The sequence below is a fragment of the Petromyzon marinus genome, chromosome 48 (genome assembly GCF_048934315.1).
Source record: "Petromyzon marinus isolate PM22_M1 ecotype Great Lakes invasive population chromosome 48, UKy_Petmar_22M1.pri1.0, whole genome shotgun sequence".
Taxonomy (NCBI): domain Eukaryota; kingdom Metazoa; phylum Chordata; class Hyperoartia; order Petromyzontiformes; family Petromyzontidae; genus Petromyzon; species Petromyzon marinus.
In genome coordinates, this window is record NC_133714.1 from 11,494,174 (window position 1) to 11,608,692 (window position 114,519).

General features: G+C 52.4%; 4 protein-coding genes across 4 annotated transcripts; 2 read left to right on the top strand and 2 right to left on the bottom strand.

Moving 5' to 3' along the window:
• The first annotated feature begins 322 nt into the window (after positions 1–322).
• Positions 323–7,697, top strand: LOC116952731 (uncharacterized). Its single transcript, XM_032972340.2, has 4 exons — positions 323–614; positions 2,544–2,983; positions 3,233–3,613; positions 7,665–7,697. The coding sequence occupies exons 2-4, from the start codon at positions 2,573–2,575 to the stop codon at positions 7,695–7,697; spliced, it is 825 nt and encodes a 274-aa protein (XP_032828231.2). The 5' UTR covers positions 323–614; positions 2,544–2,572.
• On the top strand, positions 3,575–36,247 carry LOC116952729 (transmembrane and coiled-coil domains protein 1-like). The gene is made up of 8 exons (XM_032972338.2): positions 3,575–3,613; positions 11,305–11,448; positions 12,059–12,262; positions 14,821–15,078; positions 16,136–16,633; positions 17,371–17,462; positions 25,758–25,893; positions 31,765–36,247. The coding sequence occupies exons 2-8, from the start codon at positions 11,314–11,316 to the stop codon at positions 32,083–32,085; spliced, it is 1,644 nt and encodes a 547-aa protein (XP_032828229.1). The 5' UTR covers positions 3,575–3,613; positions 11,305–11,313; the 3' UTR covers positions 32,086–36,247.
• A 2,335-nt stretch (positions 36,248–38,582) lies between these two features.
• On the bottom strand, positions 38,583–65,101 carry LOC116952696 (keratocan-like). Its single transcript, XM_032972285.2, has 3 exons — positions 64,680–65,101; positions 49,633–50,684; positions 38,583–42,315 (listed from the first exon to the last, which is right to left on the bottom strand). The coding sequence occupies exons 1-3, from the start codon at positions 64,970–64,972 to the stop codon at positions 42,158–42,160; spliced, it is 1,503 nt and encodes a 500-aa protein (XP_032828176.1). The 5' UTR covers positions 64,973–65,101; the 3' UTR covers positions 38,583–42,157.
• Positions 65,102–83,550: 18,449 nt separating this feature from the next.
• LOC116952781 (fibromodulin-like) lies at positions 83,551–106,811 on the bottom strand. The gene is made up of 7 exons (XM_032972407.2): positions 106,669–106,811; positions 101,153–101,468; positions 96,331–96,492; positions 94,099–94,263; positions 92,916–93,041; positions 86,623–86,809; positions 83,551–85,085 (listed from the first exon to the last, which is right to left on the bottom strand). Exons 2-7 carry the CDS (start codon positions 101,426–101,428, stop codon positions 84,928–84,930), a joined length of 1,074 nt encoding a protein of 357 aa, XP_032828298.1. The 5' UTR covers positions 101,429–101,468; positions 106,669–106,811; the 3' UTR covers positions 83,551–84,927.
• Between the last annotated feature and the right edge of the window lie 7,708 nt (positions 106,812–114,519).

Genomic DNA, 114,519 nt, shown 5'->3' on the forward strand with positions numbered 1-114,519 from the left:
ACGGCTTGCGATGACTGAATGTCCCCCCCTCCACCACATGCAGGTGTCGTCAAGACTGCGGTGACTTTCCACGTAAATGACGTCACGCGCCTTGCAGCTGTCGCGCTACTTACGTCACGCTTTTTGGGTTATGTGCAATTGCGCCAGTCTTCGTGATTGTAACACGCACGCCATTGTTTTATTACAGACGCGCTGATGACGAGCACGGTTGGCTACGTACAGTGCAAAGAACGTTCAACATAGTGTACAATACCGTACTTGTATCTGCAATGACGTCACACGAATGGTTGCCACGCCATGAAGTCACGCGTTTTTAGGGGGTGAAAAAACGTAACATGCTAGTGACGTCACCCTATCTTGAATTTCCACATCAATGACGTCACGTCTTGTTTACAATGACGTCACTCGTTTCTTGGGTTTCCCCCTTCCATGGCTCTGGTCTCGTTCGTGGGGGCCCAGGGCATCAAAGGGGGACCCCAGGGGGACCGAGGGGGACCCAAGGGGGACCCCAGGTGGACCGAGGGGGACCCAAGGGGGACCCCAGGTGGACGAGGGGCCGCGGTAGCCGCACCGCCTCTGCCGCCTTAATTGAGTGAGAGGAGACGCCAGCGAAGGTGAGAGTGGGTGGGTGGGTGAGTGGGGTGAGTGGGTGGGTGAGTGAGTGGGTGGGTGAGTGAGTGGGTGAGTGGGTGGGTGAGTGAGTGGGGTGAGTGCAGGTGAGTGGGTGGGTGAGTCGGGGTGAGTGCAGGTGAGTGGGTGGGTGAGTGGGTGGGTGGGTGAGTGGGGGTGAGTGGGTGGGTGAGTGGGTGAATGGGTGGGTGAGTGGGGGTGAGTGGGTGGGTGAGTGCAGGTGAGTGGGTGGGTGAGTCGGGGTGAGTGGGTGGGTGAGTGGGTGGGTGAGTCGGGGTAAGTGCAGGTGAGTGGGTGGGTGAGTGGGTGGGTGAGTGGGGGCGAGTGGGTGGGTGAGTCGGGGTGAGTGGGTGGGTGAGTGGGGGTGAGTGGGTGGGTGAGTCGGGGTGGGTGGGTGAGTGAGTGGGTGGGTGAGTCGGGGTTAGTGGGAGTAAGTGGGTGGGTGAGTCGGGGTGAGTGGGTGGGTGAGCGAGGGAGTCAATGTGACGGGGAGCCTCTATGATATCCCCTCGCTAACCCCCTCGCTCCCTGGCCCCTGACCGACCGCGCTGTTCGGTGTCTGGGTGGTCGCTGATTGGCGGCAACGGCGGTGAGGGAGCTGCTCGTGGTGCTGAAGGCACTGATGGTGATGATGATGGTGTGGTGATGTGGTGGTGGTGATTGTGTGGTGATGTGATGGTGTTAGTGATGGTGCTAGTGATATGTTGATATGGTGATGGTAGTAATGATGGTGCTAGTGATGTATTGTTGATATGGTGATGGTAATAGTGATGCAGTGTTGATTTGGTGATGGCAGTGATGTAGTGTTGATGCTAGTGGTGGTGTTGATCTGATGGTGCTAGTGATGTTGTGTTGATGTGGGGATGGTGGTAGTGATGAATAGTTGATGTGATGGTGGAAGTGATGGTGTTCATGTGGTGATGGTGATAGTGGTGGATTTTATTTTGTGATAGTGGTCATGTGGTAATGTTTTTGTTGATATATATTGTGGTGATGATGTTAGTGCTGGTGCGGTGATGTTGATGATTTTGTTGATTTGATGGGAGTGGTGATGATTGTGGTGATGGTGATAAGTGTTAATATTATGGTGGTGCTGTTGTGTTGATGTGGTGAGGGTGGTTACTCATCGTGTTAATGGTGATGTGGTGTTGATTATGATGATGCAGTGTTAATGTGGCCATTGTCATGTGGTGATAGTGATGGTGTGGCGATGGTGGTATTGATGGTGTTTGTGGTGATGGTGCTAGTGAAGTAGTGTTGATGTGGTGATGGTGGTGATAGTGTGTGTAATAATTATCCTCATGTGGTGGTGGTGGTGATGGTGATGTGGTGTTAATGTGGTGGTTATGTAATGTTGTGGTGATGGTGGTGGCGTTTTGGTGGTAGTAATGATCATAGTGATGGGGTGCATGCTGATGTGATGGTGGTGGTGGGGGAAATTGTGTTGACTTGTTGATGGTAATTGTAAATATGATTGCGGTGATGACAGTCGCAGTAATTGTGTCAGTCAACCCATGGCACTTGCGTCTGTCCCGTAACCTACCAGTGAGCCTTCAACACTTCAATTGGCCTCAAGGTGCACCTAGCCTGTCACAAGCGCCGTGGTGACGTCACCGCCACTGAGTGTCGAACGGCGGTGGTTGTTGGTAATGGTGATGATGTCTTGGTAGTGATAGGAAAGGTAATGGTAGGAGTGGTGGTGTTGGTAGTGATGCGTGCCTTCTAGTCTGAAAGGTGCTCTCAGCCCGGTCTGATGATGATGCTTCTGTTGCTGCTGATGCCGCTGATGATGCTGCGGATGATGCTGCGGATGATGCTGCTCACACTGCTGATGATGATGCTGCTGCTGCTACTGCTGTTGATAATGATCACGCTACTGCTTACGATGCTGCTGCTGTCGCCGCTGTTCCCAGGAGCGGCCGCTCCCAACCCCACGCGAGCCATGAAGCGCCTCAAGTCAGTGGGTGACGGTGCGGCGGGTTCTGCGGCATGGCCAGCTCGCCGTTCCGGCTCTCCGGAGGGCCGGGATGGCGAGCCGGCCACGGCGCCGGACCGGGGCCCCGCCGACGGCCACTCGCCCAGTCCCGCGCGATCGGCCACCTCCCGCCGGTCTAGCCCGGCGCACGGCGGCGAGCCGTCCCACTCCGCCACGCCGTTCGGACACGGCCTCAAGCACCTCTTCCAGAGTCATCGGCGCAGAGCGGGCGGCGGCGGCGGCGGCGGCGGCGGCACCGGTTCGCTGGACGTGGCGGCCCCTGGCCACGCCGAGCGCGAGCGCTCGCCCGAGCTGCACCGCGTGTCGTACGCCGTGTCGCTCAGGGAGCTGCCCGCCCGGCCCAGCGCGTTCAACAAGGTGACGAGAGTTGGCAGGCGGGCGGGCGGGCGGGTGGGCAGGTTAGTGGGCGCGTGAGTGGACGGGTGAGTGGGCAGGCAAGTGGGCGAGGCGGGAGTGTGGTCGGTCCATGTACGATAACGAGATTCATGAAGCCCTTCGAGAGACCCTGAGTAGAACTCCCCTCCCTGGCCACCTTTGTCTCTCCCTGCCCGCCCCTCCCCCACGCCCCCACCCCACTACTCCACCGCACCCCCCCACCCCACCCAGGTGCTGCAGCAGATCCGCTCGCGGCCCACAGGCCTTGGCCGGCGTTCGGCTTCGCGGTCGGGCGGCTCCGGCTCCTCGCTCGCTTCCTCATCGGCCACCGCCTCCGTCACCGTGGCTTCCTCCTCCTCCCCCTCCCCCTCGTCGGCTGCCACCATGGCGGCGGCGCCGGCCTCCTCGTCATCCACGTCGTCGCTGAGCATGCCGGGGGGCGGGGCGGGGCCTGGGGGGGTCGGGGTGGGCCCCCCCGAGGGGCCGTCCCCCGGCGTGAGTCCCCAGGTGCCGCGCTCCGCGGGGGGGGTGCACGACTCAGCGGTGGGGGGCGGGGGGCTGCTTGGGGGGCTGGACGGGGCAGGGGGGTCGTCCGGAGAGGATGGAGACAAGGTGGGTGGGTCAGTGCTTGGGTGGGTGCTTGGGTGGGTGTGGGGAGAGTGGTAGTGTAGCGGTTAACGCGCTGCACCATGAACCTGGAGACCCGGGTTCGATTCCCGCTCACGGCCAATACCGGTGACGATTATCTGAACTGGTGCTGGGCCTCCCCTAGGTTGACTAAGCCTCAAATGAGTACCTGATGCGATGTGTAAACATCACCACTGGGGAGACAAAGGCGGCCGGGCGTGGTGTTGGCCACCTACCCCACCATGTGCCGTGCCGGCCTTCACAGGTGCTCGCTGAAAGCACTTGCCCCAATAGTCTGTTAAGGTTATATGGGGGATCTTTGTATGTTTGTTGAACTTCTTCCGCGCCGTACGTAGCCAACCGTGCTCACCTGAAGTGCGGGGGAAGGACAACAAACTAACACAAGATGAAGGTACTCTGCAAACCCACTGGCTATCAACAAAGATTTGTTCATGAAGCCATCCAGATATATGAACACAGACACAATTCAACCGACAAGATGGGTACAAACTGAGCAACCATTGGAAGGACGTTATTAACCAGGTTAATTCATAACTGGATGTGATGCTTCCATCCTACCTGCCTATGTTAGCAGTTATTCCCGACTCTCTGAGTTACATTACCTTGTTAAATGTCTTTACATTAACAGGCTAAATGTCTCACTAACATAGCTGCTGCTCCCTTTTCCTCGATACGGCGGTGGCGTGCATTGTTTAATAGGCTGAATGTCTCTCATTAACACAGCCGCTGCTGCGGGAGCCGTCTCACATTGACATTCTAATCTCTAATCTCGAGCAATACAACGGCTTCTTCAGCACCGTCACCGTGGGGTTACATTTACACATTGACATGCTAATCTCTAGCAATACAATGGCTTCTTCAGCACCGTCACTGTGGGGTTACATGAACAGATTGACATGCTAATCTCTAGCAACACAATGGCCGAGGTATACCTAGCTCTGCGATCTTACATTAGCCCCGCCCACTTAAATCTCAAATCTTTATAACCAATGGCTACAGCAGCTCTCTCGCTATATTTCTTCCTGCATCAGCAGTCCGCCTGCTGTATTTTTTCACCTGAAGACGATTGCTTGTGTTGCGATCAAAACGTCGTGATTTGATTTGATTATTTTTCTATCTACGTGACTTTACTGAAAGACCCAAAGAGTACACAAAAATGAGTTCTAAAGAAATGAGTTTGTCAATCTAGAATATTTAAAAGTGCATAATTCCGGTGGCTTTCGAATATCAGAGGGAAAAGTGCATCAGATGGCCTAAAAGCTAGCAATGCGTTGACGTGATGTGGTCTTTCATAATATATATATTTTTTGGGTTAGATCGCATAAATATAAATGTGTCGTTAAAACCACCACCACCACCCGACACAGCCAATTAGTAAGTGTACTATACTGGTAATGAATTGGCATGTTCTGTTTACGTGACAAACATTACTAATTGGCTGTGTTGGGTGGTGGCGGGTTTAATGACACATTTATATTGACGTGATCTAACAAAAAAACTATTATGGATGATATTGTTCGCAAAAGCCGACGTGTTAAACTGATGTGGTCTTTATTCGATAGTTAGCCAAAAGCCGCTGCTGTGAGTGTGACCGGAGTTCACGTAATGGTTTATGCTCCTTGACAAGATCAGCGAGATTTTGTGGTTCATCGTGGCAAGCACTTTGTATACAATGCAGCTCGGCGAGCACTCGAGGTACACGGTGAGTGAGAGGTTGGGTGAGTGAATGGGTACGTGGGTGAGTGGTTGGGCTGATGGCTGAGTGTGTGGGTGGCTGAGTATGTTGGTGTGACCTGCATTACGTCCGGCTTGGTGTTCACGTGGTTGATGTTAGCAGTCTAAGTCCCGTCTGCTGCCACCAGGGGGCAGCGCTCCCACGTCGCTACCCAGTGCCAGCGCGGCGCGGGGGAGCGCCGCGAGCCCCCCAAGTCGCGCTCGGCCACTACCTGCCAGTCAGCCGCAGCGAGCCCATTCAGACGCGGGCGACGAGTCGGGGGCCAGGGGGCGGCCGCTGTCTCGCACGTTCACTCACCCGCACCCTCGCTCCCACCCGCCCGCCTGCTCGCTCACCCGCTTGCTTGGCCACTCGCCCGCCAACCCGTTCCGCGTGTTCCCCACGAGTTGTGGAGAGAGTGGAGAGTTTCTCATACCTGACCGGCTCCGGTTTGACAGCAGAGGTCTCACTCCAAATCAGTTGAGCGGCATTATCGGTTGCGTAACGCCGTGTGGAAGCTACCTGGTTTGTCGCTCCGCACGTAGCTTCAGGTCTTCTTAGCAACGGTCATGCCCTCCCTTTATGCTTGCGGAATGTGGACCCCCCGAATGGAACATCTTTGCCGGTTAGAAACATTTAGGCTGGCCTGCCTACGATCCATCCTGGGTTTAACCAGGCTGGATTGTGTGAGGAGCTCACAAATCCTTGAAAGATCTGGACAAAGTCCCATCGGCGAGCTCCTGTAGCAGGCAAGGTTGCGTTGGCTGGGCCATGTAGCCCGCATGACCAGTCAACGCATGCTTAAACAGCTTTTGTTCGGCCAGATAGAGGGGGCTAAACGGGCGTGACACGGGATAGAGAAGAGATGGAGTGATGTGGTACAGGAGGATGTGGAGCTGAGTGGACTTGCCGATGACTGGTACCAGCAGTGTCAAGATCGGCTTCTGTGGAGAAGGCTCGTGAAGGTGGAGGAGCAATGCTCACAACAACGAGCAGAGCGCCGAGTGGCTAAAGCACAGCAAGTTGGCACAGTAGGGGGCACAGGTGGTGCATCAGCCACTCATCTCAGTCATCTCAGTCAGTCGACCCGTGGCACCTCGGTCTGCCCCGTTGACCTCCTGCTAGCGGGCGTTCGACACTTCACGTGGCCTCAACGTGCACATAGCCTGGCACAAGCGGTTGTTGTCGTCTGTGCATGTGTGTGGATCAGTGTGTGTGCGTGTGTGTGGATCAGTGTGTGTGTGTGCGGATCAGTGTGTGTGTGCGTGCGTGCGCCTGACTAAGTTTCCATGCATTATTAACGATCCGGAGCCCTATCTACGGTTACAGCCCCAAGCCGAACAGGTGAGCCACACTTACGCCGGTGAGCCATACGCTGGTAAGCCATACTCACGCTGGTAAGCCACACTCACGCTGGTAAGCCACTCACGCACTCGTGAGCCACTCTCTTGCACTAGTGAGCCACTCTCGTTCTGGTGAGCCACTCTGGTGCTGGTGAGCCACTATAGTGCTGTGATGAGGATGCGTGTCAAATTCTGCTGCGTTTGTCAATTATTGTGAGCTTTGGGCAGCAAGGAGCGGGCGTGTGTGAGTGCGCGTGTGTGCACGTATGTGTGCGTCCGTGTTCGTGAATGTGTGTGAGTGTGTGTGTGAGTGCTTGTGTGTGTGTGCACGTGTGTGCTTGGGTATGTGAGTGTGCGTCCATGTTCGTGACTGCTAGTGCATGAGTGTGTAAGTATGCATGCGTCAGTGTGCATACTCACACTCGGTGGTGTCGGTCGATGTGCTTGGTGCTCCTTTTATCAAGATGAAATGCAGTGACTGTTGTTTTGTGGGATTTGACTTGAGCCTCCATTTCCGGAAACATCCTCCCTTGGTTGTTTAGGTCTTCCAGAAAGGTATTTTTTTAGGGGTTATATGAGGGGTTATATTGCGTGAATATAAAGGTGTTGTTAAATCCGCCACCACCCGACACAGGCAATTAATAAGATTTGTCACGTAAACAAAAACGTGCCAATTCGTTACTAGAAACGTCTTTAACTCGAATTGTAAATTTTGCAGATTTACTCTCCAACACAACGGTGTGCTGAAGTAGTAACAACTTGTCATGTTTTGTTTGCATGACAAACCTTATAGCTGTGTCGGGTGGTGGCGGGTTTAACGACATTTATATTCACGCGATCTATTAAAAATAAACCTTTATTGATAATAATTGGTTCGTGAAAGCCTACGTGTTAAACTGTTTCGGTCTTGGTTCAGAGTGGATTCGATGTCATTGAAAGTGCCTGCTTGCATTGCCAGGGCAAGGTCATCCGCATGTACAAATTTGTGTGACCCGGTTGGTGGCATGTCGCTCATGTAGACATTGAAGAGCGTTGGCACGAGTACTGAACCTTTTGGCAATTCATTGTTGAGGAATCAGGGCTTTGTTTCCCATGTAGACACACAGTCGCTTATTGCTCAACATCGTCCATATGAGGCGTGTTGTTTCGAGGCAAGGAATGGCCCTTGCGAGCTCGAACATCAAGCCCTTAACTCAGAATGTGTCTGACATTTCGCGTTGGTATCTTCTGGAATCCGGCCTTGATGTGCCTCGCAAGGGGCAAAAACTTGTTTGCAGCAACAGCTGCGTCCGGGACGGAATCTCGCTCTTGTTCTTCAGGGATCATTGACTCGACGGGGGGGGGGCTGATTCTCCGGAGGATGATGATGCGTTCCAGGAGTTCATAGGTCGTGCACAGGAGTGATATCGGCCTGTAGCTTCCTGGGTTATCGGTTGGCTTGCCCAGTTTGGGTATGGCAATGACCATAACCTCCCACCATGCTATTGCGATGCATCCATTGTTCATGGTTTTGGTCAGCCATTGGAGTCCCCTGGGGCCTAAGCGATGGAGGAATTCTGAGTGAGGGATGCCATCTCTGACAGCATCCTTGGTATTCGTTGCAGCCAGACGCTGTCTCGCTTCCTCTGCGCTATTGGCAGTGGGAATTAAGGTCCATTGTCTGGTGGTGTAATCGGCGATGGACCTCTCGCTCGGTGTTTTCTGTCAAACGGTCCTTTTGCGTTCTCCACGAGTCTGGAGGCCATGGAGTTGGACGGGAATCATGCGGTCCGATCTTCTGTTGGGTTGGCAGCACCCAGGCGTCGTAGTAGGGCCTAGGCACGGGCGGCTGGAGTGCGTGAAGTTCCAGGGCCTTCAACGCGCTCAGTCCACCGCTGGAGTCCGTCTGAGTCTAAAGACTCTCGCAGGACCTTTTCAACCTGTGGGCTGCCCGACCGGTTGTACTTCCGGTATCGCAGGATTTCAAATCTCCACTCTCTCTCCAGCCCCCTTACAGTGGTCCAGTAGCGTTGACCAGGTTCCACCCACAGCAGGGGGCACAGATCGTGCATCTGCCAGTCATCTGTCAGTCTACCCATGGCACTTGGGTCTGTCCCGTGACCTCCTGCCAGCGAGCCTTCGACACTTGACGTGGCCTCAAAGTGCACCTAGCCTGGCACAAGCGCCGTGGTGTACGTTACGACCGATTATAAGTGGAGAATGGTAGTTGTTGTTGTTGTTGTATACGCGTGTTCACGCACGTGTGTGTGAGTGGGGAGCAGTTCACACTCTGCGTTCGATTCTCTTTCGCGGCCAATACCAATGACGATTATCTGAACCGGTCCTGGGCCTCCCCTATTTATGTATGTTGAACTTCTTTCGCACCGAACTTAGCCAAGTCTGCTAATCAGGGGTATGGGAAATGTGGACTCAGCCTCAAATGAGTATCTGAGGATACAAAGACAGATGGGCGTGGTGCTGGCCACACCGCCCCCTCCGTCGATGCACCGTGCAGTGGGTTCGCTTGTATATTTGCAATTTCTCGCCATGGTCACGTGGATTTTTCTATGGGTCCTCCGGTTTTTCCCTCATATTTGGCTGCTGCTATACATTTCCACATGATGATGATGATGCGCCATTTTGTTGAGCTATCATTTGTGATAGCCAGTGTCGCTTCTGAAAACGAGCTATATAGCTCAGAGGGCAAAACGAGTTTATAGTTAGATTAATACTTTATAGGTGCTGCTCGCGAGCAGCACTTGGCCCAACAGTCTAGCAAAAGGCTTTTTGTGTGTCGGTGTGTGTTCAAGGTTGTTGTGTGTGTCGGTGTGCGTACGTGCGACCCCAGTTTGATTCCCGCTCACGGCCAACACCAGTGACGATTATCTGAACCAGTCCTGTGCCTCCCCTAGGTCGACTCAGCCTCAAATGAGTACCTGGTGTGGTGTGTACACATCGCCACTGGGGAGACAAAGGCGGTCGGGTGTGGTGCTGGCCACCCACCGCCTTGTATACCGTTCTTGCCTTCATAGGTGCTCGCTAACAGCTCTTGCCCCAGCGGTCTGTTCAGGCTATATAGGGGATCTTTGTCTTTGTGCATGAATGCAGTCGTGTGCCACACGCGTTTGTTATCTAATCCCGCAGATCAAGTGTCGGTGTGATGGCTTGGCATGCGTGTGCCGCGTGCCGTGTGTGTCCCGGCGCGTGTGTCTTGTGCCGCTTGCTGTGTACGGAGAGCGGTCGTGTAGCGGTTAGCGCACTGCGCTATGAGCCCCACTGACCCGAATTTTATTCCTGCTCAACGCAAACACCGGTGATGAGCTTCTGAAGCGGTATAGGACCTCCCTTAGGTCGACTCGGCCTTAAATGAGGACCTCGTGCGGTGTTTAAATATCAGTGGTAAGAGACAAAGGCGACCGAGCGTGGTGCTGGGCAGCCACCCCCTCGTGTGCCATGGCGGCCTTCATAGGTGCTGCTCGCTAACGGCACTTGGCCCTGCAGCCTGTTAAAGGCCACACGGGGAATTTTTGTCTTTGTCTTGTTTAAGTGTTTAAGTTTCTCGCTCGATAAAATAAACTTCTGTAACTCACACGACATCGCATTCTGCCCGCACACACAAAGACAAAGATCCCCCATATAGCTTTAATAGACTGTTAGGTCAAGTGGTGTTAGCGAGCACCTATTAAGGTCGACACGGCATACAAGGGAGTGGGTGGCCAGAACACCGCCCTAGCTGCCTTTGTCTCCCCAGTCGCGAAATCTACACACTGCACCGAGTACTCATTTGAGGCTAAGTCGACCTTGGGGAGGCCCAGGACCGGTTCGCATATTCTTCACCGGTGTTGGCCGCGAGCGGGAATCGAAATCTGGTCGCCGGGTTCGTAGCGCAAGCATGCTAACTATTGCGCCACCACTCCTTCCCATGCACACATACACACACACACGCGCGCACTCACCCATATGTAACAACACAAGCTGCCAACCACCGTTTGTTAAGCGAGCCTCTAGTTGTTGAGTCAGTAAACTTGACTTAAACTCGTCCACTCACTCACCACACCACACGTCGCAGAAACTCACTCATCCACAAATTCGCTCACTCACTCGTCCACTCACTCACCACACCACAGGTCACAGAAACTCACTCAGCCACTAACTCGCCCACTCACTCGTCCACTCACTCACCACACCACAGGTCACAGAAACTCACTCAGCCACTAACTCGCCCACTCACTCGTCCACTCACTCACCACACCACAGGTCACAGAAACTCACTCAGCCACTAACTCGCCCACTCACTCACTCGTCCACTCACTCACCACACCACAGATCAGAAGCTCACTCATCCACTAACTCGCCCACTCACTCGCTCGCCCACTTACTCACCACATCACAGGTCACAGCGGCTCACTCATTTATACACCAACTCAACCACTCACTCACCCACCCACTTGCACACTCATCATACTAAAGGTCACAGCGGCTCACTCACTGACCCACCCACTCACCTTTTGTGTGTGAACACGACGACGATGTCATGTCGCTTGTGAACACGACGATGATGTCACGTCGTGTGTCTGTTCCATTCCCCACCCTTACCCCCTCACCCCTCACCCCCCCAGGTGGACCGCATGGACATGGCGCCCCTTTCCGCCGGCTCAGACGGAAGCGCAATGTCGGGGGGAACCGATGGCGCGGACTTGGGGGGGCTCGCCGGGGACCCCCACAGAACGAGGGTCATGGCCCTCGAACAGCTGCAGCAGAAGGTGGGCGGTGGGGGGGTGGGGGGGGTGGGGAGTGCGGCGGGGGGGTGCCCTGAGTTGGCGAGTTGGGGAGCGGTGGTGCAGCGGTTGGCGCTACGCTGCCCTACTAACCCGGCGACCCGAGGTCGATTCCCGCTCGTGGCCGCAAAAGCCGGTGACCGGTCGTGGTTTCCTCTAGGTTGATTCAGCCCCAAATGAGTATCTGGTGCAGTGTGTGAACATCACCACTGGGGAAACAAAGGTGGCTGAGCGTGGTGCTGGCCACCCACCCCCTCGTGTGCCGTGCCGGCCTTCAAAGGTGCTCGTTAACAGCACTTGCCCCGACAGTCTGTTAAGGCTATACTGGGGGGGATCTTTGTGTGTGTGAGCGAGTGAGTGAGGGTGAGCGAGTGAGCGTGGGTGAGCGAGCAAGTATGAGTGCGGCTGAGCGTGGGCAAAGGTTAGCGAGCGTGAGTGAGTGTGTGCGAGTGTGGGAGTGAGCGGCACGTTGCGCCTCACGGGTGAATTTCGGCTCGTTTGATTTGTCCAAGTGACCGAGTCGCACAGTTGCTCACAACCGATCCCAGGGACATCGAACGCGAGCGACTCAAAGGCACGCCCCCCCCCCCACCAGGTGCTGCGTGTGACGGAGCGGATGCGCATCGAGCAGGAGGCGCGCGATGAGAATGTGGCGGAGTACCTGAAGCTGTCGCACAACGCCGACCGGCAGCAGGGCGCGCGCATAAAGCACGTGTTCGAGAAGAAAAACCAGAAGTCATCCACCACCATCGCGCAGCTGCAGCGCAAGCTCGACCACTACCACCGCCGCCTGCGCGACGTGAGTGCACCGCCACCACCGCCACCGCCCCAGGGACCCGGAGGCCCCAAGGCCCGGAGACCTGGAGGCCCCGAGACCCGGGGACCCGGAGGCCCCAAGGCCCAGAGACCCGGAGGCCCCGAGCTTTTTCCGCAGCATACATAGCCAACTGTAGCCAACTGTAGCCAACTGTGCTTTATCGGAGGTGCGGGGGGAAGTACAACAAACTAAGACACAGCAACAAGCGGTTCTACAGAGATGAGTTTTCAATGGAGATTTCAATTGCCTGAGTGGAGCAGGAGAGGCGTGTACAGGACTGGAGCAGTGATCCGCAGGGGCCCTGCTGCAGTCTAACCAGTAGGGGGGGGACCCCTAGTAGCAGCCACGGTGGCTGGGAGATGTTAACTACCTCACTTGGTATGCAGGAGGTCGTGGGTTTGATCCCGACCCTGGCGCCTGCTGTGTATTAGGAGTTTGCGTATCTTTTCCACATGTTCACATGGACTTTTTTCTGTGTCCTCCGTTTTTTTCCTCCGCATTCAGAATCAACATCAGCTGTTTAGACAATTTGGCTGCTATAAATGACCACGTGATGAGCCACTTCGTTGAGCTGTCATTTCCGATAGCCAGGGTCGTTTCTGACCAAGAGCTACACAGCAGCTCAGCGAGGCCTTACCTGGTAAAGTAAAAATAGTTTAGTAGTTTAAAGATACACAAAACCCGGCCATCTAGTTCACCATGGAAATGGAGGTGAATAACACTCCCGTTCCTAGATATTTTGCTTGGACATGGCATAAACGGTAAAATAACACACAGCGTTTACAGAAAGCAAACGCACACTGATGCCTATCTGAATGCAGATTCGCATCATCATCCAGCTCAGAAATCCTCTCTTATCAAGACGCTCATACATCGGGCTAAAACAGTGTCAGATGGTGAAAGTCTAGTGAGAGAGATCAAACATTTTAAAGAAGCATTACGGCAGAATGGCTACAATAATACTCAAATTAACAGAGCACTAAATGCCAAATCACGATTGCAAAGCAACACTGCTGAAAGCGATCAGATTCTTAAAACAATTAAAATTCCATATATCTCAGGAGTAACTGACAAATTAGCCCGTGTTTTGCAAAAGCAAAACATTACAGTAAGATTTGGTACAGTACACAAAATTCAAAAACTAGTATCTTGCACTAAAGACGAATTACCTAAATTATAAACAGAAGGTGTATATCGGATTAATTGTTTATGTGGCAGATGCTATATTGGACAGACGGGACGTAACATCAGCATAAGACTAAAAGAACACCAAAGAAATATTAAATTATCTCAAACACAACTGTCGGCAGTGGCAGAACATGCTTGTCAACAAGGACACTCAATTGATTTTGATAACGTTGAAGTGTTGTGTAAAACTAATTATTACTGGCAAAGACTAATTAGAGAATCCATTGAAATTGAGAGAAACAGAAATAACTTTAATCGTTCTGATAGCTATAGGCTTAGTGCGGCTTGGAAGCGTATTATTAAATAATACATATTACAATTCCTTATAGGGGAAACACATATTAATTAACGGATTACTAATGTAGCATATAATCACAATTACACACATTACATCTAATTACTAATCTACAACTCATTATTAATCATAACCATTTACTGATTACCAATCGATTATATAATTACAATACCCCCCCCCTCCGCCTCAAATCACTGCACCTGAAATGAGTTAAATGATGATGTCACCCTGCTGCTCTATTTAAGACCGAGAGCAAGCGAGGGCTTTACCATTCTGGCGAATTTCCCGATGATGCTGGATGTAATTACCAGCGAAACGTCGTACTCAAACTGTAAATGTTGTGGATTCACTCTTCAACACCGTTGGGCTAAAGTAGTGAACTAATTGTCTTTTGTCAACGTGACACTTTCTTTTGCTGATTGGCTGTGTTGGGTGGTGGAGGGTTACGACACATTTATAAATAACGCGATCAAACCCAAAAACCTTTATTATGATTAAAGATAGCTGTTCACGTGCGTAAAACGAGGCGAACGCAGCACCCGTCCGGGGAACAAACCACCAACCATATCACGGGATACCTTTTTGCCGGTTTCAAAGTATGAAAAATAAGAATGGGTTTTACCCTTTCTGCCAATCAAACAGGAGGTATTAAGATGTTCAAACATGACTGATATAGCGTCAGTTTACGACTGACATAGCGGGTCACCCCGAGCTATAAATGATACGTGCATCATCTTTGTGCTGTTTGTCTGTTTGGTGTTGTTCGCCGCTCTGACGCTGGTAGCGAGACAGGGCCCTAAAGAAGGCCGCTGTCTCTGGTGTAGGCCAATCGGCTTCACAGACAATGCCGTATATTAATAATTATCAGAGCCATGTTTGTTTGCACGTTCACCGCAAGTACTGCTTGTGGTTAATGCAGTAATTTGATTCCTTTCAAAAGGAATCTATTTGTTGTTTGCACATGTAAACACCTCGTTGTTTTAATATAGCCAGAAAGGGTAAAGACTGATTGTGAGTTTTGAAACCATCAACCGCGGCGTTGCCGATCACCCCGCAGATGGAGCAGAGCGGCAGCGGCGGTGGCAGCGGCGGCAGCGGCGGCTCCCAGGGCGGCGGCGGCGCCGGCACGGTCCCCGGCGCCGGCCCCCGGCACGCCAAGGGGGTGGCCCTGCGCGGGTTCGGCGAGGGCGTGGTGGACACGGTGCGGGGCGGCCTCCTCGGCCTGTCTCACTCGGCCGCCGGCGCTGTGGTCCACCGGCCCCGCGAGTTCTTCCGTCACCACTTCGGCAGCGCCGACAACCTGCACGACCTGCAGGTGGGCGCCTCGCGGGCCACGCAGCCGGCCGCTCGTCTCCCCCTGCGATTGCTCACCTGTGCTATTGCTCACCCGTGCGATTGTTCACCCTTATCATTGTTCACCCGTGCTATTGTTCACCCGTGCGATTGTTCACCAGTGCGATTGTTCACCTGTGCGATTGTTCACCCATGCGATTGTTCAGCCGTGCGATTGTTCACCCTTATGATTGTTCACCCGTGCTATTGTTCATCCGTGCGATTGTTCACCCGTGTGATTGTTCACCTGTGCGATTGTTCACCCATGCGATTGTTCACCCATGCGATTGTTCACCCGTGCGATTGTTCACCCGATGCCATTGTTCACCCTTATGATTGTTCACCCGTGCGATTGTTCACCTTTGCGATTGTTCACCCGTGCGATTGTTCACCCGTGCGATTGCCACTGCCATGGCAGCCGGGCGAGAGAGTTGAGGCCTTTAAGAAATAAAAGGTGGGGGCTTTAAGGATGAGGTGGGGGCTTTAAGGAAGAGGTGGGGGCTTTACATGCCTCTAACTTAAACAATGTTTTATTTCGCAAGGTACAGCCCCCACTAAGCTATAGAAAGCTCGTTTTCAGAATTGACCCTGGCTACCACAAAGGATAGCTCGAGGAAGTGGCTTTTCATCATCATCATCATCACGTGGACGACCGACAGTCGAAGCGCCATGCCATTGGCTGCAGGCGACCTTGTAGCTGACCTTTGTAGTTATCATTACCACCAAAGACAAAGATCCCCTCGCCCCCCCGTATAGCCGAAACAGACCATTGGGGCAAGTGCTGGTAGAGAGCACCTATGAAGGCCGGCACGCCATACGTACCGGCATTTGTCTCCCCAGTGGTGATGTTTACACACCCTGCCAGGTACTCATTTGAGGCTGAGTCGACCCAGGAGATGCCCAGGACCGGTTCAGATAATCGTCACTTATGTTGGGGGCCGGCAACTCGGGTTATCGGGTTCGTAGCGCAGCGCGCTAACCGCTGCGCTACTGCTCCTCACCACCGCCCATTCACCACCTCCACCATCACCACCCCCCAGCACACCACGCTGGACGACTCGCTGCCCACGCTGCGCTCCAGCCACCTCTCCGCCGCTCCCTCCTCCACCTCCAACTTCGCCGCCAACTCCACCGCCGATGACGACTCCCCGGGTCTCTCCTCCTCCACCACGATGCTGGCGCCCTCCGCCACCGGCGCCGCCGCCGGGGGCCCCGCAGCGCCGGCGTCGTCGTCGCACTCTCCCCGCGGCGCCGGCAGCGACGACGACTGCTCCAGCGCCACGTCCGGCTCCCTGGGCGCGGAGAGCGGCCTGGGCCTGGCGCTGGCACCGCCGGCGGGGGCCGGGGGGCCGACCGGAGCGGCGCTGCACGGGGGCGGCACGGGCGGAGGGGGGGGCAGCCCTCGTGGTGGTGGTGGTGGTGGCAGTGGTGGTGGCGGTGGAGGTGGCGGTGGTGGAGGTATGGGGGGACTTTCGGAGGCTCAGCGAAGAGGCCTGGAGACGGTGGTGGAGGAGCTGAGAGAGATTCGCGAGGCGCAGGTGAGTGAGGGACATGTGATGCAGCGTGTGCGGTGTGTGGTGTGGTGAGTGAGCAAAGCGTAATGCGGTGTGTGGTGTGTGTGGTGTGTGTGGTGTGGTGTGGTAAGTGAGCAATAGGCGATGCAGTGTGGGCAGTGGTAGCATAGCGGTTAGCGCGCTGCGCTACGAACCTAGCGACCCGAGTTCGATTCTCACTCACGGCTAACACCAGTGACGATTATCTAAACGAGTCCTGGGCCTCCCCTAGGTCAACTCGGCCTTAAATGAGTACCCGGTACGGTGTGTAAACATCGCCACTGGGGAAACAAAGGCGGCCGGGCGTGGTGCTGGCCACCCACACCCTTCGTGTGCCGTGCCGGCCTTCATAGGTGTTCGCTAACAGCACTTTCCCCAATGGTCTGTTAAGGCTACACGGCTGATACTTGTCTTTATGTGCGTGTGTTGACGCCTGCTTGGGTGTTTGCGTATGTGGGGAGCAGTGGCGCAGTGCTAACCGCGAACCCGGCGACCCGATTCCCGCTCACAGAACCGATCTTCTACTTCCCCTAGGTCGGCTCAGCCGTAAACGAGCACCCGGTGTGGTGTGTGAACATCCGCACTGCTCGAGACAAAGGCGGCCCGGTGCGGTGCTGGTCACCGACTCCCGGCCTTCACGGGCGCCGCTTGCCATAATGGCGCTCGGCACCTCCGACCGCGCGCTGAGGCTATGCGGGGGACCTTTGTCTTTGTGCCTACAGGCGCGGCTGGGCCACCTGCTGGAGGCGGTGAAGGCTCAGCACCAGCAGGAGTACGCCGTGCTGTCGCAGAGCCTGCATGAGGAGCGCTACCGGTGCCTCCAGCACCTCCCACACCATTGTCATTGTCATCACCATCATCAACATCATCAACATCATCGTCACGATCATCATCATCACGATCATCATGACCATCATCATCACCATCATCCTCGTCATCATCACCATCGTCATCATCACCACCATCATTATCACGGTCATCATCACCATCATCATTATCATCACGGTCATCATCACGATCATCATCACCATCATCCTCGTCATCACCATCGTCCTCGTCATCACCATCGTCATCATCGTCATCATCGTCATCATCATCGTCATCATCATCACCATCATCATTATTTACGTGTTTATAAGGCACAACAAAGGGCTTCCAAGTGCCATACAGCAAACAAAAACAAACCCCGCTCTAGTTCACCTCACATATCTTCGGGGTTAGTTCGCTTCAGCGTTCCTTTCTCAATGCGAGAATCTCAGCGGCGAGGCGCGGTGCCTCAGGCAGAGAGCTTTCCAAATACGAGCGCCTCGAAAGACCGGATTAAGCCCCGAGCGCGGAAACTTTTGTTTTGCCGAGAGCGTGTCCGGCAGAGGGCCACGGACACAGACCGAGTGCGAGGCCGTCCGACTCCTAGAACAAGGACTGTAGTGCTGCACCGTGTGTCGGTCAAACGCTGCTCCTTCCCATGTTAGGAAGCGGCTGGGAGCTATGCCACTTTTAAATCATCATCGAGATTGACAAACTCGTTTCTTTAGAACTGCTTTATGTGTTTGTTTCTTTCCTTCCCCCGCACCTCCAATTAGCGCGGTGGGCTACGTATGGTGCAAAAGAAGCTCAGCATACATACATACATATGAGTATAGGTCTCTATGGGTCTCTATAAGTCTCTGGAACTATATAGTTCGATACGAGTCTGGATCTGTCTTCCTTCCCATATTAGGAAGCTGATGGGAGCTGAGCACTTTATATCATCATCGAGATTGACAAGCTAATTTCTTTAGAACTGCTTTTTGTCTTTAGTTTGCTGTTCTTTCCCCTGCACCTTCGATTAGCATGGTTGGCTACATGCAGTGCCAAATATGTTCAACATACATACGCACGGTTTGCTGAAAGAGTGCTTTGTGAACGGAGCGCGGTATCATTTGAATCCGGCACCGCGGTGCTCAAGTTTTAAGCCAGCAGTGGAGTAGGCCCAGGGATGCGACTATTGGGTGTGCGGCAGCGTCACGTGGCGCATCGGGGCCCGGTCGGCTACAAGGCCCCCCCCCCCATCCCCGAATCAACAGATATATAAACAGATAACACAGAATGTTAAGACAAATAATTCCACGAAAAATGTACAGCAAACCCTTGTTAATTCGACGCATATGGGCCTCTGGCCTTGCCGAATTATCCAATATTCCGAATTCTGAACAATGGCACTCCTCAGTGGCTCTTGCCCAATGCATTTTTTTTTCCCAAACTCTTCACACACCACACGTATCGACACACTCTGTATCAATAATATCCAAAACGTTTTATTTGTCTCACAGACTAAAGGAATTATATGTCAGTCCCTTTCTATTACTTCTTGATTTAGGCATAGACGACGGTTCTGCACAGAGGGCATTAACAAGGTCAAATCCAAAGCGACAGGTTTGCACTAACGCTCACCATGCATGCAGACACCAGACCGAGTCATTGTTTTGGTCGTGCCGCCCGGTGTCGCTCCACGTGTATGCTGAAATTGGACCATTCGGTACGGCGATTCGCCTCGTGGCGTACAGTAAAACCTTGGATTGCGAGCATAATTCGTTCCGGAAACGTGTTTGTAATCCAAAGCACTCGTATATCAAAGCACTCGTATATCAGTTGTGATCACGTGATGCTCAGCAGACAAAGCGTATACGTACTACTCGTATTGCAAGACCTCGCTCGTTTATCAGATAAAAATGTATGAAAAATGTTTGCTCGTCTTGCAAAACACTCGCAGACCGAGTTACTCGTAATCCAAGGTTTTACTGTATTACTAATACTGTATATGTGCCGAAAGCCTCAGCCGTGCCGTATTATCCCCAATTACAAATGATCAAATACCGAAAAGCTTAGGTTTTACTGTAGTCATTAAAAATGACCTACGGTTTACCGTGGATCAAGCCTGATGATTAATGCATCCTGGCTATTGCATCAATTCGAGCAGCACGATGAAGTATCGCGATCGGCCAACCCTCTTGGAGGAAGTCCTAGACCGGCGTGATAGCAAGCGGCTGCACGGTAACTGAATTGTGAGTAGTATTGTTACCTTCAAATGTTTGTATTAATACAGTCACTGTGGGAGTGTCTTCCTATAAACTAAATACACAGTGCAACTAATAATAACACTGTGTAACAAACAAAAAACTCCTGGGTAGTAAATGTTATTTCATAATTGCTTATGCCTCAAAAGTACAGAAAATGCTTTTGTGACTAGGACAGTGATCATTTGAAATTGAACTATTTTCAATGAGGAAACGTGGTGTGCATTTGTGTCTTTCGTTCACATAAAGTCCCGGTCACAAAAGCAAAGTTTGTGGGGAATAAACAGCCATTTTCTGTACTTTTTGGGCAAAAGCAATAAAAAAAACGCTTATTACGCAGACTAGATTTGAAGTTTTCGTGACTGCAAGGATCCATACTCTTTGGTTCTTTCGGTAAAGTCACGTAATTAGTATGAGTGTAATAGTTAATAATAATTATTAGTATAATACTTATGAAAAGTTTAATTATTCTTAGTATATGAATTAATATTATACTAATAATACTAGTATGATGAGATTTTCTTGTATAATAATTATTAGTATAATCATTATACGAATATTAATAATAGTAATTTTTAAAATTAATAATGCTGATAAACCGATTATACTTTATTACTGCGTCAGCGCTCACTGTGATGTCTCCTTGTATTTGTGGGATCGGGCCATCACATCGTTATACAGTGAAGGAAAAAAGTATTTGATCCAACTGCTGATTTTGTACGTTTGCCCACTGACAAAGAAATGATCAGTCTATAATTTTAATAGTAGGTTTATTTGAACAGTGAGAGACAGAATAACAACAACAAAATCCAGAAAAACGCATGTCAAAAATGTTATAAATTGATTTGCATTTTAATGAGGGAAATAAGTATTTGACCCCCTCTCAAACAGAAAGATTTCTGGCTCCCAGGTGTTTTTTATACAGGTAACAAGCTGAGAGTAGGAGCACACTATTATAGGGAGTGCTCCTAATCTCAGCTTGTTACCTGTATAAAAGACACCTGTCCACAGAAGCAATCAATCAATCCAAACTCTCCACCATGGCCAAGACCAAAGAGCTCTCCAAGGATGTCAGAGACAAGATTGTAGACCTACACAAGGCTGGAATGGGCTACAAGACCATTGCCAAGCAGCTTGGTGAGAAGGTGACAACAGTTGGTGCGATTATTCGCAAATGGAAGAAACACAAAAGAACTGTCAATCTCCCTCGGCCTGGGGCTCCATGCAAGATCTCACCTCGTGGAGTTGCAATGATCATGAGAACGGTGAGGAATCAGCCCAGAACTACAGGGAGGATCTTGTCAATGATCTCAAGGCAGCTGGGACCATAGTCACCAAGAAAACAATTGGTAACACACTACGCCGTGAAGGACTGAAATCCTGCAGCACCCGCAAGGTCCCCCCTGCTCAAGAAAGCACATATACATGCCCGTCTGAAGTTTGCCAATGAACATCTGAATGATTCAGAGGACAACTGGGTGAAAGTGTTGTGGTCAGATGAGACCAAAATGGAGCTCTTTGGCATCAACTCGCCGTGTTTGGAGGAGGAGGAGGAATGCTGCCTATGACCCCAAGAACACCATCCCCACCGTCAAACATGGATGTGGAAACATTATGCTTTGGGGGTGTTTTTCTGCTAAGGGGACAGGACAACTTCACCGCATCAAAGGGACGATGGACGAGGCCATGTACCGTCAAATCTTGGGTGAGAACCTCCTTCCCTCAGCCAGGGCATTGAAAATGGGTCGTGGATGGGTATTCCAGCATGACAATGACCCAAAACACACGGCCAAGGCAACAAAGGAGTGGCTCAAGAAGAAGCACATGAAGGTCCTGGAGTGGCCTAGCCAGTCTCCGGACCTTAATCCCATAGAAAATCTGTGGAGGGAGCTGAAGGTTTGAGTTGCCAAACGTCAGCCTCGAAACCTTAATGACTTGGAGAAGATCTGCAAAGAGGAGTGGGACAAAATCCCTCCTGAGATGTGTGCAAACCTGGTGGCCAACGACAAGAAACGTACTCTTTGGCTCTATTCGGTAAAGTCACGTAGGTAAAAAATAAAACAACAAAAGTCACGACGTTTCGGCCACAACACAAGTGGCCTTCATCAGGTGAAGGTACCGTGCTGTCACGAAGACAGTGTTGGAATTAAGAAAGTCAAGCCAGGTCGCGTCCTTTAAGCTGTGTGGGAGGAAACCAAACGCTTTGACAAAGGAATTAGCATAAAGTGCTGATAGAGCACCTAACACGGGGGGAGGGGAGTTTACAAACGGTTGTTTTGAAGGGAAATAAGCTGCTATGAAAGTTTGGTATATCACTACTTGGATAAATATACTGTACCATTGAAAATTAGTTTAATGTTTGGTATGATTTAGAACATCTTTCCAATGATTGCTTAATTGAAACCATCTTCTCGGTTGAAATTGTGTCTGTGTTTGTAAATCTGAATTGCCTCGTGGACAAATCTCTGATGATAACCTATAGGTTTGCAAAGGATCTTGGTATCGGAGAACACTATATCGTGATCACCCACAGCGTTGTAACAGTGGTCAGCCACGGCAGAAGAATTCGTTCTGCCGTGTTTCAAATCTGATTTGTGTTCACGAATTCGGTCAGAGACATGTCGCTTCGTCTCCCCGATATAGTAATCACCACAAGTGCAGCTCAATTTGTAAACCCCGGGGTACTGTAAGTCAGGAATGACATCCTTCACGGATGGGATCAGGTCACGGATTTTGTGTACTGTGTTGAACCGGACCAGGATCTTGTGTTTGTTTAGAATTTTGGAGATCTTTTTAGTAACGCCTGCTATATATGGTAGTGCGATGGTTTTGACCGGAGTATCAAGTGGTTGTTTCTGTATAGAGGGAGAAACAGCTTGGCGGATGGTACGGTCAGAGTATCCGTTTCTCTTGAGGGTCAGGTGTACATGTTTTAATTCACTGGTCAGGTGGTGTTGGTCCGAAATGCAATGAGCCCTGTGGTATAAAGTTTTGATGAGAGAGTTATTTTGAGCTGGGTGGTGGTGGGAATCAGGCTTCAAGTAGGAATCTGTGTGGGTGGGTTTCCTGTAGACAGACTGCCCCAATGAGCCATCAGGTCTCCTCTCAAACAGAACATCCAAGAATGGTAGCTTGCCATCTTTCTCCACTTCCATGCTGAATTTGATGGTGGGATGTCTGGAATTGATGTGGTGTAGGAAAAGGTTCAAAGCTGGGAAGCCATGTGGCCAAATGACGAAAGTGTCATCCACATATCTCTTCCACAGGGAAGGTCTGAGGGTGGAAGTCTGGATGGCGTCTGATTCACATTTCTCCATGAAAACATTGGCTATCACTGGTGATAAGGGAGAAACCATGGGGGTACCCTCATTTTGTTTGTAGAAGGTGCCATTCCAAGTAAAGTATGTATTGGTGAGGCAGTGTCTAACCAGCGCAGGTGTATCGGGGTCTAGTCCATGTTGTACCAAATTTTCAATTATTTCAATGGTATCAGGTACCGGGACCTTGGTGAACAGGGAGACCACATTGAAGCTGACAAGGATATCGTCAGGGGACAGTACAACGTCTTTGACCATAGAGACCAATTGGGCTGAGTTAAGTACTGCTGAGGAGGTCTTGCCAGTGAAAGGTAGCAAGGTATCTGACAGAAAACGTGCTAGCTTATAGGTAGGGGAGTTGATCGTGGATACGATGGGTCGTAGTGGAGTGCCTTCTTTATGAAACTTGGGGAGACCATAGAATCTAGGGGGTCTAGCAGCAGAAGGTTTTAAGGAGGGACGTTTAGTTGGTTCGATTAGGGAGGTCGAACTTGTGATGATCTTGTTGGTTTTTATTGTTCGGATATTAGTAGGGTCATTTTTAATTTTTGAGTAACTTCCATCGTTGAGTAGGTTTTGGATTTTGTTGTTGTACGAATCTTTATCCATAATTACAGTAGCGTTGCCTTTGTCGGCTGAGAGGATGACTATATCACTTCTGTTTTTTTAAATTCGTGAGTTCAGAGTGTTCATTTTGCTGATGTTGCTAATGGGTTTCTTAGCATTCTTAAGAATAGTGGCTGTTTCAGCTCTCGCAACGTCTGCTTGGATGTGTCCTATAGGTTATCATCAGAGATTTGTCCACGAGGCAATTCAGATTTTCAAACACAGACACAATTTCAACAGAGAAGATGGTTTCAAATTAAGCAATCATTGGAAAGAAGTTCTAAATCATACCAAACATTAAACTAATTTTCAATGGTACAGTATATTTATCCAAGTAGTGATGTACCAAATTTTCACAGCAGCTTATTTCCCTTCAAAACAACGTTTGTAAACTCCCCCCCCCCCCCGTGTTAGGTGCTCTATCAGCACTTTATGCTAATTCCTTTGTCAAAGCGTTTGGTTTCCTCCCACACAGCTTAAAGGACGCGACCTGGCTTGACTTTCTTAATTCTAACGCTGTCTTCGTGACAGCACGGTCCCTTCACCTGATGAAGGCCATTTGTGTTGTGGCCGAAACATCGTGATTTTTGTTGTTTTATTTTTTACCTACGTGACTTTAGCGAATAGAACCAAAGAGTATGGGTCCTTGCAGTCACGAAAGCTTTAAATCTAGAATACAAGAAACGTCTGACCTCTGTGATTGCCATCAATTGTTTTGCCACCAAGTACTAAGTCATGTTTTTACAGAGGGGTCAAATACTTATTTCCCTCATTAAAATGCAAATCAATTTATAACATATTTGACATGCGTTTTTCTGGATTTTTTTGTTGTTATTCTGTCTCTCACTGTTCAAATAAACCTACCATTAAAATTATAGACTGATCATTTCTTTGTCAGTGGGCAAACGTACAAAATCAGCAGGGGATCAAATACTTTTTCCCTCACTGTACGTTGCACTACGGTCTGGTCACACTCTGGTGTGGTGTGAGACTGTGGTGTGGTGTGAGACTGGTCTGGCGTGAGACTGTGTTCACACTGTGGTGTGAGACTGTGGTGTGAGACTGTGTTCACTCTGTGGTGTGGTGTGAGACTGTTGTGGTGTGAGACTGTGTTCACACTGTGGTGTGGTGTGAGACTGTGGTGTGGTGTGAGACTGTGTTCACTCTGTGGTGTGGTGTGAGACTGTGTTCACTCTGTGGTGTGGTGTGAGACTGTGGTGTGGTGTGAGACTGTGTTGTGGTGTGAGACTGTGTTCACACTGTGGTGTGAGACTGTGGTGTGGTGTGAGACTGTGTTCACTCTGTGGTGTGGTGTGAGACTGTTGTGGTGTGAGACTGTGTTCACACTGTGGTGTGGTGTGAGACTGTGTTGTGGTGTGAGACTGTGTTCACACTGTGGTGTGGTGTGAGACTGTGGTGTAGTGTGAGACTGTTCACACTGTGGTGTGAGACTGTGGTGTGGTGTGAGACTGTGTTCACACTGTGGTGTGGTGTGAGACTGTGGTTTGGTGTGTGACTGTGGTGTGGTGTGAGACTGTGTTCACACTGTGGTGTGATCACAGTCTTTGCAGTTGTTGCTTTGCATTTACATCAGCCATACGAAAGAAGAAGCAACTCGTGATAAGAGCTGCAGTTCGCTGCATCTTGGGAGTCTATGGGTCTCTGTGTGAGTCTGTGGGTCTCTGTGTGAGTCTGTGGACCCCTGTGTGAGTCTGTGGATCCCCGTGAGTCTATGGGTTTCTTTGAGTCTTCCGATCTCTTGTGTGAGTCTATGGGTCTCTGTGAAAGTCTCTAGGTCTCTGTGTGAATCTATAGCTGATGATGAAACTCGGACTGGAGCCCAGGCCCCTAACCTCTGCGCTAGGCGGTTGGGGACTTATTATTATTGCACCGTGTTTGTTGAAATGGTATTGTTTAACATTATTGTTGTAATGGTATTGTTTTACATTATTGTTGTAATGGTATTGTTTAACATTAATGTTGTAATGGTATTGTTTCACATTATTGTTGTAATGGTATTGTTTAACATTATTGTTGTAATGGTATTGTTTAACATTATTGTTGTAATGGTATTGTTTAACATTACTGTTGTAATGGTATTGTTTAACATTATTGTTGTAATGTCCGTAGGTTCGAGCGTCTGGAGGAGCAGCTGAGCGACCTCACGGAACTCCACCAGAATGAGATGATGAACCTGAGGCAGGAACTGGTGAGCATGGAGGAGAAGGTGGCGTACCAGGCCTACGAGAGGGCACGCGACACACAGGTACGCGCGCCGACCCCGCAGCACACTCACCCACTTACCCATTCACTCCACTCACCCACCCACTCACCCACCCACCCACCCACTCACTAACTTACCCACCCACTCATCCACCCACTCACCCACACACCCACCCACCCACTCACCCACACACTCACCCACTCACTCACCAAACTCACAACAACAACTGCCATTCGCCACTAAGTGGCGGTGACGTCACCACGGCGCTTGTGCCAATCTATGTGCACTTTAAGGCCACGTGAAGTATCAAACGCCCGCTTGCAGGAGGTCTTGGGACAGACCCAGGTGCCATGGGATGACTGACTGAGATGACTGGCCGATGCACCACCTATACCCCCCCCCCCCCCCCCCCCCCACTGTGCCAACTTTTTGTGTTTTAGCTTCCCGGCGCTCCCCTCATTGTTGTGAGCGTCACTTCTCTGCCCTCCATTGTTTCTGGAGGGCGACTGCCTCCAACTGCCCAGTAGCGTCCTTCACGATCCTTCTCCACAGCGACCGATCTTGACACCACTGGTACCAGTCATTGGAAAGTCTACTCGGCTCCACATCACTCCATCTCTTCTCTCGCCCTTGCCTGCCCGTTTAGCTCCCTCTTTCCGGCTGAATACAATCTGTTTAGGCATGTGGTGTGGCATGCGGGCTACATGACCCAGCCAACGCAGCCTTGCCTGCCAAAGGAGCTTACTGATGGGACTTTGTCCAGATATTTCAAGGATCTGTGAGCTCCTCGCACAATCCAGCCTGGTTAAACCCAAGATGGATTGTAATCAGGCCAGCCTGAATATTTTTAATTGTCAAAGATGTTCCATTAGGGGAGCCCATGTTTTTCAAGCATAGAGGAAGGAGGGCATGCCCATAGCCGAGAAGACCTGAAGCTGCATGTGGAGTGACAGGCCAGGTAGCTTCCACACAGCGTTACACAGCTGATGAAAGCATAATACAGCTCGACTGATTCTGAGCGAGACTTCTGCTGTCAAACTGGAGCTGACTATAAGCACACTGCCCAGGTATTGGATACTCTCCACTCTTTCCACAACTGCTCCATCACCAATGGGGAGTTGTGCGGGTGGAGTGTTTGATGACTCAAAATACCCAGGCAGGAGCTTAGTTTTTGTAGGGGCTGAGGGTATGGCCCCACATCTTAGTGGCACAGTAAGAGATGGGGCAGGAATACCTCCAACTCATTCTCTGAGTAAGCAGCATTCAGCAGATCAGCAGCATACGTAACCTGGTTGACCAATAGGGAGCCATCCATTGACCGCACCCGGGCATTGATCAGCCTCCCATTGTATCTGTACCAGATGTACAGTGAGGGAAAAATGTATTTGATCTCCTGCTGATTTTGTACGTTTGCCCACTGACAAAGAAATGATCAGTCTATAATTTAATGGTAGGTTTATTTGAACAGTGAGAGACAAAATAACAACAAAATAATCCAGAAAAACGCATGCCAAAAATGTTATGAATTGATTTGCATTTTAATGAGGGAAATAAGTATTTGACCCCTCTGCAAAACATGACTTAGTACTTGGTGGCAAAACCCTTGTTGGCAATCACAGAGGTCAGACGTTTATTGTAGTTGGCCACCAGGTTTGCACACATCTCAGCAGGGATTTTGTCCCACTCCTCTTTGCAGATCTTCTCCAAGTCATTAAGGTTTCGAGGCTGACGTTTGGCAACTCGAACCTTCAGCTCCCTCCACAGATTTTCTATGGGATTAAGGTCTGGAGACTGGCTAGGCCACTCCAAGACCTTCATGTGCTTATTCTTGAGCCACTCCTTTGTTGCCTTGGCCATGTGTTTTGGGTCAATGTCATGCTGGAATACCCATCCACGACCCATTTTCAATGCCTAGGCTGAGGGAAGGAGGTTCTCACCCAAGATTTGATGGAACATGGCCCCGTCCATCGTCCCTTTGATGTGGTGAAGTTGTCCTGTCCCCTTAGCAGAAAAACACCCCAAAGCATAATGTTTCCACCTCCATGTTTGACGGTGGGGATGGTGTTCTTGGGGTCATAGGCAGCATTCCTCCTCCTCCAAACACGGCGAGTTGAGTTGATGCCAAAGAGCTCCATTTTGGTCTCATCTGACCATAACACTTTCACCCAGTTGTCCTCTGAATCATTCAGATGTTCATTGGCAAACTTCAGACGGGCATGTATATGTGCTTTCGTGAGCAGGGGGACCTTGCGGGCGCTGCAGGATTTCAGTCCTTCACGGCGTAGTGTGTTACCAATTGTTTTCTTGGTGACTATGGTCCCAGCTGCCTTGAGATCATTGACAAGATCCTCCCGTGTAGATCTGGGCTGATTCCTCACTGTTCTCATGATCATTGCAACTCCACGAGGTGAGATCTTGCATGGAGCCCCAGGCCGAGGGAGATTGACAGTTCTTTTGTGTTTCTTCCATTTGCGAATAATCGCACCAACTGTTGTCACCTTCTCATCAAGCTGCTTGGCAATGGTCTTGTAGCCCATTCCAGCCTTGTGTAGGCCTAAAATCTTGTCCCTGACATCCTTGGAGAGCTCTTTGGTCTTGGCAATTGTGGAGAGTTTGGAACCTGATGGATTGATTGCTTCTGTGGACAGGTGTCTTTTATACAGGTAACAAGCTGAGATTAGGAGCACTCCCTTTAAGAGTGTGCTCCTAATCTCAGCTCGTTACCTGTATAAAAGACACCTGGGAGCCAGAAATATTTCTGTTTGAGAGGGGGTCAAATACTTATTTCCCTCATTAAAATGCAAATCAATTTATAACATTTTTGACATGCGTTTTTCTGGATTTTGTTGTTATTCTGTCTCTCACTGTTAAAATAAACCTACAATTAAAATTATAGACTAATCATTTCTTTGTCAGTGGGTATACGTACAAAATCAGCAGTTGGATCAAATACTTTTTTCCCTCATTGTAAATTCCTACGGTACAGCCATAAAAAGCTTATTTAACTACGTGGTCGAAATATATGGTAATTAAAATATGAGCCAGAGAACATCCCTGTCATATCCCAAGGTGAACAGGGAATCACGGTGCGCAATGCTCCTGACCACGTAGTTTACCCAGGCCAGCCCACCATCATGAAGGTCCTTACTGATTGTGAGCAGAGGGTCAGGGACTCCGAAAGCAGGAAGAACAACCCAGAGCCCAGACCTATTGATGGTATCATAGGCCTTGACCAGGTCAATAAAGCAGAGATGTAGGTCCTGCTGAAATTCCCTACATTTCTGATGTAGCAGACGGACACAGAAAATGGCATCTGTGTAGGACCGCCCTGGTCTGAAACCGCATTGGGGCTCCGCAAGCCTCTCCTCGGTGTGCCTGGCAAGGCGATGTTGAATAATCCTTGCCAGGACCTTTCCTGGCACACTAAGGAGTGAGATGCCCCTGTAGTTGTTACAGTCTGTGCGGTTCCTCTTCTTGAAGAGGGGGACCACCACAGCATCTTTTCAATCCTGCGGAACCCATCGGGTGGTCCAGACTGTTATAATAATGATTTGAAGCTTTCGTGACTGCAGGAATCCATGCTCTTTGGTTCTTTCGGCAAAGTCCCGTAGGTATAAAATAAAATAGATCACGACGTTTTGATCGCAACACAAGCGGTCGTTCTCAGGCGGAAAAAATATAATCCAGCAGTGGAACTGCTGAACCAGCGAGAGAGCTGTTACAACAAGAGGTTATTTATGTGGCGATGGACAAGCAAGCGGGGTCTGAGCTGGAAAGGAATTCCACCCCCGGACGCAAGCACGTTAGTTGTGTTAATGGGGGAGATTGGGGAGAGAGGGATTAGGGAGGGAGATTAGCATGAATGAGCTTCCGTCGCCGCATAAGAGTATCCTGCCCGCATATGCACACAGCAGCAGTGCAAATGAGAGATTACAACCATGAGAGTGCAATTCAAAGGACATGTGAGCATGAGAGATGCAACCCAAAGGGCATGAGAGTGCAATCCAAAGGGCATCTGAGCATGAGAGTGCAATCCAAAGGGCATCTGAGCATGAGAGTGCAATCCAAAGGGCATCTGAGCATGAGAGTGCAATCCAAAGGGCATCTGAGCATGAGAGTGCAATCCAAAGGACATCTAAGCATGAGAGTGCAATCCAAAGGACATGTGAGCATGAGAGTGCAATCCAAAGGGCATCTGAGCATGAGAGTGCAATCCAAAGGGCATGTGAGCATGAGAGTGCAATCCGAAGTCATGAGAGTGCAGTGTGGACATGTTACATGAGAGATCTAAGAGAGAGACACAGAGAGCCGGAAATAACAGCTGACATAGGCAGGTAGGATGGAAACATCACAGTCAGTGATAGGTGTGGTGCTAAAAGTCACTTTTTAATGGAATTAAAGAGTGATTTGTGATCGCGGGCTACTGAGGCAGATTCCATCACCTCAGCACACCACAACCACCACTCATCCTTACAACACCACACAGCTCTCCGAACCGCTGAGCAAGGGCTGTGGTAAGCCTCCTTATTCTCTGACGTGGGATGCTGTAGACGATGCAAGTGGGCCTGTCGCTTTTTCTCAGCCAGCCTGAACACCTCCTCCGTCAGCCACGGTCTCTGGGGAGGTTTGCACCACGTACCCAATGCAGCCATTGCACCTGCTTGAGCCACAGTCCTAAACCTCGCCCATTTCCCCTCGGCATCAGCAGGAGGAGGGCAATGCAAACCCCAGCTGAAGGCAACTTTCATCAGCTAGCTGAGACCAGGCCACTGTGGGTTTTAATGGGGTCCTAGATGGACAATCACCACCAGAGTGGAAGAATGGCAGGTGCATCTTACAGATGACAAGCCGATGGCCAGTGGGCAGATCAGCTCCATAGTAGGTCCTGGTGTCAAGGACATGGGCCCGCATCAGCTGTTCCATCACTATATAGTCCAGCAGATGTTCTTGCTTGGACCCGGCATGCATCCATGATGTTGTGTAGATGCGCCGATGCCAAAACAGAGTGTTAGTAATTACAAGCCCATGGGCTCCACAGAAGTGTAGCAACCTCCTACTGTTGTTATTGAGCTTATCTGGCCCATGCCTTCCAATCATTCCAGTCCACGTGCCAGCTTCATGACCAAATCAAGCATTAAAATCACCCTACAGGATGACTCTATCCCGAGGGGCCACTTTAGCTATCACCTGGGACAGGAGGTCATAGAGGGCATTTGACTCATCGGCTTTGCCTGCATCCCTCCACTGATGTTAATTTTCGGTGGGGGCAAATGCCACCAACACCTCCACCATTCCTCGCATCGCGTTGATGGGGAGACAAGCCCAGAGTAGCCTGGAGCTTAGAGCTTCCCATACCTCCCTGCCATGCTCCCATTCCTCCTCTATTCCTTTGTTGTTTGGCAGTCTGCCCGGAGTCAAGGACTGTCCACCCCTCATGGTGACTGGAGCCAGGGCTAGTCAACCGGACCTCCTGAATATCACAAAGATCCAGGTGGTACTGGTCCAGCTCCCGACAGAGGAGTGGCAGCCTCTCCTTCGTAGTGAGCATTTAAACATTTTACATTTATGGAAGAACCTGGCTACCCCAAATGGTGTTTGGCCAGGAGATGTCATAGTTGCCTGTCCCCCCAGGGCCTCCGGAACAAGCTTAATTAGATATTTATATTGTGGTTTTGTATAAATTAAATTGGAGGTGGAGGTGTTACCAGCCCTTCGCACCCTTCCAGAGCTCCCATTGGCCGCTGTGGTTGCTGCAAGCACCATGAGGGGATCAGCCGATGGAATTTGCCTTCCCCTGATGGCATATTTCACAGCCACCGCAGCATTACCATCCTGCACCACCCAACCAGCGACCCAGCCGCCCACTCGCTCACTGAACCGCTGACCCACCAACCCGCACGTGCGTGCGTGCAGGAGGCCCTCGAGTCTTGCCAGACGCGCGTCTCCAAGCTGGAGCTGCAGCAACAGCAGCAGCAGGTGGTGCAGCTGGAGGGGCTCGAGGGTTGCGCGGGCGACGCACGGGCGCTGCTGGGCAAGCTCATCAACGTGCTGCTGGCACTCGTCGCCGTGCTACTCGTCTTCGTCTCCACGGCCGCCGGCTTCCTGACGCCGCTGCTGCGCACGCGCGCCCGCGTCGCCGCCACCGCTGTGCTGGCCGCCGTGCTGGCCGCGGCCTGGCGCTCACGCGGGGCCCTCACCGGCCTCCTCCGCTGGCCCCCGACGCCGCCAGAGTAACGGTGGCGACGGTGGCGACGCCTGCGGCGCTAGCGGAAAGAGACCCCCCCCACCCCGTCCGAAAAAGGCCCAGCGGGTCGCGTGATCGCTCGTTTGGTTCGTCGCTCTGTACTGCCTACGGTGGAAACTGCTGCCAATGTCCACCAGGGGCGGCGTCCACCCTGGTTAGTGTCCACTCTGTCAGTATCCACCATGGGCAGTGTCCACCGTTGGCACTGTCCACCATGAGCAGTGTCCACCGTGGGCAATGTCCACCGTGGGCAGTGTCCACCCTGGGTAGTAACTGCCGTGAGCAGTGCCCACCGTGGACAGCGTTCCTTGGGATCACTCAGTGCCCCAAGTGGCAGCACACTTATGCTGCACATGGAGGCAGCTGCCACTGGGAGACGCCCTAGGCCGGACCACTTGGCGATCCAGCACCCCCCCAACCCTGCCTGTGTTGCGATGCGATGATGTTAAGCGCTCTGAGATGCCATCAGTGTATCGGGGCACCTCTCCACCACTACTGCCACCACACTGTGTTCAAAAACTACCACCGCACTTTGTTCAACCACCACCACCACCACCGCGCTGTGTTTATCTACCACCACTGCCACCACCACCGTGCTGTGTTCAACCACCACCACATTGCAAGTCACAACAACTCACACAATCACTCACTCGCTCATCTACCCACTCTCACCCGCTCACTCACCCCCTTACCCGCTCACTCACCCCCTTACCTCATCACTCTACTCACCCACGCGTTCTCTCTCACACACCCACTCGTGCTCACTTACCTACCTACTCGCTCGCCCACTCACTGACCATTCTTTCACTCGATCGCAATCGCTCTTCCATCGCTCCCACTGCCGTGCCTCCGGTTCCCGCAAGCGTCGCTCCCCGCGCGCACTCTGTCCTTGTCCACGCCGTGTGTTCGCCCCGCATGCCGCGCGCCGCTCTTCGCCTGCTTGTGTCCGTTGGTCGTTGCCACCTGTTCAGGTCACCCGGGACGCAGGCAACTCACCCCGCTGTGGCAACGCGAGGGGTTCTTCCTGCCCGCACATGGCCTGGCCCGTTGAGCCAGTCGAGGTGGCTTCCCTAGCCACTTTTGTTGAACTGTGAGGTCTGCTTTCCGTTCTTCCCAATGCGAGTACGTTTTGTCCTGTGTGTTCTGTACTGCACGTTATGTACTGTGTGTTCTGTACCGCACGTTATGTACTGTGTGTTCTGTACTGTGTACTCTGTACAACACGTTCTGTACTGTGTGTTCTGTACTGTGTGTTCTGTACTGTGTGTTCTGTACCGCACATTCTGTACTGTGTGTTCTATTCTCTGTACAACACATTCTGTACTGTGTGTTCTGTACAACATATTCTGTACTGTGTTCTGTACTGCACATTTTGCACTTTGTGTTCTGTACAACACGTTCTGTACTGTGTGTTCTGTACCGCACAGTCTGTACTGTGTGTTCTGTGCAACACATTCTGTACTGTGTGTTCTGTGCAACACATTCTGTACTGTGTGTTCTGTACCGCACAGTCTGTACTGTGTGTTCTGTACCACACGGTCTGTACAGTGTGTTCTGTACAACACATTCTGTACTGTGTGTTCTGTACAACGCATTCTGTACTGTGTGTTCTGTACAACACATTCTGTACTGTGTGTTCTGTACAACGCATTCTGTACTGTGTGTTCTGTACAACACATTCTGTACTGTGTGTTCTGTACAACACATTCTGTACTGTGTGTTCTGTACTGCACATTCTGTACTCTGTGTTCTGTACAACACATTCTGTACTGTGTGTTCTGTACTGCACATTCTGTATTGTGTGTTCTGTCCAACGCATTCTGTACTGTGTGTTCTGTACTGCACATTCTGTACTGTGTGTTCTGTCCAACGCATTCTGTACTGTGTGTTCTGTACCGCACATTCTGTACTGTGTTCTGTACTGCACGGTCTGTACTGTGTTCTGTACTGCACGATCTGTACTGTGTGTTCTGTACCGCACATTATGTACTGTGTGTTCTATACAACACATTCTGTACTGTGTGTTCTGTACTGCACATTCTGTACTGTGTGTTCTGTCCAACGCATTCTATACTGTGTGTTCTGTACTGCACGGTCTGTACTGTGTGTTCTGTACAACACATTCTGTACTGTGTGTTCTGTACTGCACATTCTGTACTGTGTGTTCTGTACAACACATTCTGTACTGTGTGTTCTGTACTGCACATTCTGTGCTGTGTGTTCTGTACTGCATGGTCTGTACTGTGTGTTCTGTACCGCACATTCTGTACTGTGTGTTCTGTACCTCAATTTCAGTTTGTGTATTCTGTACTGCACATTCTGCACTGTGTGTTCTGTACAACACATTCTGTACTGTGTGTTCTGTACAACACATTCTGTACTGTGTGCTCTGTACAACACATTCTGTACTGTGTGTTCTCTACTGCACATTCTGTACTGTGTGTTATGTACTGCACATTCTGTACTGTGTTCTGTACAACACATTCTGTACTGTGTGTTCTGTACCGCACGGCCTGTACTGTGTGTTCTGGACTGCACATTCTGTACTGTGTGTTCTGTACCGCACATTCTGTACTGTGTGTTCTGTACTTCACATTCTGTACTGTGTGTTCTGTACTTCACATTCTGTACTGTGTGTTCTGTACCGCACGGTCTGTACTGTGTTCTGTACCGCACGGTCTGTACTGTGTGTTCTGTACCGCACGTTATGTACTGTGTGTTCTGTACTGTGTACTCTGTACAACACGTTCTGTACTGTGTTCTGTACTGTGTGTTCTGTACTGTGTGTTCTGTACTGCACGGTCTGTACTGTGTGTTTTGTACCGCACATTCTGTACTGTGTGTTCTGTACTGCACATTCTGTACTGTGTGTTCTGTACTGTGTTCTGTACAACACATTCTGTACTGAGTGTTCTGTACTGCACATTCTGTACTGTGTGTTCTGTACCGCACATTCTGTACTGTGTGTTCTGTACAACACATTCTGTACTGTGTGTTCTGTACTTCACATTCTGTACTGTGTGTTCTGTACCGCACATTCTGTACTGTGTGTTCTGTACAACACATTCTGTACTGTGTGTTCTGTACCACACATTCTGTACTGTGTGTTCTGTACTTCACATTCTGTACTGTGTGTTCTGTACTGCACGGTCTGTACTGTGCGTTCTGTACTGTGTGTTCTGGCCCGCGCGTTCTGAACTGTATGTTCTGCTGTCGGTGAGTCCATAATTTCAGCAGCATTGGTTCAACAAGAGAAAAACTCTCGACCGGTTTCGGTGTCTCAGAGAACCCCCCCTTAATGTCGAAACTGGTCCAGAGAAGGCCGTTTGGCTGATTGGGATGGGATAAACAAAACAGGGACGCAAGTGTGAAGGAGGCGGAGTGACGTTGGTTACCTCCAGATGACGCTCGCCACGATTCGAACCGCTCGTTGGTGGGCCGCGCAAAGGACGGGCCTCGGCCTCGCCCGCGTTTCAGCCGAGATGTGCAATGTTATTTATTAGTCCCACTGCGGGGCCCCCCTCCCGAGGACCGTCGCAGCGCGCGATGCCCCGCGGGGCGGGGGAGATGGCCTCGGGGAGATGGCCTCGGGGAGATGGCCTCGGGGAGATGGCCTCGGGGAGACGGCCTCGGGGAGATGGCCTCGGGGTGACGGCCTCGGGGAGACGGCCTCGGGGAGACGGCCTCGGGGAGACGGCAAGCCGGGCCGCGTTGGGGGGCGCCACGTTGGTTTGTTTTTCCACTGTGGAAGCCGAGCCGGGCCGACTGACGTCACGCGCGTGCGGTGAACGAGCGGAAACGCGGGTGGAGTGACGCGGTGATGCTGCGTGAACCCCACCTGCGTACCGACCGACGTCACATACGCGTGAACCGGTCATTTTCCCTGCCCCTGGCCCTGCTTGGCCCCGAGTCCGATTGGGACACCTCGTGAGTCCAGCAGCAGCAGCAGCACATCATCACCCCACCCCAGCGTGGCCCGGATGTGCCAGTGGGACAGGGCTGTGGACGTGTATATATATGTGACTTCGGGGGGGGGTGAAGGGGTGGCAATTTGTGCTTGCTGTGTTTCAGCTGCCTATGTATTTAAATAATTGCGATGGTATTGTAGTAATAGCAACAAAAGTAATAATAAATACAGCGCTGTGGGTTTCACACGCAGCCCTGCTCCGTATGGACAACTTCACCCGTGACGATCGGGCTGCACGCGTGCATGCATCCGGGATGATGTTTCCCTGCTGCTTGGCGCAGCAGTGTGCATGGTTGTGGGGTGTTGGGACTGACTACGAGGTGAGCAGGAGATGCGGCAGATTCTTGAATCCGTGTGTGCGGAGTTTTTCGTGCGCGTGGTGGGGTTTTTTTTCCATGTCCTCTGGGCTTCCTCCGCACGCAAAGCCAAACCCTCACCGCTCGGGGAATCCATGGCCAAACAACGCAATGTGGCAGCAGCAGCAGCATTCTCCTGAAAAATGGCCTTAAGGCCGCTTCCCAAGGTGAATGCATTTTCACGATTTTTTTCTTTATCTCATAATAGCCAGAAACACAGTCGGACCGTGTCATCTGTCACATTCAATTGCTACTCCGTTCAGCCATGTGGCAATTATTGGATGAAGGCCTCCTCAAGGCATGTCAATCATTTGGGTTGTTTGACCGTGCCTCACCCATGCTGGTCAATGGGGGTTTGGTGAATGCCTTTTCCAGCCATGCATGCGGCAAAGAGGGCATGGGGGAGGCTGCAGGTGAATTGGTGGGCATTGTTCACCTTCGATATAGCTCCGACCGGGTTGTACAAAGCTCCCTTGTTCTAGTGCACCTCATTAACAAGATACCATCGAGCCCAAACAAGACAAAGATCCCCCCGCCCCTCTGTAGCCTTGAATGGGCTTGTTGGAGCGAGCAGCACGTGAAGGCCAGAATGGCACAACTGTGAAGGCCGCCACTGCACACCTGTGAAGGCCGACACCGCACACCTGTGAAGGCTGGCACGGCACACCTGTGAAGGCCGGAATGGCACAACTGTGAAGGCCGCCACTGCACACCTATGAAGGCCGGAATGGCACAACTGTGAAGACCGACATGGCACACCTGTGAAGGCCGACACCGCACACCTGTGAAGGCTGGCACGGCACACCTGTGAAGGCTGGCACGGCACACCTCTGAAGACCGGGATGGCACACCTGTGAAGGCCGACACCGCACACCTGTGAAGGCCGGGATGGCCCACCTGTGAAGGCTGACACTGCACACCTGTGGAGGCTGACACCGCACACCTGTGAAGGCCAGGACGGCACACCTGTGAAGGCTGGAACGGCACACCTGTGAAGGCCGGGACGGCACACCTGTGAAGGCCGGGACGGCACACCTGTGAAGGCTGACACTGCACACCTGTGAAGACCGGGATGGCACACCTGTGAAGGCTGGGATGGCACACCTGTGAAGGCTGACACCGCACACCTGTGAAGGCTGGGACGGCACACCTGTGAAGGCTGACACCGCACACCTGTGAAGGCCGGGATGGCACACCTGTGAAAGCTGATACCGCACACCTGTGAAGGCCGGGACGGCACACCTGTGAAGGCCGGGACGGCACACCTGTGAAGACCAGGACGGCACACCTGTGCAGGCCGGGACGGCACACCTGTGCAGGCCGGGACGGCACACCTGTGAAGGCTGACACCGCACACCTGTGAAGGCTGACACTGCACACCTGTGCAGACCGGGACAGCACACCTGTGAAGGCCGGGATGGCACACCTGTGAAGGCCGGGACGGCACACCTGTGAAGGCTGACACCGCACACCTGTGAAGGCCGGGACGGCACACCTGTGAAGACCGGGACGGCACACCTGTGAAGACCGGGACGGCACACCTGTGAAGACCGGGACGGCATACCTGTGAAGGCCGGGACGGCACACCTGTGAAGGGTGGTGGTGTGGCCATCACAATATGCCCGGAAACCTTCGGGCTTTCCGCGTGCTGATGTTTTCGCATCGTGCCCAGGTACTCTTGTGCGGCGAAGAAGATGACGACCTCCGTGCCACTGATGTTGGCCAGAAATCAAATGACTTGGTGGCTCAGGGCGCTGACGCACGCTCGCACAAAAGACCCCCCACACAGCTTGCACGGGGTGGGGAGGGGAGTGTTGACTCTGCCCATCATCCCCCCCCCTATACTTTGGTGGGGAAGATCAACAGTGGATGTCCTTTGGAGTTATTTATCCCCACCATAGGAAGGTGGAATTTCACTATCGGCTCTAACGAGGCGAGAAGACATAGGATGAGCACCGGTGCCTCACGACGCTAACTTGGGGGAGCAGGAGGCGACTCTCACTCTGAGGGCTCAGGCCCGCCGCGTTCCCACGACGCCTGATGCAGCACCTCTGCTCCGCACGAGGGGTCGACGGTCGTCGTCGTCAATTGCCAGGCCCCCGGCGACGTGACCAAAACGTTGGGCACGTGACGTCGCTCGCGTGCAAAGGACAGCGCGGGGTCGTTGATTTCCGATACGTTTTATTTTGTAAAGCACCATACGAGAGAGTGGCCTGGGCGTGCCCAAACCGACGCGGCGACAGCTCTTCACCTAAACCAGGAGTGGGGGTTGAGGGGAGGGCGGCGGGGCCCTTTCCTGCAAACCGCTATGTCCACGTGGTTGCACCAGCGGGACGTTTGGCCACGGCTCAAGTGTCGCCCGGCCTCCGTGCCTCTTGCCCGTTGGCCAGACGGTCACAAGGTGAAGCGTGTGAAGAGGAGGAGGCCCCTTGCAGTGATGGGCGACGTGGCCGGGCACGGCACCGGAATCAGAAACGGCGACGTTTTGAGGTGGAAATTATTTCCCCTCTCGATCCCGGTGAGCGCGGAAAAGTTGCGACTTGCGGCGATGGATAAATATCAAAGTGGTGGGCCCTACAGCGGCTGTGGAACATGTGGAAGTCAGGGGTCGTGTGAAGTGAGGTCACGTGTCGTGTGAAGTGAGGTCACGTGTGAAGTGAGGTCACGGGTCGTGTGAAGTGAGGTCACGGGTCGTGTGAAGTGAGGTCACGGGTCGTGTGAAGTGAGGTCACGGGTCGTGTGAAGTGAGGTCACGGGTCGTGTGAAGTGAGGTCACGGGTCGTGTGAAGTGAGTTCACGTGTCGTGTGAAGTGAGGTCACGGGTCGTGTGAGGTGAAGTCACGTGTCGTGTGAAGTGAGGTCATGGGTCGTGTGAAGTGAGGTCACGTGTCATGTGAAGTTAAGTCGCAGGTCGTGTGAAGTGAGGTCATGGGTCGTGTGAAGTAAGGTCACGGGTCGTGTGAAGTGAGGTCATGGGTCGTGTGAAGTAAGGTCACAGGTCGTGTGAAGTGAGGTCACGGAGTAGCTGGCCGTGTTTTGGCTTCCCCCACCCCTGCGCTAAAACTTAGTAAACAAATAATCAAGCACCCATAGCATCGAGATAAACTAGCGTGCCGACGAAGACGACGCCTCGCACGCTCATGCGGCGGGCCTGGGGGGGGGGAGGTTATGCGAGAGAGAGATAGACAGGGAGGGATAGAGAGATAGATACAGAGATAGAGGAGAGCTATCCTCACCCGCGTGGTGTGTAAACGTCGTCGCCACGCGTGCGTAGGAAAGCCGTTACACACATTAAAAAAAAAGTTAAAATAAATTCCACGGAGAGGTGGTAGCACGGGAGCGTGGGCGTGCGTAACGAGCAGTGGTTTTGGGTTATGGTCCGGACGAAGGGTGGAGTGGTTGCCATGGCGGTGGGGGGAGCATCGAGGATGAGGATGATTCTGGTGACATTGAAATTTGGATTCGACACAGGGACAGGTGAGACAGAGAGATGATGATGGTGGTGGTGATTACGGTAATGATGATGATGACTGTGATGATGATGTTGACGCTGTGATTATCCCGACGATGTCTATTGGCCGTGGTGCACGAGGACAGCCAACAACGACTCGACGCGTTCCGCCACCACCACCACCACCGTGTGTGTGTGGGGGGCTTCAGGAGGGGAAATATATCATGGGCAACGTTTCTGGCAGTGGCCCATTATAACACATCGGCCACGTTTGCAATCATGATGATCGCCATTATTACAACCATGATCGCCACGGTTACAATCATGATCGCCATGATTACAATCATGATCGCCACGATCACAATCATGATCACCATGATTACAATCGTGATGATCGCCATGATTACAATCATGATTATCACTATGTTTACGATCACGATGATCGCCATGCTTACAATCATGATGATCGCTGTTTACAATAATGTTGATTGCCACGGTTACAATCATGATCGCCATGATTACAATAATGATGATCGCCATGATTACAATCATGATGATCGCCATAATTACAATCATGATGATCGCCATGTTTACAATGATGATCGCCATGGGTACAATCATGATCGCCATGATTACAATCGCAATGATTACTCTTTCAATCATGATCGCCATGATTACAATCATGATGATCGCTATGTTTACAACCATGATTATCGCCACGGTTACAATAATGATCGCCATGATTACAATCATAATGATCGCCATGTTTGCAATCATGATGATCGCCATGATTACAATCATGATGATCACTATGTTTACAATAATGATGATCGCCATGATTACAATCATGATGATCGCTATGTTTACAATCATGATGATCGCCATGGTTACAATCATGATGATCGCCATGATTACAATCATAATGACCGCCATGATTATCCGTCATGATTTACAAAATCTCCATCGTATTACACTACCACCATTATCAACATTGTCATGATATCATCACCATCTCTGGATCGCCAGTATCTCAACCATCGTAATCTTAACAACCATCGCTTTCGTGAATACACCCCGTGCGTGCGTAGTCTTAAATGGGGGGGGGGAGGGGGAAATAGAATAGACGACGTTTCGAGCAGCAGCCCTTCATAGCACATACACTTTTAGCATGAATGACTGTATTTGATGTTAATAGGTTTCTGATTATTCGAGGTGTTCGCTACTCATTAGCCACTCTATTTTTGTAACGATGACTATTTTATGCCTCTATGTATTACTATTATTGCTATCATTATAACTATTACTCTAACTAGTACTAACTCTTCCTATGCCCAATTTACAAACAGCTCATCGTCAGTAAAGACGTTTCGAATGTGATTGTTATCAGCCCTGCCCCCCCCCCCCCCACCATCGCGTAGTGTAAACAAGTCTCCAACTCATCCACTCTGTCCCCACGCTCTGTGAAGAAGGGGCGGGGGGGGGGTCCATTGCCTGAAACGTTACCCATTATATTTCTACATTTTGTTCTCTCAATGCCACACGCGCAGACGGTGTTGGCCACAGACGCAAAATACGTTGAGTTCATCCAAGAGCCACGTGCCATGCCGTGCGTGAGAGACCAGATCTGCGTCACTTCGCCCAGAGCGGGCACGCACGCACGCACGTGTGTTTATGTACGTTGAACTTCTTTAACACCGTATCCAGCCGACCGTGCTAATCGGAGGTGTGGGATTTTTTTTTTTTTGTGGGGGGGCGGTGGGGGTGGGGGAGGTCTCACGCCGAGACGTGGATTGCATGGAAGGGGGTAGGCCAAAGCAACTCACGCCGGCAGTGGCGGCGTGAGCGAGCAGCTGCGGCGGTGCACCTCTTACCCCTCTGTAACCCGAACAACTCATACGGAGGCGATGGGGGGAGAGCCAATTGAGGAGAAACGAGAGGCGTTAGTTGTGTGGTACATCCCCGTGATGTTGGTGGTGGTGGTGGTGATGAAGAAGGAGAAGACGACGACCTCGTGGTGATGGTGGTGACGAACTCACTATCTCAGAGTGATGGTGGCCTGGTGATGATGATGATGAATAACCTCGTGACAAGCTGTCCTCTTTAGATGACGCAGATGATATCGGTGGTCATCTCGCTAGAATCATTGCGACGGTCATGATGATGATCTTTATTCGTGATGATGATATGGGTGATCATCATTATGTTCACGATGATGAGGATGATGAGGATCTTGATTCGTGACGACGATGACGGTATTAATGGTGGCGGTGACCTCGAGCGTCACCTCGTCAGATCATGAAGGCGTGGAGGAGCGGGAAGCAGATGATGATCTCGGTCGTGCTCAGGGCCCTCAGCTCGTTGTCGTCGAGGCGCAGGTAGCGGAGGCGCGCGGGCCCCGCCGCCGGCACCGGGTTGCGAAGGTCACACACCTCGGACACGTTCCACGCTACGGGCGGCCATGGCACGTGGACATCATGCGGTGGGAACAGACCACGAACACGAACCACAAATACAGACAACAAACACCCAACCACCACAAACATCAACCACAACAAATACAGACCACAAACGCCCAACCACAACAAATACAGACCACAAACACCCAACCACCACAAATGCAGACCACAAACACCCAACCACCACAAACATCAACCACAACAAATACAGACCACAAACACCCAACCACCACAAACATCAACCACAACAAATACAGACCACAAACACTCAACCACCACAAACATCAACCACAACAAATACAGACCACAAACACCCAACCACGACAAATACAGACAACAAACACTCAACCACCACAAACACCCAACCACAACAAATACAGACCACAAACACCCAACCACGACAAATACAGACCACAAACACCCAACCACCACAAACATCAACCACAACAAATACAGACCACAAACACCCAACCTCCACAAATACAGACCACAAACACTCAACCACCACAAATACAGACCACAAACACCCAACCTCCACAAATACAGACCACAAACACTCAACCACCACAAACACCCAACCACAACAAATACAGACCACAAACACCCAACCACCACAAATACAGACCACAAACACTCAACCACCACAAACACCCAACCACAACAAATACAGACCACAAACACCCAACCACAACAAATACAGACCACAAACACCCAACCACCACAAATACAGACCACAAACACCCAACCACCACAAACACCCAACCACCACAAATACAGACCACAAACACCCAACCACCACAAACACCCAACCACCACAAATACAGACCACAAACACCCAACCACCACAAATACAGACCACAAACACCCAACCACCACAAATACAGACCACAAACACCCAACCACCACAAATACAGACCACAAACACCCAACCACCACAAATACAGACCACAAACACCCAACCTCCACAAACATCAACCACAACAAATACAGACCACAAACACCCAACCACAACAAATACAGACCACAAACGCCCAACCACCACAAATACAGACAACAAACACCCAACCTGCACAAATACAGACCACAAACACCCAACCACCACAAACATCAACCACAAATCCATAATAGAGGGCTTTTTTGGGTTAGATCGCGTAAATATCTAAATGTGTCGTTAAATCCCGCCACCACCCGACACAGCTAATTAGTAAAGGTTGTCACGTAAACAACGTTGCCAATTTGTCACTAGTACAGCACACCGGTGTGTTGGAGAGCCAAGCCACAACATTTGCAATCTGAGTACGACGTTTCACCAGTAATTACAACCAGCTTCATCAGGCGACAGGCATATTTGTGGAGAAGTCTAACTGTTTCGTTCCTTATATAGAGACGTGGATGTGGTGACCACGCTTCTGCGCTCTTGCGAAAAGTGTGGGGGGCGATTACTGAGTCAACGTACGTGATGCATGTGCATTATGCGAGCCCATTTATCTTGTCCTTCCTGTTCATTGTGTGCATTAAAATAGCCGTACCAACGGTAATCCCTATTGCAGTATGGTGGCCTGTATAAGCGTGCATTTAAACAATGTATTATTTGATGATTCGCTTCCACGCAGCATTAAGTTGGTAGCTATCTGAACGGTTAAATTATTTTTATTTATTTCAATTTCGATAGATTCTGTAATTAGTCTTGGCTAGTAGTAACTAGTTTTGCACAGAACTTCAACATCAAAATCAATTGAGTGTCTTTGTTGGCACGCGTGTTCTGCTATTACTGACAGTTGTATTTAGGATAATTTAATATTTATCTGATGTTTTTTTTAGTCTTGTGCTGATCATTCGTCCTTTTTGCCCAACATAACATTTACCACACGTGCAGTTAATCCTGTAGACACCTTCTTTTGATAGTTTCGATCATACATATTTTTTAATACACAATGGACGGGAAGGACAAGATCAAAGGGCTCGTATAATGCAAATGCATAATGTGTGTTGACTCATTAATCGCCTCCCCCCCCCCCACTTTTCGCAAGAGCGCAGAAGTTTGGTTACCACCTCTACGCCTCTATATAAGCTGGTTGTAATTACTGGCGAAACGTCGTACTCAGATTGTAAATGTTGTGGCTTGGCTCTCCAACACACCGGTGTGCTGTACTAGTGAGGAATTGGCACGTTCTATTTACGTGACAACCCTTACTAGTTGGCTGTGTCGGGTGGTGGCGGGTTTTGAAGACATTTATATATTTACGCGATCTAACCTAAAAAACCTCTTATGGATGATATTGGTCGCGAAAGCCTCCTATCTGTTAAAATAAACCACAAACACGGAACACAAACACGGAACCCAATAGTCCACCCCACCCGGACCGGTAGCCTCCCAATAGGACGGAGGGGGCGAGGGGCTATGGGTGACAGGGGCCGCCCCATATCCAGGGGTGCAGGAACATCGCACCGCGTGCCAGAAGCCACCAAACAGCTTCAAACTAAGCCAGAACTTTTTGCTCTTGACGCCGTGACGTCGAAGCGCGAGCCCCCCCCACCCCCCTCCACTGTGCGGGGCCCAGGGTGATCGCCCCGATTCGCCGTGTGCTCTAGGGACGGCTCTGGTTGTCGAGCAGCACCGATCGAGGCCGGGACCGCCACCACGCCCGGTCGCCTTTGTCTCCCCCGCCCCAGTGCTGATTGTTTACGCACCGCATAAAGCACTACTCATGTCAGGGACGAGTTTTGACGATTCGGGATTTATCGTCACAGATGGATGTTGGCCGTGGGCGGGTAATCGAACGCGGCGACCACCGCGCCATCGCTCCTCAGGTCCAAGTGTACACCACAGGTCACGCCACACCAAAGCATGGGTCACACCACAGCATGGGCTGCTCCACACCACACCACCATTCACATCATCGTATCCAACATTAACACCATATCTTCGACCACCACCTCCATCATGACCATCACCACATGCGCATCCACCAATTCCACCATGTGTTAATGCTGCACCAACAACAACAACCGCCATTCGCCACTAAGTGGCGGTGACGTCACCACGACGCTTGTGCCAGGCCATGTGCACCTTGAGGCCACGTGAAGTGTCGAACGCCCGCGGGCAGGAGGTCACGGGGCAGACCCAGGTGCCACGGGTCGACTGACTGAGATGACTGGCTGGTGCACCACCTGTGCCCCCTACTGTGCCAACCTGCTGTGCTTTAGCCACCCGGCGCTCTGCTCGTTGTTGTGAGCGTCGCTCCTCCGCCCTCCGTTGTTGTTGGAGGGCGACTGCCTCCAACTACCCAATAGCGTCCTTCACGAGCCTCCTCCACAGAGGCCGATCTTGACACCACTGGTACCAGTCATCGGCAAGTCCACTCAGCTCCACGTCCTCCTGTACCACATCACTCCATCTCTTCTCTAGCCCGTGCCGCGCCCATTTAGCCCCCTCGATCCGGCCGAACAAAAGCTGTTTCGGCATGCGGTGGCTGGGCATACGGGCTACATGACCCAGCCAACGCAGCCTTGCCTGCCGGAGGAGCTCACCGATGGGACCTTGCCCAGATTTTTCAAGAATTTGTGAGCTCACACAATCCAGCCTGGTTAAACCCAGGATGGATCGTAGGCAGGCTAGCCTAAATGTTTCTAACTGGCGAAGATGTTCCATTAGGGAGGTCCACGTTTCGCAAGCGTAGAGAAGGGAAGGAATGACCGTGGCCGAGAAGACCTGAAGCTTAGTGCGGAGCGACAGACCAGGTAGCTTCCACACAGCGTTACGCAACCGATGAAAAGATATTGCCGCTCGACTGATTCGGAGTGAGACCTCTGCTGTTAAACTGGAGCCGGTCATAAGCACACTGCCCAGGTATGGGAAACTCTCCACCACTGCCCCATCACCGATTGGGAGTTGTGGAGGTGGAGTGTCCGATGGTACAAAATACCCAGGCAGGTGCTTGGTTTTCGTGGGGCTGATGGTGAAGCCCCATCTCTTAGTGGCACGCTCCAGTCCCAGCAGCAGCGTCTCCAACTCCTCCTCTGAATGAGCAGCTATTACCAAATCATCGGCATACATAACGTGGTTGAGCAATAGGGAGCCATCCCTTGACCACACCCGGGCATCGATCAGCCTCCCATTATATCTGTACCATATGGAGATTCCCCCGGTACAGCTATTGAAGGCTTCACGAACTACGTGGTGAAAATAGATGTTAAATAATGTGGGAGCCAGAGGACATCCCTGTCGCACCCCAAGGTGTACAGAGAATGGCTCTGACTCCCGGCCACGTAGTTTTACCCGGGCCCGCTCACCATCATGAAGGTCCTTAATGATTGTGAGCAGAGGGTGCGGGACTCCAAAAGCACGAAGAACAACCCAGAGCCCAGGCCAACTGATGGTATCATAAGCCTTGACCAGGTCAATAAAGCAGAGATGTGCGTCTTGTTGGAATTCCCTACACCTCTGCTGTAGCAGACGGACAGAAAATATGGCATCTGTGCAGGACCGCCCTTTCCTGAAACCGCAATGGGGCTCCGCAAGCCACTCCTCAGTGTGCCTGGCAAGGCGATGTTGAATAATCCTTGCCAGGACCTTTCCCGGCACACTGAGGAGTGAGATGCCCCTGTAGTTGTTACAGTCTGTGCGGTCCCCCTTCTTAAAGAGGGGGACCACAAGGGCATCCTTCCAATCCTGCGGAACCCGTCCAGTGGTCCAGAGTGTTGTTATGATGTCATATAGGGCAGTCTGTGCACAAACGCCACCCTCCCTCAGCATTTCGCTTGGGAGATCGTCTCTACCCGGTGCCTTCCCTGGTCTCAGACTCCGGATCGCTTTCAGTACTTCCTCAACAGATGGCACCTCAGCCAGCCACTCACAGGGGGTGACTTCTTCCAATATTTGAGGCTCCGCAGCTACAGCAGGGTCATCCCCACTTTGTGCCACGATGTTTTCCTGGCTGAGGGATTTCCTCTCCCCCAGGACATCACAGAAATGCTCAGCAAATCTGCAAACCTGTTCCTGGGGTTCGGAGATTGGATCACCGTTTTTTCCCCTAATGATGGTAATAGGTCTGGCGCTGCAGGTTACTTTTTTGATGGAGTTAAATAGAGATTTGTGATCACGGGCCACTGAGGCAGTCTCCATCTCCTCAGCAACCCGTGACCACCACCCATCCTTGCAGCGCCTCACGGCTCTCCGAACCTCCGAGCGAAGGCTGCGGTAAGCCTCCTCATTCTCTGACGTGGGATTCTGTAGCCGATGACAGTGGGCCTGTCGCTTTTTCTCAACCATCCTGAACACCTGCTCTGTCAGCCAGGGTCTCTGGGGAGGTCTGGACCGCATACCCAAAACAGCCATTGCAGCTGCATGAGTCACAGTCCTAAACCTCGCCCATTTACCCTCGACATCAGGAGGAGTGGGGGACGATGCCAACCCCAGCCGCAAGCGATGATGAAATTCTCGCTTGCAACTTTCATTACATAACTGAGACCAGGCCACTTTAGGTTGGAATGGGGTCCTGGGTGTACACCCACCACCGGAGTGGAAGAATGGCAGGCGCATCTTACAGATGACTAGTCGATGGTCAGTGGGCAGATCAGCTCCACGGTAGGTCCTGGTGTCAAGGACATGGGCTCGCATCCGCTGGTCCATCACTATGTAGTCCAGCAGATGTGCTTGCTTGGACCCGGCATGCATCCATGATGTTGTGTGGATGCACCGATGCCGGAACAGTGTGTTGGTAATTACAAGCCCATGGGCTGCACAAAAATCTAGCAGCCTCCTACCGTTGTTATTGAGCTGATCTCGCCCATGCCCTCCAATCACTCCAGACCAGGTGCCAGCATCATGACCAACTCGGGCATTGAAGTCACCCAACAAGATGACTCTATCCCGAGGGGCCACTTTAGCCAGCACCTGTGACAGGAGGTCATAGAAGGCATCTGACTCATCGGCTTTGCCTGCATCCCTCCACGGATGTTCGTCTTCATTGGGGGCATAAGTAACCACGACCACCACTCCTCGCCTCCGGTTGATGGGAAGGCGAGCCCAAAGTAGCCTGGGGCTTACAGCTTCCCACACCTCACCGCCACGCTCCCACGCCCCCTTCATTCTTTTGTTCAAAAGAAGAGCCACACCCTGTTGTTTGGCAGTCTGCTGCCCTGAGTAGAGGACTGTCCACCCCTCATGGTGGCAGGAGCCAGAACCGGTCCACCAGACCTCCTAAATGCCACAGAGATCCAGGCGGTACCGGTCCAGCTCCCGATAGAGGAGTGGCAGCCTCTCCTCCGCAGTGAGCATTCGAACATTCCACGTGGCCATCCGTAGTGGCTTATCGTTGTTTCTGGAGGAGCCCCGAGGGTAGAGATTCAATCTCCTGGCTCCGCCAATTGGGGTTTGGCCAGGAGACGTCATAGACGCCTGTCCCCCCGGGACCTCCAGCACAAGCTTATTAGTTAAATTTTGTATTCGTAGTTTAGTGGTAATTAATTAAAGGTGGAGGGGTTACCAGCCCCTCGCACCCGTCCAGAGCCCCCATTTAGCCACTGTGGTGGACACAGACGCCATGAAGGGAGGAGCCAATCGGAATTGGCCCTCCCCCCACAGCACTGTCCATGACAGAGTTGCCCGTCCGGCACCGCGAGGAGGTAGGGGGTTGTTTTGCCGGGGGTTGTTTTGCCGGACAATGCTGCACCATCACCACTACCACCACCATCTGCTTCTCCATCCCCATTACCACTATCTTATCCACAATCTTCATATTTCAATACCATCCGCACCTCCTCAGTCACCACCTTCCTCTTCACAACCCAAATTCACAACCACCACCTGCACCATTACCACCACCATCACTACCTGCAAAGACAAAGATCCCCCCGTATAGCCTTAACAGATTGTTGGGGCAAGTGCTGTTTGTGAACACCTATAGAGACCGGAATGGCACACGAGGGGGTGGGTGGCAATCACTACGCCCGGCCGCCTTTGTCTCCCCAGTGGCGATATTTACCGCACCAGGTACTCGTTTGAGGCTGAGTCTACCTAGGGGAGGCCCAGGACCGATACAGATATTCATCACCGATGTTAGTCGTGAGCAGGAATCGAACTCGGGTCGCCGGGTTTAAAGTGCAGTGTGCTAACCACTGCACTGTCTCTCCAAATCTACTCATCCACCACCACCACTACTATCTTAACCACCAACCCTTAAAATGTTTTATCAACCATCAATTTCAATACCATCGCCACCTGCTCATTCACCGCCTTCGCCTGCACATCCTTAATCCACGACCACCACCTTCCATCTCTGTCATCCACCACCTGCCCAGCGCACCTTTGATGTGGTTGTGGTCGAGGTGGAGGTGCTCGAGGCGCGGGGTGAAGAGGGGCACGCGCGTCAGCCCGTTGTGTCCCAGCGAGAGCTCGAGCAGCGTGGAGATGTTGAAGATGCTCCTGGGCAGGCCCGAGTCGGTGAGCTTGTTAAAGGTCAGGCGGATGGAGAAGATGTGATCGAGTTTGTCGAAGTAGCTCTCGGGGATCTCGGCGATGGAGTTCCTTTCCAGGAAGAGCTGGTAGAGTCCCCGGGGCAGCTGCGGTGGCATCTTGGTGATCTTGTTCTTGTAGAGGTTCAGCTGGATGAGACCCTTCAGGCCGTGGAAGATCTCGCCCGAGAGGGCGCCATCCTCGATCTGGTTGGAGCTCAGGTCGAGGAGCAGGAGGTTCGTGAGCTTGTTGAAGGCGGCACTGGGCAGCCGCGCGATGCGGTTGTGCGCCAGCTTGAGCTGCTGCAGGCTGCTGGGGAGCGGGAAGGGCAGTTCCTTCAGGTCGTTGTGTTCCATGTAGAGGTGCAGCAGGTGCTTCATCTTGGAGAAGACGTTCTTGGCCACCTTGTTGCTGGCGATCTTGTTGCGGTTCAGGTTGAGCCACCTCAGCTCACTGGCGTTCTGGAAAGGCTCGAGGGGTATCGCCGAGATGCGGTTGTGCTGCAGGTAGAGGTGCTGCGTGCGGTTCGGGAGGCTGGGCACGGCGCTCAGCCTCCGGCTCTCGCAGTTCAGCGCCGTCGAGAAGTCTGGCGAGCAGAAACACTCGCGGGGGCAGTCCGAGTAGAATTGCGGCCCGAAGTAGAGCAGAGGGCCCGCTCCCAAGTCCTCCTCCTCCTCCTCTGCTTGCTGCTGCTGCTTCTGCTGCTTCTGCTGCTTCTCCTGCTGCTGCTTCTGCTGCTGTTGTTTCTGCTGCTGCTGCTGGGCCTTCTTGGCGGGACCGGTCCGCGGGCGAGGGGTCCGCTGAGCCCCGCACAGTAGAGACGGGAGGAGCACCACAAGCAGCAGGAGGAGAAGCAGCAGCAGACGTGGCGTGCGGTGGTGGTGGCCGGGATTCATGGTGGCTCTGTGTGTGTGTGGGGGGGGGGGGTGAGACACGGGGGGGGGGGGGGTACATCAGGTATCACATCCGCCAGGCGTCATCTCAGTCACTCAACCCATGGCACCACCTGGGTCTGTCGCATGACCTGCCAGCGGAGAGCCTTCGACACTTCACGTGGCTTCGAAGTGCACCTAGCCTGGCATAGGCACATTGATGACATCACCATCACTTAGTGGCGAATGTCGGATGTTGGTATTGAAGGAGTAAGGGGGGAGTGGCGAGGTAGCAGTTAGCGCACTGGTACTTCACGTTCTGCAGATGTAGATGCCACTGGTTCTTCACGTTCTGCAGATGTAGATGCCACTGGTTCTTCATGTTCTGCAGATGTAGATGCCACTGGTTCTTCACGTTCTGCAGATGTAGATGCCACTGGTTCTTCACGTTGTGCAGATTTAGATGCCACTGGTTCTTTACGTTCTGCAGATGTAGATGCCACTGGTTCTTCACGTTCTGCAGATGTAGATGCCACTGGTTCTTCACGTTTTGCAGATGTAGATGCCACTGGTTCTTCACGTTCTGTAGATGTAGATGCCACTAGTTATTCACGTTCTGCAGATGTAGATAGCACTGGTTCTTCACGTTCTGCAGATTTAGATGCCACTGGTTCTTCACGTTCTGTAGATATAGATGGCACTAGTTCGTCACGTTCTGCAGATGTAGATGCCACAGGTTCTTCACGTTCTGCAAATGTAGATGCCACTGGTTCTTCACGTTCTGCATATGTAGATGCCACTGGTTCTTCACGTTCTGCAGATGAAGATGCCATTAGTTCGTCACGTTCTGCAGATGTTGATGCCACTGTTTCTTCACGTTCTGCAGATGTAGATGCCACAGGTTCTTCACGTTCTGCAAATGTAGATGCCACTGGTTCTTCACGTTCTGCAGATGTAGATGCCACTGGTCCTTCACGTTCTGCAGATGTAAATGCCACTGGTTCTTCACGTTCTGCAAATGCAGATGCCACTAGTTCTTCACGTTCTGCAGATGTAGATGCCACTGGTTCTTCACGTTATACACATGTAGATGCCACTGGTTCTTCACGTTCTGCAGATGTAGATGTCACTGGTTCTTCACGTTCTGCAGATGTAGATGCCACTGGTTCTGCACGTTCTGTAGATGTAGATGCCACTGGTTCTTCACGTTCTGCAGATGTATATGCCACTGGTTCTTCACGTTCTGCAGATGTAGATGCCACTGGTTCTTCACGTTCTGCAGATGTAGATGCCACTGGTCCTTCACGTTCTGCAGATGTAGATGCCACTGGTTCTTCACGTTCTGTAGATGTAGATGCCACTGGTTCTTCACGTTCTGCAGATGTATATGCCACCGGTTCTTCACGTTCTGCAGATGTAGATGCCACTGGTTCTTTACGTTCTGCAGATGTAGATGTTACTGGTTCTTCACGTTCTGCAGATGTAGATGCCACTGGTTCTTCACGTTATGCACATGTAGATGCCACTGGTTCTTCACGTTCTGCAGATGTAGATGTCACTGGTTCTTCACGTTCTGCAGATGTAGATGCCACTGGTTCTGCACGTTCTGTAGATGTAGATGCCACTGGTTCTTCACGTTCTGTAGATGTATATGCCACTGGTTCTTCACGTTCTGCAGATGTAGATGCCACTGGTTCTTCACGTTCTGCAGATATAGATGCCACTGGTCCTTCCCGTTCTGCAGATGTAGATGCCACTGGTTCTTCACGTTCTGTAGATGCCACTGGTTCTTTACGTTCTGCAGATGTAGATGTCACTGGTTCTTCACGTTCTGCAGATGTTGATGCCACTGGTTCTTCACGTTCTGTAGATGTAGATGCCACAGGTTCTTCACGTTCTGCAAATGTAGATGCCACTGGTTCTTCACGTTCTGCAGATGAAGATGCCATTAGTTCGTCACGTTCTGCAGATGTTGATGCCACTGTTTCTTCACGTTCTGCAGATCTAGATGCCACAGGTTCTTCACGTTCTGCAAATGTAGATGCCACTGGTTCTTCACGTTCTGCAGATGTAGATGCCACTGGTCCTTCACGTTCTGCAGATGTAAATGCCACTGGTTCTTCACGTTCTGCAAATGTAGATGCCACTAGTTCTTCACGTTCTGCAGATGTAGATGCCACTGGTTCTTCACGTTATGCACATGTAGATGCCACTGGTTCTTCACGTTCTGCAGATGTAGATGCCACTGGTTCTGCACGTTCTGTAGATGTAGATGCCACTGGTTCTTCACGTTCTGCAGATGTATATGCCACTGGTTCTTCACGTTCTGCAGATGTAGATGCCACTGGTTCTTCACGTTCTGCAGATGTAGATGCCACTGGTCCTTCACGTTCTGCAGATGTAGATGCCACTGGTTCTTCACGTTCTGTAGATGTAGATGCCACTGGTTCTTCACGTTCTGCAGATGTATATGCCACTGGTTCTTCACGTTCTGCAGATGTAGATGCCACTGGTTCTTTACGTTCTGCAGATGTAGATGTCACTGGTTCTTCACGTTCTGCAGATGTTGATGCCACTGGTTCTTCACGTTCTGCAGATGTAGATGCCACAGGTTCTTCACGTTCTGCAAATGTAGATGCCACTGGTTCTTCACGTTCTGCAGATGTAGATGCCACTGGTCCTTCACGTTCTGCAGATGTAAATGCCACTGGTTCTTCCCGTTCTGCAAATGTAGATGCCACTGGTCCTTCACGTTCTGCAGATGTAGATGCCACTGGTTCTTCACGTTCTGCAAATGTAGATGCCACTAGTTCTTCACGTTCAGTAGATGTAGATGTCACTAGTTCTTCACGATCTGCAGATGTAGATGCCACTAGTTTTTCACGTTCTGCAGATGTAGATGCCACTGGTTCTTCACGTTCTGCAAATGTAGATGCCACTGGTTCTTCACGTTCAGTAGATGTAGATGCCACTAGTTCTTCACGTTCTGTAGATGTATATGCCACTGGTTCTTCACGTTCTGCAGATGTAGATGCCACTGGTTCTTCACGTTATGCACATGTAGATGCCACTGGTTCTTCACGTTCTGCAGATGTAGATGCCACTGGTTATTCACGTTCTGCAGATGTAGATGGCACTGTTTCTTCACGTTCTGTAGATGTAGATGCCACTGGTTCTTCACGTTCTGCAGATGTAGATGCCACTGGTCCTTCACGTTCTGCAGATGTAGATGCCACTGGTTCTTCACGTTCTGTAGATGTAGATGCCACTGGTACGTCACGTTCTACAGATGTATATGCCACTGGTTCTTCACGTTCTGCAGATGTAGATGCCACTGGTTCTTCACGTTCTGCAGATGTAGATGCCACTTGTTCTTCACGTTATGCAGATGCAGATGCCACTGGTTCTTCACGTTCTGCAGATGTAGATGCCACTGGTTCTTCACGTTCTCTAGATGTAGATGCCACTGGTTCTTCACGTGCTGCAGATGTATATGCCACTGGTTCTTCACGTTCTGCAGATGTCGATGCCACTGGTTCTTCACGTTCTGCAGATGTAGATGCCACTGGTTCTTCACGTTCTGCAAATGTAGATGCCACTGGTCCTTCACGTTCTGCAGATGTGGATGCCACTGGTTCTTCACGTTCTGCAGATGTAGATGCCACTGGTTCTTCTCGTTCTGCAGATGTAGATGCTGCTGGTTCTTCACGTTCTGTAGATGCCACTGGTTCTTCACGTTCTGCAGATCTAGATACTACTGGTTCTTCACGTTCTGCAGATGTAGATGACACTGGTTCTTCACATTCTGCAGATGTAGATGCCACTGGTCCTTCACGTTCTGCAGATGTAGATGCCACTGGTTTGTCATGTTCAGCAGATGTAGATGCCATTGGTCCTTCACGTTCTGCAGATGTTGATGCCACTGGTTCTTCGTGTTCTGCAGATGTAGATGCCACTGGTTCTTCGTGTTCTGCACATGTAGATGCCAATGGTTATTCGTGTTAGGCCCATGTAGATGCCACTGGTTCTTCATGTTCGGCAGATGTAGATGCCACTGGTTCTTCACGTTTTGCAGATTTAGATGCCACTGGTTCTTCGTGTTCTGCAGGTGTAGATGACACTGGTTCTTCACGTTCTGCAGATGTCGATGCCACTGGTTCTTCACGTTCTGCAGATGTCGATGCCACTGGTTCTTCACGTTCTGCAAATGTAGATGCCACTGGTTCTTCACGTTCTGCAGATGTAGATGCCACTGGTTCTTCACGTTCTGCAGATGTAGATGCCACCTGTTCTTCATGTTCTGCAGATGTAGATGCTGCTGGTTCTTCACGTTCTGTAGATGCCACTGGTTCTTCACGTTCTGCAGATCTAGATACTACTGGTTCTTCACGTTTTGCAGATGTAGATGACACTGGTTCTTCACATTCTGCAGATGTAGATGCCACTGTTTCTTCACGTCCGGCAGATGTAGATGCCACTTGTTCCTCATGTTCTGCAGATGTAGATGCCACTGGTTCTTCGTATTCTGCAGATGTAGATGCCACTGGTCCTTCACGTTCTGCAAATGTAGATGCCACTGGTTCTTCACGTTCTGCAGATGTAGATGCCACTGGTCCTTCACGTTCTGCAGATGTAAATGCCACTGGTTCTTCCCGTTCTGCAAATGTAGATGCCACTGGTCCTTCACGTTCTGCAGATGTAGATGCCACTGGTTCTTCACGTTCTGCAAATGTAGATGCCACTAGTTCTTCACGTTCAGTAGATGTAGATGTCACTAGTTCTTCACGTTCTGCAGATGTAGATGCCACTAGTTTTTCACGTTCTGCAGATGTAGATGCCACTGGTTCTTCACGTTCTGCAAATGTAGATGCCACTGGTTCTTCACGTTCAGTAGATGTAGATGCCACTAGTTCTTCACGTTCTGTAGATGTATATGCCACTGGTTCTTCACGTTCTGCAGATGTAGATGCCACTGGTTCTTCACGTTATGCACATGTAGATGCCACTGGTTCTTCACGTTCTGCAGATGTAGATGCCACTGGTTATTCACGTTCTGCAGATGTAGATGCCACTGTTTCTTCACGTTCTGTAGATGTAGATGCCACTGGTTCTTCACGTTCTGCAGATGTAGATGCCACTGGTCCTTCACGTTCTGCAGATGTAGATGCCACTGGTTCTTCACGTTCTGTAGATGTAGATGCCACTGGTACTTCACATTCTACAGATGTATATGCCACTGGTTCTTCACGTTCTGCAGATGTAGATGCCACTGGTTCTTCACGTTCTGCAGATGTAGATGCCACTTGTTCTTCACGTTATGCAGATGCAGATGCCACTGGTTCTTCACGTTCTGCAGATGTAGATGCCACTGGTTCTTCACGTTCTCTAGATGTAGATGCCACTGGTTCTTCACGTGCTGCAGATGTATATGCCACTGGTTCTTCACGTTCTGCAGATGTCGATGCCACTGGTTCTTCACGTTCTGCAGATGTAGATGCCACTGGTTCTTCACGTTCTGCAAATGTAGATGCCACTGGTCCTTCACGTTCTGCAGATGTGGATGCCACTGGTTCTTCACGTTCTGCAGATGTAGATGCCACTGGTTCTTCACGTTCTGCAGATGTAGATGCTGCTGGTTCTTCACGTTCTGTAGATGCCACTGGTTCTTCACGTTCTGCAGATCTAGATACTATTGGTTCTTCACGTTCTGCAGATGTAGATGACACTGGTTCTTCACATTCTGCAGATGTAGATGCCACTGGTCCTTCACGTTCTGCAGATGTAGATGCCACTAGTTTGTCATGTTCAGCAGATGTAGATGCCATTGGTCCTTCACGTTCTGCAGATGTTGATGCCACTGGTTCTTCGTGTTCTGCAGATGTAGATGCCACTGGTTCTTCGTGTTCTGCAGATGTAGATGCCAATGGTTATTCGTGTTAGGCCCATGTAGATGCCACTGGTTCTTCATGTTCCGCAGATGTAGATGCCACTGGTTCTTCACGTTTTGCAGATTTAGATGCCACTGGTTCTTCGTGTTCTGCAGGTGTAGATGACACTGGTTCTTCACGTTCTGCAGATGTCGATGCCACTGGTTCTTCACGTTCTGCAGATGTAGATGCCACTGGTTCTTCACGTTCTGCAAATGTAGATGCCACTGGTTCTTCACGTTCTGCAGATGTAGATGCCACTGGTTCTTCACGTTCTGCAGATGTAGATGCCACCTGTTCTTCATGTTCTGCAGATGTAGATGCTGCTGGTTCTTCGCGTTCTGTAGATGCCACTGGTTCTTCACGTTCTGCAGATCTAGATACTACTGGTTCTTCACATTCTGCAGATGTAGATGCCACTGTTTCTTCACGTCCGGCAGATGTAGATGCCACTTGTTCCTCATGTTCTGCAGATGTAGATGCCACTGGTTCTTCGTATTCTGCAGATGTAGATGCCACTGGTCCTTCACGTTCTGCAGATGTAGAGGCCACTGGTTCTTCGCGTTCTGCAGATGTAGATGCCACTGGTTCTTCACGTTCTGCAGATGTAGATGCCACTGGTTCTTCACGTTCTGCAGGTATAGATGCCACTGGTTCTTCACGTTCTGCAGGTATAGATGCCACTGGTTCTTCGTGTTCTGCAGGTATAGATGCCACCATCGCATCTGTTGTGCGACGGTTGAACTTCAGTCTCTTGCTCTGAACAGGCAACCGGACGTGCGGACCGGATCTGTTTGTATCTCTGAAAATTGGTACTGTAAGTCGATTGTTAGTAAGTAGAGGCCTCCGTGTATCGCTCTTTTCCAGCAGCGACTTTGCCATCACAAATGACAGCTCTCCGAAGTGGCGGTTCATGATCATGTGGCAATTGATAGCAGCAGCGAAATACTCTCTCTCTAGACGGGTGACGTCGATTCTAAATGTGGAGGGAAAAACCGGAGGACCCGGATACAAATCCATGATACTATCACGGGGAGAGTAAGATGCAAACTCCAAATATGCAGCAGGGCGTCAGGGTCGGGATCGAACCCACGACCTCCTGCATACCAGGCGAGGTAGTTAACATTTCCTTGCCACCGTGATGATGATAAGGAGACGTGCAAACTGTAAATATACAGCAGACATCGTCGGTATCGAACCCACGACCTGTATAACAGGCGAGCTAGTCAACATCTCCTAGGCACCGTGATGATGAGAGAGAGATACACAAAATCTCCAAATATACCACAGGCAGTGTCAGGCCGGGATCGAACCCACGACCTCCTGCATAACAGGCGAGTTAGTCAACATCTCCTAGCCACCGTGATGATGATGAGAGAGAGAGACATTTAAATTATAAATATATATTCTTGGGTCTTTCGGTAAAGTCACGTAGATATGTTTAAAAAAAATAACAAAATCTATGACGTTTCGATCGCAACACAAGCAATCGTCATCAGGAGAAAAAATTGCGGAAAAGCTGCTGAGGCAAGCTGTTTTACAGGTTTGAAATGGGTGTAGCGCAAGAGTCATAAGCGAAGTGGGCGGGGCTAGTGATGTTAAAGTGATAAATTTGCATGGCAATGTAAGATCGGAGAGCTACCTCCAGGACGACGAAGCTGCGGAGGTGGCCATTGTATTGTGAAAGATTAGCATGTCAATGTAAGATCTAACTATATAGCAGGAATCGTCGGGAGCGGGATCGAATCCATGACCTCCTGCATACCATGCGAGTTAGTTAACATCTCAGCCACCGTGATGATGATGAGAGACAAAGACACCAACTCCAAATATACAGAAGTCATCGTCGGGGTCGGGATCCAACCCACGACCTCCAGCATACCAGGCGAGGTAGTTAACATCTCCTAGCCACCATGATGATGAGAGAGAGAGAGACACGCAAACTCAAAATATACAGCAGCAGGCATAGTCAGGGCTGACATCTAACCCACGACCTCCTGTATACCAGGTGAAGTAGTTAACATCTCCTAGCCACCGTGATAATGATGATGAGACGGACACGAAAATGCAAAATATACAGCAGGCGTCGTCAGGGCCGGGATCGAACCCAGGACCTTCAGCATACCAGGCGAGGTAGTTAACATCTCCTAGCCACCGTGATGAGAGAGAGAACCATTTAAAGTCTGTCACCCAGTTGTCCTCTGAATCATTCAGAGGTTCATTGGCAAACTTCATACGGGCATGTATATGTGCTTTCTTGAGCAGGGGGACCTTGCGGGCGCTGCAGGATTTCAGTCCTTCACGGCGTAGTGTGTTACCTATTGTTTTCTTGGTGACTATGGTCCCAGCTGCCTTGAGATCATTGACAAGATCCTCCCGTGTAGTTCTGGGCTGATTCCTCACCGTTCTCATGATCATTGCAACTCCACGAGGTGAGATCTTGCATGGAGCCCCAGGCCAAGGGAGATTGACAGTTATTTTGTGTTTCTTCCATTTGCGAATAATCGCACCAACTGTTGTCACCTTCTCACCAGGCTGCTTGGCAATGGTCTTGTAGCCCATTCCAGCCTTGTGTAGGTCTACAATCTTGTCCCTGACATCCTTGGAGAGCTTTTTGGTCTTGGCCATGGTGGAAAGTTTGGATTCTGATTGATTGTTTCTGTGGACAGGTGTCTTTTATACAGGTAACAAGCTGAGATTAGGAGCACTCCCTTTAAGAGTGCTCCTAATCTCAGCTTGTTACCTATATAAAAGACACCTGGGAGCCAGAAATCGTTCTGATTGAGAGGGGGTCAAATACTTATTTCCCTAATTAAAATGCAAATCAATTTATAACATTTTTGACATGCGTTTTTCTGGATTTTTTTTGTTATTCTATCTCTCACTGTTCAAATAAAGCTACCATTAAAATTATAGACTGATCATTTATTTGTCAGTGGGCAAACGTACAACATCAGCAGGGGATCAAATACTTTTTTTCCCTCACTGTAGCAGCAATCGTCGCGGGTGGGATCGAACCCACGACCTCCTGCATACCAGGCCAGGTAGTTAACATCTCCTAGCCACTATGATAATGATGAGAGAGAGAGAGAGACACGCAAACTCCAAGTATACAATAGGCCATCGTCAAAGTAAGAGACATGCAAACTATAAATATGCAATAGGCATTGTCAAAGTCTGAATTGAACCCACGCCCTCCTGCATACCGGGAGAGGTAGTGAACATCTCCTAGCCACTTTGATGATGATGAGAGAGAGACAACCTTTAAATATACAGCAGGCGTAAGGGTCGGGATAAAACCCACGACATCCTGGAGAACAGGCAAGGTAGTTAGCATCGCCTCGGCACCGTGATGATGATAAGCGAGAGATGCACAAACTTAAAAAAAAACACAGCAGCTGTTGTCAGGGTCGGGATCGAACCCACGACCTCGTCTATAACAGGCAAGGTATTTAACATCACCTAGCCACCGTGATGATAAGAGAGAGATACACGGAAACTCCAAATATACCACAGGCATCGTCAGGGCTGGGATAGAATCCACGACCTCCTGCATACCAGGCGAGGTAGTCAACATCTCCTCGCCACTGTTATGATGATGATTAGAGAGACACGCAAACTCCAAATATACAGCAGGCGTAAGGGTCGGGATCGAACCCACGACCTCCTGTATACCAGGCGAGGTAGTTAACATCTATCCACGGTTATGATGATGAGAAAGTGAGCGACACACAAACTTTAAATATAAAGCAGCTATCATCAGCGCAGGGATCGAACCCACGACCCTTGTATACAGGCGAGGTAGTTAATATATCCCAGCCACCGTGATGATGATGATGAGAGAGAGGGACACGCAAACTTTAAATAAACAGCAGGCATCGTTAGAGCCGGAATCGAACGCACGACTTCCGGCATACCAGGCGAGGTAGTTAACATCTCCCTAGCCACCGTGATGATAATGAGAGGGATGGGCACGCCCACTCAAAGTATACAGCAGGCATCGTCAGGTCTGGGATCGAACCCACGACCTCCTGCATCCCAGGCAAGTTAGTTAACATATCCTATCCACCGTGATGATAATGATGAGAGAGGGACACGCAAACTTTAAATAAACAGCAGGCATAATCGGGGTCGGGATCGAAACCACGACCTCATGTATACCATGCTTAGTAGTTAATATATCCTAGCCACCGTGATAATGATGAGAGAGACACAAACTCCAAATATACAGCAGCTGTCGTCAGGGTCGGGATCGACCCCACGACCTCCTGCATACCAAGCGAGGTAGTTAACATTTCCTCACCACCGTGATGATGAGAACGACACGTACACTCCAAATATACAACAGGTATCGTCAGGGACGGAATTGAACCCACGACCTCCTGTATACCAGGCGAGGTAGTTAACATCTCCTATCAACGGTTATGATGATGAGAAAGAGAGCGACACACAAACTTTAAATATAAAGCAGCTATCATCAGTGCAGGGATCGAACCCACGAGCTCTTGTATACAGGTGAGTTAGTTAATATATCCCAGCCACCGTGATGATGATGATGAGAGAGAGGGACACGCAAACTTTAAATAAACAGCAGGCATCGTTAGAGCCGGAATCGAACGCACGACTTCCTGCATACCAGGCGAGGTAGTTAACATCTCCCTAGCCACCGTGATGATAATGAGAGGGATGGACACGCCCACTCAAAGTATACAGCAGGCATCGTCAGGTCTGGGATCGAACCCACGACCTCCTGCATCCCAGGCAAGTTAGTTAACATATCCTATCCACCGTGATGATAATGATGAGAGAGGGACACGCAAACTTTAAATAAACAGCAGGCATAATCGGGGTCGGGATCGAAACCACGACCTCATGTATACCATGCTTAGTAGTTAATATATCCTAGCCACCGTGATAATGATGAGAGAGACACAAACTCCAAATATACAGCAGCTGTCGTCAGGGTCGGGATCGACCCCACGACCTCCTGCATACCAAGCGAGGTAGTTAACATTTCCTCACCACCGTGATGATGAGAACGACACGTACACTCCAAATATACAACAGGTATCGTCAGGGACGGAATTGAACCCACGACCTCCTGTATACCAGGCGAGGTAGTTAACATCTCCTATCAACGGTTATGATGATGAGAAAGAGAGCGACACACAAACTTTAAATATAAAGCAGCTGTCGTCAGCGCAGGGATCGAACCCACGAGCTCTTGTATACAGGTGAGGTAGTTAATATATCCCAGCCACCGTGATGATGATGAGAGTGAGGGACACGCGAACTCTAAATATACAGCAGGCATAATCGGGGTCGGGATCGAACCCACGACCTCATGTGTACCATGCGAAGTAGTATATATATCCTAGCCACCGTGATAATGATGAGAGACACACACAAACTCCAAATATACAGCAGGCGTATGGGGCGGGATCGAACCCACGACCTCCTGCACACCAGACAAAGTATTTAACATCTACTTACCACCGTGATGACGATGAAAGAGAGACATGAACTTTAAATATACAGCAGCTGTCGTTAAGGTCGGAATCGACCCCACGACCTATTTTATAACACGCGAGGTAGTTAACTTCTTCTAGGCACCGTGATGATGAGGAGAGAGAGAGACACGCAAACTCAAAATATACAGCAGGCATCGTCGGGGTCGATATCGACCCCACGACCTCGTGTACACCAGGCGAGGTAGTCAAAATCTCTTAGACACCGTGGCGCCCCCAAAGTTACCGTGGACGGTGGCGCAGTGAGAAGGGGGTTGAAGGAGCCAAAGGGGATACGGGGCACGGGCGAACAGCCCGTGGTCAAACTATGCAGTCCAAGGAAAAGGCACGGAACCTTGTGGAGCTCATGGTTAATCCCATGGTTATTGGAAGCGACCCGTGGTAAGTTCATTGTAAATCGATGAGCCCCATGGTAAATTCACTTTGCTCGTGATAAAACCATGGTTACGCCTTGGAGCCCATGGTAACCATGGTCAATTACGAGAGTGCATGTTAAAACCATGCTGAATCTCGGTGACTCATGGTAAAGTCATAGGGTTCGTGGTAATTCCATTGTAAAACAAATATATTGCGTGGAATATCCATGACCAAGAGCATGGTAAACCCATGGTAAAATATCGAGGAAGCCCCCCTCCCCCCCGCCTAACCAACTCCCCCCTTGCAAGGAAAGTGAATCCGCGCAGCCACTCGGGACCGCATTCTTTCCAGCTCCGCTGAGCTCACGTCTCGTTCTGCGGGGTCAGCAGAAATCCGCGGAAGTTCCCTCGTCTAGAAAGCCGCGTCCGTTTCTCTTGAGTGTCCGTGGAGTGAGCGGTCCCAGAGTCTCGCTGCGTCGGATGGGGTTTGGGGGGCTGCCCAGGATTTCTTCGATTGGTTGGCTGAGACGGGGCGCCACGTGCATGCGTTTGTGTTTTGTCGATGTGTTCGTCAATGTTTCCATCATCAGCTCCATCCTCATCATCAGCTCCATCATCATCAGATCCATGATTACCATCATTACCACTATCATCATCAGCTTCATCATCAGCTGTATCATTATCTCCATCACCATCATTACCACTATCACCATCAGCTCCATCATCATCATTGCCATCAACAGCTCCATCATCATCAGCTCTATTACCATAATTACCACTATCATCATCAGCTCCATCATTACCATCATTACCACTATCATCATCAACACCATCATCATCATCTCCATCATCGGCAGCTCCATTCCCATAATTACCACTATCATCAACTTCATCATCAGCTGCATCAACTTTACCACCATCATCATCAACTCCGTCATCGTTACCTCCATCATCAGCTCCATCATCATCATTACAACTATCATAATCAGCTGCATCATTACCACCATCATTAGCTCTATTATCAGCTCCATCATCATCAGCTCCATAATTATCAGCTCCATAATCATCATCAGCTCCATCATTACCATCATATCACCCATCTCTATCACCATTTAATAACTCTTTAGAATCATAATATCCGGTATCTCCATCATTTATATGGCATCGTCACCATCATACTCCCCATCATCTTTCTCGTACCCACATCACCCTCTCCTGAGAATCATCATCATCATCATCTCTATCATCACCTTCACCAACACCGCTGTCACTACCATCATCTGTATTGCTACCATCACCACCACCATCACCTCTATCGCCATTAACACCACCACCATCAACATCATTTGTGATTGCCACCACCACCATCATCATCGCCTTCATCATCGTCTTCACGTTGCCCCTGTGGCGTCTCCGTGCGCAATGAGTCCGCACGGTCATCGAGCTCAAGTTCAATCCAAGGCCGGGCTCCGCTCCAGAGTCCGCTAATAGGAGGTTGCGGGGTGATGGTGGTCGTGGTGATGGTGAAGTGATGGTGGATGTCATGGTGGTGATGGTGGTGATGGTGGTGATGGTGGAGGTGGTGGTGGTGGTGATGATGGTGGTGATGGTGGAGGTTGTGATGAAAGTGGTGGAGGTGATGGTGGTGGTTGTAATGGTAGTGATGGCTGATGGTGGTTTCTATAGTGGTGGTGGATCTGATGGTTGTGGTGGTACTGCTGATGGTGAATGTGATAGTGGTGGTGCTGGTGGTTTGTGATTGTTGTTTTTGCTTTTGCTTCTGGCACTCGTGATGATGACTGTGATGATGATTATGATGATGATGATTGCGATGATGATGATTGTGATGATGATGTTGAACAAGTCCGTGATGATGACAGTGAATGTGTTGGTGCAGCAGGAGGTGGTTGTTGTGGTGGTGGTCGTCGTGGCGATGATGCTTCTGCTCCTGCTGCCCTGATGTCGTTAGCAGGCCGGGAGAAGTTTCAATCTCCCGTGCACCGCGGGCATCCACACGGGAGGCGCCCGGGGTGCCATAGTTTGCGGGAACGGAGGCGAGGGGGGGGGTCGACCAGACGAGGTAAAAGAAGATGAAGATTGAGGTGCTTCACGTGAGGTGAATGAAAGACATTGAGGTTAAGGGACGATGATGTGCAGCAGATGAGGTGGGAGATGATGAGGGGAGGTGATGAGGGGGAAGAGGAGTAACCCCTACCTCCTGTCACGGGATGACGATGAGGAGTTGGGCGCGAGGGTTCCCAGTCCCCCTTCCTCGGCGAGTCGGAGACGCTGGGAGACGCGGAGAGGGACGAAGCTGTCTCTGCAGCAGCAGAAGCAGAAGCCCCCCTCTCCCCTCTCTCTCCTCTCTCTCCCCTCTCTCTCTGCTCTCTCTCTCTCCACTCTCTCTCTCCTGTCTCTCCCCCCGCTCTCTCTCCGCTCTCCCAAGCCGAGCGGAGAGAAACTTGGGATGGGAGCGGCGTCTCGCATGGGGAGCGGAGGCGGAGCCATTCCAGGCCAGCCGATCCTGAGTGAGGGTGTGTGTGGGAGGGTGTGTGTGTGAGGGTGTGTGTGGGAGGGTGTGTGTGGGAGGGTGTGTGTGGGAAGGTGTGTGTGTGGGAGGGTGTGTGTGGGAGGGTGTGTGTGGGCGGGTGTGTGTGGGAGGGTGTGTGTGGGAGGGTGTGTGTGGGAAGGTGCGTGTGTGTGAGGGTGTGTGTGTGAGGGTGCGTGTGTGAGGGTGCGTGTGGGAGGGTGCGTGTGTTGAGCGTGCGTGTGTTGAGCGTGTCTGTAGGAGGGTGTGTGAGGGTGAGGGTGCGTGTTGAGCGTGTGTGTGTTGAGCGTGTCTGTAGGAGGGTGTGTGAGGGTGTGTGAGGGTGTGTAAGGGTGATGGAGCGGTAGTGTAGTGGTTAGCGCACTGCGCTACAAAGTCAGCGATCCGAGTTCGATCCCCACTCACGACAAATAAGTGGCAATTGTTTAAACCGGTCCTTAGCCTCCCCTAGGTCGACTCAGCCTCAAATTAGTACCTGGTGCGATGTATAAACGGCAGGTCGTGGTGCTGGCCACCCACCCCCTCGTGTGCTGTGCCAGCCCTTATACTCGCTCGCTAACAGCACTTGCCCCTACAGTCTGTTCAGGCTATACGGGGGGTCTTTGCCTTTGTGTGTGTGTGGACTCCCCTAATGGAACATCTTGGCCGGTTAGAAACATTTAAGCTGGCCTGCCTACGATCCATCCTTGAAAGATCTGGACAAAGTCCCATGGTGTGAGCTCCTCCGGCAGGCAAGGTATGCATTGGCTGGGTCATGTCGCCCGCATGCCGAGCCACCGCATGCCGAAACAGCTTTTGTTCGGCCTGATCGAGGGGGCTAAACGGGCGCGGCACGGGCTAGAGAAGAGATGGAGTGATGTGGTACAGGAGGACGTGGAACTGAGTGGACTTGCCGGTGACCGGTACCAGCGGTGTCAAGATCGGCCTCTGTGGAGGAGGCTCGTGAAGGACGCTACTGGGCAGTTGGAGGCAGTCGCCCTCCAACAACAACGGAGGGCGGAGGAGCGACGCACAGCAAGTTGGCACAGGTGGTGTATCAGCCAGTAACCGCAGTCAGTCGACCGTGGCACCTGGGTCTGCCCCGTGACCTCCTGCCAGCGGGCGTTCGAGACTTCACATGGCCTCAAGGTGCACATAGCCTGGCACAAGCGTCGTGGTGACGTCACCTCGGTGAAATGCTCACGGCCAACATCAGTGGCGAATATCTGAAGCAGTCCTGTTGCCTCCACTAGGTGACCCGGCCTTTAATGAGTACCCAGGAGCGAAAATAATCAGCGTGGTGTTTGCCAACCATCAAACCACCCCCTCGTGAGCCGTTCCGGCCTTCAAAAGTGGTGCTCTCCAACAGCACCTGCCTCAATATCCTGTCAAGGCTACACGGGGGAATCTTTGTCTTTGTGCGCCTGAATGGGTGCAGCCTCTACCGAGTCGAGAAGACACCCAGTGGGCTGGGACGTGAGCCGCGAAGGGACATCACCGCTCACACAGGGGCGATGGTGGCAGCTGATGTTCGTGTTGAAGGCACACTCTGTAGGAGGGAGTGAGATGGAACAGATGGAGATTAGTCCACAAACTCCGCTGTAGGAGGGAGAGAGATGAGGCAGATGGAGATTAGTCCACACACTCCGCTGTAGGAGGGAGTGAGATGGAACAGACAGAGATTAGTCCACAAACTCCGCTGTAGGAGGGAGAGAGATGGGACAGAAGGAGATTAGTCCACACACTCCGCTGTAGGAGGGAGTGAGATGGAACAGATGGAGATTAGTCCACACACTCTGCTGGAGGAAGGAGTGAGATGGGACAGATGGAGATTAGTCCACACACTCCGTGCCTCCTCGATGCCCACTCAGGGGAAGGGAGTTTCACAACAACCCATCCGTGCGTGATCCACTAACCCTCGCTTCTGCTGCCTCCACAGCGCTGGATTCCAGGCCGCCCAACGAGGCGGTGATGGCAATGAGGATGATGGTGATGGTTATGATGGTGGTGGTTGTGATGGTGGTGGTTGTGATGTTTGTGATGGTGATGGTTGTGATGGTGGTGGTTGTGATGGTGGTGGTTGTGATGGTGATGGATGTGATGGTGGTGGTTGTGATGGTGATGGTTGTGATAGTGATGGTTGTGATGGTGGTGGTTGTGATGGTTGTGATGGTGATGATGGTGGTGGTTGTGATGGTGATGGTTGTCATGGTGGTGGTTGTGATGGCAATGAGGATGATGGTGATGGTTGTGATGATGGTTGTGATGGTGGTGGTTGTGATGGCAATGAGGATGATGGTGATGGTTGTGATGGTGATGGTTGTGATGGTGGTGGTTGTGATGGTTGTGATGGTTGTGATGATAATGGTTGTGATGGTGGTGTTGTGATGGTTGTGATGGTGATGGTTGTGATGGTGATGGTTGTGATGGTGGTGGTTGTGATGGTGGTGGTTATGATGGTGATGGTTGTGATGGTGGTGGTTGTGATGGCAATGAGGATGATGGTGATGGTTGTGATGGTGATGGTTGTGATGGTGGTGGTTGTGATGGTTGTGATGGTTGTGATGATAATGGTTGTGATGGTGGTGTTGTGATGGTTGTGATGGTGATGGTTGTGATGGTGATGGTTGTGATGGTGGTGGTTGTGATGGTGGTGGTTGTGATGGTGATGGTTGCGATGGTGATGGTTGTGATGGTGGTGGTTGTGATGTGGTGTTTGTGATGTGATGGTTGTGATGGCGGTGGTTGTGATGGTGATGATTGTGATGGTGGTGGTTATGATGTTGTGATGGTGATGGTTGTGATGGTGGTGGCTGTGATGGTGATGGTTGTGATGGCAATGAGGATGATGGTGATGGTTGTGATGGTGGTGGTTGTGATGGTGGTGGTTGTGATGGGTGTGATGGTAATGGTTGTGATGGTGGTGTCGTGATGGTTGTGATGGTGGTGGTTGTGATGGTGATGGTTGTGATGGTGGTGGTTGTGATGGTGATGGTTGTGATGGTGGTGGTTGTGATGGCAATGAGGATGATGGTGATGGTTGTGATGGTGGTGGTTCTGATAGTTGTGATGGTGATGGTTGTGATGGTGATGGTTGTGATGGTGGTGTTGTGATGGTTGTGATGGTTCTGGTTGTGATGGTAATGGTTGTGATGGTGGTGTTGTGATGGTTGTGATGGTTGTGATGGTGGTGGTTGTGATGGTGGTGGTTGTGATGGCAATGAGGATGATGGTGATAGTTGTGATGGTGATGGTTGTGATGGGGGTGGTTGTGATGGTTGTGATGGTGGTGGTTGTGATGGTGATGGTTGTGATGGTGGTGGTTGTGATGGTGGTGGTTGTGATGTTGTGATGGTTGTGATGGTGGTGGTTGTGATGGTGGTGGTTGTGATGATGGTTGTGATGGTGGTGGTTGTGATGGTGATGGTTGTGATAGATGTGATGGTTGTGATGGTGGTGGTTGTGATGGTTGTGATGGTGATGGTTGTGATGGTGGTGGTTGTGATGGTGATGGTTGTGATGGTGGTGGTTGTGATGGTTGTGATGGTGATGGTTGTGATGGTGGTGGTTGTGATGGTGATGGTTGTGATGGTGGTGGTTGTGATGGTGGTGATGTGTGGTGGTTGTGATGGTGGTGGTTGTGATGATGGTTGTGATGGTGGTGGTTGTGATGGTTGTGATTGTGATGGTTGTGATAGATGTGATGGTTGTGATGGTGGTGGTTGTGATGGTTGTGATGGTTGTGATGGTGGTGGTTGTGATGGTGATGGTTGTGATGGTGGTGGTGTGATGGTTGATGGTTGTGATGGTGATGGTTGTGATGGTGGTGGTTGTGATGGTTGTGATGGTGGTGGTTGTGATGGTTGTGATGGTTGTGGTGGTGATGGTTGTGATGGTGGTGGCGATGCTGTCGGCGAGCGGTGGCCCAGCGGTGAGCTCGCTACGCTTCGAACAGGTGAACCGAGTTGGATTCCCTGATCACGGCCACCAACACTCAAATGAGTACTGGTGCGGTGTGTAGGGTGCCGGCCGCGTGATGAGTGGGGGGAGGAGGGTGGGGGTGGAGGGGAAGGATGGGGGTGGGCTTGTGGAGGAGGAGGACGGTGGGGGAAGGAGGGGCTCGCGGAGGAGGAGGGGGGGTGGAGGGAGGGGGGAAGGTGTAGGGAGGGGGGGGAAATCGCGGAGGAGGAGGGACGTGGAGGGGGGTTCGTGGAAGAAGAGTAAGTTTGGGGGGATCGGCTCGCGGAGGAGTAAGAGGGGGAGTTAGGGGGAGGGGGTAAGGTGGAGGGGGGCTCGCGGAGGAGGCAGGTAGGAGGGGGTGGGGGCTCGTGGAGGAGGAGGGTGGAGGGGGTGGAGGGGGGCTAGGTTGGAGGCTCGGGCGGTGCGGGTGGAGTGGAAATTGCTCCGCGTCCCGCGCCAACACAAACCCCGGCACCCGTCCAGAACGCGCCCCATCGCAGTGACCCCCCCCCCCCGTGAATGTCTCTCTCGGTACGGTAGATGTCCGCCTCTCGTGGAGCTGTGCGCCTGTGTTTAGTGTGCCGTGTGTGTGTGTCGCGTGTGTGTAGTGTAGCGTGTAGTGTAGTGTGTAATGTAGTGTGTGTAGTGTAGCACGTGTGTAGCGTAGCGTGTGTGTAGTGTGTGTAGTGTAGTGTGTGTGTAGTGTGTGTAGTGTAGCGTGTGTGTAGTGTAGCGTGGTGTGTAGTGTGTGTAGTGTAGCACGTGTGTAGCGTAGCGTGTGTGTAGTGTGTGTGTAGTGTAGTGTGTGTAGTGTAGCGTGTGTGTAGTGTGTGTAGTGTATTGTGTGTAGTGTAGTGTGTGTAGTGTAGCACGTGTGTAGCGTAGCGTGTGTGTAGTGTGTGTAGTGCAGTGTGTGTGTAGTGTAGCGTGTGTGTAGTGTGTGTGTAGCGTGTGTGTAGTGTAGTGTGTGTAGTGTAGCGTGTGTGTAGTGTGTGTGTAGTGTAGTGTGTGTAGTATAGCGTGTGTGTAGTGTAGCGTGTGTGTAGTGTGTGTAGTGTAGTGTGTGTGTAGTGTGTGTGTCGCGTGTGTGTAGTGTAGCGTGTAGTGTGTGTTATGTAGCACGTGTGTAGCATAGCGTGTGTGTAGTGTAGTGTGTGTAGTGTAGCGTGTGTGTAGTGTGTGTAGTGTAGTGTGTAGTGTGTGTGTAGCGTGTGTGTAGTGTGTGTGTAGTGTAGCGTGTGTGTAGTGTAGTGTGTGTAGTGTAGCGTGTGTGTAGTGTAGTGTGTAGTGTAGTGTGTGTAGTGTAGTGTGTAGTATGTGGAGTGTGTGTAGTGGAGAGTGTGTGTAGCGTGTGTGTAGCATGTGTGTAGTGTGTGTGTAGTGTAGCGTGTGTGTAGCATGTGTGTAGTGTAGCGTGTGTGTAGCATGTGTGTAGTGTAGCGTGTGTGTAGCGTGTGTGTAGCGTGTGTGTAGTGTAGTGTGTGTAGCGTGTGTGTAGTGTAGTGTGTGTAGCGTGTGTGTAGTGTAGTGTGTGTAGCGTGTGTGTAGTGTAGCGTGTGTGTAGTGTGTGTAGCGTGTGTGTAGTGTGTGTAGCGTGTGTGTAGTGTAGTGTGTGTAGTGTGTGTAGCGTGTGTGTAGTGTAGTGTGTGTAGCGTGTGTGTAGTGTGTGTATTGTGTGTGTGTAGTGTAGTGTGTAGTGTAGTCCGAGGACAGGGGGGTCCACGAGTCGACCCCCCTGTCCTCGGACTGGCTGATGCTTCCTACAAGCTCGGGCTCTGTCCCGGGGGCTCCTAGTGACAAGGGACTAACGTGGGCCTGAACCGTTCCCGCCTGCACCGTCGCTCCTCTGTTGGAGGTGTTCAGCACCTGAATGAACAGACGCTGGTTCCTCTGGACAATGGTTTCAGCCCCCACCAGTGCTTGGCGATCCGTGGCGGCTGACGCCGGAGACACCAGGATGGGTGAGTCCGGCCGGGCAGTCACGAGGGAGGACCGATATCGCAGCAGAATCAGCATCTGGGCTGCCGGGGGAATGGAGACAGGCTCGCTGACCAGAGCCTGCACGTAGGGTACCCCACGGCCGGCTCCCTCCGCCTTTAGGAAATGGAGATGAGATCCCTGGACTTCCACCCGCCCATTGGCCAGATCGATTTTCATTGGCATCCGCCGCAGAAAGTCCGTCCCCAACAGGCAGGGTACGGGCAGCGTTGCTGAGACAAGGATGGGTCCTGCCACCGAAAGCTGCCCAATCTGTATCGGGGCTTCAACCTGGCCCAGGAAGCCCATGCTGCCTCCATTTGCTGCAATGAACGTCGTCTTGACGGGAACTAAAGGCCGGTTTTTATCCGGCAGCATCTCGTGCATGGTGCTCGAGATGATCGTGGCCGATGCCCCCGTATCAACCAAGATGCGTGCCGACACTCCCGCGATTTCACCGACCAGGACCGAGGTTCCTGACGTGGCCGCTACCACCCGCCTTGCCAGCTTTCTCCATTGTGTGGCTGAGACCGGCCACTGACCAGGCGGCGGCTCACTATCCTGCGGTGCGTGGTGAGATGACGGGGGATGGATGTGGATGGGCTGCAGATGGGGTTTCCCCCCTTTTGAGTGTGTTGCAGCGGGGTGAATGCGCCCTTGATACGTGACCCTCTCGACCACAACGGTGGCAGACCCACGGGGCGTTCCGTCGGGGTGGCTCGGCGCGGTATTGTAGAGGCGGCTGCCAGCGGCGTGGCAGCTGGTCGCGCCCCTGGTCTCTCTGCTCCGCCAGCCCCCGGATCGCCGCGTAGACCTCCCGCAGCGATGGCTCCATCTCAGACGCTGGAGGTCCGCTCCCAGCTGCCACATCGGCAGCCTGCGGCGACGGTGCAGGTTCGGCGCTTGGCGGCGCCGGTTCCAGTAGCGCCGCGGTAACGGGCCGGCTGCTCCCCCCCGCCGCGCCAGCCACCTGGCCCACGGGTAGCGCCCGGCCCATGACCTGTTCATGGGCTTGTAGGATACGGGCGGCCCACAGCGAGGCGCGTTCCTCCGGCGTCACCACCGGCATCACAACGCCGGCGCGGCAAGCGTAGGCGATGAGGTGCTCGACCACGAGGCTCTCGAGCGCCTCGTCAGCAGGCGAGGGAAAGCCCTCCTCGCCAACTAGAGCAGCGCACCCCTGTAGGCTAAAGGGGACTCTCTAGCCCCCCGCTGACGGTCCTGGAACCGTCTAAAGGCGCCCTCAGCTGTGCAGTAGATCTCCCCCAATGCCTCGTAGGCCGCCTGTAGCGTGGTCTTGCTGTGTGAGGGAAGGGAGATGTAAGAGGCGAGCGCATCGTCGTTCAGAACAGATGGCAACGCTCGCAGTGCCTCTTCGTCTGACCACTCGAGAGCATGGAAGGCAGCCTCGAATCGGCGGACAAGCGACTCCAAATCCCCTCCTTCGGCCACGAATTTCTCGACGGCCCCCAGCCGGCGCGCCCGTCCTGCCGCCTGCCACCCGTGTTGGGTGTTTAGCCCTGGCGGTTTTGGCGGGAACGGCGGCGGCGGCGGCTGGCGTGACGAGGCTGGTTGCGGCTCCCGCCCGGCTGGCTGGTCGGCCTCCGGGTCCCGTGGGCCCTCCTCCCGTGGTACATGTGGGAGTGGGGGTCCCGGTGCCGGCGGGCCCCCCATAGGGAGCCGCCGCAGTAGCTCCTGGAGTGCCCTCTCCACGCGGGCCATGCGGTCCTCCCTGGGATCCGCGACCCCTGCTGCTGCTGCTCCTGGTAGCGGGCCCCCTTGTTGCCCTGGATGTGGAGGATCCCCGGCCCCTGCTCCCTCCTCTGTTAGCTCCCTTCCGCGGGAATTCTTCTTCGTAGCCACTGTGAATCCCACCGCTGCCACCAGATGTAAAGGAGAGCCTACACAAGGGTTGCGGGGCGGGGGGGGTCGTCCTTTAATCCTCTTCTCCCATCCACACCTGTCCCCAGCCGTCTCAATCTCGTTCCCGCCAAAGGCCCCCTCCCTCTTCCCGCCAGTCCTCCCCTTACATCTCCTCGTTACCCCTTCTGTCACCGTCCCACTAACCCTTCTATTGGTTGGAATCCTTCCCCTAACACCCCTACAGTTGTACTTTATTAATCCCTAATCTCTGCCATTACATACAATGACACAAGAAAAGGTAAAAAAGAAAAAAAAACAGAGCAATGTAAAACAATACACTATTCGACAGTATTGTAAAAAAGAAAAAAAGAAAGTCCATCCCATGTGTTAGTGAATTGTTTAAAAATATATATTTTAGGCAGGAAATGGCACGAAATTCGTTTTCCAATTGAGATGTTTTTCTGGGGCGGGACTTCCAGACCCCCTGGAAGATTTGGTCCCCGCCCCCCAATGTTGACTCCATGGCTACGGCCTTGGTGTGCAGTATAAGTAGTGTGTAGTGTGTGTGTAGTGTGTGTGTGTAGTGTGTCGTGTGTGTGTGTAGTGTGTCGTGTGTGTGTAGTGTGTCGTGTGTGTGCAGTGTGTGTAGTGCGTGTGTAGTGTGTGTGTAGTGTGTCGTGTGTGTGTGTAGTGTGTGTGTAGTGTGTGTGTAGTGTGTGTAGTGTGTGTGTTGTGTGTAGTGTGTGTGTAGTGTGTCGTGTGTGTGTAGTGTGTGTGTAGTGTGTGTAGTGTGTGTGTAGTGTGTGTAGTGTCGTGTGTGTGTAGTGTGTAGTGTGTGAGTAGTGTGTGTGTAGTGTGTGAGTAGTGTGTGTGTAGTGTGTGTCGTGTGTGTAGTGTGTCGTGTGTGTGTAGTGTGTGAGTAGTGTGTAGTAGTGTGTGTGTAGTGTGTCGTGTGTGTGTAGTGTGTCGTGTGTGTGTAGTGTGTTTTAGTGTGTCGTGTGTGTGTAATGTGTCGTGTGTGTGTAGTGTGTGTAGTGTGTCGTGTGTGTGTAGTGTGTGTGTAGTGTGTCGTGTGTGTGTAGTGTGAGTGTAGTGCGTGTAGTGTGTCGTGTGTGTGTAGTAGTGTGTGTGCAGAGTGTGTAGTGTGTGTGTGTAGTGTGCAGTGTGTGTGTAGTGTGTGTAGTGTGTCGTGTGTGTGTAGTGTGTGTAGTGTGTGTGCAGTGTGTGTGTAGTGTGTCGTGTGTGTGTAGTGTGTGCAGTGTGTGTGTAGTGTGTGTAGTGTGTCGTGTGTGTAGTAGTGTGTGTAGTGTGTCATGGTGTGTAGCAGTGTGTGTGTAGTGTCTGTAGTGGGTCGTGTGTGTGCATTGTGTGTAGTGTTTGTGCAGTTTGTGTAGTGTGTGTGCAGTGTGTGTGTCGTGTGTGTGTAGTGTGCAGTGTGTGTAGTGTGTGTATGTAGTGTGTGAGTAGTGTAGTGTCTGCAGTGTGTGTAGTGTGTCGTGTGTGTGTGCAGTGTGTGTAGCGTGTGTAGTGTAGCATGTGTGCAGTGTGCCGTGTGTGTAGTGTGTCGTGTGTAGTGTGTGTGCCGTGTGTAGTGTGTAATGTGTGTAGTGTGTGCAGTGTGTGTGTCGTGTGTGTGGTGCGTGTGTATGTGGTGTGTAGGGTGTGTAGTATGTATTGTGTCGTGTGTCATGTGTGCGTAGTATGTATTGTGTCGTGTCATGTGTGCGTAGTATGTATTGTGTAGTGTGCGTGTAGTATGTATTGTGTAGTGTGCGTGTAGTATGTATTGTGTCGTGTGTCATGTGCGTGTAGTATGTATTGTGTGTGTCTAGTATGTATTGTGTGTGTGTAGTATGTATTGTGTGTGTAGTATGTATTGTGTGTGTGTGTAGTATGTATTGTGTGTGTGTGTAGTATGTATTGTGTGTGTGTGTGTCCTAGGGAGCGGTAGTGTAGCGGTTAGCGCTACGCTGCGCTACGAAACTCGCCACCCGAGTTCAATTCCCGCTCACGGCCAACACCGGTGGCGATTATCTGAAAGGGTCCTGGGCCTCCCCTAGGTCGACTCAGCCTCAAATGAGTACCTGGTGCGGTGTGTAAACACCGCCACTCGGTGTGCCACAGTGCCGGCCTTCGTAGGTGCTCGCTCACAGCACTTGCCTCAACAGTCTGTTGAGACTACACGGGGGGTCTTCGTTTGTTTGGTGGTGGTGATCGTGAGGAGTTTGATAGCGATGATGGTGAGTGGGATGGTGATGGTGATGAGGAGTGTGATGGTGGTGAGGGTTGTGATGGTGGTGATGGTGAGTGGGATGGTGGTGCTGGTGAGGGTTGTGATGGTGCAGGCCACCCACCACCATGCGTTTTGGCCTTCATAGGTGGTCGATAACAGCCCTTGCCCCAACAGCCCTGTCGAGGTCAAAACTCCACTTTTTACTCAACCAGGTAAAGCCCACCACAGCGATGTGGCAGCTCTCTTTCAGAAGCGACCTGGCCACAAATGATAGCTCAACGAAGTGGCTTATCATCATCATCACGTGGAAATGTCGAGCAATCAAATCCTCTAAACGTGTGATGTTGATTCCGAACGAGGAGGGGAAAAACCGGAGGACCCGGAGAGCAATCCACGCGATCCGGCATCCAGGAGGTCGCGTGTTCGGACCGTGACTCTCTCTCTCCGTGGTTGTGTGGATTCTTCTCTGGGTCCTCCGGGTTTCCCACTCATTTATAATCAACCTCACGCATTTAGGAGTCATTGGCTGCTGCTTTATCAATGTCCACGTGATGATGATGACGACGACGTGCCACTTCGTCGAGCTATCGTTTGTGATCGCAAGGTCTCTTCTGCAAAAAATAGCGACATAGCAGCTCAGCGGTGGCTCAACTGGTAAAATAAAAAGTTTTAAATTAAAATTTGTTCTCCTTATTCAGCTCCCCACTCCCAGCCCCGCCCACTTCCCCCCCCCCCCCCCGGCATTTTGTCTGCTCGTCCTCTAAACGTTTTCGCCCCCCCACCTCTCTATCTCTCCTCCCTGGCTCCTCCCCCCTCTCTATCTCCCTCCCTGGCTCCTCCCCCCTCTCTATCTCCCTCCCTGGCTCCTCCCCCCTCTCTATCTCCCTCCCTGGCTCCTCCCCCCTCTCTATCTCTCCTCCCTGGCTCCTCCCCCCTCTCTGTCTCTCCCCCCTGGCTCCTCCCCCTTCTCTTACCTATAAAGCCTCTTGGTACAGCAGCCATTTTGCCCACTTTGAGCAATTGTTTCTTGCTGTGGTTGTCCCACCTGATGACGGACGCTTGTGTTGCGCCCGAAACGTCGTGATTGAATGAAATTTTATTTTACACCTACGTGACTTTACCGAAGGAACCAATGAGGATGAGTATAGTTTTTCATTTAGTTGAGAACATGCAAACTGTAAATATACAACAAGCCTTCAGGATCGGGATCGAAACCATGGTCTCCTGCATACCAGTCGGGGGAGATAACATCTCGTAGCCACCGTGATGATGAGAGAAAGAGACACGCAAACTCCAAATATACAGCAGCAGGCTTCGTCAGGGTCATGTTCGAACCCATGACCTGGGTACCAGACGAGGTAGTTAACATTTCCTAGCCACCATGATGATAAGAGAGAGACGCGCAAACTCCTAATATACAGCAGCAGGCATCGTCAGGGTCATGATCGAACCCACGGTCTCCTGCACTGTGTTGTCATCAGCATTGGGAGAGACAAAGGCGGCCGGGGTGGTGGTGGTGGCCGCGCCGCCCCTGCAGGCGTGCCCGGAAGAGGCCCGAGATCGATTCCCGCTCACGGCCAACATCAGTGGCGATTGTCTGAACCGGTCCTGGGCCTCCACTACGTCGACAGCCTCAAACGAGCACCTGGTGCGGTGTGTAAACATCGCCACTGGAGAGACAAAGGCGGCCGGGCGTGGTATTGGCCACCCACCCCCTCGTGTGCCGTGCCGGTCTTCACAGGTGCTACTCGCTAACAGTACTTGCCCCAACAGTCTGTTCAGGCTATATGGGGCATCTTTGTCTTGTGACCTAAAAATAAATCATAGGCGACGTTTCGGGTCAATGGCTCTGCTACGTACAATGTAAATGATGTGCACTTAAGAAGGGCCATTGCCCAAAACGTCGCCAGGCATTTGTGCTGTTGTTGTTGACGAATGCGTGGAAGGCTGTTCGATCGGGCTCAGAGCAATCTGGTTCAATTCCGTGAGAGGAATTGAACCCGAGCCCTGTGGTATTGGGGTGCGGGTAATCTCACATTCCATACCCCCCCCCTCTCTCCCACAGAGCCCCCTCTATTAACCCCCCTCTCTCACACAGAGCCCCCTCTATTACCCCCCCCCCCCCGTCTTGATTTCTCTGCATAGCTGAGATTCTTTCCGGGGGTTCATAGTGGCGAACGACATGTAAATAGGGCGCCCGGTGCAGCGGGGGACACCCGCTAAGCATGACTCTGCCTTCATACATACAGGCCTGTGTGTGTGTGTACATACAGGCCTGTGTGTGTGTACATACAGGCCTGCGTGTGTGTACATACAGGCCTGCGTGTGTGTACATACAGGCCTGTGTGTGTGTGTGTACATACAGGCCTATGTGTGTGTGTACATACAGGCCTGTGTGTGTGTACATACAGGCCTGTGTGTGTGTACATACAGGCCTGTGTGTGTTTACATACAGGCCTGTGTGTGTGTATATATACAGGCCTGTGTGTGTGTACACACAGGCCTGTGTGTGTGTGTACATACAGACCTGTGTGTGTACATAGAGGCCTGTGTGTGTGTGTACATACAGGCGTGTGTGTGTATATATACAGGCCTGTGTGTGTACATACACACAGGCCTGTGTGTGTACACATACAGGCCTGTGTGTGTGTACACATACAGGCCTGTGTGTGTGTGTACATACAGGCCTGTGTGTGTGTACCTACAGGCCTGTGTGTGTGTAACTACAGGCCTGTGTGTGTGTACATACAGGCCTGTGTGTGTGTGTGTGTACATACAGACCTGTGTGTGTGTGTAACTACAGGCCTGTGTGTGTGTGTGTACATACAGGCCTGTGTGTGTACATACAGACCTGTGTGTGTGTGTACATACAGGCCTGTGTGTGTGTGTGTACATACAGGCCTGTGTGTGTGTACATACAGGCCTGTGTGTGTGTGTGTACATACAGGCCTATGTGTGTGTGTACATACAGGCCTGTGTGTGTGTACATACAGGCCTGTGTGTGTGTACATACAGGCCTGTGTGTGTGTACATACAGGCCTGTGTGTGTGTACATACAGGCCTGTGTGTGTTTACATACAGGCCTGTGTGTGTGTATATATACAGGCCTGTGTGTGTGTACACACAGGCCTGTGTGTGTGTGTACATACAGACCTGTGTGTGTACATAGAGGCCTGTGTGTGTGTGTACATACAGGCGTGTGTGTGTATATATACAGGCCTGTGTGTGTACATACACACAGGGCTGTGTGTGTACACATACAGGCCTGTGTGTGTGTACACATACAGGCCTGTGTGTGTGTGTACATACAGGCCTGTGTGTGTGTACCTACAGGCCTGTGTGTGTGTAACTACAGGCCTGTGTGTGTGTACATACAGGCCTGTGTGTGTGTGTACATACAGACCTGTGTGTGTAACTACAGGCCTGTGTGTGTGTGTGTACATACAGGCCTGTGTGTGTGTACATACAGACCTGTGTGTGTATGTGTACATACAGGCCTGTGTGTGTGTGTACATACAGGCCTGTGTGTGTGTACATACAGGCCTGTGTGTGTGTACATACAGGCCTGTGTGTGTGTACATACAGGCCTGTGTGTGTACATACAGGCCTGTGTGTGTGTACATACAGGCCTGTGTGTGTGTGTACATACAGACCTGTGTGTGTGTACATACAGACCTGTGTGTGTGTATGTGGTGCCACAGGGAAGGAGCAGCTCTGCCAGCGCTGCCACCCCCTCGCACCCCCCCCCCCACACGAACGCACGCACACCCCCACTAAACACACACATGCCCCCACGTAGGGTCTCGTGGGGGGGTCACCTGGTACCCTGGAAATTTTTACCCGAGGGGCCCCTCGTGGGGACGTCCCATGGTTTCCCAGTGCCAGGAAATTGGCCGACCCCTCCCCCCCCAGGCCGAATTGCACTGCGGCTCCGTGAATTAACTTAAAATTGTATGGCCACGGCGAGCTCACCGAGCAAACCACAGTGAGGGCACCCCAGCACAGGGGAATAGGGCCGTGGGGAGGAACAACACGCCCAGAGAGCTGGCTAAAGCAAAAACCGCAACCGGAGTGCGGGAGGAAGGACGAGCGCGTAGGCAATAGAGTACCTGGTGGGGTGTGTAATAAACATCGCCACTGGGGAGACAAAGGCGGCTGGGCGTGGTGCTGGCCACCTACACTCTTGTGTGCCGTGCCGGCCTTCATAGGTGCTCGCTAACAGCATTTGCTCCAACAGGCTATTCAGGCTATACGAAGGATATTTGTGTTTGCCGTGGTGGTGGGAATGTGAGCAGGAGGGGGTGTGTGCGTGTACCTAGGTGAGTGCGCGCGAGGGGCTGGTGACCCCTCCACCTGGCACTGCTTCTAACAAGCACCACCGTGGAAACGCCGAATTAAGCTCGTGCCGGAGGCCCCAGGGGACAGGCGCGTTATGACGCCTTTTGGCCAAACTCCATTTGGCAGAGCCAGTTTGATCCCCCCTCCACCTCTCTCGGGGTTCCTCCAGGAACAGGATACTACTATGATTGGACACGTGGAATGTTCGGACTCTCGTTGCAGGGAAGAGGCTGCCACTCCTCTGTCGGGAGATGGATTGGTCCCGCCTGGACCTCTGTGGAATAAAGGAGGTCTGGTGGACCAGTTCTGGCTCCAGTCATCAGGAAGGGGTGGACAGTTCTGCACTCGGGGCAGGAAACTTCAAAATAATAATGAGTGGCACTTCTTTTGTACAAAATAATGAAGCGAGTGTGGGAAAGTGGCAGTGAGGTGTGGGAAGCTCTAAGTCTCAGGCTGCTGTGGGCTCGCCTCCCATCAACAAGAGGCGAGGCATGGTGGTGGCTTAAGCCCCTACTGAAGATAATCATCAGTGGAGGGATGCAGACAAGGCCGATAAGTCAGACAACTTCTATGACCTCCTGTCCCAGGTGCTAACTAAAGTGGCCCCTCGGGATAGAGTCATCCTGTTGAGTGACTTTAATCTCTGAGTCGGTCATGACTCAGACACCTAGGTCAGAGTAATTGCAAGGCATGGGCCAGATAAGCTCAATAATAACGGAAGGAGGCTGCTAGACTTCTGTGCAGCCCATGGACTTGTAATTACCAACACGCTGTTCCGACATCGATACATCCTCACGACACAATGTATGCATGCCAGGTACAAGCGAAAAACATCTGCTGGACTATAAAGTGACGGAACAGTGAATGCTGGCCCATATCCTTGACACTAGGACCTATCGTGGAGCTGATCTGCGCTCTTGTCTTCTGTTGGATGCGACTGCCATTCTTCCACTCCGGTAGTGAGTGTCCATTAAGGACCCCATTCAAACCTACAGTAGCCTGGTGTCAGCTCGTTGACAGTTGCAAGCAGGTACCTCATCATTGCATGAAGCTGGGGTTGACATCGTCCCCCCCACTCCTCCTGATGCTGAGGGGAAATGGGTGAGGTTCAGGACTGTGGCTCATGCAGCTGCTTTGGTTGCATTGGGTATGCAGTACAGACCTCCCCTGGCTGAAGGAGGAGGTGTTCTGGCTGGTTGAGAAAAAACGACAGGCCCACTCCCGACGTCTACAACATCCAACATTGAGCGAAGGCTGTGCTAAGCCTCCTCATTCTCCGGAGGTTCGGAGAGTCGTGTGGCACTGCAAAGATGAGTGGTGGACACGTGACACTTTTTAATTCCATCAACAAAGTAACTTGCACTGTCTCACCTATCCCCATCTTGAAGGGAAAGAATGGCGATCTAATCTCTGATCCCCAGGAACTGTTCAGTAGGTTTTCACAGCATTTCTATGAGGTCTTGGGGGTGGGAAATTTCCTCAACCCAGACAACATCATGGGGCAAGGTGGGGACGACCCTGCTGGGGCTGTGGTGCCTCAAATATTGGCAGAAGGAGCCAGCCCTTTTGAATGGCTGTCTGAGGTGCCATCTGTGGAGGAAGTGCGAGGGGCGATCCAAAGTCTGAGACCAGGAAAAGTGCCAGGCAGAGATGACATATTCTCTGTCCGCCTGCTACAGCAGAGGTGTAGGGAATTCCAACAAGACCTAAATCTCTGCTTTATTGATCTGGTCCAGGCCTACGATACAATCAATAGGCCTGGGCTCTGGGTTGTTCTTCGTGCTCTTGGAGTCTCTGACTCTCTGCTCACATTAAAGGTCTCCATGATGGTTGGCAGGCCCGGGTAAAACTACGTGGCCAGGAGTCAGTCATTCCCTGTCCACTTTGAGGTGCGACAGGAATGTCCTCTGGCTCCCACATTATTTAACATAATCTGGTTTGAGAAGATTTTTGGTACAGATACAATGGGGAGGTTGATCGATGCCCGGGTGCGGTAGAGGGATGGCTTCCTTTTTGGTCAACCATGTTACGTATGCTGATGATCTGGTGATTGCTGCTTACTCAGAGGAGGAGTTGGAGGCTCTGCTGCTGAACCTGGAGCGTGCCACTAAGAGGTGGGATCTTACCATCAGCCTCACTAAAACGTAGCACCTGCCTGGGTATTTTGTGCCATCAAACACTCCAACTCCCTCAACTCCCCAATAGTGATGGAGCAGTTTTGGAGAGAGTGGAGCGTTTTCCCATACGTGAGCAGTGTGCTTATGACCAGCTCCGAATCACTCGGGCAGCATTATATTTTCATTGGCTGCGTAATGCTGTGTGGAAGCTACCGGTCTGCTACTCTGCACGAAGCTACGGGTCTTCTCGGCCAGTCATGCCCTCCCTTCATTTGCGCCGGTTAGAAACATTCAGGCTGGCATGCCTACGATTAGTCCTGGGTTTGACCAGACTGGATTGTGTGAGGAGCTCACAAATCCCTGAAAGATCTGGACAGAGTCCCATCAATGAGCTCTTCCGCCAGGCAAGGCTGCGTTGGCTGGGTCATGTAGCCTGTATTCTCAGCCACTGCATGCCGGATAGAGAGTGCTACATTGGCACGACACGGACTGGAGAAGAGATGGGGTGATGCGGTATGGAAGAATGTGGAGCTGAGCCGCCACCAACAACGGAGGGCAGAGGAGCGACGCTCACAACAACGAGCGGAGCGCTGTGCGGATACAATACAGCAGGTTGGCACATTAGGGGGCACAGCTGGTGCATCGACCAGTCATCTCAGTCAGTCAAACCATGGCACTTGGGTTTGTCCCGTGACCTCCTGCCAGCGGGCGTTCGACACTTCACTGAAATATGCTCTTCGCCTGGCACATCCTCCGTGCTGACGTCACCACCGCTTTGTGGAGAATGGCGGTTGTTGTTATTTGGTTTGTGTGTGTCTACATGCAAGTGTATCCAAACATACGTGTATATACATGTGTGTGTGTATATATAGTACGTGTACACATATACGTGTATGTGCGCGTATGGATTCAGACATGCGTACACATGCGATGATGAGTGCGTATGTAGGAAGAGCGGTGGCGCAGTGGTGAGCACACTGTGCTGCGAACCCGGCGTCCCGAGATCGATTCCCACTCACGACCCCCGCCAGTAGCGAGCTGTTCCTGGGCCTCCCCTGTTAGGTCGACTCAGCCTTAAATGAGTACCTGGTGCGGTGTATACAACATCGCCACTGGAGAGACAAAGGCGGCCGGGCGTGGTGCTTGCCACACCACCCCCCCCCTCTTGTGCCGGCCTTCATAGGCGTTACTCGCTAATGGAACTTGCCCCAACAGTCTGTCCAGGCTACACGGGTGATCTTTGTCTTTGTTTGGCATGAGTGTGGGGAGCGGTGGCGCAGCGGTTGGCGCACTGAAAGATGCTTGAGTCGCCCGCTCACGGTCAACGTCAGTGGCGAGCGATACCACAGCCGCTCTCGGCCTTAAACGAGTTACTACTCTACCGGTTGCCGTGTAGGACATCAGCACTGGGAAGACAAAGGCGGCCGGGAGCGCGTGGTTTCCCTGGCCACACCGTTATAGGCGCGCCGTTAATCGGCGCTGCTGCTCGCTAACAGCACTTGCCCCAACAGGCTGTGTGGGCTAAACGGGGGGACCTTTGTCTGTGTGCGGAGTGTTGCTGCAGCTGCGGTCTCTGTAGAAATGGGGGGGGGGGGGATCACCCTCCCCTCACCCCCTCCCCAAGAGGCGGGGCCAGAACCCCAACTGCCGGGATATCCCGGGGATCCAGGTATCACCATCACCACCACCACCACCATCACAACCACCACCATCACCACCATCACCACAACCATCAACACCATCATCACCATCACCACCACCATCACCACCATCATCACCACCATCATCACCACCACCATCACCACCACCACCACCATCATCACCACCACCATCACCGCCACCATCATCACCACCACCATCATCACCACCACCACCATCATCATCATCGTACTCAGCCGGCAGTGGAGAGAGATTGACCCGGCTGGATGTCTCACTCGCACAGCCATCGTTGCGTTGGTTGGTTCACATTGACACGCTAATCTCTCACAACACAATGGCCACCTCCTCAGCTCTTCGTCGCCGTGATTTTTTCGACCTTCGTGACTTTACCGAAAGAACCAAAGAGTATTGATGCTGCTGCTGATGATACTGGCGATCTTGTTGCTGTGATGATGATGATCTCGATACTGCTGATGATACTGGCGATCTTGTTGCTGTGATGATGATCTCAATGCTGCTGCTGATGATACTGGCGATCTTGTTGCTGTGATGATGATGATGATCTCGATGCTGCTGCTGCTGATGATACTGGCGATCTTGTTGCTGTGATGATGATCTCGATGCTGCTGCTGCTGCTGATGATACTGGCGATCTTGTTGCTGTGATGATGATGATCTCGATGCTGCTGCTGCTGATGACACTGTCGATCTTGTTGCTGTGATGATGATGATCTCGATGCTGGTGCTGATGATGATGATACGGATGTTGCTGCTGCTACTGATGAAACTGGCGATCTTGCTGTGGTGATGATGATGATATTGATGCTGTTGATACTCATGATGCTACTGGTGATGACGATGATGATGATAAACATCACAAAGGGCACGCGGGGGTTTATTGCTGGTGATTATATTTGAGTCGCGAGCGCTGTCCACGTGGCGACACGGTCACGACGAGACGCCGGAACTGGGGTCACGGCCAAGGTCAAGGCAGCTCGGGGGGAGGAGGGGTAGCGTGAAGGCAGGGTCATCTCGGGGTCACGATTCAGAAGACCACCAATGGACCAGCATCCAGGTAGGAGAGTGCCAGGGTCAAGGTGAGCTCATAGGTGGAGGGTTGTGCTGAATGCAGGCCATGGCTTAGGTCGGGTCATTGTCATCAGGGTCAATGCCGGCGTGAAGGTCAGGGTCATCTCAGAGTCGGGGTCATCAGGTGAGTGTCAAGGTCGAGTTCGGGGTCATATTGAGGTCATCTCAGGTTAAGGTCGAGGTCGGGGTCAAGGTGAGGTCATCTCAGGTGAATGTCGAGTTCGGGGTCAGGGTGAGGTCATCTCAGGTGAATATCAAGGTCGAGGTCGGGGTCAAGGTGAGGTCATCTCAGGTGAATGTCGAGTTCGGGGTCAGGGTGAGGTAATCTCAGGTGAATGCCAAGATCGAGGTCGGGGTCAGGGTGTGGTCATCTCAGGTGAAAGTCAAGGTCGAGTTCGGTGTCAGAGTGAGGTCATCTCAGGTGAATGTCGAGGTCGAGTTCGGGGTCAGGGTGAGGTCATCTCAGGTGAATTTTAAGGTCAAGTTCGGGGTCATCTAAGGTGAATGTCAAGGTCGAGTTCGGGGTCAGATTGAGGTCATCTCAGGTGAATGTCAAGGTTGAGTTCGGGGTCAGGGTGAGGTCATCTCAAGTGAATGCCAAGGTCGAGGTCAAGATGAGGTCATCTCAGGTCGAGGTCCGGGTGAGGTCATCTCAGGTGAATGTCGAGTTCGGGGTCAGGGTAAGGTCCCGGGGTCACGTCTCAGAAGACGAGCTCGGGCCCCGGGCAGGCCGAGGCGAGGTGGGGCAGCAGGCCCCGGGGGAGGGGGTTCCCGTCCAGGCGGACGCGGCGAAGACCGCGGGGGGCCCCGGGGCCCCCCACTACACCACCACCCCCACACAGCGCCTGCGCGTCCAGCTCTGGGTGGCGTGCACAAGAACAACAACGACAACAACAACAACAACTTTTGATTTAAAGCTTTCGTGGCTGCAGTGATTCATATTCTTGGTTCTTTCGGTAAAGTCACGTTGAAGGGAAACAATAAAATAATAATATATATAAAACAATTAAATTCTCACGACGTTTCGACTGCAACACAAGCAGTCGTCATCAGGTGTGAAAACCAACGGCAAGAACATTTATTGTTTTATATATATATTATTATTATTTTATTGTTTCCCTTCATCGTGACTTTACCGAAAGAACCAATAATATAATAACAACAACATTATACTGGTAGGAACCTCCTGGTTACACCAGCCCACAGGGGATTATTGTGTCCGTCCGTCGTGCATCCAAAAATGGGAGGGGTGGGGCTGGGTGGAGAGGGGAGGGTGGGGAGGGGCTGGGTGGGGAGGGAGGGGCTGGGTGGGGAGGGGAGGGTGGGGAGGGGCTGGGTGGGGAGGGAGGGGCTGGGTGGGGAGGAGAGGGTGGGGAGGGAGGAGCTGGGTGGGGAGGGGTGAGTGGGGAGGGGCTGGGTGGGGAGGGGCTGGGTGGGGAGGGTGGGGAGGGGCTGGGTGGGGAGGGTGGGGCTGGATGGGGAGGGGCTGGGTGGGGAGGGGCTGATCACCCCGTGGTGCCCTTATACAACTCAACGTTTAAACTACTCATGCCGGCTTGTGCCCACCCTCACAGTCGGGCATATTTGTGGAATACACCACGTGGTGCCGCCGTTGACCCTGGCCATTGACCGAGCAACCCAACGTTCCTACCAGCTCCCTCCGCAGGAATGTGTTTTTACCAGGTCAAGGCCCACTGTGCTCCGTAACTCTTTTTCAGAAGCGGCCCTGGCTATCGCAAATGATAGCCCAATAAAAGTGGCTTATCATGTGGAAATGTATAGCAGTGGCCAAATACTCTAAACGCGTGATGTTGATTGTAAATGTGGAGGAAAAAACCGGAGGACCCGGAGAAAAATCCACGGGACCTCGGGGAGAGACACGCAAACTCCATATATACAGCAGGAATCAAGGGTTGGGATCGAACCCACGCCCTCCTAGCCACCGTGGCGCCTCAATGGGGATCGCACAGCAGCAGCAGCAGCATCGCCCCCTACTACCAACTTCTGTCGGCAGGACCCTCTCGACAGAGAGTCTCGAGACTCGCTGAGGCTTTCCAGATGGAATCATCGTAAATTACCACTCACATCATCACCGCGTCGAATGTGCCATGCGCCACACGCGGTACACGTGTGGCACTTGGGGGGCCGGGTTTGGGGCACGTGGCGCGTGACACGTAGGACGCGTGGCACGAGGCACGTGGGGCGCGTGGCACGTGGGTCACACGGGGCACGTGGGGCGCGTGGCACGTGGGTCACACGTGGTGCGTGGGGTAGGTGGCACGTGGGTCACACGGAGCACGTAGGGCGCAGGGTGTGGGATACGTGGCTCATAGGGGGCACGTGGGGCACGTGACATGTAGGGGCACGTGGACCGTTACAGTGTGCGAGTCGCTCACCGCGGATGCTGTTGCCCTGCAGGTAGAGGTGCTGCAGGGAGGCGGGCAGGGCAGGTACGCGGGACAGGTTGTTAAAGCTCAGGCCCAGCTCGAGGAGGGAGGCCGAGGAGTTGAATGCCTCCCCCGGGATCTCGGCACCCCCCAGGGCGTTGTGAGATAGGCGCAGGTACTGCAGCTCGGGCAAGGCCTGGGGGTACCGGGGTCACCCGTCAGTGGGTCATGATGGAGAGATAGAGGGGGGCGGGGGGAGGGTGGCCACGATGGGGACATGGAGATTAGACGTGGAGATGAGGAGACGTGGGGATGGGGAGACGTGGGGATGGGGAGACGTGGGATCGCGCGTAGACACGCGGATACTGAGACACACCCTGGGTGATTGGGGGTCAAGGTCAGTGGCAGGGATGAAAGCGGTCATTCATAATGACGAGGACCATCCATCCTCCCGCAATCGGGGCCAAATCATGGGTGCCCCTCTCTGCCGGGTCCCCCACCCCACCCCATCGTTTAATTTCCCCGTGGTGGTGGCGCTCCCTCGTGGTGGGGCCCCAGTACTGCGCCACCACGCGCGTGGGCCCCGGACGGCCGTGGTCCACTGCTGGACGGAGGTCTCTACTCCAAGCCGAACGCCTAAAAAACGCGCGTCCAGAGTCTCAGCGTTGCCCCATTGCGAGAGAGACTGACCCTGGGCCTGGTCCTGAGCCTGGCCCTGACCCTGGCCTTGGCCCGGGTCGTTACTTGATCCTACCTTGGCCGTAACTGGTATACAGGAGGTCGTGGATTCGATCCCGACCCTGATGCAAGCTGTATATTTGGAGTTTGCAGCACTCTCTCACCGTGGTGGTTGCGTGGATTTTTCTCCGACGTCTCTGGGTTTTCCTTCCACATTTACAATCAACATCACGTGTTTAGAGTATTTGGCCCACTTCAGCTATACAGTATCGCTATTTTTCAGAAGCGACCTGGCTATCACAAATAATATCTCAACGAAGTGGCTTACCATCACGTGCAAAATTAACGCAGCCAAATACTCTAAACACGTGATGTTAATGGTAAATGTGTAGGGAAAACCCGTGGGGACCCAGAGAAAAATCCACATGACCACATTGAGAGACAACTCCAAATATACAGCAGGTGTCAGGGTCAGGATAGAAAATTATTAATAGATCGCGACGTTATGATCGCAACACAAACGACCATCTTCAGGTGAGAGAGGGAAAGCTACTGAAACAAGGTAAGAGGGTGGGGCTAGAGATGGTCTGACTGAGGCTGTGGAAGTGGCTATTGCATTGTGAGAAATTAGCATGTCAATGCACGAACTTAGTATGCCTCAGCATCGGTGACTTGCCTAGTATGTCGCAGCATCGGTGACTGAGCGAGGACATCCCGGCTGTCAATACAAAGACATCCAACCTAATAATGCAACTCGGAGAGTCAGCTGAAATCGTTGGAAGGTTGTAAACATCACAGCAGGTTAAGACTTGGTCGGGGTCAGGGTGAGGTTATCTCAGGTGAAAGTCAAGGTCGAATTCGGTGTCAGGGTGAGGTCAATTCAGGTGAAAGCCAAGGTCGAGTTCGGGGTCAGATTGAGGTCATCCCAGGTGAATGTCAAGGTCGAATTCGGGGTCGGGGTCAGGGTGCGGTCATCTCAGGTGAAAGCCAAGGTCGAGTTCGGGGTCAGGTTTCAGAAGACGAGCTCGGGTCCCGGGCAGGTCGAGGCGAGGTGGGGCAGCAGGCCCTGGGGGAGGGGGTTCACGTCCAGGTGGACGCGGCAAAGACCCTTCCAATGATTGCCCAATTTGTACCCATCTCGGTTTAAGTTGTGTCCGTGTTTATATATGTCTGGATGGCTTCATGAACAAATCTCTGATGAGGGTTTGCAGAGTACCTTCGTCTTGGAAAAATCAATTTAGTGTGTGCCCACAGCGTTAAAACAATGATCTGCAACGGCAGAGGTATTGGTCCTACCGTGCTTCAGATCTGCCTTGTGTTCATGAACACAGTCTGAGACATGTACCTTCTTTGTGGATTTTTGGAAGGCCATAAAATCTGGGTGGTTTAGCAGCAGAAGGTTGGTAGGATCTCTATTGATACAATAGCCACTTACACAGCCTCAGGCAGACCATCTCTAGCCCCGCCCTCTTACCCTGAGGCTGCACCCATCTCAAGCCTACATATAGTGAGGGAAAAAAGTATTTGATCCCCTGCTGATTTTGTACGTTTGCCCACTGACAAAGAAATGATCAGTCTATAATTTTAATGGTAGGTTTATTTTAACAGTGAGAGACAGAGTAACAACAACAAAATCCAGAAAAAGCATGTCAAAAATGTTATAAATTGATTTCATTTTTATGAGGGAAATAAGTATTTGACCCCCTCTCAATCAGAAAGATTTCTGGCTCCCAGGTGTCTTTTATACAGGCAACGAGCTGAGATTAGGAGCACACTCTTAAAGGGAGTGCTCCTAATCTCAGCTTGTTACCTGTATAAAAGTCACCTGTCCACAGAAGCAACCAATCAATCAGATTCCAAACTCTCCACCATGGCCAAGACCAAAGAGCTCTCCAAGGATGTCAGGGACAAGATTGTAGACCTACACAAGGCTGGAATGGGCTACAAGACCATTGCCAAGCAGCTTGGTGAGAAGGTGACAACAGTTGGTGCGATTATTCGCAAATGGAAGAAACACAAAAGAACTGTCAATCTCCCTTGGCCTGGGGCTCCATGCAAGATCTCACCTCGTGGAGTTGCAATGATCATGAGAACGGTGAGGAATCAGCCCAGAACTACACGGGAGGATCTTGTCAATGATATCAAGGCAGCTGGGACCATAGTCACCAAGAAAATAATTGGTAACACACTACGCCGTGAAGAACTGAAATCCTGCAGCGCCCGCAAGGTCCCCCTGCTCAAGAAAGCACATATACATGCCCGTCTGAAGTTTGCCAATGAACCTCTGAATGATTCAGAGGACAACTGGGTGAAAGTGTTGTGGTCAGATGAGACCAAAATGGAGCTCTTTGGCATCAACTCAACTCGCCGTGTTTGGAGGAGGGGGAATGCTGCCTATGACCCCAAGAACACCATCCCCACCGTCAAACATGGAGGTGGAAACATTATGCTTTGGGGGTGTGTTTCTGCTAAGGGGACAGGACAACTTCACCGCATCAAAGGGACGATGGACGGGGCCATGTACCATCAAATCTTGGGTGAGAACCTCCTTCCCTCAGCCAGGGCATTGAAAATGGGTCGTGGATGGGTATTCCCGCATGACAATGACCCAAAACACACGGCCAAGGCAACAAAGGAGTGGCTCAAGAAGAAGCACATTAAGGTCCTGGAGTGGCCTATCCAGTCTCCAGACCTTAATCTCATAGAAAATCTGTGGAGGGAGCTGAAGCTTCGAGTTGCCAAACGTCAGCCTCGAAACCTTAATGACTTGGAGAAGATCTGCAAAGAGGAGTGGGACAAAATCCCTCCTGAGATGTGTGCAAACCTGGTGGCCAGGATTTTGTTGTTGTTATTCTGTTTCTCATTTTTCAAATAAACCTACCATTAAAATTATAGACTGATCATTTCTTCGTCAGTGGGCAAACGTACAAAATCAGTAGGGAATCAAATACTTTTTTCCCTCACTGTAAGACCTTGTTTCAGTAGCTTTCTCTCTCTCACCTGAAGACGGTCGCTTGTGTTGCGATCAAAACGTCGTGATCTATGATTAATTTTCTATCTACGTGACTTTACCGAAAGAACCAAAGAGTATGGACTCCTGCAGTAACGAAAGCTTCAAATCAAGATTGAACCGCCTCTACGGGGAGGGTTTTCACACAACTGTTAGACCTTTTAACAGACTGCGAGACAAGAAGGCTCACTTGACCTTTCTGAAGAGATGCCGCGACACCAAGGTAATACCGATCACCTTGACACTCACATCTGCTGCTGTCTCTGCTCCTAATGCTAAACCAATCTTGTTCAGGGCTAGCCTAGCCCTAATCTCAGAGAGAATAAGACTGCTCCGATTTGAACTTGATAATTTAGACAAGACTCTCTTACAATCTCACTTAGCATTGACAGAAAAAAAATGTCTACATTTGATTGGGACCATGTAGACAACATGATAGTTTATTCTGCCGCTTCAATGTCAGCCAAATTGAAAGTTAACCTGATTGTTAAATTCAGCTTCCTGTCTAAGAAGAAGCCTGATCCACATATTAAAAAGTTAGATGTTAACAAGATTGTTATCAATCAGAGTAACAGCACAATCTCCGACAGCCTTAAATTCGTTACTAGCTAAAGGGTTTGAATTTCGCAGTTACCCCTAGACACATCCCAGTTGATGATATTGCCCAGGTCGACGTAGCCCTCAAAGGCTTAGGACACATCCCGGCAGACGTGGCAAGATCTGAAATCGCTGCTATCCTCAAACACGCTAAGAAACCCGTTAGCAACATCAGCAAAGACGAGCGTTTTGAACTTGCTCAATTAAAAAAGAGAGATGATATTATCATCCTCTCAGACGACAAGGGCAAAGCCACTGTCATCATGGATAAAAGCGTATGGATGGTAGCTATACCAAAATCAATAGAGATCCTACCAACCGCTCGGTTACGAAAACCAACATGTCATCACTAACTCGACTTCGCTAATCGAACCAACAAAGCTGCTCTCTCTAAAACCTTCTGTTGCTAGACCACCCAGATTTTATGGGCTTCCAAAAATCCACAAATAATGTACACCGCTCCATCCCATCGTCTCCACCATGAACTCACCCACCTACAAACTGGCACGATTTCTGTCTGAGACCTTGCTTCCTTTCACTGGCAAGACCACCTCAGCTGTACTTAACTTAGCTCACTTGGTTTCTCTAATCAAAGACACCGCACTGTCTCCAGATGATTTGCTTGTAAGTTTCGATGTAGTCTCTCTGTTCACCAAGGTACCTGTGCCTGACATCATTGCAATCATTGAACACCTGGTCCAAAAGGGACTGAAATCTGATGTGCCAAATTTGGTGAGCCACTGCCTTACCAATACTTACATCACCTGGAATGGTACATTTTACAAACAAGAGGAGGGTACCCAATGGGTTCTCCCTTATCGCCAGTGGTTCGTTGGGACAGTCTGTCTACAGGAAAGCCACCCACATGGATGCCTATCTAAAGCCTGACTCCCACCACCACCCAGCACAGAAGTATTCCTTAATCAAAACACCACAACATAGGGCCCATTGCATCTCCAACAAGCACCGCCTAGCTAGTATCTGGAGTACGTACACCAAGCCCTCAGGATGAATGGATATTCTGACCGTGCAATCCACAAAGCTGTCTCCCAGCCATGGAGAGACAACCATCTGAGGACCCAATCAACACCATCACCTTGCCATACATAGCAGGGGTTACCAAAAAGATTTCCAAAATCGTTTTGGTAACCCCTGCTATGTTTCAATACAGTACACAAAATCCGTGATTTGATCCCATCTGTAAAAGATGTGATTCCTGAGATGCAATACCCTGGTGTCTACCAACTCAGTTTTGGCTGCGGCAGCCGTTACATTGGGGAAACGAAACGACATGTCTCGGACCGTGTTCGCGAACACAAGGCAGATCTGAAGCACGGGAGGACCAATACCTCTGCCGTTGCGGATCATTGTTTTAACGCTGTGGGCACACACGAAATTGAGATTTGTTCATGAATCCATCCAGATATATAAACACAGACACAACTTCAACCGAGAAGATGGGTACAAATTGAGCAATCATTGGAAAGACGTTATTAGCCAGGTAAAGTCTTAACCTGCTGTGATGTTTCCATTTTTCCTATGTTTTAGCTAACTCTCTGAGTTGCATTATTAGGTTGGATGTCTTTATATTGACGGGCTGGATGTCCTTCTCGCTCGGTCACCGATGCTGCGACATACGAGACAAGTCACCGATGCTGCGGCATACTAAGCTCGTGCATTGATATGCTAATATCTCACAATACAATAGCAACTTCCACAGCCTCAGGCAGACCATCTCTCGCCCCGCCCTCTTACCCTGAGGCTGCACCCATCTCAGGCCTATATAAGACCTTGTTTCAGTAGCTGAAGACGGTTGCTTGTGTTGTGATCGAAACGTCACGATCTATTAATAATTTTCTATCTACGTAACTTTACCGAAAGAACCAAAGAGTATGGATAAGCCACTTCGTTGAGCCTAATAGCTCAGTGGGCTTTATGTGGTTACAATAAAATATGTTTGATCAGCTTAACGACAGCAAGAGGTAATCGTAAGCCCGGGACCGTTGAGTGCCCCGACCTTGAGGAAGCCGCTGGGGATGGAGGGCACAAGGTTGTGGTCCAGGTAGAGCTGCTGCAGAGTCGCGGGCAGCGGCGTGGGCAGTGACCGCAACGCGTTACCCGACAGATCCAAGCGACGGAGAGACTGGGGTGGGGGGGATACAAATACCAACTCACTCAACCACTCAGCCACTCACTCACCCACTCAGCCACTCGCTCAACTACTCCCTCGCCCACGCAGCCATTCATTCACCCACTCAGCCACTCACTCACTCAGCCACTCACTCACCGCCTCACCCACTCAACCACTCACTCACCCACTCAGCCACTCACTCAACTACTCCCTCGCCCACTCAGCCATTCACTCACCTACTCAGCCACTCACTCGCCCACGCAGCCACTCACCCACCCACTCATCTACTCATTCACCCACTCAGACACTTACTCACCTACTCAACCACTCAACGGACTACTCACTCACCCACTCACTCACCGAGACACTCACCCACCCACTCCCTCATCGACACACTCATGCACTCACTGGGATACTCACACACTCACTCACCGAGTCATTTACCCACTCACTCACCGGGACAGACACCAACTCACTCACCGAGACACTCACTCACCCACCACTCACTCACCGAGGTATTCACTCACTCACTGAGTCACTCAACCACTCACTCACCGAGACACTCCCCCACTCACTCACCGGGACACTCACCCAATCATTCACGGGGGCCCTCACTCACTCACTGACTCACCGAGATACTAACCCACCCACTCACTCACCAAGACACTCACCCACCACTCACTCACCGAAACACTCACGCACTCACTGAGGCATTCACTCACACATCAGCTCACTAACCCACTCACTCGCCGGGACTCTAACCCACTCACTCACTCACCGAGACACTCACCCACCACTCACCCATCCACTCACGCACCAAGACTCTCACCAGCTCACTCACTCACTCACCAAGCCTGATACCCACTCACTCACCAGGACACTAACCCACTCACTCACTCACCGAGACACTCACCCACCACTCACTCACCCATCCACTCACGCACCAAACTCTCACCAGCTCACTCACTCACTCACCAAGACAGATACCCACTCACTCACCAGGACACTCACCAACTCACTCACTGGGACACTCATCCATTTACTCACTCACACCCCCCCCCCCACTCACCTTGAGGGACCCTAGGGCCCCGAGCCCCCCCTCTCCCAGGAGGTTGTTGTGCATCAGCAGTGAGGTGAGGTTGTGCAGCGCTCCCAATGCGCCGCCTGCCACAGACGTGATGCGGTTGTGGCCCAGGCGCAGGTCTAGCAGGGACGGCGGCAGGGAGGGGGGTACCTAGGGGCCCGGGGAGGGAGGGGGGGGGCGGTGCGGGGGGAGGGGGCGGGGGGTTGGCGGTCGCCATTGGGGTCGGGGAGAGGGGTCACCGGGGCTGTGCGAGCGTGAGCGGTTGATGGCCGTCGTGATGAGGATTGTGATGGCGATGATGGTTAGTGCGATGGTGGCGAGGAGTGCGATGGTGGTGAGAAGTGTGATGGTGGTGATGATGATGAGTGTGATGGCGGTTATGGTGGGTGGTGAGTGCCATCGTGGTCGTGGTGGTGGCGGTGGTGTGGATTGCGATGGTGATGATGGTGAGTGTGATGGTGGTGGTGATGAGTGGTGGTCCTGATGAGTCCGTCTGCTACAGCAGAGGTGTAAGGAATTCCAACAAGACCTACATCTCTGCTTTATTGACCTGGTCAAGGCCTATGGTACTGTAGGGGTGTTAGGGGAAGGATTCCCACCAATAGGATGGGGAGTGGGACGGTGACAGGAGAGGGGGAGGAGCAAGTGAGGAGATATAAGGGAGAGAATGGGCGGGAAGAAGGGTTGGTTGGCGGGAACGAGATTGGGACGGCTGGGGACATGTGGGGATAGGAGAAAAGGAATAAATGACGAACCCCCTGCAACCTTGTGTTGGCTCTCCTTTACAATACCATCAGTGGGCCTGGGCTCTAGGTTGTTCTTCGTGCTTTTGGAGTCCCTGACCCCCTGCTCACGATCATTAAGGACCTTCATGATGGTGGGCAGGCCCGGGTAAAACTACGTGGCTGGGAGTCCGAGTCATTCCCTGTTCACCTTGGGGTGCGACAAGGATGTCCTCTGGCTTCCACATTATTTAACATCTATTTTGACCACGTAGTTCGTGAAGTTTTCGATGGCTGTACTGGAGGAATTTCCATCTGGTACAGATTCAATGGGAGGCTGATCGATTTCAGGGTCTGGTCAAGGGATGGCTCCCTATTGGTCAACCATGTTATGTATGCCGATGATCTGGTAATTGTTGCTCACTCAGAGGAGGAGTTGGAGGTGCTGCTGCTGAAACTGGAGCGTGCCACTAAGAGGTGGGGCCTTACCATCAGCCCCACCAAACTACGCACCTGCCTGGGTATTTTGTAACATCAGACACTCCACCCCCACAACTCCCAATTGGTGATGGGGCAGTTGTGGAGAGAGTGGAGAGTTTCCAATACCTGGGTAGTGTGATCATGACCGGCTCCGGTTTGACAGCAGAGGTCTCACTCTGAATCAGTTGAGCGGCATTATCTTTTCATCGGTTGCGTAAAGCTGTGTGGAAGCTACCTCTTCTGTCGCTCCACACAAAGCTTTTGGTCTTCTCGGCCACAGTCATGCACTCCCTTCTTTACGCTTGCGACACGTGGACCCCCCAAATAGAACATCTTCGCTAGTTATAAATATTTAGGCTGGCCTGCCTACGATCCATCCTGGGTTTAACCAGGCTGGATTGTGTGAGGAGCTCACAAACCCTTGAAAGATTTGGGCAAAGTCCCATCGGTGAGCTCCTCCGGCAGGCAAGGCTGCATTGGCTGGGTCATGTAGCCCGCATGCCCAGCCACCGCATGCCTAAACAACTTTTGTTCAGCTGTATAGAGGGGGCTAAATGGGCGCGGCACGGGCTAGAGAAGAGATGGAGTGATGTAGTACAGGAGGATGTGGAGTTGAGTGGACTTGACAATGACTGGTACCAGCGGTGTCAAGATTGGCCTCTGTGGAGGAGGCTCGTGAAGGACGCTACTGGGCAGTTTGAGGCAGTCGCCCTCCAACAACAACGGAGGGCGGAGGAGCGACGCTCACAACAACGAGCGGAGCGCTGGGTGGCTAAAACACAGCAAGTTAGCACAGTAGGGGGCACAGGTGGTGCACCAGCCAGTCATCTCAGTCAGTCGACCCGTGGCACCTGGGTCTGCCCCGTGACCTCCTGCCCGCGGGCGTTCGACACTGCACGTGGCCTCAACGTGAACATGGCCTGGCACAAGCGCCGTGGTGACGTCACCACCACTTAGTGTTGTTGTTGGTGGTGAGTGTTGCTGGTGAGCGTTGGCGGTGGTGGTGGTGAGCCACCTGGGTGAGGTTGTTGAAGTCGAGGTAAAGTCTCTGCAGCTCCCCGAGGCGTGCGAGAGCTCCGCTGTCCAGCTCAGTGATCTGGTTCCTCTGCAGCACGAGCCACGCCAGACGCGTGGCGTTCCTCAGCGCACCCTCCGGCACCACGTCCAGCTGGTTATCCTGCGTAGAGTTGTTGCTCACTCACTCACTCACCCACTAGCCCACTCACCCATCCATTCACTCAACAGCAACAACCACCACCATTCGCCCCTAAGTTGCGGTGACATCGTCACGGCGCTTGTGCCAGGCGAGGTGCACCTTGAGGCCTCGCGAAGTGTTGAACGCTCGCTGCTGGTAGGAGGTCACGGGACAGACCCAGGTGCTATGGGTTGACTGACTGAGATGACTGGCAGATGCACACCACCTGTGCTCCCCCACTGCGCCAACTCATTGCGTTTTTAGTCACTCGGTGCTCCACTCGCTATTGTTGGAGGGTGACTGCCTCCAACTGCCTAGTAGCAGCGTCCTTCACAAACCTCCAGAGAGGCCAATCTTGACACCGCTGGTACCGGTCATCGGCACGTCCACTCAGCTCCACATCCTCCTGTACCGCATCGGGCAGGCGCATATTATAGATGGCAAGACGATGGTCAGTGGGCAAATCGGCTCCACAGTAGGCCCTGGTGTCAAGGATATGGGCCCATATTTGCTGTTCAGGCACTATGTAGTCCAGCAGATGTCCTTGCTCGGACCCGGCGGGCATCACCGATGTTGTGTCAATGCGCCGATGCCGGAAGAGCGCGTTGGTGATTACAAGTCCCATGGGCTGCACAGAAAGGCGAGCGGCCTCCTACCGTCAGGGCCTTAATAAGGCCGCCAAACCCCCAAAGGTGGCCAAGTCCGAGAAGGCTGCGCCATAGCAGCGATCGCCCGCAGACGATTTGAAATCACTCCGTTACAGCCTCCTGCCATTGTAACCGAGACCCGCGCTGCTCAACGTCTGTACCGTCGCAGGGCGCCCGTGACATAGAGCCTCGCAGCAGCTCATTGGGGCACTTAGCCCTGCATAAATAAGATTGCAAAAAAAAAATCTAAATCCCAGCTGATCTGTTCCACGCCTTTAAATAACTTCAGCTCAATCGCCGCCATCATGGCCCACTCAGGCATGAAATTCACCTGACAGGGTGACTCCCGAGGGGCAACTTTAGCCAGCACCTGGGATGTTCATCTTCGGTGGGGCGGGGGGGGTGTAAGCCACCCCCGCCACCACCACCGTTCATCGCCTCCCGTCGATGGGATGGCGAGCCTGTCACGACATTACCCTGCTCTGGAAGACTGTTCCACCCCTCGTCGTGATTGGAGCCAGAACCGGTCCAGCGGAACCTCCTGTAGATCACAGAGGTCCCAGGCGGTACCGGTCCAGCTCCCCAGTCACCCACGTTCCCAGTCAATCACAAAACCACTCGCCCAGTCACTCACTCAACCGCTTACCTGATCACTCACCCGGTCACCTATTTACACACCCACACTTATCCACTCACCCGATGCTGACCCGGTTATTCACGTGCCGAGTTCCTCACTCGGTCGCTCACTCACCACGTCACTCGCCCAGTCACTCACTCACCCAGTCACTCACCATGTCACTCACTCGCCCAGTCACTCACCATGTCGCTCACTCACCCAGTCACTCACCATGTAACTCACTCGCCCAGTCACTCACCATGTCGCTCACTCACCCAGTCACTCACCATATCACTCACTCACCCAGTCACTCACCATGTCGCTCACTCACCCAGTCACTCACCATGTCACTCACTCACCCAGTCACTCACCATGTCGCTCACTCACCCAGTCACTCACCATGTAACTCACTCGCCCAGTCACTCACCATGTCGCCAAGTCACTCACCATGTCGCTCACTCACCCAGGCACTCACCATGTCACTCACTCGCCCAGTCACTCACCATGTCGCTCACTCACCCAGTCACTCACCATGTCGCTCACTCACCCAGTCACTCACCATGTCATTCACTCGCCCAGTCACTCACCATGTCGCTCACTCACCCAGTCACTCACCATGTCGCTCACTCGCCCAGTCACTCACCATATCGCTCACTCACCCAGTCACTCACCATGTCGCTCACTCACCCAGTCACTCACCATGTCGCTCACTCACCCAGTCACTCACCATGTCACTCACTCGCCCAGTCACTCACCATGTCGCTCACTCACCCAGTCACTCACCATATCGCTCACTCACCCAGTCACTCACCATGTCGCTCACTCACCCAGTCACTCACCATGTCACTCACTCGCCCAGTCACTCACCATATCGCTCACTCACCCAGTCACTCACCATGTCGCTCACTCACCCAGTCACTCACCATGTCACTCACTCGCCCAGTCACTCACCATGTCGCTCACTCACCCAGTCACTCACCATATCGCTCACTCACCCAGTCACTCACCATGTCGCTCACTCACCCAGTCACTCACCATGTCACTCACTCGCCCAGTCACTCACCATGTCGCTCACTCGCCCAGTCACTCACCATGTAACTCACTCGCCCAGTCACTCACCATGTCGCTCACTCACCCAGTCACTCACCATCGCTCACTCACCCAGTCACTCACCATGTCACTCACTCGCCCAGTCACTCACCATGTCGCTCACTCACCCAGTCACTCACCATGTAACTCACTCGCCCAGTCACTCACCATGTCGCTCACTCACCCAGTCACTCACCATGTCGCTCACTCACCCAGTCACTCACCATGTCACTCACTCGCCCAGTCACTCACCATGTCGCTCACTCACCCAGTCACTCACCATGTCACTCACTCGCCCAGTCACTCACCATGTCGCTCACTCACCCAGTCACTCACCATGTCACTCACTCGCCCAGTCACTCACCATGTCGCTCACTCACCCAGTCACTCACCATGTCACTCACTCGCCCAGTCACTCACCATGTCGCTCACTCACCCAGTCACTCACCATGTAACTCACTCACCCAGTCACTCACCATGTCGCTCACTCACCCAGTCACTCACCATGTAACTCACTCGCCCAGTCACTCACCATGTCGCTCACTCGCCCAGTCACTCACCATGTTGCTCACTCATCAAGTCACAGACCCGGCTGACAGCGCTTGGCTGCACCTGTTCCATTGTAAAGGTGCCTCTCTTTCCAGTCCGTTAAAGGGACCTGTATCTTAAAGGGACCCTTCTCTTAACCCCTCTCTTGGAGTTAGCCGTCTCTTCAAGGGCCCTGTTTCTCAAAGTGCCCCCCTTTTACCCGTCTCTGACCAATCTATGAAAGGGACCTGTCTCTTAAAGGGGCTCTTGCCTACCCACTTCTTAAGGGGCCGTCCATAAATGGCGTCACGCACCTGGGAGGGGGGGGGGGTCAGACATTTGTATGTGTGACAACACGTTCTACTTAATTAAATTGACTTTTTAATAAATGTTTTCTCCCTCAACATCAGAGTGCAGCGCCACATTAAATACGCACTACAATGATAATAGTTTAAAGCGATTTGAATCATGTTTTATATCTGGGGGGGGGGGGGGGTAGAGCTTTGTGACGTCATATTTGAGGGGGGGCCTGACTTTTTGTGACGCCGTGTGACGAGGGGAGAAGTCAAAAATCGTCCAAAATCGCGTGACGTCATTTATGAACGGCCCTTAAAGGGATCCTTCTCGTAAATATACAAGTCTTAAAGGAACCCGCCTCTCAAAGAGACGCATCTCTGAAAGGAAAATGTATTAAAGGAGTCGACTATTTAAGGTACAGTCTATGCCTTAAGGAGACATATCTTGCAGGGACGCGTCTCTTAACGGGACCCGCCTCTTAAAGGGATCTGTCTACATTGGGTCAAACTTAACATCTCTTAATGTTCGACTGCTTGTGCACCAGATCTCATTTATTCACGATGTACTTACAAAAAGTTCCGCAGACTACCTACTGGATCTTCTCTCTGTTTCAAAGAACAAATTTGACCTCAGGTCTTCGCTCATTTACCAGCTTCACATTCCCTATTGCCGTACAAAAACTGGAGGAAGGGCCTTTGCTATTGATGCCCCCAGGGTCTGGAATGCTATTGCCAATAAACTGCAACTTGAATCACTACCTATGAGATCTTCACTCAAAACTGCTCTAGAGGAGTTGTACAACCCTGGCTGCCACTGCTATTCAGTGGCCTAAAATATGGCTCTAGGGTTTGGTGTTATAATTTATTTATGTAGTTTATTGTTAAAAATTCGGTCACAGTCCCTATGATCACTGTTACATTGGATTTATGGCTTTTATTTTGGTGATTTCGAAAAGGTTTTTTTTGTTTTGGCCATGTTTTTGTTTATTGTAGTACGGAGTTAGACTGATGGCCTTAATCTTAGTTGTCTTGTGGTTGTTGTTGTTATTTGACTTGCATCCCACTGGGATTTTTGCACACAGCGTTGGTGTACGGTGCTATTTCAGGAAAATTTTGATATTTTTTCCTGTATTTTCTGTTTGCACAGTCACATAATCACTTTAAGATGTTTTCTTGTTCATGTTTTTTGTTTGTTGCGGTTGCACCCGATTCAAGAGCCGAATGGCTCACAGGGCTATACCAAATAAATTAACTATGAACTATGTCTCTTAAAGATACCTGGCTCTTAAAGGGACCCGACTCTTAAAGGGACCCGTTTATTAAAGCGATCCGCCTCTTAAAGCGACCCGCCTCTTAAAGGGACCCCTCTCTTAAAGGGACCCGCCTCTTAAAGAGTACCCATCTCTTAAAGGGTACCCCTCTATTAAAGGGTACCCACTTCTTAAAGGGACCCGTTTCTCACTCACCTGGAAGAACGCGAAGCGGATCCTCGCCGGGATGGGCGGCATCACCTTGAGGCCGCGACCGTCGCAGTAGAGGGACTCGGGCCAGCGCGCCGGGCACTCGCACTCAGCGGGGCAGTCCCCCTGCGGCGTGCCCCCCTGCAGCGGGGCAGGGTCCCCCCCCTCCTGCCGGGGTCGGTAGTAGTGGAGGCCGGACGCCGTCCCCACCACTGCCACCAGCAGCAGCAGGAGAGGCGCCACTCGGGCGAGCTGCCAGAACGGGGAGCCCGGGCGAGCCATTGCTCTTGAGTTGACGCTGTCAGTGACGCACGCGAGGTCCCTGCACGAGACGGGGATGGGTACAGGGGGGGTCCCTTTGGAGCAGTGTCCTCCCCCACTCATTGTCAGAGAGGGTGAGGGGGGGGGCACTTTCGCCGACAAGACATCGGCAGTAGTGTGAGGAGGGGCCCCCACTCCATTTGAAACCAATGTTGGGTTCGTCACAGCAGCACAACGATGACGACGAGGTGAGTGGGTGGGGGGGGGTGTTTCCACACGCTGTGTATTGCTGCGGGCCGCACTTGCAGGCCACCGCGAGCCTTGCAATGAAGAACCACTACTTTGGGGGGGGGGGGGTATGGGGTAGGGAGGCCCTTGCAAGACATCGGCATGGGTGGTGGTAGCTCCACCATGTGGTGGAGCCACCGCCTGGAATCATCCGGCGCTGCTAAAGGTCGCTCCATCGCACACGGCTGTCGTGAGACTCCCTTGCCGTGAGCGTCGAGGAGCTGCAGGCCTTGCGTCTGTTCCATCTGTTCGGGGATAGAGTGTTGCCCCCTCGCACGCACGCACGTGTGCTCTCTCCCCGGGTGCTCCGGTATCTTTCCCACACGTCAAAGCACTCAATGATTTGGCCGTTAACACCTTCATATGTAGAGGGTTGCAGAGCTTGAGGGGGGGAGGGGCAAGGCCCCCCCCCCCCCGCCTGCCCCCCGCTCGTTACGCGCTGCTGGCTGTGTGTGGCCAGGCCACGTGTCCGTACAACGATGATGATGATGATGGGTGACCGGGACTCTTCTCCTGTGGTCCCCCCCCCTCCCCCCCAGGATGTGGAATTCACGTCCGTTGGACGTTCGCTGCCCTGCCGACAACCCTCCCATGGTTGTATTCCAATGGCGCCTTAAGACGAAATGGCGCCTTAAGATGAAAGGAATTTTCTTGTGTGTGTGTGCTTGCGTGTGTCTGCGTGTGTGTTTCCTGCGTGTGTCTGCGTGTGTGTGTGTGCCTGTGTGTGCCTGTGTGCGCGTGTGTGTGTGCCTGCTGTGTGTGTACCTGCTGTGTGTGTGTGCCTGCGTGTGTGTGTGTCTGCGTGTGTGTGTGCCTGCTGGTGTGCCTGCGTCTGCTGTGTGTGCCTGTGTGTGGGGAGCGGTAGTGTAGCGGTTAGCGCGCTGCGCTATGAACCTGCCAACACGGGTTCGATTCCCGCTCACGGCCAACACCAGTGACGATTATCTGAACCGGTCCCGGGCCTCCCCGAGGTCGACTCAGCCTCAAATGAGTACCTGGTGCGGTGTGTAAACATTGCCACTAGGGAGACAAAGGCGGTCGGGCGTGGTGCTGGCCACCCACCCCCTCGTGTACCGTTCCGGCCTTGATAGGTGCTCGCTAACAGCACTTGCCCCCTACAGTCTGTTAAGGCTATATGGGGGGGGTCTTTGTCTTTGTGTCTGCTGCGTGTGTGTGCGTGCGTGTGTGTGCCTGCTGTGCGTGCGTGTGTGTGCCTGCTGTGCGTGCGTGTGTGTGCCTGCTGTGCGTGCGTGTGTGTGCCTGCTGTGCGTGCGTGTGTGTGCCTGCTGTGCGTGCGTGTGTGTGCCTGCTGTGCGTGCGTGTGTGTGCCTGCTGTGCGTGCGTGTGTGTGCCTGCTGTGCGTGCGTGTGTGTGCCTGCTGTGCGTGCGTGTGTGTGCCTGCTGTGCGTGCGTGTGTGTGCCTGCTGTGCGTGCGTGTGTGTGCCTGCTGTGCGTGCGTGTGTGTGCCTGCTGTGCGTGCGTGTGTGTGCCTGCTGTGCGTGCGTGTGTGTGCCTGCTGTGCGTGCGTGTGTGTGCCTGCTGTGCGTGCGTGTGTGTGCCTGCTGTGCGTGCGTGTGTGTGCCTGCTGTGCGTGCGTGTGTGTGTGGCTGCTGTGCGTGCGTGTGTGTGCCTGCTGTGCGTGCGTGTGTGTGCCTGCTGTGCGTGCGTGTGTGTGCCTGCTGTGCGTGCGTGTGTGTGCCTGCGTGTGTGTGCCTGCTGTGCGTGCGTGTGTGTGCCTGCTGTGCGTGCGTGTGTGTGCCTGCTGTGCGTGCGTGTGTGTGCCTGCTGTGCGTGCGTGTGTGTGCCTGCTGTGCGTGTGTGTGCCTGCTGTGCGTGTGTGTGCCTGCTGTGCGTGCGTGTGTGTGCCTGCTGTGCGTTCGTGTGTGTGCCTGCTGTGCGTGTGTGTGCCTGCTGTGCGTGTGTGTGCCTGCTGTGCGTGTGTGTGCCTGCTGTGCGTGTGTGTGTGCCTGCTGTGCGTGTGTGTGTGCCTGCTGTGCGTGTGTGTGTGCCTGCTGTGCGTGTGCGTGTGCCTGCTGTGCGTGTGTGTGTGCCTGCTGTGCGTGTGTGTGTGCCTGCTGTGCGTGTGTGTGTGCCTGCTGTGTGTGTGCCTGCTGTGTGTGTGCCTGCTGTGTGTGTGCCTGCTGTGTGTGTGGTTGCGTGTGTGTGTGTGTGTCGAGCGGCAATATCTTTTCATCGGTTGCGTAACGCTGTGTGGAAGCTACCTGGTCTGTCGCTCCGCACTAAACTTCAGGTCTTCTCGGCCACGGTCATTCCCTCCCTTCTCTACGCTTGCGAAACGTGGACCCCCCTAATGGAACATCTTCGCCGGTTAGAAACATTTAGGCTGGCCTGCCTACGATCCATCCTGGGTTTAACCAGACTGGATTGTGTGAGGAGCTCACAAATCCTTGAAAGATCTGGGCAGGGTCCCATCGGTGAGCTCCTCCGGCAGGCAAGGCTGCGATGGCTGGGTCATGTAGCCCGCATGCCCAGCCACCGCATGCCGAAACAGCTTTTGTTTGGCCGGATTGAGGGGGCTAAGCGGGCGCGGCACGGGCTAGAGAAGAGATGGAGTGATGTGGTACAGGAGGACGTGGAGCTGAGTGGACTTGCCGATGACTGGTACCAGCGGTGTCAAGATCGGCCTCTGTGGAGGAGGCTCGTGAAGGATGCTACTGGGCAGTTGGAGGCAGTCGCCCTCCAACAACAACGGAGGGCGGAGGAGCGACGCTCAGAACAACGAGCGGAGCGCCGGGTGGCTAAAGCACAGCAGGTTGCCACAGTAGGGGGCACAGGTGGTGCATCAGCCAGTCATCTCATTCAGTCGACCCGTGGCACCTGGGCCTGCCCCGTGACCTCCTGCCAGCGGACGTTCGACACTTCACGTGGCCTCAGGGTGCACATAGCCTGGCACAAGCGTCGTGGTGACGTCACCGCCACTTAGTGGCGAATGGCGGTTGTTGTTGTTGTGTGTGTGCCTGTGTGTGTGTGTCTGCTGTGTGTTGTACGGTAGTGTAGCAGTCAGCGCGCAGCGCTACGAACCTGGCCACCCGGATTCGATTCCCGCTCGCAGTCACCACCAGTGGCGATTATCTGAAGTGGTCTTGGGCGTCCCCTAGGCCGACTCAGCCTCAATTGAGTACGTGGTGCGGTGTGTAGTAAACATCGCCATTGGGGAGACAAAGGCGGCCGGGCGTGGTGTTGGCCACCCACCCCTTCATGTACCGTGCCGGCCTTCATAAGTGTTCGCTAACAGCACTTGCCCCAACAGTCTGCGAAAGGCTATCCGAGGGATCTTTGTCTTTTTGTTTTACGATTGGCATAGGAGCGACGCTCACAACAACAAGCGGAGCGCCGGTTAACTAAAACGCAGCAAGTTGGCACAGTGGGGGACACAGGTGGTGCATCGGCCACTCATCTCAGTCAGTCAACCCCATGACACCACCTGGGTCTGTCCCGTGACCTGCCAGCAGCGAGCCTTCGACACTTCACGTGACCTCGGAGTGCACCCAGCCTGGCACAGGCGCCGTGGTGACGTCACGGCCACTTAGTGGCGAATTGCGGCTGCTGTTGTTGTGTACACCGTCTGATGACCGCCGGTTCCAAGGCGCTTTAGCAGTGTAAATAATTAATATTGTGATTAAGAGATGGGAGCGAGAGGTCCCAATGAATGGAGCGGTCAAGAGGCGTTCCGTTGTTAACGCAATGGATTCCTGAGAGCAGGGGACGTCAGGCGCGGTTGGCTACAGTGCGAAATAAGTTCAACATTCATCATCAATATCATCACTCGGAGAAGCAACAGCATCAGGGGCATCATTAGCAGCAGCTGCAGCAACCGCGTGCGTCGCTCTTGCGAGCGACGCACGCGGTTAACATCACCAAAGACAGAGGCAGAGATCCCCCGTATAGGCTTAACAGACTGTTGGGGCAAGTGCTGTTAGCGAGCACCGATGAAGGCCGGCACGGCACCCGAGGGGGTGGGTGGTCAGCACCACGCCCGACGATGTTTACACACCGCACCAGGTACTCATTTCAGGCTGAGTCGACCTAGAGGAGGCCCAGGACCCGTTCAAATAATCGTCACTTGCGTTGATCATCGTCACCATCATCATCATTATCACCTTCACCATCATCACCATCGTCACCACCGTCTGCATCATCGTCATTACCACCCCCACCATCCTCACCACCACCATGATCATCATCATCAAAACCTTCATCACTCCCAAATTCATCGTCGTCACCACCATCATCATCACAATCATGATCACCGATGTCAACATACGCACCATCATCACCATCTTCATCACCACCACCACCACCATCATCTTCATCACCACCATCATTATCATTACCACCACCATCAACCTGGTCTCTGGGTCTCGGTCTCTGGGTCTCTGTCTCAGTCTCTCGGTCTCTGGGTCTCAGTCTCTGGGTCTCTGTCTCTGGGTCTCTGTCTCTGGGTCTCAGTCTCTGTGTCTCAGTCTCTGGGTCTCAGTCTCTGGGTCTCTGTCTCTGGGTCTCTGTCTCTGGGTCTCAGTCTCTGGGTCTCTGTCTCTGGGTCTCTGTCTCTGGGTCTCTGTCTCTGGGTCTCAGTCTCTGTGTCTCAGTCTCTGGGTCTCAGTCTCTGGGTCTCTGTCTCTGGGTCTCTGTCTCTGTCTCTGGGTCTCAGTCTCTGTCTCTGGGTCTCAGTCTCTGGGTCTCAGTCTCTGGGTCTCTGTCTCTGTCTCTGGGTCTCGGTCTCTGGGTCACGGTCTCTGGGTCTCGGTCTCTGGGTCTCGGTCTCTGGGTCTCAGTCTCTGGGTCTCAGTCTCTGGGTCTCAGTCTCTGGGTCTCTGTCTCTGGGTCTCGGTCTCTGGGTCTCAGTCTCTGGGTCTCGGTCTCTGGGTCTCAGTCTCTGGGTCTCAGTCTCTGGGTCTCAGTCTCTGGGTCTCGGTCTCTGGGTCTCGGTCTCTGTCTCTGGGTGCCCTTACCTCTGTTGCTGTCGTCTCTCTCCCGTCTCTCGCTCTGCTCGGCTCTCTCCTCTCTCGCTCTCAAGTCTGTCACGTGTCCTGTGACCCCTGAGCAATAATGAGACCCCCCCCCACACCCTGCCCCTCCCCCAGTCCGGGATAGGGAATACGCGAGGTATGTGAACACACACACACAAAGACACACACACATACACGTGTGTACACGCACACACACACATACACGTGTGTACACGTACACACACACATACACGTGTGTACACGCACACACACACATACACGTGTGTACACGCACACACACACATACACGTGTGTACACACACACACATACACGTGTGTACACGCACACACACACAAACACGCGTGTACCGGCACACACACACAAACACGTGCATACGTGTTTGCAGCAACAACAAATGCCGATCGCCAATGAGTGGTGGTGGTATCACCACGGTGCTTGTGCCAGGCTGGGTGCACTTTGAGGTCATCACGTGCGGTGTCCAAGGCAGGAGGTCACGCGACTAACCCAGGTGCCATGGGTTAGGTGACTGAGATGACTGGCAGATGCACCACCTCTTCACCCTACTGTGCCAATTTGCTGCGTTTTAGACACCCGGCTCTCCGCTCGTTGTGAGCGTGGCTCCTTTGCCCTCCGTTGTTGCTGAGGGCGACTGCCTCCAACTGTTAAGTAGCGTCTTTCAACGAGCCTCCTCCATAGAGGCTGATCATGACACCGCTGGTACCAGTAATTGACAAGTTCACTCTGATCCACATGCTCCCGTACCGCGTAAGTCCATCTTTTCTCCAGCCCGTGTCGTGCCCGTTTAGCCCCCTCTATCTGGGCAAACAAAATCTGTTTCGGCATGCGGTGGCTGGGCATGCGGGCTACATGACCCAGCCAATGCAGGCTTGTCTGCAGGAGGAGCTCACTGATGGGACTTTGTCCAGATCTTTCAAGGATTTGTGAGCTCCTCACACAATCTAGCCTGGTTAAACCCAGGATGGATTGAAGGCAGGCCAGCCTGAAGGTTTATAGCCGGCGCAGATGTTCCAATAGAGGGGTCCACGTTTCAAAAGCATAGAGAAGGGACGGCATGACTGTGGTCGAGAAGACCCGACGCTTCGTGTGGAGCGAAAGACCAGGTAGCTTCCACAGCATTACGCAGATACACGGTTACGTACACACATAAACACACTCGTACCTTTACACACACACAGATCACCTGTCTAGTGCCGGCCTTCATAGGTGCTTGCTAACAGCACCTATGAATGCCGGAACAGTGAGCACATATGAAGGCTGGCATGGCACGCAAGGGGGGTGAGTGGTCAACAAGACGCCCGGCCGCCGTTGTCTCACCAGTGACGACGTTTACACACCGCACAAGGTACTGATTTGAGGCTGTGTCGACCCAGTGGAGGCCCAGGGTAATCGTCACTGCTGTTGGCCGTGATTCTGATTCTGAACTCAGGTGGCCGCTAACCGCTGCGCCACCGCTCCCCACACAGACACACGGCAGAGCATTTCACCTTCAAACAGACACCCCCCCCTACCCCCTTCAGCCCGACCCCTGAGACCCCTGGGACCTGGTGACCCCTTAACCCCGGGGTGCCACGATCCCTTCAAAGGGGTCCGATGCCTGGCGGGGGAGGGGGCCACGTGGATCTGGTTAGAGACGCGTTCCCTCCCTCGCTCCCACACTCCTCCATTGTGAATCACGCTCAATCCATCATCATCATCACCACCGCTTCGGCATCATCATCCCCAACGCTCCTCCTACATCACCATCGTTATTCTTACATCATCATCATCATAGCTTCTACATCCATATCATCGGCATAATCAGCATCCCATCATAAAGGCGTCTACATCATCATCAGTATTACGTTTTACATCATCAGTTTAACGTACTACTACAACATCATCAACAGCACCATCCCATCCTAGGTTTACATCAACAACAACAACATACCTAGGACAAACCGAAAACCGGTTTTAACCGGGTTTTGCATACGGTTAGCGGCTACAATGTTAATCACACTATATAAAGTTAGCCACCTTATGCAATGTTAACCATCTTATACAATGTTAACCATCCTATACAATATTAGCCACCCTATGCAATGTTAACCACCCTATACAATGTTAACCATCCTATACAATGTTAACCGCCCTATATAAAGTTAGCCACCTTATGCAATGTTAACCACCCTATACAATTGTAGAGGAGTAAAATGGGGACGTGACGTCATGTGTGCCGTCCAGTGCGATGACGTCACGGAACGTGGCGTCATGCGCGCTGGGCGGCTCGATGACGTCATGTCTCCTCTAGTATTTAAGGGGGACCCCGTGACGAAAACGGGGTCACTGTGGGAACGGGTAGAGTGAGAAGGGTGGAGAGGGAACCAGGGGTAGAGAGGGATCGACGAGAGTCAGGAGTCAAGCCGGTGGTAGCCGTAGGAGGTGCTGCTCTTCCCGGTCGGTGGGGTTGGCTAGTGCCCCCATCCGACTCGAGGGAGAGAGACCGGAGCTAGCCGGGCTGGACCAGGACTTCGTGTAGGACCCCTAACCCCTGGGAAGTTGTCACACCCTTTGTGTAATTGTAATATACTATAATAAACCTTTGACGAAAGCCCTTACCTTCAAGCCCTCTCCGAGTCGTTGTCAGGAACTCCTCAACACAATGTTAGCCATCCTATACAATTGTAAAGGAGAGCCGACATAAGGTTGCAAGCCGGTTCGTCTTTTATTCTTCCCCCAGTCCACCTCATCCCCAGCCTTCTCTCCCCACTTTTCCTGCCAGTTCCTCTCTTATATCTCCTCACCTGCTCCTCCCCCTTCCACTGTCACTGTCCCACTGTCCCCCTCCTTTTGGTGGGAACCCTACCCCTGACATCCCTTACGTCACCCCCCCCCCCGGAAAAAAAGTCCTCGGTTCTGCCTACCCCATCGACCATTTCAGTCTCCCCATGAGCCCCCCCCCGCCACTTACAGTGACAACAGCCGTTAACCCCCCACAACCATACAATTTAATAAAACACATCAATTGAATGGTCTGTTTGGGTCTCCAGCCAGAGCCCCGTAACAGCCCGGACATCCACAGGCTGCAGATGACCGCGGCGGCTTCCTCCATCGGAGGTCCTCTCGTCGGGATCCCCGGTTCAGTGGCGCCGGTGTCGCCTTATCCGGTGCTGCCGTCTCTCCAGCCCCCGCGGCCCCCGGTCGTGCTGCCTCTCCGTCAGGCCTCACATGGGGTGCTGTAGGTGACAAGGGAACACAGGGCACCGAACTCTCTGCTGGTTGGCGAGTGGTGGCCGGTGACCTTGGCCCGGGTAGGGGTGATGATGATGACGGTGACGATGGTGGTGATGGAGGTGGAGAGACGTTTGGCTTAAGGCGGGTGGGGTGCACAAACCATCGTCGCTTACCCAGTTGGACCTGGACACACTGCGGTCGGAGTGCTTTAATGACCTTGATCGACCCTTTCCAGGGTCGGTGCAGCTTCGTTGAGAGGCCGACTGGCTTCTGAGGACAGTGTAGCCATGCCTGGTCCCCGACTTTAAAGGGCTTGGCTGTCACTGTCCTCTCTCGTATCTATACATTGCTCCCTTGGCTGGTGGCCGATGCGGCCTTGGGCTGCTTGGCAGGCCTCCCTCAAATAAATGAGGGAGGTCTTTAGTGCCTTTGGCCATGCGTTGGCTCTCGCGGGAATGTCCGTCAGCTGCACCTCAATAGGTGGAACGGGATCCCGTCCGTACATTAGGAAAAATGGCGAGAATCCCGTCGCTGCATGCGGGGCCATCCTGTATGCCGCTCCACTATCCCATTGGTCTGGGGATGATACGGAGATGTTCGGACCTTTTTAGTGCCCAGGATAGAGCAGACATCCTTTAGTACCTGCGAAGAGAAATTCTTGCTTTGATCCATGAGCAACTGCTCCGGTGCCCCCTTATCAAGAACATAGCCCCCCATGAAGGCATCGGCAACGGTCTGTGCTGTTTGATCCGGGAGGGCCCACGCCATCGGCCACCTCATACAGTAATCGACTCCAACCAACAGGTATTTATTTCCCCGTGACGTGACCGGCAGCGGTTCCAGGATGTCCAACGTGACCAATTCATTGACTCTAGTTACAGTGATTAACTGCAGGGGTGCCCGGGTTACCTGGGGAGGTGGCTTCCGCAGCTCGCATTCGACGCAGGTTGTGACCCATCGGTGCATGTCAACAACGGTCATGCCTGGCCAGGGTCCTCTGCCCAGCCAGGTGTATCAGCTGGCGGTAGTGCACTTTCATGACCAATTGTCGACGCAGCGACTCCGGAACCACCAGGCATCGCCGGCGTCCCGCCGGGTCCAATCCCATGAGGAGGTCCTCCCATATGACATACTCCTCCCCCCTACCTCCGCTGATGCACGTAGCGCTCGCAGGGGGGGCCACCTCCTGCTGTAGACGTCTCCAATTGTCCAAGGTTAGCCCCAGGTCATGGTCAGTCAGCTGGAACTCACCCTGTGCGCCCTCTGCATGGGAGCAATGACCATTCCCTCCGGCATTGCCTCCTTGCAGCGTGCCGCACCTATGCTGCATGCACAAGGGCATCAGCTGGGACAATGTGTCTGCGTTGGCGTGTCTTGTCCCGTTGCGATGCACCACCTGGTACCTGTACTCTTGCGGGTGTAGTGAGTCCAACTGAGTCACAGACGTTAACTTGGGAGCAACACTATTTATTCGAAACCAATGTGCAACATAACACAACCTATGCTCGAATGCCCAACTAACCACGCTATGGCATAACTAGACACGGTTCGCTGTCCCGGTCTGGACCACAAGCTGGGTCCCGGACTCCGTGGCTAGAGGCTTCTTCCCCTCGACGTGGATCTTCGAACACCAACACTTGAAGAACCCCGAGCTCCTCACGGAGCTCTCATTATATGCCCCTGTGGTGGGGCTGGCTCCGCCCTTAGCCCCGCCCACCTTCCAGGCTTCTTGAACTCCTTCTCGAATCTTCTCGAGAGCTCTTTGGGATCATGTGACCGCCCCTCGGCCCCCGTGCACCAGTGGCCCCCCTCCAGTATCGTCCGGTCATGTGACAACAGGTCAGCCAGAGTGTCATGCCCCAGAGTAACCCTGGCTGACTGATGCTCGCTCTCGCTCCCTCACTGGGAGCCGGCACCCACACACTGCTCGTGGTGCCACCGCGCTAATCAGCGCTCACCCAACCACCGCTAGTGTGGGTACTGCAGCCCGCAACCCAAGCTGCCCATAATGACCACATTACCAGCCGTGACTTCGCAATCCCGGCACCATACAGTGACAAGAACAGTCACTGCACAGGTGCCCTATCCACCTGGACAGCTGGCCCAAAAGCTGGTCGATGCGGAGCGAATACTGCAAGGTCACGTGGTCAATGCGGACCATAAATTTGCGACCATACAGGTAGGGTTGAAATTTCTGCACGAAGTGGACGACCGCCAAGAGCTCTCTACATGTGATGCAGTACCGCTGCTCCGCTGATGACAGCACGCGACTGCCATAGCCGATGACCACCTCCCGACCCTGCTGGATTTGTGACAAGATGCTGCTGATGCCTACATCGCTGGCGTCCGTGTCCAGTATAAAGGGGAGGCCGAAATCCGGAAAGGCCAATGGCGGTGCGTCTGTCAGATGCAAGCGCATCTGCTGGAATGCCTCCTCCTCCAGGGGTCCCCAATAAAACTGCTGGTTCTTTGCCGTCAACATGTGCAAGGGCTTCGCAATAGTTGCAAAGTTGGGTACGAGCCGGCGGTAGTAGGACACGAAGCTCACAAACCGGCGTACTTCTGGAACCGTAGTAGGAACAGCCCAGGCCCTCAGGCAGGCTGTCTTTTCCAGGTCTGTAGCCACTCCAGAGTCACTGACGACGTGGCCCAAGTAGCGTACCGATGACCGCATGAGGTGGCACTTCTACGGCTTGAGCTTCAAGTTCGCGTTCCGGAACCACAGGAATTCATGACGCAATCGGCCAATGTGTTCATCGCATGATCGGCTGAAGACAATGACTTCATCCAGGTAGATTAGGCACGTATCCCATTGGAGGCCTGCTAAGGCCAACTCCATTAAGCGTTGGGACGTCGCCGGTGTGGTCTGGAGGCCCATAGGCAGGCAGTTGAACTCGAACAGGCCCTGCGATTTCCGGAACGCTGTTTTTGGCCGGGAGTTCGCATCCAGTTGGACCTGCCAGAAACCGGACAATAAATCCAGCGTACTGAAAATGTTTGCTCCTGCCAGTGAATCAAGTGAGTCGTCGATACGTGGTAGGGGATATGCCTCGGCAAGCATGATGGCATTGAGGTGGTGGAAGTCCATACAGAATCTCAGTGACTCGTCTGACTTCTTGACTAGGACCACCAGTGCCCCCCAGGGACTTGAGGATGGAGAAATGATGTCAGCCCGTAGCATCTCCTGCACCGCTTATTGAGTGTGCCCTTTTTGGGCTCATTCTATATGTGTTTTGGCACAGGGGTGCGGCTTCCCCCATGTTGATTATGGTGCTGCAACAGACGCGTGCATCCTAGGTCGAACGGTTCCTGGCTGAACACGTCGGAGAACTCCAGGCAGTAATATGTGCAGCTGGTGCTTTTGGTCGGGCGGCAAAACCGGCTCAGCCAACTGGTCCATCCACAAGTCGTCCCCTCTGTCCTCGGACTGGCTGACGCTTCCCACATGCTCTGGCTCTGTCCCGGGGACTCCTAGTGACAAGGGACTAACGTGGGCCAGAACCGTTCCCGCCTGCACCGTCACTGCTCTGTCTGAGGTGTTCAGCACTAGACAATAGTTTCAGCCCCCACCCGTGCGTGGTGATTCGTGGTGGCTGGCACCGAAGATACCAGGATTGGTGAGTCCGGCCAGGCTGTCACGAGGGAGGACCGATATCACAGCAGAATCAGCATCTGGGCTGCCGGAGGAATGGAGACAGACTCGCTGACCAGAGCCTGCACGTAGGGTACCCCCCTGACCGGCCCCCTCCACCTTCAGGAAATGGAGATGTGTTCCCTGGACTTCCACTCACCCATTGGCCAGATCGATGTTCATAGGCATTTGCCTCAGAAAGTCCGTCACCAACAGGGAAAGCACTGGCAGCATTGCAGAGACAAGGATGAGTCCTGCTACCGAAAGCTGCCCAATCTGTATCGGGCTTCAACCTGGCCCAAGAAGCCCACACTCCCTCCATTTGTTGCGACAAACGTCGTCTTGACGGGGACTAAAGGCCGTTTTTTTTTCCCGGCATCATCTCGTGCATGGTGCTCGAGATAATCGTGGCCGATGCCCCCGTGTCAACCAAGATACGTGCCAACACTCCTGCGATTCCACCGACCGTCCTGTCTCGCTCCGACCAGATGACGCCAAAAGGCGTACCTTAGTATGTTTTTTGTTTGCATTTTGACTGCAGGTATTGCGGTTAATGCAGACATGAATCCTCGTAAAAAGGTTTCAGTTTTGTTGCCAGAAAAAAGGGGAAAAACCCTATTATTTTACTAAATTGCTTTCTCCGTGCTTGTTTGTTTAGAAGTCCAGTGTCTAGCTCGTCCGTCCGCTATGGGCTTGGTTGTGTAGAGTCGTGCTTCAGAATGCCCTGTGGGATTGCAGACTAAGATGGAGACCAGGGTTGAATATTCAGGGCTGCTTGCCGTTTATTCACACCAACGTCCGCACTCTTCATTCCGTCGCGAGTACTCGCTACTCCCTGTCTCTAGCCCTCTCTCCCGACTCCCTCGACCTTCGTCCAGGCTACCTCGTACTCTTCCACCCGTAGCCTCCTTTGTCTCTAAGGCCCAGGAGCCGTTCTCCCTGCTACCTGCCTCCTCTCTCTGACTCCCCT

Excerpts from the sequence above, each read along its gene's own strand:
- LOC116952731 (XM_032972340.2), top strand. The coding sequence starts at position 2,573 with ATGAAGCGCCTCAAGTCAGTGGGTGACGGTGCGGCGGGTTCTGCGGCA. Across the intron at positions 2,984-3,232 it reads GGCCCAGCGCGTTCAACAAG|GTGCTGCAGCAGATCCGCTC; the intron begins GTGACGAGAGTT and ends CACCCCACCCAG. Across the intron at positions 3,614-7,664 it reads CCGGAGAGGATGGAGACAAG|GGCAAGGTCATCCGCATGTA; the intron begins GTGGGTGGGTCA and ends TTGCATTGCCAG.
- LOC116952729 (XM_032972338.2), top strand. The coding sequence starts at position 11,314 with ATGGACATGGCGCCCCTTTCCGCCGGCTCAGACGGAAGCGCAATGTCG. Across the intron at positions 11,449-12,058 it reads TCGAACAGCTGCAGCAGAAG|GTGCTGCGTGTGACGGAGCG; the intron begins GTGGGCGGTGGG and ends CCCCCCCACCAG. Across the intron at positions 12,263-14,820 it reads ACCACCGCCGCCTGCGCGAC|ATGGAGCAGAGCGGCAGCGG; the intron begins GTGAGTGCACCG and ends ATCACCCCGCAG.
- LOC116952696 (XM_032972285.2), bottom strand. The coding sequence starts at position 64,972 with ATGGCTCCGCCTCCGCTCCCCATGCGAGACGCCGCTCCCATCCCAAGT. Across the intron at positions 50,685-64,679 it reads TCGTCATCCCGTGACAGGAG|AGCCACCATGAATCCCGGCC; the intron begins GTAGGGGTTACT and ends ACACACACACAG. Across the intron at positions 42,316-49,632 it reads CGACCACAACCACATCAAAG|CGTGGAACGTGTCCGAGGTG; the intron begins GTGCGCTGGGCA and ends GGCCGCCCGTAG.
- LOC116952781 (XM_032972407.2), bottom strand. The coding sequence starts at position 101,428 with ATGGCTCGCCCGGGCTCCCCGTTCTGGCAGCTCGCCCGAGTGGCGCCT. Across the intron at positions 93,042-94,098 it reads GGGCCCTAGGGTCCCTCAAG|TCTCTCCGTCGCTTGGATCT; the intron begins GTGAGTGGGGGG and ends CCCCCACCCCAG. Across the intron at positions 86,810-92,915 it reads TCCCCAGCGGCTTCCTCAAG|GCCTTGCCCGAGCTGCAGTA; the intron begins GTCGGGGCACTC and ends CGGTACCCCCAG.